General features: G+C 48.7%; 15 protein-coding genes, 1 long non-coding RNA gene, 1 other non-coding gene and 1 pseudogene across 21 annotated transcripts in view; 13 read left to right on the top strand and 5 right to left on the bottom strand.

Moving 5' to 3' along the window:
* The window catches only part of LOC117837841 (UDP-glycosyltransferase 83A1-like), a 5,290-nt gene extending 3,522 nt beyond the window's left edge, over window positions 1–1,768 (top strand). Inside the window, exons 2-3 of one of the 4 annotated variants that reach the window (XM_072290755.1) lie at window positions 73–517; window positions 690–1,768. In XM_072290755.1, the coding sequence (XP_072146856.1) occupies window positions 91–517; window positions 690–1,576 (1,314 nt within the window). In that variant the 5' untranslated portion in view covers window positions 73–90 and the 3' untranslated portion in view covers window positions 1,577–1,768. Of the gene's footprint in view, window positions 518–689 lie in introns of all 4 variants that reach the window. The other 3 variants (XM_072290756.1, XM_072290754.1, XM_072290753.1) reach the window with 3 other exon arrangements.
* Window positions 1,769–3,872: 2,104 nt separating this feature from the next.
* LOC117840211 (UDP-glycosyltransferase 83A1) lies at window positions 3,873–5,873 on the top strand. Its single transcript, XR_011897101.1, has 3 exons — window positions 3,873–4,603; window positions 4,714–5,153; window positions 5,230–5,873. It is a non-coding gene; the product is annotated as a UDP-glycosyltransferase 83A1 (transcript).
* A 7,055-nt stretch (window positions 5,874–12,928) lies between these two features.
* Window positions 12,929–15,857, top strand: LOC140221397 (UDP-glycosyltransferase 83A1-like). Its single transcript, XM_072290981.1, has 3 exons — window positions 12,929–13,573; window positions 14,836–15,374; window positions 15,451–15,857. Exons 1-3 carry the CDS (start codon window positions 13,090–13,092, stop codon window positions 15,796–15,798), a joined length of 1,371 nt encoding a protein of 456 aa, XP_072147082.1. The 5' UTR covers window positions 12,929–13,089; the 3' UTR covers window positions 15,799–15,857.
* Window positions 15,858–21,680: 5,823 nt separating this feature from the next.
* On the top strand, window positions 21,681–23,482 carry LOC117840201 (UDP-glycosyltransferase 83A1). The gene is given in 3 exon segments (XM_072291220.1): window positions 21,681–22,178; window positions 22,352–22,900; window positions 23,000–23,482. Coding segments are annotated over 3 exon segments (1,395 nt in total). The 3' UTR covers window positions 23,348–23,482.
* Window positions 23,483–32,970: 9,488 nt separating this feature from the next.
* On the top strand, window positions 32,971–34,903 carry LOC117836398 (UDP-glycosyltransferase 83A1). 2 transcript variants are annotated; one of them, XM_072291118.1, is made up of 3 exons: window positions 32,971–33,581; window positions 33,701–34,236; window positions 34,313–34,903. In XM_072291118.1, the coding sequence occupies exons 1-3, from the start codon at window positions 33,092–33,094 to the stop codon at window positions 34,664–34,666; spliced, it is 1,380 nt and encodes a 459-aa protein (XP_072147219.1). In that variant the 5' UTR covers window positions 32,971–33,091; the 3' UTR covers window positions 34,667–34,903. The 2 variants fall into 2 exon arrangements, with proteins under 2 accessions (XP_072147219.1, XP_034571701.2); XM_034715810.2 differs by having other exon boundaries at window positions 32,976–33,581; window positions 34,316–34,903.
* A 212-nt stretch (window positions 34,904–35,115) lies between these two features.
* On the top strand, window positions 35,116–36,801 carry LOC140221467 (UDP-glycosyltransferase 83A1-like). Its single transcript, XM_072291119.1, has one exon. It carries the CDS (start codon window positions 35,134–35,136, stop codon window positions 36,505–36,507), a length of 1,374 nt encoding a protein of 457 aa, XP_072147220.1. The 5' UTR covers window positions 35,116–35,133; the 3' UTR covers window positions 36,508–36,801.
* Window positions 36,802–38,014: 1,213 nt separating this feature from the next.
* Window positions 38,015–40,501, top strand: LOC117839873 (UDP-glycosyltransferase 83A1-like; annotated as a pseudogene).
* Window positions 40,502–41,477: 976 nt separating this feature from the next.
* LOC117839872 (UDP-glycosyltransferase 83A1) lies at window positions 41,478–43,278 on the top strand. Its single transcript, XM_034720304.2, has 2 exons — window positions 41,478–42,180; window positions 42,293–43,278. Exons 1-2 carry the CDS (start codon window positions 41,703–41,705, stop codon window positions 43,183–43,185), a joined length of 1,371 nt encoding a protein of 456 aa, XP_034576195.1. The 5' UTR covers window positions 41,478–41,702; the 3' UTR covers window positions 43,186–43,278.
* An 880-nt stretch (window positions 43,279–44,158) lies between these two features.
* LOC140221292 (UDP-glycosyltransferase 83A1-like) lies at window positions 44,159–46,007 on the top strand. The gene is made up of 2 exons (XM_072290712.1): window positions 44,159–44,789; window positions 44,871–46,007. The coding sequence occupies exons 1-2, from the start codon at window positions 44,159–44,161 to the stop codon at window positions 45,743–45,745; spliced, it is 1,506 nt and encodes a 501-aa protein (XP_072146813.1). The 3' UTR covers window positions 45,746–46,007.
* Window positions 44,793–50,533, bottom strand: LOC117839875 (uncharacterized). The gene is made up of 3 exons (XR_004636908.2): window positions 49,195–50,533; window positions 46,246–46,323; window positions 44,793–45,736 (listed from the first exon to the last, which is right to left on the bottom strand). It is a non-coding gene; the product is annotated as an uncharacterized lncRNA (long non-coding RNA).
* LOC117839874 (UDP-glycosyltransferase 83A1) lies at window positions 47,057–48,776 on the top strand. Its single transcript, XM_034720305.2, has 2 exons — window positions 47,057–47,662; window positions 47,761–48,776. The coding sequence occupies exons 1-2, from the start codon at window positions 47,170–47,172 to the stop codon at window positions 48,633–48,635; spliced, it is 1,368 nt and encodes a 455-aa protein (XP_034576196.2). The 5' UTR covers window positions 47,057–47,169; the 3' UTR covers window positions 48,636–48,776.
* A 1,203-nt stretch (window positions 50,534–51,736) lies between the features above and the next one.
* On the bottom strand, window positions 51,737–52,309 carry LOC140221506 (uncharacterized). Its single transcript, XM_072291214.1, has one exon. It carries the CDS (start codon window positions 52,307–52,309, stop codon window positions 51,737–51,739), a length of 573 nt encoding a protein of 190 aa, XP_072147315.1.
* Window positions 52,310–56,117: 3,808 nt separating this feature from the next.
* Window positions 56,118–59,025, top strand: LOC117838247 (UDP-glucose 6-dehydrogenase 5). The gene is made up of 2 exons (XM_034718198.2): window positions 56,118–56,278; window positions 57,212–59,025. The coding sequence occupies exon 2, from the start codon at window positions 57,233–57,235 to the stop codon at window positions 58,673–58,675; it is 1,443 nt and encodes a 480-aa protein (XP_034574089.1). The 5' UTR covers window positions 56,118–56,278; window positions 57,212–57,232; the 3' UTR covers window positions 58,676–59,025.
* Window positions 59,026–60,939: 1,914 nt separating this feature from the next.
* LOC117837640 (probable WRKY transcription factor 57) lies at window positions 60,940–64,738 on the bottom strand. The gene is made up of 4 exons (XM_034717366.2): window positions 64,176–64,738; window positions 62,967–63,119; window positions 62,252–62,739; window positions 60,940–61,299 (listed from the first exon to the last, which is right to left on the bottom strand). The coding sequence occupies exons 1-3, from the start codon at window positions 64,496–64,498 to the stop codon at window positions 62,265–62,267; spliced, it is 951 nt and encodes a 316-aa protein (XP_034573257.1). The 5' UTR covers window positions 64,499–64,738; the 3' UTR covers window positions 60,940–61,299; window positions 62,252–62,264.
* A 1,954-nt stretch (window positions 64,739–66,692) lies between these two features.
* LOC117837638 (alpha-1,4 glucan phosphorylase L isozyme, chloroplastic/amyloplastic) lies at window positions 66,693–73,585 on the bottom strand. Its single transcript, XM_034717365.2, has 15 exons — window positions 73,316–73,585; window positions 72,263–72,495; window positions 72,077–72,178; window positions 71,646–71,822; window positions 71,227–71,502; window positions 70,503–70,774; window positions 70,241–70,358; window positions 69,692–70,150; window positions 69,438–69,590; window positions 69,194–69,322; window positions 68,769–69,005; window positions 68,486–68,562; window positions 68,086–68,272; window positions 67,791–67,991; window positions 66,693–67,137 (listed from the first exon to the last, which is right to left on the bottom strand). The coding sequence occupies exons 1-15, from the start codon at window positions 73,518–73,520 to the stop codon at window positions 67,021–67,023; spliced, it is 2,943 nt and encodes a 980-aa protein (XP_034573256.1). The 5' UTR covers window positions 73,521–73,585; the 3' UTR covers window positions 66,693–67,020.
* A 1,959-nt stretch (window positions 73,586–75,544) lies between these two features.
* On the top strand, window positions 75,545–80,820 carry LOC117840025 (cyclic nucleotide-gated ion channel 2). Its single transcript, XM_034720480.2, has 7 exons — window positions 75,545–75,755; window positions 75,913–76,582; window positions 78,166–78,381; window positions 78,888–79,213; window positions 79,535–79,646; window positions 79,733–79,969; window positions 80,091–80,820. Exons 1-7 carry the CDS (start codon window positions 75,718–75,720, stop codon window positions 80,676–80,678), a joined length of 2,187 nt encoding a protein of 728 aa, XP_034576371.1. The 5' UTR covers window positions 75,545–75,717; the 3' UTR covers window positions 80,679–80,820.
* Window positions 80,821–83,784: 2,964 nt separating this feature from the next.
* On the top strand, window positions 83,785–86,886 carry LOC117836038 (uncharacterized). Its single transcript, XM_034715391.2, has 5 exons — window positions 83,785–84,070; window positions 84,148–84,286; window positions 85,421–85,545; window positions 85,938–86,084; window positions 86,551–86,886. The coding sequence occupies exons 1-5, from the start codon at window positions 83,882–83,884 to the stop codon at window positions 86,683–86,685; spliced, it is 735 nt and encodes a 244-aa protein (XP_034571282.1). The 5' UTR covers window positions 83,785–83,881; the 3' UTR covers window positions 86,686–86,886.
* Window positions 86,887–93,343: 6,457 nt separating this feature from the next.
* Window positions 93,344–94,404, bottom strand: LOC117836236 (early nodulin-like protein 20). The gene is made up of 2 exons (XM_034715624.2): window positions 94,049–94,404; window positions 93,344–93,935 (listed from the first exon to the last, which is right to left on the bottom strand). Exons 1-2 carry the CDS (start codon window positions 94,218–94,220, stop codon window positions 93,607–93,609), a joined length of 501 nt encoding a protein of 166 aa, XP_034571515.1. The 5' UTR covers window positions 94,221–94,404; the 3' UTR covers window positions 93,344–93,606.
* Between the last annotated feature and the right edge of the window lie 9,953 nt (window positions 94,405–104,357).

Here is a 104,357-nt window from a genome sequence, read left to right as displayed (position 1 = left end):
CCAGAGGGAGAGAGAGAGAGAGAGAGCGCCATGGCCAAGGCTCACATCCTCGTGCTGCCGTTCCCGGCGCAGGGCCATGTCACCCCGCTCATGGAGCTCTCCCACCGCCTGGTCGACCACGGCTTCGAGGTCACCTTCGTCAACACCGAAGCGCATCACGCGCTGGTCGTCGGCGCGCTGCAGGCGGCGGGCGGCACGTCGGCGCTGGCCGGCATACACCTGGCGTCCATCTCCGACGGGGTGGAAGACGACGAGGACCGCAAGGACATCAGCAAGCTCGTCGACACCTACGCCCGTCACATGCCGGGGCACCTGGAGCGGCTCGTCGCCGAAATGGAGGCGGCCGGGAGGCCCAAGGTGAAGTGGCTCGTCTCCGACGTGTACGCGTGGTGGTCCTTGAACGTCGCCAAAAGGTTAGGCATCCGGGTGGCCTCATTCTGGCCGGGGTCGGCGGCGTGCTTAGCTATTAATCTCAAGATCCCCAAGTTGACAGAGGAAGGGCTCCTCAACAACAAGGGTTAGCTATTAATCTTACCTTTCTTTTTGCTTCTCATACTCTTTCGTCCCTCGAACTATTAATCGACAAAGGACGTGTAGTAGTGAAAACAATAAGTTGAAGTTTTCTCTATTTGAATTCGGATACGGAATGCATTCCGACCTCTGCTGGTGGCACATTTGTACTGTGGCAGGTTGGCCAGAGCGGGACGAGACGTTCCAACTTGCCCCCGGGATCCCGCCGCTCCACACGTCGCAGCTGCCGTGGAACAACGTCGGCGCGCCGGAGGGGCAGCCCATCATCTTCGAGCTGTTCATCCGGACCGACAGGCTCAGCGCCCTCGCCGAGATGGTGGTGTGCAACTCCTTCCACGAGGCCGAGGCCGGCGCGTTCAAGCTCCTGCCGCACGTCCTGCCCATCGGCCCGCTGTCCTCCGACAGGGAGTTCCGGAAGCCCGTCGGGCAGTTACTGCCGGAGGACACCCGGTGCCTCCGGTGGCTCGACGCCCAGCCCGACGGCTCCGTCGTGTACGTGGCGTTCGGCAGCTTCACCGTCTTCGACCCGTGCCAGTTCCAGGAGCTCGCGCTGGGGCTGGAGCTCACCGGCCGGCCGTTCCTCTGGGTGGTGCGCCCGAACTTCACGACCGGCGAGCTGAGCAAGGCGTGGTTCGACGAGTTCCTGGCCCGCGTCGCCGGCAAGGGCATGGTGGTCAGCTGGTGCCCCCAGCAGCAGGTCCTGGCGCACCGTGCGGTGGCGTGCTTCGTGTCGCACTGCGGGTGGAACTCGACGATGGAGGGTGTCAGGAACGGCCTGCCGTTCCTGTGCTGGCCCTACTTCGCCGACCAGTACCTGGACCGGAACTACGTCACCGACGTGTGGAGGACCGGCCTGGCGGTGTCGCCCGACGCGGACGGAATCGTGACGAAGGAGGAGCTGAGGAGCAAGGTGGAGCAGGTCGTCGGTGATGCCGAGATCAAGGAGAGGGCGCGGGTGTTCAAGGACGCCGCTCGCCGGTGCATCAGCGAAGGAGGGTCCTCGTGCGAGAACTTCAACAGATTTGTGAACCTGCTAAGTGAATGAGGACTCGACTACCTCTACGCTTGCTCAGTGTGGAATCCTTTGCAGCTGCGTTTTGTACCTTATGTCACATACAGGTGCCGTGATTTGTTGTGTTCTTGGTGTTCTGTTTTGTCCATGGTCGATCACCAAATTGTTTTCAGATCGATCAGAATACTGGTGCTCCTTTAATAATTCACCAACGATTGGTAACTATCCAGCTTTTTTACATGCTTACAGTTACATGCATTGGATACGACTCCATCCACCAGGCCACCGGCATGCGCTACAGCATGCGTCAGGACATGGTCGCACCTGCATGACTACGAGTAGCAGTCTGAGCAAGCTGTAGCTTTCGTCGTTTTTACCATGCTTTCGATTCTCTCGACACATATTCTCGTGGGTTTATTTCTTCCGTCTAACTTTTTCGAAAAAAAAAATTCTTCCGTCAACCGTGCCCTCACGGCTCGGCACAAACACATTTTCGTTGGGGGTTTTCTTTCTATCTCAGTGTTGTCCTCGTTTCGTTTTGTTTTTCATGAAGTGAACAGCTAGAAGAGAGATGATACAATGCAAGCATACAGAGCGGCATGGCAGCTTAGATTTCTACGGACCAATCAAGTCAGAAACCTTCAATCTGACATACAAGAAAGCCCTTCCAACCGGAAAAAAAAAACAATGACAATTGGTTGAGATGATAACATCACGAGTTGGCGGTGACATCTGATTGAAGGCTCAGTCTCCCCTCATGTCCTTGTCGAGTGATCCACGTGCAGGCATAGTGGGTCAAAAAATAACCCTTGTTGGTATAACTCTCTACTCCCAATCCATTATTGTCTTTTTAATTTGACACTTCTCCAAAGCTAACATGTACCTTATGGATACAAATAATACCACGCGGTTCTCTCGATGGAGAGCGACTTGGTGTTGTTTTTTGGGCTACCAAAGACAATTAGTAATTGGTGTATGGTTTTGCATCTACAGCACATGAAATTAAGTCCAGCCCCAATGTTATCCTGTGGTTTTTAAAGGTCGAATGTCATATTTGATTAGTAATTTACTGCCAAATCAGAAAAAAATCATATGTGAATGCCCATGATACTAGCCGCTAGGTAGCGTATTTTTTTTTTCTTTTTGCTAATAAATGTGATACTCCCTGCACTACAAGTTGTACTTCATTTTTTAGATAAAACATTGATTGATAATTATTCTATTAATATATCATTTATATGATACGAAAATCATGATTATGAGTAAGTATTTTAATAGAAAGAAATAATTTTGTGTCATAGGAAAATTATGTATTTTACTATTACTAATTAGAAACCTACATGTTAATCTTTCAAAAGATGTAATAGAAAAAAGATAAAGTATTGAAAATATCAAGAAAATTTGAAGCATCCAGCCTTCAATTTTGTGGAAGTTAATCATCATTGATGACAATAGCCATAGAATCTAGTTATTTTATAAAAAAAAATTACTCACCCTATGCCATTATGAAATAAATTCTAAAATAATCTTCAAAATATATACCTAAATTATCTAATATAGAAATAACCTAAGGTAACCCCCTAATCTTCAACGAATTTACACATCTATGTCATATGAAATAAATCTAAAGTAATCCTCTAAATTTTTTATCTAAATTACCCACTTTCGCTGCTAAAATGTTTACCCACATATGCTACTATTAAATTGAACCTAAATGAACCCATTGCATCAAAATTATCTACATGGTTACATCTATATCATGAAAAAATAATATCCCAAAGTATTCCTATATATGCCCCTAAACTACCCATGTCTACCATTATTTATATAGAAAAAGAAACAACTCAAGATATACATGCATGTTGCGTGTCACCGTGCAGACTATGTATACATGCACATCATAAGTGACGAGCATATCTAGATTTAATGTCAAACATATAGCTGAAGCTAAGGTTTTAACTAAATACATGGCAAATACACATGAAAGTGCGATGCAAAACGAAAAAGCTATGGATAATGATAGAAAAGTATAGAGTAATCGGTAACTAAAGAGTATCCAAACTGATAAAGATAACAAAGTATCTATACGAGCAACTGCATAAGAATATGAACAAATGAGGAAGAGTAAAAATAAGCAATTTTGATTAGTTGTGACTTGTGAGTCCCACATGCATCCATGTTCAACTTATGTCTCTTACAGCTATAACCCGTGTAACTTATGTCAAAGACTTATCCTAACAAAACAAAATGTGTTTTTTATGAGCTTGATTTCGACAGCATGGAAAACACCATCCGGACATACACCTTTTTAGTTTGTTTAGGTATCATGTTAATTATGGAAAACACAACATTTTCCCTGCTTGCATCAGAAAATCAAAGAAGTATCGGTGTGCATTACAGTTTACCAAGAACACTTGGGACATCTTATCGCGCTGCTACTACAAAAAACTACTCCTCGAGGAAGGTGCAAACCAGTGTGGTGTGTGGAAGTGACATCCAGTAAAAGTAACTAGTCCTCGCGAGGCGCCAGGCCACTGCTCCTCTGCAACCGCGCGCGAGAGCTCCATGGCCAAGGGTCACATCCTCGTGCTGCCATTCCCGGCGCAGGGCCACGTGCCCACGTCACCCCGTTCATGGAGCTCTCCCACCGCCTGGTGGATCACGGCTTCGAGGTCACCTTCGTCAACACTGAAGTGGATCACTCGCTGCTGCTCGGTGCACTGCAGCCGGCGGGCGGCGCCGCAGCGCTGGGCGGCATCCACCTCGCGTCCATCCCTGACGGGCTGGCCGACAACGGCGACCGCAAGGACCTTAGCAAGGTCACGGACGCATGCTCTCGGCACATGCCGGGATACCTGGAGCGGCTCATCACCGAGATGGAGGCGGCCGGGAGGCCCAAGGTGAAGTGGCTAGTCGGCGACGTGGTCATGGGTCCTTGCTTCGAGGTTGCCAAGAAACTCGGCATCAGGGTCGCTTCGTTCTGGGCGGCGTCGGCGGAGTGCTTGGCAATCATGCTCGACGCCCCCAAGTTGATAGAGGAAGGACTCATCAACGACAAGGGTAAGTGCAGAACGGACACGAAATTTTAAATCTGACGATTCGTCTGGTGGTCTTGTTTGTCGAGCACGTTCTTAACCACGGGAACAACCCGATCGCATCGCATTCTGCAGGTTGCCCAGAGCGGGATGAGACGTTCCAGCTCGCCCCCGGGATGCCGCCGCTGCAGACGTCGCAGATGCCGTGCATGGACGGGATGAGCACGCCGGTGGGGCAACCGGCCATGTTCGAGCTGATCACAGGGTTCAACAAGTTCATCAACCTCGCCGAGGTGGTCGTCTGCAACTCGTTCGACGAGGCCGAGGTCGGCACGTTCAAGTGGCTCGACGCGCAGCCCGATCGGTCCGTCGTGTACGTGGCCTTTGGCAGCATGGCCATCTTCGACCCGCGCCAATTCGAGGAGCTGGCCGAGGGGCTGGAGCTCACCGGCTGGCCCTTCCTGTGGGTGGTAAGGCCGGACTTCACCGTCGGCCTGGAGAAGGCGTGGCTTGCCGAGTTCCAGCAACGCGTCGCCGCAACGGGCATCATCGTCAGCTGGTGTTCCCAGCAGCAGGTCACTGCAGCTGCTGATAGAAATTAAAAACTTGGCGATTGGGTATGTGAAGGATTGCTCTGTTCCATTCTGACAGGTCCTAGCGCATCGTGCGGTGGCGTGCTTCGTGTCCCACTGCGGGTGGAACTCGACCATGGAAGGTGTCAGGAAGGGGCTACCGTTCCTGTGCTGGCCCTACTTCTGCGACCAATACCTAGACCGGAGCTACATCACCAACGTTTGGAAGACCGGCGTCGCGGTGTCGCCTGGTGCAGACGGCATCGTGACGAAGGAGGAACTGAGGAGCAAGGTGGAGCAAGTCCTCGGCGACGGCAACGTCAAGGAGAGGGCGCGGCTCTTCATGGATGCTTCTCGCTGGTGCATCAGAGGAAGTGGATCATCATGTGAGAACTTCAGCAAGTTTGTGACCCTGCTAAGTGAATGAAAACAACGCACGCCTTCACAAGGGTGCATTTGGTTGCATGTATTAGGTGATCCTTACGTTGGTTGAGTATGAATTGTACCAACTCATTCAGGATGAAACCATCTCAGGGTGTGTTTGGTTGCATGTACTACATGATGCATGCACGGATGATCCTGGATGTGGTGATTCAACCAACTTGCTTGTACCGTATAGTTCACTCTTATTAGTAGAATAATGTATTAAGTAGGATGGCTTCATCCTGGATGAGTTGGTACAATTCACTTAACCAAACAAAAGGATATTATTATTTTAAATCATTTCATACATGAATCAAATGATACAACCAACAAAACACACCCTTAAACTAATTTTCCATAAAAAGTAACAATCATATAGTTAAAAAAGTTGGTTGAAACACGCCATGGAATCATCTATGTATCCACCATCTGATACATACAACCAAACACATCCTGATTTCTAAGTGCTTAATGGAATCAAAATCATAAAATCATGGCGTAACTCACTGAAACTTGCATATAGTTTATTGTTACAAATTGAACATCAGATCAAAGGACATATCCTTTTCACACAAAGAAGACTTTTTTTATAAAGCAGGTTGCAGCTTTAGGTTTCTTCCCTCAACATTTGTGCAGCCTGTTATTGTTTTCAAAGTTAACATTGGGCCGGTCCAAGTTTCTGGCACCAGCAGCTCGGTCCAAATGAAACCTCAGCCCATTGATTTTTTTGGGTTGGAGAGCAATGTAGGATGTGATGAATCAATCTTGATTTTAGGGATGAAACAATTCTATCTCTATGTTTTGTTAGATGGATGAGATAGTTGTATTTTTATTTTTGGTTGGAGGAACATGGATGGAATGATCAACTACTTCATTAACTACAATATAATCACAATAGGGTGACACATTTAACACCCCCTCCCCCCTCAATCTCCTCGGAGAACCTCCGATCCCCTCGGCCGAGAAGCACGTACGCAGCCCAAGGCACCCCCGTCATCCTGCTCGGCACCTACACCTGCGCCCCACCTCGCTCGATATTGCTAGCGCCCCACCCGTCGAACGATAGAGAGATGCAAAATGGAAGCTAGACGTCACCCACATGGAACGACTGAATTTTTGGTACTGATCCATCGCATCACACACCTCCTCGAGGTTATCACATATAGTCGTTTCCAGACTGTCTACATCGTGTGGCTATATAAAAACCTTCATGAATAGCAATAAGGGTTGATCAAGATGGTGGGATCACGAATTAGTGGTGACACTGGATTGAAGGTTCTATTTGAGCGATTGAGGTGCTGACAAAAGACACAATCCTTGCATATATCCTTGTACATACTCCCTCGTTTCAAATTGTAAGTTGTTTTAGTTTTTTTAGGTTCATAGATATTATTATGCATCTAGATATAGTGTATGTCTAGGTGCATAATAATATCTATGAATAAAAAAGTCAAAACGACCTACAATTTGGAACGGAGGGAGTATTGATTATAATGATGTGTGCACGTGCTGTGATAGCAAGCCATACCAACCGATTCAATTTATTTTTGCTGGAAAAATGTGGTTGAGACAAGAGTTCACAAGAGTTCATGACAATCACGTATTGAATGTTGATATTGCTAGTTGGAGTGAACCCGATGCCGATAGTGAAAGGGTTCAACACTACCAATTAGATCCACCAACAAACAGTTATGGGCATCACATCTTTGCTTGCTGATGAGTCCAACAAGTAGTGTATTTTTTTTATAAGGACAAGTAGTGTATTCCCTACGGAAAGTGATAGGATCCCGAGGTTTTACTACATTTCTTTTGAGAGAGCAACTACGGAAGGCAAATCATCAACCAACATCCAACTTCTCAGTATATGATGTAGCAAAACCCACATATTACATCAGAAGCTGCAAGGGCCGCGCAAACACATACATCAGAGTTACTAAGAATGCATTTTCGCAAAAAAAAAAAGAGAGAGTTACTTACAACGCACAAAAAAGACACAAGGAGAATATAACTTCTCATACAAACAAAACACAGGGCTATGACACTAGAAGAAGAGGCTTTACTACATGTTCATTCAAACTCAATGATTGATTTGGTGGAGCCATTGAAGCGGTAGTGATGTGCATCAGCTTGACAAGCTGAAAGTGAAAGCCAATTCTCTATAAATGAATCAATTATTACCTTAATACAATAGTGTTAAAAAAACTATCACGTTTGCTGAGAGGGTATAGAAATTATCACATTAATCAGAAAAAAGAGAAGAATATATATCATTAGATTTTATGAAGATCTAACAGTCTAGACTAACTCAAAGAGTCCATACCAATTACGACTAATAAATAAATTTGAAATTTATAAATAAAATTATCTGCAAGATATGGTATGTGACATAAATAGAAAATGTTTTTTGAAACTTACATAGACTCTACAATCCTACGTTGATAAGATATGGCATGGGACGGAATAAAAATTGGATATAAATCTTTCTCAGTTAGAGAAGAAAATCCGGGAGCAATCAAAAAAGTTTTAAGTAAGTTAAATTTATTCTTGTGTATGCACGGCGTTCTTGCATGATCGTATATTTTTCATACCGACATTTTTTTATTTCAACATAAAACCCCCAAAACTTTTCAGTTTATAAATAAAATAAAATTGAAATACACTCACATTTTATTTTTTTCTACTTCATCTTGCATTGTTCTTCAATGTATAATCTATTATTTTCTTAGTATTGTAGTGTTAAAAGTCACCGTGTCCGTAGAGAGGGTTTAGAAATTACCACAGCAATTGAAAAAATAGAAAAGAATATATAGCTTTAGATTTTATGAATGTACGACATGATGTTAGAGAAGAGAACATGTGTACCCAAACTCATCCGATTTTTAAGCTTGTGTAGCTTTTGCAACAACACGATACAGAAGAGCGAAGGTGGCGCTGGACAACAAAGGCATAGTGCATAAATCGGACACCAGGGAAGTGGATTTTAGTAGTGACAGTTTGCACTGTGGACGTGTGCCAGCTTTGTGCAACATTGAGGGCCATAAGGTGCAAGCCATTGCTTTGCATGTGACTACAAAAGCCATGGTGTAGGTAAAGATTGGAAGGAGAGAAACAGATGATGGACCCTAGAGACGAAATTGCAATATGAAAGAGGCCAAGCCGAACTGGCTATAGCAAGGCTGTGCATGGCCATAAGGACGTGTGAAGAGGTGACCACTTGGGACAAGTTCGACCAGCTTCAATAAAAGTAAAAGCTTGGCAGCTGCCCAATAATGAAGCTACCACACTTGGTTCACACGATTCCAATCACGACAACCATCACCATTAGAGCCAACACCTTGACAAACACAGCAGCCACACTACCATGTTGACTAAATTTTATATGCGCCTTGCGAGAGATTTAGTTGTGTGTGTGAGAGAGAGAGAGAGGAGGAGGAGGAGGAGGAGGATGAAATGCATATGCAATCAAGTGTGTTTGTCTCCTACCGACCTCCGCCACGACGAGTAGGGTTATCAGAGCCAGACAAACATGCAAAAAATTGCACCCACCCTAGTAATCGCATGTTCGCCCAAAATCCACCGACTGATCATAGTCATTGCTGACAGTTGGGGGAAAGGCATCAACAGGTGATAGAGAGCGCATCATTTAATTTGGATGGAGTAGCATTTGGATTCAGGAGCGGAGTGATGGATCTAGTGACGGAGCAACTTGAGGACAATACAACCATCTACAAGGGGCAATTCGAAGGTTTGGAGCTGAATGTGGAGGGCAACAGGTGCAAGATGGCCATTGTCTACGAGGCCTTAGGAGGCGTCATCACAATTACATACAAGCATGTTGGAATGTATGTTGCAGTCAATGGTGTCATGGAGATGAGACACCGAGAGAGGTGGTGTGCAACCAAACTCGCATGCATGGACGCTGAGATAGATAGATAGATAGTGTAACGATCCTGGTTAAATCAGCCGAGTTAATCCTAATCCGAGTCCCTAATCCCGCTGACTCAACTCCCCTGAGCTTAAGCGCTCAACCTCCAGTTCCCGGTCTCGACCCCTGAAAACCCAACCAGAACCATCGGTTCCTTCTAAGTCTCAACCGCAGTGTTCCTTTCAATCTTGGAGCTGTGGAACAACCGAGACTGACTGGTGGACCCAAAATCTTTCCCGGATCTTCCGAGGCAGACGCACCCAAGCAGCATGCGCCGCTTCAGAGCTTCTCCGCCGCGTGGCTTGATCTCTCCGACGCCTGCCGCTTCGCCCAGTCGCCGGCTGCGACAGGATGGATCCACGCACCCTCCTCCCCAATCGCAGTGGAAGCCCCTCTGCAACCCTTTCCGCCTCGCCTCGTCTCGCTCGCGCCCTCGCCGGCCGCGCCATGGTGCCCCGTCGCCGCTGTGGCAGAGCTTTGCCGCTGCTGCGTCAGACCGCCTCGCGACTCGCGCCCATCATCTCGCCGGATCCCTGGCTGCAAGCCCCGATGCCTTCCGGCTTTTCCACCTCTCCACAGTCGCGCCGCCCACGGACTCGCTCCGCGACGATTCCTCCATCGCCAACCCCGACTCCGGCAGCGACAGCTCCTTTTCTCGCCCCACCAGTGCCGTGCTCCGGCAATGCCGTTGTTTCGTGCTCGATCGCGATGCAGCTCGCCCTGTCTTTTCACCTGTTGCAACCTCGCTTGTAGCGTCGTTCTCCTGTCACACCAATCAAATCTACCGCTCGACGACGCCCGCCTCTGCCAAATCTTAACCCCGGCAAAACCGCGCCTGCGCCGCCTTGTCTCCAGTGCCCAATGGCCGAAGACGCTATCTCCGAAGTTCTGTTCCGCCACCCATCGCCGCTCAATCGCCACCATGGCAGCGCACTCCATCCTTTTCTTCCGGTCTTCGTGCTACTCCATCTCTCTCTCTTCCGCGCCACTATAAAAGGGAATGCCAGAGTTCCACCGGAGTTCCTTCGCCTTTGCTGTTTCGCCGTCCCTACTATGAGCACACTTGAGCAATCCCACTGAAACTTTTGAGAGTTCCCCTTCTCCGCTCAGATGCGCTTCTCCCCAATCCACCCAGCCATCTGCTCCTCCGCGCTGTGCTAGAGCTTCCTTGTTGCCCACAAGAAGCTCCGCCGCCGCTGGAGCACCCTCCAACCTCGCCGCCACCCAAGCCTTAGCGCTTGAGTCCTTCCGCCCAAGTCTGTTCCTTCCCGACCCCAAAGCTTCACCTATAACCCTGAAGGTAAGCTGCCGACCCCTTACCGGTTCGCCCGACCCTATCTGTTCGTCCGACCCCTTTCCGTCTCGCCCGACCCTGTCTGTTCCGCCGACCCTTATCCGCCTCGCCCGAGGGCTCGACTGTATCTGTTTCCTTGACCCGAGGGTATCTATGTAAAAGATCAGGATTTCTCTACGTTAAGTCTGAGCACCCCGAACACAGTTATCCCTTAAATTTTAAGGGTCAGATCACAAGTCTATTCCCATCCAACCCTTTTATCTTGCTTTTCACCAACTAAAGTAAACTTCCCCACCTTTTCTGTAGCCTTGTTACAAGTGTCCGAGCTTAAACTGCAAGTGTTGTTGAAATAACCGTCTAAACACTAACTCCTGCATTGCATTCGTGTAGAGTTACATCTCGCTGACGGTGTCTGCGAGCTACACCCGGCACCCGAAGACGGAGCTGTAGCTAAGATGCCAACTCCAGAAGCCAAAGCCGCCCCAGCTGAAGACCAGTTCTCCTCCCCTCCGCTTGAAGTCAAACCCCGGAGCATGAACCCATCTTCCAAACTTGTGCATGCCTTCCTTCTCATGATTGTGCATTTACGTATAGGAGTTGTCTGCAACCATAGATGCATGCCCTAGTTCCTTTGAAATGTACACTAGTCTGTTGGGTCGAGTAGTCGCTATGCTTAAATAGGAATCGGTAAAAGCCGAGTGATTTCCTGTCACTTGCGAGTTATAGGAGTTGGTTGGTTTCCCTTATGTTACAACTATAAGGACGATGGATGGGGCAGAGTTTTGGTTAACTCTTTTGATGGTCGGCTGATCGCCTCGTCTGTTTACTGAATCTGTTAAGGCCCGACAGTGGTGGTGTTCGTGATCAAGTGTTTGAAAGTACTAACCTCATACTCAGTATGAGATGGGGAAGTCTAGTACCTGATTGAACCTAGACGTGAGCGGTCGCCCCACTGTCCTTGGAAGGAAGTTCCCGTGCGGCCGCACGTGGTGGCAAGTGTGGTCACAGAACGGCAGAGGCTGGGTCTGTGGAACCTTGCACCAAAGGAAGTGGGCCCAACACGGGTTAGGGAATTGATGGGGAAGGCCGACACAGGAAGCGACCCTCGGTGGTGCGCGGATGTCGTGAGATTAGGTTCACCATGCATGGTTAAAGAACTCGAATCGATTCGTCTGCCTCTCACAGTTTGAGACTGCTTGATCGTTATGCTACACTGAGTATTAAAAGAGTCTGATGATGACATGACCTTGATGATGAGCTTGTTTGCATAAGTTGGATCTATGTTTGCTTAGAGTAAGTTGCAAATGTAGACTGGTTAATGAACTTAGAATTTGAGCTAAAACTTGGAAATAAGGATCTATATAGTGCTTTTGACAAACAAACCCCTCAGCCAAAGAGCCTTGCATGTCTAGAAGTGGTGGGGTAGTTTTTCTAGTCTTGTTGAGCTTAGAAGCTCAGCCTTGTTTGTGGCTTCTCTTTTCAGGTGAAGTTGCAGCTTCTGAGCTTGCTGCTGGCACTTGGCCGCCCCAGCTCCCTCCGGGTTGGATGGTCGAGTGGGATCCCTCCTCGGACGGCGGGGAATGGGATCATTGATGTCCTGGCTGGCCTCACCAGGGACATCCGACCCCGACGAGTAGCTTCCGCTTTGTTTTATCTTCTGTTATTTTCTTCAGAACTTGTTAAACTCTGATTTACAACCAAGTGTGTAACAACTGGTTAATCAAATGGTGGACCTGTTGTATTCTCTGGAACCACTCACCTTCATGTGGGTTATGCTAACTTGGTCCTGTCAAGTGGTTAAATCGGATGAAATCCGACGGCACCTCGAGTTAACGCGATTAAGGCATGAGGATCGCATCTTAAGCGACTTAACCGTGCTTTAGTTGAGTTAATCCGAGGTGGTTCCGCCACAGATAGATAGATAGATAGATAGATAGATAGATAGATAGGCACACAGATAGATAGATAGATAGATAGATAGATAGATAGATAGATAGATAGATAGGCACACAAATAGATAGATAGATAGATAGATACAAATAGATAGATAGATAGATGCTTGAATTACCGAGTAAATAAAGAACATCTCAAAGATCCATAGATGAGTTAAAGCAAATAAAGAACATTAAAAATGCACTTAAAAACGCACAGGCGAAAGAACATCAAAAGGATCCATAGATATGTTCAGGTAAACTATAAAAGAACATGTATACCAACGAGACAATGCCCGGCATTCTGGCATCCAGTGGCTGCAAATAAACAAGCACGCCTCTGGTCCTGCGCATCCAGAGCACGGCATGGCCAAGGCTCACATCCTCGTTCTGTCGTTCCCGGCTCAGGGCCACGTCACCCCACTCATGGAGCTCTCCCACCGGTTGGTCGACCAAGGCTTCGAGGTTACCTTCGTGAACACCGAGATGCAACATGCGAGGGTGCTCTCGGCGCTGCCGGCGGGTGGCGCGGCGGTGCTTGGCGGCATCCACCTGGCATCCATCCCCGACGGGCTGGCCAATGACGAGGACCGCAAGGACCTCAGCAAGCTCGTCGACTCCTGCTACCAGCACATGCCGGGGCACCTGGAGCGGCTCGTCGCCGAGATGGAGGCGGCCGGGAGGCCCAAGTTCAAGTGGCTCGTCGGCGACATGACCCTGGGTGCGTGCTCTGAGGCCGCCAAGAAGCTCGGCGTCAGGCTCGCCTCGTTCTGGACGGCGTCGGCGGCGTGCTTAGCAATCATGCTCAACATCCCCAAGTTGGTAGAGGAAGGACTCATCAACGAGCAGGGTGCGTGTACTAATAGTTGCAAGCTGGTCCCTTTTAAAACTTACAACTACATATTCCGTCTTGCGGTTTAGTCAAAGATTACATCTTACTAATAGTTTTCTTTAGGGGCTTCACGTTAATCCTACAGCTTTACGAGATGTGATAGGAAAAGGATAAATCTTAAACATTCTCATAAAAATCATAAATATCCGACATTAATCTGATAGACTCTTATCATCATAGTTACCTGATACATTGTGTTTTTAAAAAAGATTACCCACCTTTATGATTATGTAATAGTCTAAAGTAACCCCTATATCTATATCTAATTATCTATATCTATAATTGTTAGGTGCTAAGGATTCAAACGGGTGGTAGCTAATAAACGTTCTAACAATTAGCATGGCACTAGCTAACAATTATCCCATTAGCTATCCCAATCAAGCTAAAATTAGTTTTATCCTTTTTTTTCATGTTTGGCTGCATTCCGGACATTTAACAGTTCCAACCACCTTAACCAATTTATTACCTTATGGATCCATGTACCCTTCAGCTAGTGAGCTAGCTAATTTTAGTCATGAGCTATCAGCTAGCTAAATATTAATAGCTAATGATCCAAATTTCAAACAGAGTCTAACCACCTCTACCAGCATAAAAAATAATCTAAAGTAACCTTACAATCTTTATCGATAAAAGTTGTAAGGTTACTTTAGATATCTAAATTGCTCACCTATACTATTATAAAAGGTAATTTAAAATAAAAATAAAGAAAATAGTCTATAGATTTTCATTTTATTTAAATTACATACCTATGCCATTATTAAAAATAACACAAATTAGCCCCATTGTGCCATTATAAAACACCCAAATGAACATATGGTTCTGATTACCCTTTTCTTTATGTTATTATAGAAAATACTAAGTTACGGCACGTATGATGTATGTCATTACGTAGACCATATAGAGGAAGATATAAGAATATTGATTTTCACGTTAAACACATGTTGCTTAAGTTAAGTATTAATTAAAAAATATGCAGGTGCTGAAAAACTACAAACATTGATGAAAATGTGTATACAGTAACTACTAACTAACGTTTATCACAAACTGATTACCGGGTAAAGATAAATATGTTCCTATATGAGGGTTTTGATTACTAGCCACTGGTTTTTTTGAATTTTTAATACTACTTATTATGACACCTAAAATTAAAACTCCTGAGGGAGAACAGGTTGATGAATAATTCTACTTAACCACACGAACAACCCGTGCTCGTATTGCAGGCTGGCCAGAGCGAGATGAGACGTTCCAGGTCGCTCCCGAGATGCCGCCGCTCCATACGACGAGGATGCCGTGGATGGTCGAGATGGGCGCGCCAGTAGGGAACCCGGCGTTGTTCCAGGCGTTGACAAGGTTCTACAAGTTGGAGAACCTCGGCGAGGTGGTCATCTGCAACTCGTTCCATGAGGCCGAGATTGGGGCGTTCAAGCTCTTCTCCAACCTCATGCCCATTGGCCCGCTGTTCGCCGACCAGGAGTTGCAGAAGCCCGTGGGACACTTCCTGCCGGAAGACGAGAGCTGCATCAAGTGGCTCGACGCGCAGCCGGACCGGTCCGTCGTGTACGTAGCCTTCGGCAGCCTTGCCATCTTCGACACGCGCCAGTTCGAGGAGGTTGCCGAGGGGCTGGAGCTCACCGGGCGCCCGTTCCTGTGGGTGGTAAGGCCGGACTTCACCGTCGGCCTGAGCAAGGCGTGGCTCGCCGAGTTCCAGCAACGCGTCGCCGGCATGGGCATCATCGTCAGCTGGTGTTCCCAGCAACAGGTCACTGCAGCTACTGATAGAAATTAACATGGCGACAGAGTGTGTGATGGAATATGCTCTATTTCATTTCTAACAGGTCCTGGCGCACCGTGCGGTGGCGTGCTTCGTATCCCACTGCGGGTGGAACTCGACGATGGAGGGTGTCAGGAACGGCGTGCCGTTCCTGTGCTGGCCCTACTTCTGTGATCAGTACCTGGACCGGACCTACATCACCGATGTTTGGAAGACCGGCGTCGCGGTGTCGCCTGGCGCGGATGGCATCGTGACGAAGGAGGAGTTGAGGAGCAAGGTGGAGCAGGTCCTCGGCGACGACGACATCAAGGAGAGGGCACAACTCTTCATGGATGCTTCTCGCCGGTGCATCGGTGGAAGTGGATCGTCGTCCGAGAACTTCAACAAGTTTGTGAACTTGCTAAGTGAATGAAAACGATGCACCTTCATTAAGTGATGAATGGAATCACCTTCATAAAGAGGCATTTGAGGAACCACCTCAGCTATTCGATTATGTACTCCTACTAAATTTTCATAAAGTTTAATGTTATATATTGGAAAACATATTAAAAACATGTCCCTTTCTTTCACAAAAATGAAAGTTTAAAAAATACAGGGTTTGCAGCTAGCTTTATTCTTCCCTCAACATTTCTGCAGATAGTGCTTTGAAGTTTTACCATGCCCCGGTCAAGGGCGGATCTAGGCCCTTTTATTGGGGTCAGCCGACCTCGACAATTTTGTGCAAAATGAATGAGAAATAACTGTTATGCACTGTTCTGTAATAACTATCTTAAGACCCCAGTCCGCAATCTATTATCTTAATACAATAGTGTTTGCTGAAAGGTTCTAGAAATTCCCACATTAATCGAAAAAAGAGAAGGACATATATCGTTGGATTTTACGAAGATCTAACGGTCTAGATCAACCAAACACTCAATATCCAACACAACTATAATAATTAATTTTGAAATTAAAAAAGAGAAGAATATACACCGCTGGATTTTATGACGGTCTAAGTCAGCCAAACAGTCAATATCCAGTACAACTATAATAATTAACTTTGGAATTAAAATATGAAGAATAAGTAGTTTGATTCTTGTATGCTCCCTCAATTCGTTTTTCATCTATATGTATTGCGTCGGGAAAGGTATTCGGTTTTGATCTGCGTAGGAGTCGGCGCGCGTCCGTTCGCATCCTGCATGCAGCGTTAATGCATTGCCCCGTCCCTAGATGGAAATCTTCTTTGCCAACAACTCTAGAAAAAACAAAAGAACATAAATAAAATCAAGAAGTTAACAGATCAATATTCATGTACGTGCATGCTGTTGCTGTGCAAGAATAAAAATCTAAGAAGCTAACATATCGAGATTCATATATACTCCTATATGGAGCGTTTGCTTTAATTTTTGATGATCTAATGGAGAAGATTTTAACTAAAGAGTCAGTGTAGAAATATAGCTATATATTTGATTTTTTTCCGTCTCATCCATATCACTTGCGCTCCATTGCTAAAAGTTTTATTAGAAAATGATGATTAAAGACGGTAAGTCCTAGAAATAATAGCACACAGAAGTGTTTCCTGTTCCCAATGAATCCGTGGTTCGCACTGGAAGTACAAAATTTTCCTCAGGAATTCCCCATCACAGGTTTGGCTTATGTAACGTACACAAGTAGACGGACTCCTGGTCCGCCAGGATTTCGCGGAGTTCATCCAGAAGCAGACTGTAGAATCCTTTGTGCTCCACTAGCTTGGAGCTTGACAACATTGTTGGTCACTCCCGTGCTGGCGATGGCGACCAATCGGATGGCTGAGGGCGTCCCCAGCATGGGCAAGGTGGTGAAAGCCGTTACCTTGGGCGTTGTGCTGGTGCAAAAGTTCATCGAAGGCATCGAGTGACTTGAAAGCCTATCTCCGCGTGACTCCACGATGGTCAAGCCGAATTAACTGCGAAGTGCTAATTTATGCATGCCACCACAAAATAAACAATAATCTCCAAATGGCGCATTGTGCTTCGATGGACGATGTCACGAGCTCTGGAACTAAGTTCGAAAAGCCGATCGCGAGATGAAGAACCTTAGTAGTCGCTTGACATGGTCGAATGTTACTCCGACCAGCAGCCCGTTCAAATATATTGTGGCTCAATCGGCTGCTTGGTCAAGAGAGCTGTGCAGCTTGCCTGGGTGGCCGGTCATGGCAGCCGTGGTCAGCATTTGTGTGTGCGGCTACAACAAGTAAGATTGTACGAAGGCAAAGCAATGCGAAAAAAGGGATTTCAAGACAAGCAACATTAGAATATGCCTTAGCCGCTTGCCATCCTTTTGTTTAGATTTTTCTTCAAAATAGAAATTGGCCATGGCAAGCAACACCATTGTAGATTTGATAATGATTCAATCTCAAATTTTGCTATTGTATTTTACAACAGATTCCTCTCTTCATAAATAACACAATCGTTCCAACAAATAAATTATTCTCATATTTACAATCACTAATTGTCTTTATCAAGATATACCTGTGAGATTCTTGCTTCCAACATTTAGAGATCCAAAGGAAAATAAAAAACAGATTGATAATACACACAATGATCATACAGAAATCTTGTGCAAATATAAAATGGTGATTTACCATCTTGGCTTGAAGGCACGCAAGATAATATCTATAGAATGCCACAAAATGTGGATGGGCCAATATCTAGCTGGATAGGAAGCCTGATGCCGCTAACAAAGTTATGTTAGACTAAACCTCGGCAACAAGATGGGCCGTGTAAATTGCACCAAATACCCTGTCAGAGAAGATGATGATGTTGAAAGTGTCATCAAAGAAGAGGAAAAAGTAGACAAGATTGAAAACTCAAACCAGACCTCCTGGACTCTCCATGGGAGCTCCAAGAAAATGTACAGTACTAAAGTTGCAGGGCAGCTTAGTTTCCGAAGAAGGAAGAAGAATCTGATGAGAAAAAAGAGAGAAAATGATGGATAAATCTTAGGTCTAGGTTAATGGGCCAAAATAACTGTATTGGAGAGAATCAACAAAAAATTATTTGACTACTCATTTAAAATATACTAAAGTATCACTAAGAAATATATTACAATAATCTTTTCTAAAATAATATAGTATTATTACAATAAGAACTAAAAAACAAAATAAGATCATTTGACTAAATTCACTGCAAGTAAAACAAGAGCAAAATTTAGTATGAAAAAAAAACTAGCTGTCGTGCTATTTGCGCGGGGCACCTTGCTAGTGTTGATAACCCTGCATTGATCTTGGCTGGCTTCCCCTAGGCCTGGTCCAAGTTTCTTGCACCTGCACGGCTCAATCCAAATGGAACATGAGCCCATTAGGATTTAGGACATGTTCTGTTTATATTTCCCAGCATTCCAAGCCAGTTTGGTCATGACCAAAATCAAAGCAAGGCCAAATTTTGGCTAAGAGGGTGTTGTTTAGATTGAGGCCATGTCAAAGCTCATGACATGCCAAACATAATTATTTGTATGACATGTAGGCACATATATGATAATGATTTTCAGAATTTAAACATATTCAGTATGGGTCTTGATGGATCGGTTTAATTCACGAATTGTAGTGATGCAAAGGGATTATTAGTTGGGATCATAGTTTAGGAGATATAGAGCCTGATCACTACTCCGTAAGCAATTAATACATTTGGCTTTCTTCTGCCACGTAGCCAGTTCATGGGGCCGGGTAGCTGGCCGCTCGGACCAGCAAAATGGTCATCCGAAATTTGCCGCGGTTTCGTGAAGAGGTAGGCTGGTCAAAGTTTGGCTTGCATCCGGACAGTGGTTAAATTTTCTTAGCATGATAAATTTTTTGTCTGGTTTACTAGTGCTTCGATCAAAACGAGCACGTGGTGAACTAGCACGCATATAAGGGTATGTGGAAGGCCATACGGAGACACCGAGGAACCGGTTGGAGGGCAAATTAGTTGGAAATTCAATTCAATGCTCGCTCTCTAGCAGTGATTACAACCTTAGATTTCTCGCCACTTGCTCCGCGTGGGGTGCACATGACTACAACACCAGAATCATAGGTGGCTATTCATTATGTTGTTTGCACCCTTTCCTCCCTTTTTATTTTTCTCTATCATTTTCTTTTTCTAATTCTTTTCTCTTCCACCCCACTTGTCTCCATCATGGTTACTAAAAATAGATTTACTCATACAACTCTATCAATCTTTCCGTTTTTTGTTTCTAAACAAATTCAGTTTGTTCGGGATGACCTATATATATGAACAAGTTTTAAGATTATATGCTTTTAACCATCTTTGAACAAGTTTTGTACAAAATTGGTCATGTTGTTATGAATAAATTTTTTTACAGAAGTTTGTTGAACGAATTGCTCTAAAAACTTATTTTTAAAAGTTAAATTTCTCCCAAGAAGTTATCCTAGCAACATTATCGTAAAAGTTATGCTAAAAAAGTTACCATTAAGAACTAAGTAATTGTATAGAGAATTATGCATAAAAGTTGTTCCAAGAAGCTCTCCTTTCAACATTCTTGTGGAAGTTGCGCTAAAAAAAATTTCATTGACAAGCTGTCTGCAAAAGTTATGCACAAAGGTGTACACGAAGCAACTTAACAACATTCCCGGACAAAGTTGACCTACAAAGCTATCTTAAAAATTTTGTTCAAAAAAGGTACATGTACAAGATATTTCAAAGAACAAAAGTGATGGGATTGTCTGAAATCAAGTGTTGATGACCGCACTCCTAATGGGCGCCCGCTAATCAGCAAACCCATCGACTCGGCATCAAGTGGATTAGCTTGTGGATAGAGAGAAGCCAAATAGTGTTGAAACAAGCAACTTATTGGTAGTACATTGGTGGAGGACTAATATACAAGAACATATTTCCTTTATGTTTGAAAAATGTGGCTGAAACAAGAAGAATATTTAAGAGTTGATGAATTGCAATCACTATCAAAGAATCCTCCTTCATTGTCGGGTGCAAATTGGCAGTATTGTTGGTTATGGATCTCAACAGTAGGCAATTGCAATGGTACTCATTAGTATTGGTATTACCAGTTGGAGAACCCAATAGTACAAGGGGTCAACACAAACATTGTCGCACTAACTATTTATGGGCTTCGTATCTTTATTGATTGATGAGTCCAACCACTAGTGTTGTTTGGTCCTTCACTACTTATAGTGATGTGCAACACCACATATGCCTAATGAACCGATATATGGCCCAAACGAGCAGCCCAGAAAACTAATTTTTAAGTGATTCAGGAATTGTGACCGTCCCGCCCCCGCGCTCACCTCCACCGCGAATGCCTACGCACGACACTATCACATTCATTAATAAGTGATTCAGCCGTTTTCATCTGTCTTGAGTTTATGAACTGCACACCCCTGCTTAGCTAGTGCCCAATCGTTGTCAAATGTCAAATATGCGTTCCTCGAGAAATTTACTTTTTAAAACGAAGGTGCTGAAATTTTCATCTACTATATTAGTGTGTTTCTTAGCTTGGCAGCTGGATTTTTCACCTCCAAAACCGTACACTTTACCGGTGACGTGGAAGAGAGAATTCAGTGGACAGGAATCCATCATTTACCACTCCTGATAAAAAAAAATTCAAATTACTCCCCTCAAGTATAACCAAAGTCTAGATAACCCCTAAAGTATTTTTTCAATTTAACCCCTAAACTATGCCATTTTTATCTTTTTGTTTCTTCATGCACAAGTGGAGGCTTAAGTTTAAATTTTGCAAGATGATAGCAAGATATCATAAGACATGTTAGAAAAATATATCATGAATTTTTATCATTATTTGGATAGGGTACGATATTTAATAATAAAATTTATCCTTGAGATACAAAATTATATAAAAAATAATGATAAAAAATTCATAAAATATTTTTTAATATAGATTATGGTGTCCACTATCATCCTGCAAATTCTTAAATTAAAATTCAACTTGTGTATAGAGAAATAAATTAAATTTCAACTTGTGCATAGAGAAAAAAAAAGAACAGGTTGAACTAAATAGTATAGTTTAGAGGTAAATTGAACGAATATATAGTTTATAGGGTTATATGAACTAGGGAGTAATTTGGCCGATAAAAAAATCTCTCGTTTCATCCGGCATGTCGATAACAGCAATGACTCGCGTGCAAACATTTGACGTTGACGATGCGGAAAAGAAGAGTACTCTTCACATCGAAACTCCCCACTTGCCCGCAGGTTGTCACGCTCCAGTGCTCCACACACTCCTCGCGCCTCGCCGGCCGACTGCACGGCCGCAGAGCTCGCCGCCGCGCAGGTTACGGAGAGAACGAGCTCGCAGAGGCAGCCCATGGACACGGCCACCGCGGCGCCTCACGTCCTGGTCCTGCCGCTCCCGGCGCAGGGCCACGTCACCCCTCTCATGGAGCTCTCGCACCGCCTCGTCGACCGCGGCTTCCAGGTCACCTTCGTCAACACCGAGCCCATCCACGCCCTCGTGCTCGCCGCCCTGCGGCCGCCGCCGGCAGCCGGTGGCAGCGCCGCGCTCCCGGACGGGATCCGCCTGGTGTCCGTCCCCGACGGGCTGGGCGACGGCGACGACCGCAGGGACCTCTGCAGGTTCGTGGACGCGCTCTCGCGGTGCGTGCCGGGATACCTGGAGCAGCTCATCAGGGAGACAAAGGTCAAGTGGCTCGTCGGCGACGTGAACATGGGGATGTGCTTAGAGGCCGCCAAGAAGCTCGGCGTCCGGGTGGCCGCCGTGTTCCCTGCCTCCGCGGCGTGCCTCGGGACGCTGTTCAAGGTCCCCCAGCTGATCGAGGAAGGCTTCTTCGACGAAAAGGGTATGGTTAGTTGCATGAACCATGAAGCATCACCATTGCTAGCTCGAGATGTCTTGTGTGATCTCAATTTGTTTGCTTGGCATAATAATTTTGGTTGTCTCCTCGATTCCTTGCACGACGTAATACCAAGGGAAATTCATTTTCACAGTGTGTCACTGTGTCCTGTGTGGCGAATGAGAGCTGATGAACCTCGAATCGGCACGATTCGTTCGAGCTCGCCCCGGGATTGCCGCCGCTGTGCCCGTCGGAAATGCCATGGAGCATCGACGGCGCCATCGAAGGACGGGAGCTCGCCTACCAGCTGGTTTCCCGGAACACCCAGGCGGCACGCGACCACGCCAAGATCATCGTGTGCAACTCGTTCCGCGGCGCCGAGGCCGCGGCGTTCGAGCTGTTCCCGGGCATCCTGCCCATCGGCCCGCTGTTCGCCGACGCGGCGCTGCGGAAGCCCGTGGGGCAGTTTTTCCCGAAGGACACGGAGTGCCTGCCGTGGCTCGACGCGCAGCCCGACGGCTCCGTCGTGTACGTCGCGTTCGGCAGCTTCGCCATCTTCGACCCGCGCCAGTTCACGGAGCTCGCTGAGGGGCTGGAGCTCACTGGCCTCCCGTTCCTCTGGGTGGTGCGCCCGGACTTCACGACCGGCGACCTGAGCGAGGCGTGGTTCGACGAGTTCAAGGATCGTGTCGCCGGCAAGGGCATGGTGGTCAGCTGGTGCCCCCATCAGCAGGTGTAGTAGTTACCAGGTCGACCATGTTCATCTTTGCTCCCTCATGATCGTGGATTCGTGGTTCTGATTTCTCGACTTACTCATCGTCTCAACGTTCAGGTTCTGGCGCACCGCGCCGTGGCGTGCTTCGTGTCGCACTGCGGGTGGAACTCGACGATGGAAGGGGTGAGGGACGGCGTGCCGTTCCTGTGCTGGCCATACTTCGTCGACCAGTTCGCGAACCGGAGTTACATCTGCGACACCTGGAGGACAGGCTTGGCGGTATCGTCCGGTGAAGATGGTATCGTGACAAAGGAGGAGGTGAGTGGCAAGGTGGAAAGGGTCATCGGCGACGAGGGGATGGCGGAGAGGGCAAGGATGCTGAGGGATGCTGCTTCCAAGTGCCTCGGCGAGGGCGGCTCCTCGCGTGAGAATTTCAATAGGTTGGTCGATCTCCTGCGTCAGTGACCTGCATTTTGCTCCGCCAAGCTAGGTGCGCCCTACGATCATTTCAGTCACGGTCTAGCTCTAGCATATGAAGAACTAGCAAAGTGAAACGCAAATAGCACGGCTAGATTCAATACTATATTCTTCTTACAATTCACTTATATATATCTTTACCCTCTTCCAACATTTATTTAAGATATTCTGTACATACGGCCACATTTGTGTGCATCAAATATTTGTTCTCAAAGTGTTTTTTATGCTTTATTTTTCAAATCTCTACCTAATGTTAAAGCAAGTAAAGCTTCTGCCAAAAAAATTTCGTCCGTCCAGAGAGCTCCCGCGCCGCCCCGCCTCGGCCCCGGCCGCCCGCCCACCCGCCCGCCATGGCCGCTCGCCCGGCCACACCCGAGCTGCCTCGGTCGTGCCCGAGCCGCCTCCCCGGCCCTGGTCGCCCGCCCGGCCGCGCCACCCCACCCAGCCATGCCTGAACCGCCCCCGGCCCCGGCTGCACCACCCCACCTCGGGCCCGGCCGCCTGTGCCGCCCCGGCCCCGCCCGTGCCTGAGCCGCCTCAACCGGGGGAGAGGGAGGAGGAGCGAGGGAAGAGGGAGTGGGGGCCGGTCGGATCCGGTGGAGGAGAAGGAGAGGGAAGAGAGCGCCGCCCGAGGTGTCGGGCCTGCTCTCCGCCGGGCAGGGCCAGGTCGTCGGCGGCAGCATTGTGGGGCCGCTCGTCACTGCGGGGCCCATCACCGTCTTCACCACCACCTTCGCCAACGCTGTCTACGAGCGCATCCCGCTACCCGACGCCCTCGACACCGACGTCAAGCCCGACCTCTCCACCGCCACCTCAGCAAGGCAGGTGGTACAGCCGCCGAAGCTGCTGTTGGCCCCACCCTCCCAGCACCAACCTCTGGCCATGGGCGGCGCCATGGCATGGGGAACAGAGAGGGGAAAGTCGCGGAGCAGTAGGCAGCAGCCACAGTTGGACGGAACGAAACAGAACGGCTCCGTTCAGGTGACATGTGGACGGTAGCATCGTTGGTTTCCGTCTCCCATGGTGAAAGCGTGGGCGGGTAGATAAGTAGATGACCACACGTTGAGCACCGATGACATGTGGGGACACGCAAGGTCTGGGCCCACGCGTGGCTGGCTGGGTAGGAACGGAGGCGGGTGCGCTAGGTTCGGACGCGGTGGTAGAGATGGCTGTTGGCTAGGCACCCTAGGGCCCATCGAAAGACTTGTAAGACTTGTACGGATCCGATCAGGGGAACGTACCCGAAACCTGCTCGGACATGAAGACTACTCTGCAAGGCGCGTAGGCTTCCTGGACCCCCCAAAGACTAGTCGGGTCTAAAGGAAACTACTCTACCGAGTTAGAGTAGGACTCTATAATGTACTCGACTAGAACTCCTGTCCTGTAACCCTGCTCCCCTGACTATATAAGGGCGAGCAGGGACCCCCTCCAGAGAGAAGGCACAACTCAACACAAGTTCAATATAACCAACACACAGGACGTAGGGTATTACGCGATCTACTGGCCCGAACCTATCTAAATCGTGTTCCTTGCATCACCATCAACTCTTTGATTCTCGACTACACCTACCACACAAAAGACCACCTTGGGTACTCCCTAGGCGGGTTGCCGGTCTAAAACACCGACAGCTGGCGCGCCAGGTAGGAGAAGTCACCGAGTTTCTCCGCACGAGATCGATGGCATCAGTCATCATCAAGCCAGTGTTCACCTTCGAGGCAGATGCAACTTTCGTCTTTGGCTCCTGGCTCTACATCATCGATGGCGCTGGATCTTTTCAATGCTACATCATCAACAACCAGGAGAAGAAGCGTCCTGACGAAAACTCTATTTGTCAAGAAGCAGAGGATTTCGTCGAGAAAATTAAAAAGTTCAACGTCAATGACATCGAGTTTGACTACGCCTCGGACTCAACCCCGACTCGGACTAACAAACGTCGGCTGGCATCTAAGTCATCACGCAAACTGACTCCAACCCGAAGTCGATTCCCGCTCGGACTCCGCAACGCAGCCACTGTCCACCAAGAACTCCTCACTTGAGTCCGGTTGGACTCAAGTCAGTCGAGGACTGTGACTACGACTCAGACTCCATCCAAGAGATCCCTTTTATCAGGCCCAGCTCAAGGCTTGGTAATTACTTCGACTCCGCAAGGTAGATTCATTTATTAGCCTGGGATGAAACCACTGTTCCTTGCCCAAGATTACGAGTCGTGTCTTGTCGCTCACATGGACAACCTCATATATCAAGAGGGTATCCCACTTACTTCAACCCGCGAAGAAGGAAGCACTACAGAGATTGCAACATCAAGCTCTGGAAGCTACTACCCGGACAGAGAAATCTTCATCATCACGTCACCAAACAACGATGCAGGTGCCAGCCACCAGAAAACTCCTCGACGGGTTGGACAACTCAATGACATCTCACAAGATGAGTTGTCAGCTAACGCCCCGCAAGGTGAAACCTCTGAATAGAGAAATCAAAGAAAGGCACGCAATGCTGCGCGAGCAGATCATCGCCGACTACTAGCTACGAACATTCCTATCGTGAACCTCAAAAGAGCATTCGATGCAGTGCAAGCTCGAGAGCACAATACTCCACTTGCAGCAATTGCCTCGATCAATCTCATATCAACTCTCATACCACATGACAGAGACAATGAGTTAACAGCACAACTCGCGGAAAGAGGCAATGAGTTAATAGCACAACTCACAGAACAAGCTTACAAACTACTTGATAAGGAATCACCGATCCCATCTATTCCTCAGAACTCGGCCCACCAGGATGGCAGCAGAGACATTGCAGTCCACGGTGGCAATCACGAGACTCCAAAAAATAGTCATAAAGTAGTCAACCAGCCAAGACAACATAGCGGTGAATGCGAACCCTTTACAAACATATTTTTAGATGAGTTGCAGGGGAGTCACACGACCAAGTCAAGCAGGGGAGTCACACGAGATATTTTAGATGAGTTGCATTTTTAGATGACAGCCCTTTACAAACATATTTTTCAAAGAAAGGTCCTTTAGGTAGGTAATAAGGGCATTGAAATAAATAAAAAGTTTCAATGCAGTCGTTCTCATTGGATTATATTCAACACACAAGACATTATCCCAAAAAAGGTACAAAATGATATGAAAAAAATCAAATTTGTGGTTCATAACCATAATTTATAAATCCATACATTAATTGATTAATTTGCAAACATCTAAATAGATATTACTCTTAGAACTCTCAACTGCAGCCATTCCGATCCTCAACCTAATAAAACTCAACTATCGCTATTACTCTTCTATAAATTATCCAAATATAGCATCAAAAGTACATATTAAGTCATATTAAAACATGATTAGAGTCATTTTAAAACATGATTAGCTACATATAGACCATATTATATAGTATGGTAATATATAGATGTAGTTTTCATGTACCCGTAGCAACGCATGGGTATATTTGCTAGTAACTATAAAAACCAAATTTACACATGTATTGCCTATACATAGATATGTTATTTAATTTATTTGAATTTAATTAATTATTTATTTAAAACATAATCTCATAGATTTGTCAGTTGCTCATGTATGACGTGGCTGCAAGTTGGCCTATCACCATAGCTCTTGCAAAATAATATCCACTCTCGTAAATCTATTGCTTTATCGGTGGCCTTGTCGCACCATCCGTAAATATCTGACCAAACATTGGACGTTAGCTTTTGCTCGGTAATTAGATATTTGTGAAAGTTAATCAAAGATGCAGAAGTAGTTTTGGGTTAAAGTGCTGCACCCATGCCGTGCGCACCCTGCATGTTAATATAGGGATGGAACAGCCCCATCCGTGGCTTATAGATAAGTTACAATCATCCTTGGTTTACAAGTAAATAATCTTAACAACCTTCTATCTAAAATACCAAGGATAGATATTCTAGATGTAACAATACATATCACTTATGCTAACCAAACTCTATTTCTCACACCCTCCCTCAATCACAACCTTACGAGGTTGAGATTGTGCTTGAAAATTTCTAGCTACCTCACTGGAAGTGCCTTTGTAAAACCATCAGCAACTTGATCACCCGTAGGTACATAATCAATACATAAGAAACTCTTTCTCGTACAAAATGATAATCAACTTCAATATGTTTAGTTCTAGCATGGAACACAGGATTAGCTAATAGATACTTGGCTCCAATGTTGTCACACCATATTTTTGCCATTGGAGGATGTGATATACCAATCTCTTTTAGAAGTGTCTGTATCCACATAATTTCACCTGTGGCATTTGCTACAGCTTTATACCTACTTCTGTGCTCGATCTTGACACAGTTGCTTGTTTGCGTGCACTCCAAGACACAAGATTAGTCCCTAGAAAAATAGCAAAGCCTCCTGTCGACCTTCTGTCATCTAGACAGCCAGCCCAATCTGCATCAGAGAACCCGCTCACAAGCAGTGAGTTGCTCTTACTAATTTTCAATCCGATCTTAGTTGATTGCTTCAAATATCTAAGAATATGCTTAACAACTAACCAGTGTGTCATTATAGGCACATGCAAGAACTGACATACTTTGTTTACCGGAAAGGAGATATCTGGTCTGGTAAGTGTTAAGTACTGAAGGGCTCCCACTACACTTCTGTATTGAGCTGCATCATTAGGCCCTAAAGGTGTACCATCAGAAATAGACAATTTTTCACTAGTCAACATAGGAGTATTTACCGGCTTACAATCTCCCGTACCAGCTCGTTTAAGTATATCCGAGGCATATTTATCTTGAGTAAGAAGAAGTCCATCACACACCTTCCTGACTTCTATTCCCAGAAAGTAATGCAAGTCACCCAAATCCTTGAGTGCAAAATCTTGGTTGAGATGACGTAACGGAGCTGAACATGCTTCTTGAGATGAACTTGCCACAATTATATCATCAACATAAACCAATAAAAACATAGTAACATTTTTACTATTGAAATAGAACGGCGAGGTGTCAGCCTTCGATGCCTTGAAACCAAGATCAAACAATTTCAGACTTAGACGAGAATACCATGCCCTTGGCGCCTGCTTTAAGCCATACAAAGCCTTGTCCAATTTGCACACATAATTAGGCAAGGCCTTATCTTCATATCCAGGTGGTTGTCTCATGTAAACTTCCTCTTCGAAGTACCCATGGAGGAAGGCATTCTGAACATCTAGCTGTCTTAAGCACCACCCTTTCGAAACAACAATAGAGAGAACAACTCTAATGGTTGCTGATTTATTAACAGGATTAAACATATCTTCATAATCTATACCATATCTCTGCTTAAAACCCTTAGCAATAATACGAGCTTTATATCTATCAAGGCTGCCATCTGCTTTGCATTTGATCTTATAGACCCATTTGCAATCAATAATATCTCTACCCTTTTGTGGTGGAATAAGGTGCCAGGTTTTATTCTTAACCAAAGCGTCATATTCTATATCCATAGCATGCTTCCAATTCTATTCATATAAAGCTTCAAGGACATTATGTGGTTCACCAGTATAAGTAAAACCACCAAAATAAATTGTGCCATCAGTATATACCTTAGATTTGCGTATACCCGCTTGTAGTCTGGTGCGTTGCCGAGCCGATGAAGCATCTCTCGTTGTTGTTGTAGTAGACGGCGGCGCACCATCCGCGGACGATCCCCCCTGGCGCCGGGTGGATCTCCTATCGCACCAGCTACAGGCGGGTTGGACCCGTCGGAAGGATTCAGCAGTTGTGTCTCCTGGTGCGTGGTGCAAGAGGTTGGACAGCCACAGGCTCGGACGGAGCGGTGTCGGTGGCGACGGGAGCTGGAGGACACGTCGCGCCTGGTGAGAGGTCACAAGGGGCCCCAGGCCGATACGGCACGGGAACAGAAGTACTGGCGCCCGGGAGAGATCCATCATTGTTGTTGTCGGCCGGATCAGCTTCAAGAGTCATGCCAAGGTCCGATCCTCATGGTATTCCATCAATGTTTGCTGGATTTTATCCCTGAAAATTGCCATCGCCTTCAAATAACACGTTATATTTAGTTAGTTGATCACCTACTAATTCACCCCCAACCGTGTGTGGATTGAGAAGGGAACTAGGTAGAAGAAGGATCTCAAAACGGAGTCGAGCGCACACATTTGGATGAAGTTTAGCGAAAGGAAAAAATCTGTTCATCAAAGATCACATCTCTTGAGATATAGACATGACCAGTAGTTGGTTCAAGACACTTAAACCCCTTGTGTAGGTTACTGTATCCCAAGAACACACATTCTTTGGAGCGAAATTGGAGTTTGCGGGTATTAAAAGGACACAAGTTAGGCTAGCAGGAGCACCCAAAAACTCTCAAGGACGAGTAGTCGGGCTAGACCTGAAACAAACGCTCCGTGGGTATGTCATATTGGACAACCTTAGTAGGAGTTCTATTTATAAGAAAAGTTGCTGCAAGAAAGGCTTCATCTCAGAATTTTAAGGGTATAAATGCATGAGCTAGAAGGGAAAGACCAACTTCAACTATATGTCTATGCTTTCGCTCTGCTAATCCGTTCTGTTGATGTGCATGAGAACATGACACATGATGAGTAGTTCCTACTTTGGTAAAGAAAGAATGAAGTTTCTCATGTTCACCTCCCCAATCGGTTTGCATGGTGATAATCTTCCTATCAAACAAGCGCTCAACAAGGCTTTGAAATTCATGGAGATTTTGGAAAACTTCAAATTTAAATTGCAAGAGATAAATCCAAGTAAATTTTCTATAATCATCGATAAAGCTCACATAATATTTGTATCTCCCAACGGAATCAGGTGCAGCCCCCATACATCAGAGAAAACAAGTTCCAACGGATGACTAGACACACTAGAGGTTGGGTAAGGTAGTTGATGACTTTTGGCTTGTTGGCAAGCATCACAAACCGACCCTTTATTAGACTCAAAAGAACATGGACGATCAAATTTCCTAACAACCTTTTCAACTATAGGAGATGTAGGGTGCTCGAGACGACTACGCCATCTAGATAGAGATGGCTTTATTACTCCAAAAGATTGCTTCTCAGATGATGTGGGAGGAAGAGGATAGAGACCCTTGCTGCATCTTCCTTTAAGTAAAATGTTCCTCGTGTCCTTGTCCTTTACCAAGAAGAAATTGGGATGAAATTCAAGGAAAACATTGTTATCGGTGGTAAGGCGATGAACGGAAACAAGATCTTTTTGAGCATTAGGAACATGTAGAATATTATTTAATTCAAGATTACGATTCAGGGTATGAATAGTAGATTGACCAACATAACTAATATCCATACCTACACTGCTTGCAGTGTGAACTTGGTCACTCCCAGTGTACTTGTTTCGGAATGATAGCTTCTCTAACTCTCCTGTGATGTGATCAGTAGCTCCTGTGTCGGTGTACCAATTTGTGTCCACTGTGTAGGATGATGTCGCTGCAGCCACAAGCTTTGCATCTGGCACATAATTTTCATCATACTTGTGCCAACATCTATCGGCTATGTGGCCCTTCTTGAAACAGACTTGGCGGGGGCGAACATCACCACTGGAGTTGTTGTTGAAGCCGGCGCGGTTCTTGGAGAAGTTGCCACCTCCCTGACGAGGCGGGTTGTTGCTGCTGTTGGAGCCACGGCCACGACTAGAGCCGCGACCACCGCAGTTCACCGACGACCCTGACTGTCCTCCCTCCTGGAGAAGACCAAGTCGAGTCTCAAAGCTGAGCATCTGGGAGTAGAGTTCTCCCAGCGAGATTGATTCTCGCCGAGCAACCAAGACAGACACCAATAGGGTGAACTCTTGGTCCAGCCCCGTGAGTATGTGCTCAACGATCTCTTCTTCTTCAAGCGGTCTTCCTGCAGCTGCCATATTGTCGATGAGCCCCTTCATCTTGCCAAAATATTCGGCTGTTGTCATGCTGCCCTTTTTCGCAGTTGATAGGGCGATGCGAAGATTTACCGCGCGAGCTCTAGTCTGCGCAGCAAACATCCCCTCGATGGTTGTCTAAGCTTTTGTCGCCGTCTTGCTATTGGCGATGTTGACAAGGATGTCCCTGGACACCGACGTGAGGAGAAGGCCGAGGACTTGCTGATCCACGGCATCCCACTCCTCAAAGGCGGGATTGGGATTCTTGTTCCCATCTTTATCTTCAATCTCCTTGACAGGTGCTTGTGAGGTGACCCTCAAGTTTGGCACTGCGAACTGCAGCATGCACCTGAGCTCTCTAGAGGGCATGATTTGCCTTGGTGAGTTTCTCGGAGACACCGCTTCCGAGCATTGTGTTGGATGGAATTGCCGATGAGCTGGCCATTGGAAGGTGGAGGTTTTAGGAGTAGATTGAATCTAGGCTCTGATGACCATGAAAGTTAATCAGAGGTGCGGAGGTAGTTTTAGGTTAAAGTGCTACACCCATGCCATGCGCACCCTGCATGTTAATATAGGGATGGAACAGCCCCATCCGTAACTTACAGATAAGTTACAATCATCATCTTTGGTTTACAAGTAAATAATCTTAACAGCCTTCTATCTACAAGACCAAGGATAGATATTCTAAATGTAACAATACATATCACGTATGCTAACCAAACTCTATTTCTCACAATTTGAGCCGAGTCTACACCCATTAGATGAAAATCGTAACCTTGACCCTTCCAAATTGCTTCTTCCTGTTAAATTCATGCACGTGCCTACCTATCTACTTGTCTCGTCTCAGTATCCATGCATGTGGATGCGTGGTTGCACATGACCTCTTTCTAATATCTCATATTCACGACACCATCGACTGCCACATCCTGGTTTGCTGGCCATCTCACTCCCACTACCCTCAATATTTCCTCTCTAACCTTTGAATCGCCACCTTGTGGCTGTTGCTATTGCCTTGAAGTTGCTCCACCACGGGATCGATCGCTCTAATGTCGGATCCAACCACTACTTGCCCTCTCTGTCTCCAACTGTATGCTAAAAAATTATGTGTACGAAGTTATACATATGTGCATAAATAGAAAGTTATAGGAATTAAAACTTTCCAAAAATGAAAAGGTCGAGGCGGAAAGTGAGGAGGGCTATCGAGAATTGAGGGCTAGCGACCGCATGCGTGTGCCCGTTAGCTTTGCCCAGCTACAGTCCCCTGGAGTCACTACCTTTTGGAGAAACAAATCCATTTGGCAACCTAAACTATCCCTCGTTTGATTTTCCTCATCTAGCCACAAAACAAGATAGTCTACACTCTAAACTTTACAATACCACACAAATTATATCCCTAGCTAGTTTTGACTATGGTTTCATGTGATGTGGCAGTAGGCTCCACATGTTTTGATGTGGCAGTAGGTTCCACATGTTTGGTACCCTGATAGGTGGCAGTGGGTCCATATGTCACTTTCCTTTGGAGTATCATATCTGGTCTTCTAGTGAATTCGCGATCCGTGTACTGAATGTTAACGCTTGAAAATGATAACGATCTCTTCAAAAATGTTGACGGCGTACAGCATGCCCACGTGCGCCAAATCGACCGTGAATGGCATGATGAAGTGGTTTCCTCAGTTTCTGTTGGGACGCGAGTGTGCAGTGCTGGATTCTCTGGCTCTGGTCCATTTGGCTATATCCATCCAGCAATCTTCGATATAGCCAAGCCGTAGAGAGACCCATGGAGACGAGGACAAAACAGCAACCACAAGCCACTAGTACCTAACCCCCCAGGCAAAGGCATTCTGCTGCTGAGCCACGTCTTGGTTTGGCTTCCGACCTTCCCGGTTCCCGCCATGGCGGCTCCCCACGTCCTGGCCCTGCCCTTCCCTGCGCAGGGCCACATCATCCCTCTGATGCAGCTCTCCCACCGTCTCGTCGAGCACGGCATCGAGGTCACCTTCGTCAACACCGAGGCCAACCACACGCTCGTGCTCGACGCCATGGCGGCGAACGGAGCTGGCTGTCCGTCGCTCGACGGCATACGCCTGGTGGGCGTCCCGGACGGGCTGGCAGAAGGCGACGACCGCAAGGACCTCGGCAAGCTCGTGGACGCACTCTCGCAGCACATGCCGTGCTACCTTGAGGAGCTCGTCGGGAGGATTGAGGCGTCCGGGGGCACAAAGATCAGTTGGCTCGTTGCCGACGAGGGCATGGGGTGGGCGTTCGAGGTCGCCAAGAAGCTCGGCATCAGGGCCGCCTGCTTCTGGACCGGGTCGGCGGCATTTCTCGCCTCGATGTTAAGAATTCCGCAGCTGATACAGGACGGCGTCATCGACGAGAAAGGTGTCAGGCGAGAGCTGAACAATTAGTAAAACCGCCAAAAGAAGAATTTCTGACAAACAGTAGTCGATTTTTATTTATGATGACTTGCGTTCTGATTCGTGGTTCTTGGACAAGCGCAGGCTGGCCAAAGCGACAGGAGACGTTCCAGTTCGCGCCCGGGATGCCGCCGCTCCACACGTCACATCTGTCGTGGAACAATGCCGGCGCGCCGAAGGACCAACCGGCCATCTTCCAGCTGGTGGTCCGGAACAACGAGGCGAAGGACCTCGCCGAGGTCACCGTCTGCAACTCGTTCGGAGACGCCGAGCCGGCCGCGTTCAAGCTGTACCCCGACATTCTGCCCGTCGGCCCCCTGTTCGCCGACGTGCAGTTCAAGAAGCCGGTCGGGCAATTCCTGCCCGAGGACGCCAGATGCCTCGAGTGGCTCGACGCGTGGCCCGATCGCTCAGTCGTGTACGTGGCGTTCGGCAGCTTCACCGTCTTCAACCCGCACCAGTTCGAGGAGCTCGCGCTGGGGCTGGAGCTCACCGGCCGGCCGTTCCTGTGGGTTGTGCGGCCCGACTTCGTCGCCGGCCTGAGCAAGCCGTGGCTCGACGAGTTCCAGCGCCGCGTCGGCGATTCGGGTTTGATCGTGAGCTGGTGCCCCCAGCAACAGGTATGTTCCACGCCCTACTTGCTGTGTTGTGCTCGCGCACATCATAATCTATTGCTAAGAGGATTGTGATGCGTAGCAGGTGTTGGCTCACCGTGCGGTGGCGTGCTTCGTATCGCACTGCGGGTGGAACTCGACAATGGAGGGTGTCAGGAATGGGGTGCCGTTCCTGTGCTGGCCATACTTCACGGACCAGTTCCAGAACGAAAGCTACATCTGCAACGTGTGGAGGACTGGCCTGGCGGTGGTGCGGGGCGCGGACGGCGTCGTGACGAAGGAGGAGCTGAGCGGCAAGGTGGAGCGAGTCATCGGTGACGAAGGCATCAGGGAGAGGGTGGGCGCGCTCAGGGACGCGGCGCGCAGGAGCATCGCCGAGGGCGGGTCCTCGCACGAGAACTTCAAGAAGTTCGTGGAGCTCCTCATCATTCCTTGAGGAATGAGAGTTGGCACTATGCTTTCTTCTCCAGTTCTTTCTCCTCCAACAAAAAGAGAGCACGGTTTCCATTTCTTTGGTGGGCTGAATTGAAGCACTAGTTCCATCCTAAATGAGCCGATTGTGTACGTTCCATCCCTAAGTGGGCCATCCGGATACTTCATGGGCTGCATGTTGCTGATCGTGTCAGTGTGTCAGGTAGATTGGTTTAAACAAAGAGAAACCTGACTGCTCTTATTTCCTTGTTCCGTTCATCGTCCTTCGACAATCATTATTGGTCAGTAAACAAACCTCCCCTGATATGCGTATCTTCTTTTCCTTTTTTTTATCTACGTGCCGACGAACAGCATTGGGCTGTTCTTGTCGATCAATCTTGCACTTTTGTTCCTTTGCTGCTTGTCTTTATACTCAGCAAGCTCAAACCACTACCGCACCACAGCGCAAGTTCCTTTCCCACCTTATCTCTCATGGCGGCAACTCGCGTCCTGGTGCTGCCTTACCCCGCGCAGGGCCATGTCATCCCTATGATGGAGCTCTCCCACAGCCTCGTCGAGCACGGTGTCAAGGTCACCTTCGTCAACACCGAGCTGAACCACGGCCTCATCCTTGGCGCCTTGGCGAGCAGGGACAGCGTGCTCGGCGGTGTCGACATGGTGTCGGTGCCCGACGGCCTGGGCTGCGGCGAAGACCGGAAGGACCTCGCCCGTCTCACCGACTCGTTCTCGAAGGTCATGCCCGTCGAGCTGGGGAAGCTCGTTGCCAGGATCAATGCTGATGCGCGGGGGCGCGGGAGGATCACCTGGTTGGTCGCCGACGTGAACATGGCGTGGGCCTTTCCCGTGGCGAAGAGGCTCGGCCTCCGGGCCGCCGGGTTCTGCCCGTCGTCGGCCGCGATGTTCGCGACAAGGATCAGAATTCCGGAGATGATCAGCGATGGCATCCTTGACGACAGGGGCTGGCCGAGGCGGCGCGGCACGTTCCAGCTGGCTCCGGCGATGCCACCCATCGACACGTCGGAGTTCTCGTGGAACCGCGCCGGCGACACCAGGGGCCAGCCGGTCATCTTCCAGTTGATCCTCCGGAACAACGCGGCCACGCACCTCGCCGAGGCCATCGTGTGCAACACCATCCAGGAGCTGGAGCCCGGAGCCCTCGCGCTGTTCCCCAGCGTCCTTCCCGTGGGCCCGCTCTCCTCCGACAAGCCGGTGGGAAGCTTCTGGACCGAGGACGCCTCCTGCGCGGCGTGGCTGGACGCGCAGCCGGCCAACTCCGTCGTGTACGTGGCGTTCGGCAGCTTCGCCGCCTACGACACCGCGCAGCTCGTGGAGCTGGCCGAAGGGCTCGCGCTGACCTCCCGGCCTTTCCTGTGGGTGGTCAGGCCGGGGTCGGCGGGCGAGGAGCTCCTCGACCGGCTCCGCCGCCGCGCCGCGCCGCGCGGGCGCGTGGTGAGCTGGTGCCCGCAGCGGCGCGTGCTGGCGCACCCCGCGGTCGCCTGCTTCCTGACGCACTGCGGCTGGAACTCGACGATGGAGGCCGTGGCCAACGGCGTGCCGCTCCTGTGCTGGCCATACTTCACCGACCAGTTCCTGAACCAGAGCTACATCTGCGACGTGTGGAGGACGGGGATCAAGGTGCCGCGGCCGGCCGGCGGCGGGACGACGACGGGGCTCGTGGGAAGGGACGTGGTGCGGGGGAAGGTGGAGGAGCTGCTCGGCGACGCGGGGACGAAGGCGAGGGCGCTCGCGCTACGGGACCTCGCCCGGCGGGCCGTCGGCGAGGACGGGTCGTCGCGCCGGAATCTCGAACGATTCGTGGACCTCGTGAAAGGATCTGCGACCTGATTGGGCTGATAATTTGAGGCGAAACGGTGATTGTGGATAAGCCCGACGATTCTCAGGATTGCGGACACTTGAACCGTGAGATACTCTTTTTGATGGAGTAAAAGTCGGCCCGCGCAAATAGCATAGATAGCTAGCTTCTTTTTATGCTACATTTGGGTATTTTTCATAATTTTGTCCTTGATCTCCTATCGTTCCTGGAAATGATCTGAAATGGTGACTTGAATTGTTGATATTTTTCCGCCATAGCCTTGAAGCAATGCTGGCAAGTTAACGTATATAATGACAACTTTTACTCCTTGTTTCCCAAAAGCCAAAAGGTGGTTCCGTAATCGCATATCTTGTATAGTCACCCCATCCCAAATTACTATTCGTTTTGACTTTTCTAGATATATAATTTTTTATTATGTATCTAGACATGAGTATATGTAGTCAAAGTTGTATTTTAACTTGTCAAGTGCATTATTGTAATTACTACGTGGGGCGTGATTGTCAAAACACAACTTTGACCAATAATTTTAGTTGCGATATTTGTTACATCAAGCAAAAAAATGGATATTGTGAAACTATTTTTCATACAAAACTATTTATTGTTGGATTTATTCAGGGTTTATTCTTGGATAAAATACAATTAATCAATAAATTACAAAGGTCCATTTCAATACTAAGAGTGAAGTGTATATGCGGTAGCATGCAGAATTTAAAATCATGCGGTTGCTGGTGGGAATAGTGTGCATGTCACGGAAGCCATAAGGTGCATGCAAATGCGTTAACGTTAGCAGCCTTGGAGTTATTTGGTGCATGTTGCACAAGTGAAAAGCCACGCGGTGCTTGGTGACTTTGTGTCTTCATGCGTTGCAAGAAAGGTACTTTGACCTCAGAAAAGAGACGAAATACACTTCTTTTTTTAGTTGCTACATTCGATCTGCATCCTCATCCCAGCGCTCCCGTGCACTAGTGTTGGGAGGGCAGGTCTCCGGAACCTCCATCTTCTGCGACTTCTGCATCGAAAGTGAAGGCGAATAAAGTTTTTAGGGAGCGCATCTGCACGACTGCTCGCTGCGCACCTCTTCTTCCTTAAGGCGCAATTGCACGGCGAACATCTGCACAGCATCGACTTTGATCGACTACATCGAATAGGCTCGAAATGTCGAGTAACAACGCATCCGGTGCCCCACCACTAGCCCGTTGTAGGGTACTCTCATGAACTTTCTGGTTAATTATTTGTTTTCTATTATTTCCATCACATGCTTTATGTTCATTGCTATAGACACAAATGTTTATGCTCCTATTTATACTATCGTTCATGTCATGTTTTATTTAATATTTGGAATTAAAATGAACCGTAAAATGCCTCTTATTCCAACATTTATACCATTTTCAAACATCAAACCTCAATATGCAAAAGATAATTTACAGTCTAAATTTTAAATGATTGACTCAACATCGAAACGTCACTTAGTTGGAGCACTCTAAAAAATACCGATCCACTGCTAGGCTCTATAATCTATACAGACAGGATGTGTTTCAAATTATTACGACCTGGACGCGCCACGCACCGGGACGAAGTTTTGTCTGGCAGTACTAAAAAACGATGCCGTTGCATCGATGAAGTTGCTCTTTTAAATACGAATCAACGAGACGAGCCTTCACTAAAGAATGAGCCGGCGATCGAGGTTCGGATCCGGCGATCCCGCTGCTGGATGTGGCCATCAGCCATCTTCGCACCAACCGAGCCAGCGTCCATAGACTCATCACGCTCAATTCACAGGCTAACCATTACCGGTAGCCGCACGGATGACTCCAAGGCAAGCACGCAACAGCCTCCATGGCGGCGGCTCCTCCCCATCCCCGTGTCCTGATGCTTCCGTTATCTGCGCAGGGCCATGTCATGCCCCTCATGGAGCTGTCTCACCGGCTCGCCGAGCATGGCATCGAGGTCTACTTCGTTAACACGGACTTCAACCATGCCCGCATCATCAGGGCCATGGAAGGAGGAGAAGGAAACCAGACCGGACGGGTCCCTGCCGGTATCCACATGGTCTCCTTCCCTGATGGCATGGGCCCCGACGCCGACCGCTCCAACATCGGCAAGCTCGCCGAGGGCCTGCCGCCAGCGATGCTCGGCGCGTCGAGGAGCTGATCGGGTCCGAGCAGATCAGGTGGATGGTGGTCAACGTGCCCATGACCTGGGCACTGGAGCTGGCCGCCACGGTGGGGGTGCGCGTTGCCTTGTTTCTGCCGTTCTCGTCGGCCGCCTTCGCGCTGAGGCTGCACACTCCTAAGATGATCGAGGACGGCGTCATCGACGAAAATGGTGAGACATGATGGACGACGTGTGATTCTAAAGTACCATCTTGCAATCATAGCGTTAGCATCAAACGACATGCTTGGTGATTGCACAGAGAACGTAGAAAGGAACGAGAGGATCAAGTTGAGCCCCAAGATGCCGGTTGTTGAAGCGGCCGAGCTCCCCTGGAGCAGCGTCGGCAAGACCCCAGAGGCACGGAGGGCCATCTTCCAGACGTGACCAAGACCAGCACGGCAATGGCGCTCGCCGACAGCATAGTCTCAAACACCTTCCAGGAGATCGAGTCCGGGGCGTTGGCCCTCATCCAGAAGGCGGTGCTGGCCGTCGGCCCGCTTGAGGCGCCCAATTCCACGCCGGCGGCCGGCCATTTCTGGCCCGACGACCCGACCTGCTTCACCTGGCTCGACGCGCAGGCACCCGGCTCCGTCGTCTACGTGGCGTTCGGGAGCCTGGCGGTCTTCGACGCGACGCGGCTCCAAGAGCTCGCCGACGGGCTGGCGCTAACCGGCCGGCCGTTCCTGTGGGTGGTCCGGCCGAACTCCGCCGGCGACGGCTGGGTCGACGAGATCAGGCGCCGAGTCGGCGGCACGGGGCTGGTCGTCGGCTGGGTGGCCAGCAGCGCGTGCTCGCACACCCGTCGGTGGCCTGCTTCGTGACGCACTGCGGGTGGAACTCGATGATGGAAGGGGCGAGGCACGGCGTGCCGTTCCTGTGCTGGCCCCGCTTCGGCGACCAGTTCTGCAACCGGAGCTACGCCTGCGACGTGTGGCGCTCTGGCGCGGAGCTCCGCGCCGATGAGCGGGGCGTCGTCGCGAAGGAGGAGGTCAGGGACAAGCTGGAGCGGCTGCTCGGCAACGAGGGGATCAGGGCGAGGGCGCTGCTGCTGAAGAGCGCGGCGCGCGCGAGCGTCGCCGGTGGAGGGTCCTCGCATCAGAATCTGCTCAGATTTGTGAATCTCCTGAGAGAACAGTAGGTGTGTGTCGTTTGGATGCCAGAGCTAATGAAGGCGCCGCCAGCCGACGGGCGATGAGACGCCGACGATGAGCGCTCGGCACGCTTGCTCTGGCAAGTCAGTAGTGAGTTACTAGACTCTAGCCCATTAGGCCATGAACTGGGTTAGACCGTTAGAGTCTAGTGAAGTTATGGGTTGTTGGACTGGGTCTTAGGGCCTTATTAAATTTGGCCCGCGACTGGTCTTCTCCATGTAAAACAGCCCGAGAGGCCTGAGCCCAATACAAAAACGACAAGCTCGGAGAGCAGAAAAGGATTTGGAAAATAATATCGCCGTGACGCTGTTTGTCGGGATTTCATCATGGCTGCTATGAATCCTCTTGAAAAACACTGAACGGAGGAGAGGGCAGCGGAAGAAGAAAAAAGTCCCTTCCCAAAATGTTCTGAACCTTGTCCTGGAAATCCATAGAAGATGTTGTGTATTTTCAATGTCAGTCGCTATTGGAGTGTTTCTTTTTTTTTATGAATCACATTTCGACCCTATTTGGCAGGGCTTCACCGGCGGCTTCTCCATCGGCTTCTGGTGAAGCCCTGCCAAAGAGCACCCCAAAACAGCTTCGCCATCTAAGCTCCCGCGAAACTCGCTCTCTGGAGCCTTCCGACGGAGAGGAAGCCGAAAAAAGGGATTCCCCGCGTCTTCAACCCCACCTCCCAAGATCCTTGGCAAAATGCCCCCGCCCGAGCGGTGCTCGTCAATGGCGCTTGCCGGGGAAGCGCGGCGGCGGTGGAGATACGGTGCGCGGTGTAGAAAGAGCACAACGGGGAAGTAGTATGGAGAAGGAAGGCGAGGGCCAGGCGTAGCCTTGTGCCTGAGCGCACCCGCTCGCTCCATCAACCACTAGTGTGGCCGCGTGGCCCGGCGTGGGTGCGAGCTGGGGGCAGCGATGAAGGAGTAGCAGTAGCATCCAGCTGAGAGAATGGAACTGCTGCGGCGAATTAGCAGTAGCAGCACCCGGGCAGGCGAGTCACAATGAAAGCGGATCAGGAGTAAGGAACAGAGCCTGGTGTGAAGGACGAGGACGGGATAAGGCACGAAAAAAGAAGAGAAAAAATGGAGAGAAAAAAAGAAAAGGGAAAAGATAATTATTGATTTAATCATATATTTACTAATAAATTTTATTTCAAATGAAATAACATATAAATTATTGGTTAATTATATATATCAACCTACTCATTATTGGTTAATCTAATTTCTATTCATTATTTTTTTCATTTCATACGAGAAATCACATTATAATTGAGGGCAAACATATACTCAAGTGTACATCCAAATCACATAGCTAAGGGTATATAGGATATTTGATCCCTCCCAGCCATTCCTAAAGATACAAGAGGAACTGTTTTGCCAAACACTCTCCAAAACGGCTTCAGCTTTACCAGAGAAGTCGCTCCACCGGAGCAGCCACAGTAGTTTCAGCCACAGCCACATCCCTGTCAAACAAGCCCTTCGTATGTTACTTTATTTTGCTCATTAAATTTGCTTTCTGTGGCCAGCAACCAGCATCATTTTTTTAGAAAGCTACTAGCTGTCAAGTTGGCAGAATTTAGCCGTTACACAACGGCAAGTCGACAGCCTGAATATGCTGCTATACAGTATACAGCCAATCTGTCGTACAGTTCAACATGACTTAATTTTTTCGGCTGTCGCCGCGCAAAGATACGAATGACTGACCAAGTCCAGCACCACTAGTACACTCCGGCTGATGCAAGGCATGAGCATGACGAATCCGCCTTCATATTCCGTAAGCATCCCGGCCACAAGGAATAGCGCCGTCGCAAGCGACACGATCTCTCTGTGCCTCTCATTTGTGACCCTGTAGCCAGTAGCCGTATAGGCGTATACCCACTCCGACGCAATCACGCAAGAGCTGCATCCATGGCGGCGTCACCTCCTCGGCCTCGTGTCATGGTGCTGCCCTTCCCTGCACAGGGCCACGTCATGCCGCTCATGGAGCTGTCGCACCGCCTCGTCGAGCACGGCCTCGAGGTCGTCTTCGTGAACACGGACTTCAACCACGCCCGCATCCTCGCGGCCTTGGCAGGGGCGACGATCCCTGGCGGCGGCGCGATCGACCTGGTCTCCTTCCCCGACGGCATGGGCCCCGACGGCGACCGCACGGACATCGGCAAGCTGCTCCAAGGCTTGCCGGCGGCGATGCTCGGCGGCCTGGAGGAGACGATCAGGTCCAGGAAGATAAGGTGGGTGGTGGCTGACGTGTCCATGAGCTTTGTGCTGGAGCTGGTCCCCACGGTGGGCGTGCGCGTCGCCTTGTTCTCCACTTTCTCGGCCGCCAACTTCGCGCTGCGGCTGCAAGTTCCCAAGATGATAGAGGATGGCATCATCGACGAAACAGGTAAGAGCAAGCAAAAAATGAACCCCTAGAAAAACAATTCAGTTTAGCTTTTTAAATTTTTAATTTAGAAAAATCAGGTTCTGAATCTCAAGGGCATGGTTTACATCTGCAGGGAGTATGAAAAGGAATGAGAGGATCCAGCTGAACCCCAAGATGCCGGCCATCGACGCCACCGAGCTTCCCTGGATCAGCCTTGGCAAGAGCCCGGAGTCACGCAGAGCCATGATTCAGACCGTCCTCAAGAACAACCCAACATTCAGGCTCGCCGAAACCATCGTCTGCAACACGTTCCGGGAGATCGAGTCCGCGGCGCTGCCCCTCCTACCCATACCGGCGCTGGCCATCGGCCCGTTGGAGGCGCCCAAGTCGACTTCGGCGGGCGGCCATTTCTGGGCCGAAGACGAGATCTGCCTCCCCTGGCTCGACGCGCAGGCTCCCGGCTCAGTCGTCTACGTGGCGTTCGGGAGCCTCACTGTGTTCGACGCGGAACGGCTCCAGGAGCTCGCCGACGGGCTGGTGCTCGCCGGGCGGCCGTTCCTGTGGGTGGTCCGGCCGAACTTCGCCGCCGACGGCGTCGGGGAGGGCTGGCTCGACGAGTTCCGGCGCCGCGTCGCCGGCAAGGGGCTCGTCGTCGGCTGGGCTCCCCAGCAGCGCGTGCTCTCGCACCCCTCGGTCGCGTGCTTCGTGTCGCACTGCGGGTGGAACTCGACCATGGAAGGGGTGCGGCACGGCGTGCCGTTCCTGTGCTGGCCCTACTTCGCCGACCAGTTCCTGAACCAGAGCTACATCTGCGACCTGTGGGGCATTGGCTTGAGGATCCGCGCCGACGAGCGGGGCATCGTCACCAAGGAGGAGATCAGGGGCAAGGTGGCGCGGCTGCTCCGGGACGAGGAGATCAGGGCGAGGGCGCTGTCCTTGCAGGGAGCGTCGTGCGCCAGCGTCGCGGACGGAGGCGCCTCGCATCAGGATCTGCTCAAGCTTGTGAACCTGCTAAGAGAAGATTAGACTTCAGCATGTCAGGAAATTTTGAGACGTTCAGAGGGAAATTTTTAGATATACATTTGTTGCAGAGCCGTAAGAAGAAAGGAGCATTGTTTAGGGGCGTTTTCTTCCACTGACTTATTTTTAGCACGTGTCACATCGAATGTTTAGATACTAATTAGGAGTATTAAACGTAGACTATTTACAAAACCCATTACATAAGACGAATCTAAACGGCGAGATGAATCTATTAAGCCTAATTAAGCCTAATTAATCCATTATTAGCAAATGTTTACTGTAGCAACACGTTGTCAAATCATGGACTAATTAGGCTTAATAGATTCGTCTCACCGTTTAGATTCGTCTTATGTAATGAGTTTTGTAAATAGTCTACGTTTAATACTCCTAATTAATATCTTAAACATTCGATGTGACGGGTGCTAAAAATAAGTCAGTGGAAGAAAACGGAGCTTAGATATGCAAACATGTAGGTGGACCATTGTCTCATCGCATTGTTTTAGGCAAACATACAAAGGATTGTCCCACATTTGGAATTGTATCACTAGAGAGCAAGTGCAATGCAACAATACAGAAGTTCCAGACAGGAAAAAAAAACTCAGCTTTCAGCGAGGGTCCACTGTTCCAGGAAAGAGAGTACTATTACACTGTTACTGGTGCCCTTGCTGCATAAAATAATGTTGCAGGGAACTTCACTCTATCAAAGTGCCATCAAGAACGCGAGGAAATAAAATCAACACGTGAGCAGTTCTGTTGGGAGCGTAAAACGGCATTGGTTTGTCCCTGCCAGGAATTAGTTGTCAAGAAGCTGTACATGTTCTTCATTGCTCCTAACATACTATAATAAAATCATATGAGTAATACTTTTTAAAAAAATCATACGAACGCTTGTAGTAAGATGGGAAAGTTAGAAACCGATGGGCAAGCAGATGAGTACAGATGAATTCTGGATGATGCAAGATCTGACGCAACTGCATCTATGGTGGTCGCCCGACAAAGCACACCGGGGCGATATGGCCACAGGCTGCTATTCTATCTCCAATTCTCCATATATATCCACAGACCACAGCAACCGGAAGAAGCATCCCACAGCAGGCACCGAGCTCTGACGGCCTCCATGGCCGCCACGTCTCCTCCCCGGCCTCGTGTCATGGTGCTGCCCTTCCCAGCGCAGGGCCATGTCATGCCGCTCATGGAGCTGTCCCGCCGGCTCGCCGACCATGGCTTCGAGGTCGACTTCGTCAACACGGAATATAACCAAGCCCGCGTCCTCGCGGCCATGGCGGCAGGAGGAGAGGCCGGAGGAGCAGCTGCCCACGCCGGGATCCGCTTCGTCTCCCTCCCGGACGGCATGGGCCCTGACGGCGACCGCACCGACATCGCTGAGCTGGGCCAGAGCTTGCCGGCGGCGATGCTTGGCCGCCTCGAGGAGGTGATCAGAGCTAGGAACACCCGTTGGGTGGTGGTCGACGTCTCCATGAACTGGGCGCTGGACCTGGCCGCCACGGTGGGCGTGCGCGTCGCCTTGTTCTTGACGTATTCGGCCGCCGTCTTCGTGCTGAGGGCGCACATTCCCAAGCTGATAGAGGATGGCATCATTGACGAAAGTGGTAGGAGCAAAACATGCAATTTCTAAGTTCCATTGACTTCTCCACATCGATTCATGTTGGACATGATGTTTCCGTATGCAGGGAATGTGAAGAGGAATGAGAGGATCCAGCTGAGCCCAAAGATGCCGGCCATTGCCGAGCTCCCATGGACTAGTTTGGCCAAGAGCCCCGAGTCACGAAGAGCAATGCTGCAGAGCGTGATCAAGAGCCACCCGGCATGCACGCTCGCCGACGCCATCGTCTGCAACACGTTCCAAGAGATCGAGTCCGAGGCGCTGGCCCTCCTCCCCAAGGAGCCTCTGGTCATCGGCCCCCTTGTGGCATCCAAGTCCACGTCAGCCAGCCATTTCTGGCCTGAAGACCTGACCTCCCTCGCCTGGCTTGACGCGCAGGCCCCCAGCTCAGTTGCCTATGTGGCATTTGGGAGCTACACAGTCTTCGACACTGCAAGGCTCCAAGAGCTCGCCGACGGGCTGGAGCTCACCGGACGGCCGTTCCTGTGGGTGGTCCGCCCGAACTTCGCGGACGGCGTCGATGAAGGCTGGCTGGACGAGTTCAGATGCCGTGTTGGAGGCAAGGGGCTGGTCGTCGGCTGGGCTCCCCAGCAGCGTGTGCTCTCGCACCCCTCGGTGGCATGCTTCATCTCACACTGCGGATGGAACTCGACGATGGAAGGGGTGCGTCATGGCGTCCCGTTCCTGTGCTGGCCATACTTTGCCGACCAGTTCTTGAACCAAAGCTACATCTGCGACCTGTGGGGTGCCGGCTTGAGGATCTGCGCAGACGAACGGGGGATTGTCACCAAGGAGGAGATCAGGGACAAGGTCGCCCGGCTGCTTGGAGACGAGGGGATCAAGGCGAGGGCGTTGTCCCTGAAGAGCAGGGCGTGCGCGAGCATCGCGGATGGAGGGTCCTCACATCAGGATCTGCTCAAGTTTGTGAACCTGCTGAGATAACAGTAATTTTTAGCTTGTCAGAGGAGGGTACTTGGTTGGAGAAACATCGTCGAAGGTCGCATTCGAAGTTGGATACATGTCGTTATCACATGACAGCAAATGCCAAATGCAATTTGCCCTCGTGGTACTCGTGGTACTTGGTCGCTGCTATGGGCCATGTACTAATGGTGACACATGGAACATCTTAAGAAAATGCCTTTTGTAATATTATTTTTTTTAACAATCTATAGATCTGCAAAATGGCTAAGGAGGTTCAAAAGAAGCAGCAATTGCTACGGTAAGCATAGTAATACTGAATGCCTGCTGTCTCGACCCAACCATAAAAAACTGAGCTAGCAGAACCCTACAACTAGAAGCAAATACAGAGTTCACCGGAGTATCAGAGTATATATTAGCACTCAGCCCAGCCAAAAATGTTCATGATACAGTGTAAGTGTCACTATACACCTCAAATAACTAATTGGGTAAGGAATTGCACAACTGAACAGATGCAGCCTTACCGAAAATATTGCAGATGCTCCATGAGACCAGGCCATGGTATTTGAGTTATTCCAAGATAATCTGGCTCCTTGGATTTTCTGCAGAGTATGCAAATTAACATGAGATTTCTCCAAAGGTAGATGAACACAACACATCAAAATATCGATAAAGTTTACAAACAGAAGATGATATGTGAAATTGATTTGATATCCATGATCAGTGTTAACTTTGGACACATAGGATTTCAATATTTCAGACATAAGGTTCGAAGTAATGGCCAAGAGCCAAGAAAATAGATGTTCTAAACTTCTCTTATTTCCAGATGAACTAAAAATGTATTTGCCTTTTTGTAGAGTACCAATATCTTTGAAGCTATTCGAATTTCCAGTGAATCTTTTTATTTTTAAAACAATGGATAGGCCAGAGGGCCACAGGTAGGGGTGGTAATGGATCATGGCCCTCATGCCTTCTTCACAATCCAACTCAGCACTATCAATTTTTAGTTCAAAATCATATAATCTTATAGTCCAGCCCTTATTGAGCCCGATCCTTAAATTTGCTAGGTTAAATTAGAGGGTCCTTTACCACCCCTAGCCACAGGTAGAGTAGTCTAGTTTGCTCAGCAATCATCTCAGTCACGTGCAAATACATCTAAGCATATGCTATTTGCAACGTCTCCATCCCCTAGGTACGTGGCTACTTTGCTTGCCCGGCAAGACAGAGAAAAGAAAGTGATCAGCTCTGGACTGAATGATTGTGAAGATAACCTTCTCTTTGGAAAAGTGAGACCTATAAACAGGCTACAAATTTGCTGATGTATGGTATGATGCAACAACCATGATATGGCACCCTTTATATGCACACCCGATGGACCAATCTGGTTACATCTATCCACAGCGAGCAGCAAGCACTGAACCCACAAAGGCACATAACTGTTTGTAGCCATGACAGAAACAACCATTATGGCTGCTCCTGCTCCTCAACCTCATGTCATGGTGCTTCCCTTCCCTGCACAAGGTCATGTCATTCCACTAATGGAGTTGTCCCACAGGCTAGTCGACTATGGATTCAAGATTTACTTTGTAAACACTGAGTTCAACCACGATTGTATCCTTAAGTCCATGCAAAACAAGGGAGTGATCCATGGAGGAATTCACATGCTATCCATTCCAGATGGTATGGACCCTGCTGATGATCACACAGACATTGGCAAGTTGGTTGGTGGTTTACCAGCTGCCATGTTCAGCCCCCTTGAGGAGCTTATCAAAATCAAGAAGATAAAATGGGTGATAGCAGATGTGTCTATGAGCTGGGCACTAAAACTGACCAACACAGTGGGAGTACGTATTGCTTTGTGCTTAACTTACTCAGCATCTGTGTTTGCACTAAGGATGAAACTTCCCAAACTAATTGAGGATGGTGTTATCGATGAAAGTGGTAAGAATCAAATCCCTTTAATCCTAGCAAATTCCATACTGTCAGTTTCCTCCTTGCATCTTATGACTAAATGATCAAGAATATTGAATTTGATGCAGGGAACGTGAAAATGCACAAGATGATCCAACTGATGCCACCCACTGACTCAACTGAGATCCCCTGGGTCAGCCTGGGCAGCACCACAGAGAGGCGCAGAGTGAACATACGGAATGTCATTGATACTAACAAATTGATGGCACTTGCTGAGGCCATCATCTGCAACACATTTAGAGAGGTGGAACCTGAAGCATTGGCTCTCCTCCCCAATGCATTGCCTATCGGTCCATTGGTAGCGCCGATGTCAGAGCTGACTGGTAATTTCTGGTCTGAAGACCAGACCTGCCTCACCTGGCTTGACAAGCAAGCCCCTGGCTCTGTCATATATGCGGCATTCGGGAGCTCTACTGTCTTTGATGTGACGAGATTCCAAGAGCTCGCCAATGGACTTGTGTTATCTGGCAGGCCATTCCTATGGGTGGTCCGGCCAAACTTCACCAGGGAAATCAAAGAGGAGTGGTTCAACCAATTTAAGCAGAGTACCAGTGGCAAAGGACTGGTTGTCACTTGGGCCCCCCAGCAAAGGGTACTCTCACACCCGTCAGTTGCTTGTTTCATGACACACTGCGGATGGAACTCAACGATGGAAGGTGTGCTCCATGGTGTCCCGTTCTTGTGCTGCCCCTACTTTTCTGACCAGTTCTGCAACCAGAGCTACGTGTGCAATGTGTGGAAGACAGGACTGAAGCTCTGTGCCAATGAACAAGGGGTCATCACAAAGGAGGAGATCAAGGACAAGGTTGCGCAGCTGCTGGGAACTGAGGATATCAAGGCGAGGGCAGTTATGTGGAAGAACAAGGCATGTGCAAGCATCAGAGAGGGAGGATCCTCTCATCACAACTTGCTAAAACTTGTGAAATTGCTACAAGAAGGGTGATATTTAAGAATTTAGGCTCAGTTTCCACAGACAGTTATACTACATTGTTGCACTATTGCAGAGCTGGGTTCTGCGTGTAATCATTTCTTATGTCAGTATTATATGTTTGCATTAAAATCTATATAGCCCTTCTTTCTCTAAGTTTAGAGGTAACAATTCCAATAAAATGCACACACCCTGTGTATGTGTTACCCCATAGGAACTCTACAGATGGTGGAGCTGTTGTTAATGGAGGTGAGGTTATTTCATGAAAACTGAAAAATAGATCGAGCAAAATGGCAAGCATTAGCTATCCAATTCATGTTAATAGACCTAAAGGAACTGCCACATTGGAGCTAGACACGCTCTGTAAAAGCTCTTGGTGTTCAGACTTCAGAAATGGACAACGAGCAAGCTACTGGTTACTGAAAGTGACACTGAAAAAGAACAGGAAATCGGAAACCTCAATTTCTACGTCTCTCGATTTCCAGAGTGCCAATCAACGCCCCAAATCGAACGAATCTCGAGATTAGCAATGGAAGTAGGAATGCAGGATACTCAAAATGGAGCAATGGCATACCTGACAGAGGTGGTCGCCGTACGGTGCACGAGAGGCGTTCGATGGAATGCCGAGCCCCAATGACGAGCACGGGGGCGCCGCCGCCACGGCAGCGCCATCCCACGGAGGTTGGGAGTCACGGCTCACGAGATCCTTGTTCCGTACCGTTCTCAACCCTCGGCGGTGTGGGGATAGTACCGGACGCCGGGCGATGGCTGGAGCACGGGCGCCGAGACGCCCCCTTCGAAGCCGCCGGGGGCACGATGCACCCGCTCCCTCCGGCCCTCCCGCGGTTCCTCTCGTGCTCTCCGGCTGCCCCTGCTCCGGTCTGCCCCACAACTCCCAACTGCCGCCAGCGGCATCACGACAACGGTTCAGGCAGGATGTTGCGGAGGTCGGTCCGTGGAGCGGGGTTTGTTTTGTTGGTTCGATATCGTCTCATTTCGGCCCAGGGGTATAAGAAGGACATCTGGGCCTGGTTGGGCTTCTGTTAGATTTTGGGGCACCTCGGACTGCCTATTTCGGCCTGATCCAGAGTGGTCCTGTCCTTTCTACTAGGTCAAATCATTGACCATCTCCTAACTAAAAAGATAAGCAGTCAGCAGCCTGATCTCTCGCTCGAAATTGACGGGAAATGAGATGTGGAGGATGTGTAGATGCTTGTGCAGTAATAGATCCAAAGCCATCAACATGCTCTCATTCTCAAAGACCTCCAATCCTCCGTGTCCAGTTACCGACGTGGTGGCAAATCGAATCGCTGGATCCATCCATCCACCGAACAGGACAGCGCAGCAGTTCTGGACCCCTCTACTCTACCCGCCCGCCCACCCGCGCCGAAGCCGGTACGTGCCAAACTCGAGCGCCATGTGGTGGCGGACGCAGCCGCGGAGCCGAACCGTGCCTCCCGCCGCGTGCGCGCGCGCGCGGCGCAGCACGCCGTCGGTCGGCCAGTCGGTGGCGAACTGGCGACCGTGTCCGCGCGCGGCACACGGGATCCATCGGCACGCGTAAAGAATTGGCGAGACGCGTCGAGTTATTAGACAGAGGACGACGCCGGTGGCCAGCCTGCCCGACGCCCGAGCAGCCGGCGGAGCGCACGCTGGAAAGTCAAAATCCCAGCGTGGGGATCGGGGAATGAGGTTCCCTTCCCTTCCCTGGTCCCGCCGCACCGGCGCATCGTGAGCTCCAGCTCACCCGGCGCCGCTCGCCAAGGGGATCCCCGTCGCCGTCAAGGCCGCGCTCCTCCCGTCAAAGGGGGTGGACGTGACGTGACGTGTCGTGGGCTGGCCGTTGGCGACCCCTGGGTTGGAGTTTTCAGGGAGCTGCGACCTGACCCGCCTGCGAGGCGGCTTCCAACGGCCTGCGCCCGCCTGCAGTGCCGGCTCCTGACCTCCTCCGTCCGAGGCTGCGCTTCCTGGTTCTCATTTTCTTGCTTCCCACATGCAAAAAAAACACGTACAGTACTAGTGTAATAGTGTTCATATTCCTCTCATTCTAGATCTAGTCATCTTGCGCACGTACGTACACATTGCTCGCCAAACTTGTCCTTGCCAGGTTTGGTGCTCGATGATTAGTTGGTTCTAGTTCCGGTATCCAAGGATGCAGTTCTTAACCAACCTTGGAAAGAAGACAAGCAAGTGTGGTGTAGTTGTAGTAGTATATTGTACACTCACGGCAAAAAGCAGTTCAGAGTGAACAAAGAATAGCGGTACCACATCGCTTTCAGCGTCGGTGCAACAGCACGAAAAAATCGTGTTCTGCTCCAGCAATTTCTGACAGCTCCTTCGCTGTGGAATGCAACGGAGAACTGGAGGAGAAGTACTTTTCAAAAAAAAAAAAAAACTGGAGGAGAAGAAGGGACCCCAAATAAAAAGGAAACCCACGAAAGGACCTACCCTTTTTGCAGCAAGGATGATGCTTCCCTCCCATGTCGGGGGTAGGTGAGCGGCGAGCCCCAGCCCCCTGCATGTTCGCTCGCACATAGTAACGTGCCCAAAGCGGGCACACGCCATGCTCGCCATCATTGGAGGCCGGAAAAAGATGGCCAGGAAAAGAAACAGGACAGCGAGCGGAGCGAGCAACCTGTCGGTCGGTTGATGCGTCGTGCTGTGTGAGACGAATCGATCGACGAACCCTCCTAACTCTGCCGAACCCGGAGGCCAACGAGACGACTTGCTGAGTTCGCACGACAGCCACGCGAACCTCTCGCTTCAATTCTTTGAGTAGTGTTGACGAAGTGGCTCCGGCCGGCCGCGCGTCTCGGCTCCAGTCACGGCAGGTCGTCGTTGTCCTGGGGTCCATTTTTAGGCAGCCTGCTGCAGTCCGAGCCGTCTTCAGGCAGTGATGTGTGCGGTCTGCAGTGCCAAACATTCAGTTCCTAGGAGACTGGAACCGTAGAAATTGTGGGCCAGAGTTTGGCACGGTTAATCTTTCATCAATCAAAAAGAAAAAGAAGATTTTGGTGCGTTTGATTTTGCGTGCACACTTTTTCTTGTTGGCCTGAACAATTGTATTAATGTTGCATACAAGATTTGTGAAGGAAGAGAAAAATAGAGTGGCGTGTCTAAATTACAATGTTCCTAAAATGCAAACTCCACAGTACTAGAGAGGTCCTAGCAGACTCATCCTTGGTTCTATGCTTCCAGAGCTCAAGATCAGTTGCGATGGCAGTAAAGGTGGTGCGCGGGGGAACATGAACACCATTGGAGACCAATTCATTGCGGCCCTTCCAGATGTGCCAAAGGATGGCAGCGAGGATTGCCGACCGCGCGCTGGGCACAGTTCCGTCCGGCAGCTCCGGTAAGGTCCAAAGCTCCCTGAAGGAACTGAGATATGGCACGGAGGGCCATCCAAGGAGGCGCCAGATCCTTCTAGCACGGTTGCACCGAAGCAGCAGGTGGTCCTGATCCTCACGAGCACCACGGAAGGTACAAGACGGGGAGTCGATGATGTTACGGTGATGCAGCAGGGCGGCAGACGGGAGGCGGTGCCTGTGCACTAACCAGAGGAAGTGCTGCTTACAGCATGGAATGGCCACATTGGCCCAGATGTGGGCAGCAAACGGGTCCGCCGGCTGGGAGGCTGCGGTCCAACGGTAGAAGCCCGCCGAGGAGAACAGCAACATCTTGTGACCCATGCCGCGCTGATCACGAACCTAGCTGAGGGTTGCAATGGCTGCTGCAGAGCTGAGGCGAGAACACAAGGTGAAAATTCCACTGTCCTCCTGCCCAGGCCGCACTGACAGAGATATGCGGCCGTCCCGAGTGCGAGAAAAGCGCTGGGAAGGTATCAGCCAGAGGTAACGGCCCAATCCAGTGATCAAACCAGATTACTAGTCGTGGACACATAACCCGCAGCACAAGGCGTTGTTTGGGTTTGCCACTTGCCCACGCTGCAAGCCTGCAATGGCGTTGTCAGCTTGATGAACTGGTTGGCGTCGATCCGTTTGCGGTCTGATGCGGACAGGATCGTCGTCTTTGCTACTTCTCGACAGCAGCCGGCGATCTTTGCTACTCCGTCACTGGATCCATCTCCGGCCAGGAAGGGACATTCCCCAATCGGCCAATGACCAGTCCCCACGCTGGCACACATGAAATCCTTTTGGTCCACTGCCACTTGACTGCCGTCTCCGTGTATTGTTGCAGCGTCTCATAAGGCATATGATCAGCGTGGGTTTTCTGTTTGTCACATTGGAGGGGTTCTTTATTTTTTTTTCCCTCACGATGTGACTGTGCAGTTTCTTCCGGCGATTGTTGGAGAATGGCAGTACCTGAGTTCCGGCGATCGTCATTTACCACTAATTTTGTACTCCTTTAAATTTGCGTTTGTCAACTCAAATTTAACAGTAAATGCCATCATCTGAATATATTTTCTGAGAACATATATATAGTTGAAGAAATAACCAGCATACTGCTTGAGTTCCGGCGATCATCATTTACCACTAATTTTGTACTCCTTTAAATTTGCGTTTGTCAACTCAAATTTAACAGTAAATGCCATCATCTGAATATATTTTCTGAGAACATATATATAGTTGAAGAAATAACCAGCATACTGCTTGCAAAGGAGCAGAAGAAGAAGAAGAAGAAGAAGAAACAAATGGTTGGAGCAACTGCGACCATTGAGGCATGAGAAATAGATAGGAAATTGGACGTGGAATAATTCTAGGTTTTATTTTACCATATCAAACTTTTTTTTTGAACATTATTACTAGCTCTAACTTACATCAAGATTAAAGACTTTGTGGTGAAAATGAGTCGCCTTATATCATGGTCCTCTGTGCAGTTTATTATCACCATATACTCCTTAAGGCCATCTTTAATTCAACTATTCAAGTACTTACAAGGGCACTTCCATACTTAGGAAAAGATAAAACCTTTTGTCAATATCCTGTAGCATTGTTGCTTGATGATGCTCCGGTGCTTTCATGGGCGCTTGCACATGTAAGTATCACAATGGAGATCCTGCAATCATCATTTTAAGCATCTATAATGAGATACCTCCCTCGGTTGTAAATGTATGACGCTTTGACTAAGTTACTATCAAAATTTTGAAACTTTAACCATTAATAGATTATTTTTAACATTTGTTTTAGAATATAAAAATCACATGTGTAGATTTTGCTTACATTTTAGAAAAATTATGGCCAAATTTGCACTGCTAAGACAAAGATAAGTAATAAATAATATATTCTTGACCGAAGGAAGTACTTGCATATTAGAGAAACGATTTAAATATGGTGTTTTTGACGGCATGGCGGCATTAGTCTTGTTTAAAAAAAACTTTAGGAAATGTATATACATACTATTTGGTAGCAAGCATCTTTCATTTGGAGATGTCCTGACATAAGTTTCTGCTTGCATTCACGTTGATCCGTTACCAATAGGAGTTTCATTTTTTTTATGCTGAATCACTTGTAGCGCATGAATAAAACGCCATTGTCACTGCAATATTTTTTTACCCGCTACCATCTTTTTATTTTTTTAATTGAGTGCCAGCTATCTTTTTTTAACTGCATGAAACAAACAAAATCACGCTCTAAAAAAGGCAAACGATACGTCTCCTTCCCCTCTCTCCGTTGAGCCGGTAAATACTCCAACTGAAACCAGATCAAATCTGGAGGAGAAAAACGCCAAGCCGGCAGAGTTGACGTTGCTCCCCATCACGCCAAGCAACCGAAGGTAATGCTGCAGAGATCACACTTCTTCCTCCCCTCTGCTCCGATCCGTACGCCTCGTCGTCGTCGCCATGGCCTGATTGCGTTTCGTGGTCTCGCGTGAGAGGCACTCAAAGGCGAATCACCAGCTTTCCTTGGGCTGGTTGGTTGCCTCCGCGGCGGTTGCAACCGATTCGGGTGGGGCGACGCCGTGATGGTAGTTCCTTTTCCTCTGCTTCACTCCATTGTCGGCGGATTCGTGCGTGGACTGTAGTTGGCGGAGGAGCCAGACCCGAGATGCAGATCCGGTGTTCGTTGAAATGTCTCAGTGGGAGTCTCTTCGCGTTTCCTTTTTTGTTGGTGTGGTCGATGGCGATGTTGCATGTTGGTAGGGATGGTGGGGGTTTTAAAACTGTGATTTGTTTAGTTTGTTGTCTTGTGTCTTCTTTATGAAGTCCTAAGTCTGTGTGTTAGGCACTGTTTTATAAAATGGGAAAAAAATTTAGAAAAAAACTTAGTTATACATTTTTCTTTTGAATAGATTTCAATTAGTTTGACTAGACAGAGTTTTGGTTCCTATGTAGTGTATTTAGTATTCAACTATACATGGGCCGACTTGTACTTGGAAGAATTTATCATTTGAGTGAGAAAACAAGGGTATTTGTTGACTTGGTAGTTTGAGCATGTGCCAATCCATGACTTAGAACTGTGGAAATTAAAGAACTTTCTCATAGAACCTTTTCCTAAATGATGGCTTAAGGAGAAAAGAAAGATTGAGTCTTTTTCAGTCTACTACTAGCATTAATCAAACGACAGTGACTACAGACTAAGAAAGTTCTTCCTTTTCCTGATTACACTCCATCTCTGCATATAAACAAAAAGCCTCTCTAGGAAAATTTTCCCTTCAGTTTTTCCTTCTAACTTTTATACCATCAGCCCTGGAGTTTCCCTGCACTGGATCCAGCCTATGTTTCTTAATCAGCAAACAAAACACACGTTTTGGTTGGTGACTTGGTGGAGAGTATAGTTGGGAGAAGCATCAGCATCAGCATCAGCTTCCTGGATTTGGCCGTGTCCCGGCTTTGAAAATTTCTACTGCCTCGGCTCGGTTGATCCGGCCCGCATTTCCTACGTCTCGGTCTCCATCGCTTTAGCTTCTGCAACCTTGGTTAGTACTCGTAGCATATTGTATGGTTCAGAGCTCAATTATTCGGTTGCTGTTTGTAGTTGACCGCGGGATTAAATTACAGCAACTCTTAGGTTATTCTGCAGGCCATGTTCCTTGACTTGCTTCCAGTTCATGGGCTACATGTACGCACCCATCTCGCCTGACCTTAGTCTCTGTACACTGAACGTGAGATAGAGCCAGATCTGATCAGAGAGTAATCAGACTGCTCAGTTACACCAAAAACTGTTCAATCAGCAACTGCAAAAAAAAAAAGCTTTATCAGCACCTTTTGTTTATGCGCTTGATGGCACAGGAGAATTTCTTTCTTTCCTTTTTTTTGAAGAGAGAGGGGGCTGAGGGTATAGAAGGAAAGTGGTTTGGTAGAGTGTCATGGACTCATGCGAGCGCCTTTTTGATTAATGCAAGTTTGGTGGCATGCATGAGCATGAGCACTCGTCGTCCACCTCACGATCCCCCCTTCCCCCTACTCCGGTTTCCGACCATCCTTTGACGCGGTTACTTTTTTTTTCCTTCGACCCGGCACGGTTATTTTTTGAAGGGGGAGGGGTAGATCTGATTCGGTGGGTTTGCGTGGCGGGGTATTTAAGGAGTTGTGGCCTCGCCTCTCCTCTGCACACACACAACTCGGAGGCAGCGAGCGTCTCCCTCCCCTACCACACGCATCGCGCACAGGAAGAGAGCGAGGTCGCCGCCTCTCTCCGTCGGTGGTGCGGGTGCCCGCCCTCGTCGAGCGAGATCTCCCTGCGACTCCTCGAGATCTGGTGAGACTCGTGCCCCGATCCCGCGCGATTGCTTTGATTTTTCCATTCCTGATCGTGCCAGGCGAGGATCGTGATCCCGTTCTGCGTAGTAGTTGGTTCCTCGAGTTAGTTCTGTATAAGCAGTTGTTCCCCGAGTTCGTTCTCTGAGGAAGATGATGTCCTCAGATCTGGGAGTTTCGTGGTTTGGATCTGATCCGGATCACGATTATGTGGTGTAGTAACTGAATAGGATTTGCGCCCCCTGGAATTCGCATCCTCTGCTCTCGTTTTGGGTCAGAGTTTCAGATCTTTCTGGCTGATCGCGGTTAAATATGGTCTTGTTGTTCATATCGTTTTCGTGAGTAAATTCATATTGGATTAGAGGTCATGGATCTGGTTCCTGTCCATCATTCTGTTTGGACTCTGTCCCTTTTTTTTCAGTATAAACCGTACTTTACATAATGAGAATGGGATCACAATTGGTTTGGTGCCTTTGGTGGCTTAATAATTAGTGAGTACTCCCCAATTTGTATGGTTCCACAAGAATTTAGGAAGCATTAACTACAGATGTACGGTTGAGAAGAGTGCTAACGGGTCAGTTTCGATCAGCAGAGGCAGATATGCGCTATACTTGCTTAACAAAAATGAGATCTGAATACGTCCTAAACCTTCCAAACAAAATATGCCTTTTCAGATGCAGTCTGACCTGGTAGGCTAACTTTTCCAGATGTTGCCAAATTGGTAACTTCTGTTTGTTCGGTTCAGTTGAGTTACTTTCTTAGAACCTGGTTCTGTATGCCTCTGTTATTTCAGTGTTGCTTTAATGTTCAGGATCTTGTGCTTTTGCTTGTGAATCCTGAGGGCTTCAGTTGACTTGAAATACTTGTATGTCATGTCTGATCTGTGTATTCTGTTTTATACAATCCACTTAAGAAGCACCTTTTGCAATTACAGGTCACAGATCTAGCTGACAAGATGGTGAAGATCTGCTGCATCGGTGCTGGCTATGTCGGTGGCCCGACCATGGCCGTCATTGCCCTCAAGTGCCCAGACATTGAGGTCGTTGTCGTTGACATCTCCAAGCCTCGTATTGAGGCCTGGAACAGCGACACCCTCCCGATCTATGAGCCTGGTCTTGATGATGTTGTGAAGCAGTGCAGGGGGAAGAACCTCTTCTTCAGCACTGATGTTGAGAAGCACGTTGCTGAGGCTGACATCATCTTCGTCTCGGTGAACACCCCCACCAAGACCCGTGGTCTTGGAGCTGGCAAGGCTGCTGACCTCACCTACTGGGAGAGCGCTGCTCGCATGATCGCTGATGTCTCCAAGTCTGACAAGATCGTTGTTGAGAAGTCCACTGTCCCTGTCAAGACTGCTGAGGCTATTGAGAAGATCTTGACCCACAACAGCAAGGGCATCAACTACCAGATCCTCTCCAACCCGGAGTTCCTTGCTGAGGGCACTGCCATTGAGGACCTGTTCAAGCCTGACAGGGTGCTCATCGGTGGCCGGGAGACCCCTGAGGGCAGGAAGGCCGTCCAGGCCCTCAAGGATGTGTACGCTCACTGGGTTCCTGAGGACAGGATCCTCACCACCAACCTGTGGTCTGCTGAGCTCTCCAAGCTCGCTGCCAACGCTTTCTTGGCGCAGAGGATCTCCTCTGTCAATGCAATCTCCGCACTCTGCGAGGCCACCGGTGCCAATGTGACCGAGGTGGCGTACGCTGTGGGCAAGGACACCAGGATCGGCCCCAAGTTCTTGAACGCCAGTGTTGGGTTCGGTGGCTCCTGCTTCCAGAAGGACATCCTGAACTTGGTGTACATCTGCGAGTGCAATGGCCTGCCCGAGGTGGCCAACTACTGGAAGCAGGTGATCAAGATCAACGACTACCAGAAGAGCCGGTTCGTGAACCGCGTGGTGTCCTCCATGTTCAACACTGTCGCCGGCAAGAAGATCGCCGTCCTCGGCTTTGCCTTCAAGAAAGACACCGGTGACACCAGGGAGACCCCTGCCATCGACGTCTGCAAGGGCCTGCTGGGCGACAAGGCCCAGATCAGCATCTACGACCCCCAGGTGACAGAGGACCAGATCCAGCGGGACCTGGCCATGAACAAGTTCGACTGGGACCACCCGATGCACCTGCAGCCGACGAGCCCCACGGCCGTGAAGCAGGTGAGCTGCGTCTGGGACGCGTACGAGGCCACCAAGGGTGCCCACGGTCTGTGCATCCTGACCGAGTGGGACGAGTTCAAGACCCTGGACTACCAGAAGATCTTCGACAACATGCAGAAGCCGGCCTTCGTGTTCGACGGACGCAACATCGTCGACCCTGAGAAGCTGAGGGAGATCGGCTTCATCGTCTACTCCATCGGCAAGCCGCTCGACGCCTGGCTCAAGGACATGCCCGCGGTCGCTTAAGTCTCCACATCCGAGAGCTGCTGCCTGCAGGGATTGGATCCGAGAAAGGAAGAGGAACTGGTTGACCATTCTTTATTATAGTTTGTTTTTGCAGGAGACGCTACGATTTTCTCTTCTGTCAGGCATAAAAAGTTGGTCGGTGCTGCTAGTATTCTCTGTTTCGTGTTTTCATGTTGGAGGACGTCTGTAGATGTAAGATCCTCAAGCCCTTGTGCTATCTGCTTGAGGAAATTTCCTTGTACCCATGGACCTGCTATAGCCGGTTGATTCTTCAATTGTATTCCTAAAGTTATTACAGAAACGATGTTCTTCTCTTCTCTTACACAAATAACAAAACTTCACTCGCCCCAGCCTGCCTTTTGTGTTTCCACTTTCCACAGCGAATGCGAATGCGCTGTTAACGACGTGCCAGATGAACAAGGTAGTGCATTCTCAGTGTCCCTTTCGAATGCGAGCCGACCTTCATCTCATTTGCTCTCTCACATTTCAACGGACGATGAGCTTCTTCAGTCGGCTGTGTATCAAATTTCGCTTGTGAGCTTTTCCACAGTTTATTTAGTTTCCAGGACCCCAGTTTATTGCTGTTACTGTGAAATTCCACCTCCTCGCTGTTGCTGTAAACTTTGTCCACAATTTTAGCGTAGCCTAGTTGCGATTTCTTTCTTGGAGATTTGGAGTTTGTCTATTTTCCATGTTGATTACCCCGTTGCACGGGATATTCATGCCACATTGCGATTATTGTTGTGATTCGTGCTAAAAGAAATGGATAGAACTTGAAGTTCAATAATCTGCAATCAAATAAGTTTTCGATACTCACTCTCGTATCCTCAGGAGATCTTATTCTCCACGCTTCGACTAGAAACACAGTAAAAGGAAGCTCTGTTACATCACTTGCGCGGTTCATACTGAATTTAGAAATTATACGTCGATATCTTGTTCAATCAGAAGAGTTTGAAGAATGCCCCGAAAATCAAGTAGAATTTCGTTGTGTACCGCCAACAGCATCAAACATACCACACTCCAGGATTTCTAAAATATTTACAATATGATTTTAATAGATTAAAGACAGTTGTGCAAATGAGTGTCTGCACTGACTGCCTCAAGAAAAAAAGATTAAAAATTTTTAGGGCCCACGCGATCTCTACGCGGGCCTGTATTCTCTTTCGACGGTGGGTGCGCCCGCGCCGTGCCGAGAGCAAGCGGCGGCCCATGGCGAGACGCAGGCTGGGACGCCGCCCACTCTCTGTGACCCGGCTACCCAAATCGCACGGTGGAAGAGCGGAGCGCCGCCGATGTGGTGATGGCCGCCGTCGCTTGCCCGCCGGCTGGGAGAACCGGAGAACAGACCTGTACGTCGTACTCGTATCGTACGTATCCTCTACCACTGGAGTCAGCGGTCGCGTCAAACAGATGTGAACGTATCTTTTTCTGCAGACTAGTATTATCAGTCAAGGTCAAGCGAGCCAAGTGGCGCACACACCTCTGCACGCGCTAGTGGAGCAGCAGCTAGCCACCTTTCCCGGAACTTTCCCACCGACGCGTCGGCCGGCCGGTTCCCGGCGACACACGGCTGACGGCACCCGTCGCTTCGTCCCAGCTCCGGTTCACACGGCGACGGCGGCGGCGTACGCGGGCGCCCCTTTCGCTGCCGAGGCCGCGCGCCAGCCGGCGAGCACCACCACCGAAAATCCCGAAAGCTACCCACCTCTCTCTCTCTCTCACGGGTCGCGGTCAATCACGGCGAAGGATAAGAAAGGAACCGAGCATAATAACCTAACGTCACCGTTGCCGCCGATAGGAACCAAACGAGAGAAGCGAAAGGTTCATTCGTTCATGGCCTTTCCAGGCTTCCAGCTAGCAGCTAACATACGGCGACGTCGTCGGCGGATGCAACACGTCCTCCTCTTTGTAGGACCGGCTACTACTAAAGGCGCCGGCCGGCCGGCCGGCCGGGCCTGCGTCTCTGCAACCCTGCATGTGAAGTCGGGGACACCTCACGTAGCAGTGGCGGTGCCAGTGGGAGCAGGTGGAGAAGCATGGTCCAGCGGAAGGGAACATTCCATCCACACCGGATTAAGTTTAGTGCAGCAGCTTTATCCAGCTAGATTCCTCCGATCCTTGCACATCCAGACGGCAGGCGCAGGGAAGGTTGGGGTCTGAAGATCTTTCCATCAATTAGTCCAATTGAAGTTGTAATAGTCAAGCGTTATTACAAAAAACATAGGTAGGTAGGCAGCTACCTGCACAAACGAACAACCTAGGAATTCAGAATGGAGGCCAAGCCTACCAGAGGCGCCTTGTAATGATTAATTAACCTGATGCAAGTTAACTGGCATAAAAAATCTGCCATGGAAAGTACTGATACATCCACCATTTTTGGAGTGACACTGATCATTAGCAAATCTTGGACACTTCTGGATAAAATTGGCTACTGCAACACCATAATCTGTCTATAAAAGTTAAATCTGAGTATGCATACTCTCTCTACAACAATCCACATGGCCTAGCTGGTCATTTAGAGGTACAAGTAAATATCGATGATGAGATAGGAAACCGCCCTAATAGCTGGTGATCTGCCTTCCTGGTAGTGCCGAGAGATGGACTTCACGATCAGATAGATGAGTCTGCAATAAATGTGTGTGGATTTGGATTAGATCACAGGTCAAGTCAAGTCGCTCTATATCCTTGTTCATTTAAAAGACAGGAAATGGTCTTGCATGTGCACAAGTATGAACGCATATACACACATCTTTCCTTTTCCATATGATATACAGCGTGCATGTTTATATAGATTTTTGTAGATGATGGCAACGAAGCATATATGCTGAAAGGGATACATGCCATTTACCTATTTATGCATTCTTTGTTCTCCAGCACGAGCAAACTAGCTTAGCATGTCAAAACTTGGGACGTTGGAAATGCAATAGCAAAAATAACTTTTATTCAACTATTTCCTAAGAAAAAAATTGAACTCCGAGCATCATGTGTGTATATATCATCCTCTGTCCTTTAGTCTTCCAACTACTCTACTGCACTACTACTCTTGCATGATAGTTTTGTCTCTGGAAAAAATTTCTAATCCGTGGAGTCATCACTCAGTCACGTGTACTAGCAGACATAGATTCATGTATATTTGTTGCACCACGTACGCATGAAGTGCCAATTGCTCCTACTATACGTACATGCCAACACATATGTGCCACAGCTAGCTTATACCTTGCCGTGCATCTCCGGAATCAATAACTACATGTTCAACATAGAAGGTTACATAGATCGAGCTGAGAACATGCTTACTCTACGACATTTCTAAACAAATAACTGAATAAGTCATGAAGTAGTGCTGTCAAAGTTAGAGGTTAGTTAAGGATAACAAATAAAAGGTATCCACCCAATAACTAAAAACTAAATTATGCCACTCCAAACAACTAAAAATATCGGCCTAATTAGACTACGCAATACGGAAATACAACCCAAATTCGAAATATCGACGTAAACTTTATTTTCCTATACGAGGCTATATATATCTACAAATAAAATCCATACTCGATATATCTTATTTTAGCTCAGTATCTTTACCATATTGCCAGCATCATCCATGTCTTACTCCTTGAGGCACCATATCGTCCAGTAGCCCCGCCTTCTCAACTGAAACGGCCGGCGAAACAGATGACGACGGCGTCGTCGGCGACTGCACCATAGACACCCTCGGGCTGTAGCTTGCCCGCCGCAGCTCGTCGGCGCCGCCGTTCAGATGCTGCAAAGATGTGGACGCCGGCGGGCTAACGATGGTCTCCGAGGACGGAGAGCTCTGTGGGTGCAAGGGCGGCAAGCTGTAGAGCTGGTGAGCCGGGATGAACGACGACATTTGCTCCGCAAGCGCGACGGCCGCCGCGCTATGATGGATGTGCGCCGCGGCGGCGCCGCCTCCGCCGCCGCGCTGGTACGAGCCAATGTGGTGGCAGTGCTGGCCCTCGTAGGTGGTGATCACCACGGAGGGGTCGGTCGAGGACCGCTCCACGCGCTTCTTCACGGTGCATTTGCTGTTGGTGCATCTGTAGTAGCTCCTGCTCAAGAATTTTAGCCAAATTCGTCTCTCCTGTTAATTTCTAGTTTATAAAAGCAAAGCTAGATTTTTTTGGTAAAGCTACAGCTCATACTAATGTGAGTTGATTTAGCATCTGTTTTTTAGTTCTAGATAGATGGATCACCGATCATGAATACATGCAAATTCAGGCATAAAATGAGATTGTGATATGAGTAAGGTAGAAGACAGATGAAGCAATGCAATCACCTTGGGAAAGGGCTGTTCTTGACAGCTTTCTGGCCATACTTCCTCCATCTGTAGCCGTCCTCGAGGTGATCGATCTCGCTCTTGGTCATGAACGCGAACCGCGGCTGCCGCGCCCTCTTCTGCCCCTTCTTCGCCGCTGCCGGCTTCTCACTCCTGCATATGCAAATCCAGAAATCTGTGTCAGACGACTGACGCCGATCATGAAGAAACTTTCAAACAACTTTCATGTCGTTTATTTTAGTAATCAATCAAAAAACTGATCATGAAGCTAAACTAATTAATCACAAGGCATTCCGTGTACTGGCACGTCATAGTAGTGAGCAGATCTGTCACCAGGATCGCAGTTTCGATCGATCCATGCCTGCAAGCACTTAATGCAGTGTAGGCTGGAGTGCAGGATTTAATGTGCACTGAACTTGGCCAAGGTAGGTAAGACAAGGAAATTGGTCGGCCGATCATGGCAGGACGGACGTGACCACACCACATCACGCCCCCACTGGATGTGCCGCTCGCCGCCAACGTTGCTGACATGCAGATCAGCGAGGAAAGTGGGAGCAAAGCATGGAGAAAAAACCCCATCTCGTTCATCACGCTGGAGCATGGCATACATGTGTGTTTTTCTTCTTTGCTTAAAAAACTGATGTACATCAGTACATGTACTGATCGTGTATGTATATTGCAAAGGAAACACTCTGAAAACATGCAGTCTGACCAACAATCGTCAAGAAATGGTGCCTTGAGCAACTTTTGAAGCATGCAAATTTGAGACTATCTGGATCTATTTTTTGAGACAAAGATGCACAAATTGCGACCAAAAAAATGATGATACGTATGCATACGAGTCGTGAATAGTATACGGAAATACGAGCAATAGAAATCTACGGAAATGCAGCATAAAAAGGGGGAGAACCGAAGAACGGAGCACGTACGGAGGAGAGAAAAAACAAAGGAAAGCGCGTGAAACTTGGAACAATCCGCGCACGCAAATCGCGGCGCGAGAGCCGACGACGCGGCACGCGGATCTGCGTGGACGTGCCGCCGGCTATTGACGAGATTGCCCCTCCCGGACGCGCAGCCCACGTAAGAACGAACGTGTTGGCGGAGTCTCGCTTTAATTCCGTGCCCCGAAATCACAGCTCCGCCGCTCGCCGCCGGCGAAGCGTCGGCTCGTGCTACAGGTACTACTGCCGCTACCGCGCGTGCACTTACGCTGTCTCGGCGGCGGCAGGCCTCCGATCGTCGCTCCCCGGCGCGGCGCCGTCGCCGTCCCCGCTTGAGCTCGACGAAGCGGCGGCGTCCCCCGACCTGGCTGGCGCCATGACCTCCTCCGCCGGCCGCGTCACCTCAGCAGGCGGTGCCGCCGCCGCCTCGGGCAGATCCAGCACCGGCAGCTCCCCGGCCAGGCCGCCGGGCCAGCCGAGCTCCGCGAAGACGGACGAGTACTCCGCCGCGAAGGCGTCGCCGCCAACGCCAGCGAAGGGCCAGTCGCCGCCGCCGACCCCTTCCGCACTGTCGCCGGCGGCGCTGGCCATGGGCAGCACCACCGATCCGATCGATCCGGTTTAATCTCCTACCTCTCTCTCTAGCTTGCTAGCCGCGGCGGCGCGAGTGCTCTTTGTCACTGGCGCTAGCTTGCTGAGGGTTTGTTTTGCTAGTTTGCTCTGGGCGCTTGTGCCTTGGAGTAGTAGCAGAGTGGATTTTTTAGTGTGGCGCCGCCGCGTTGAGGTGTGCCGGGGCCGTGCATTATTCGGATCGGGCGCGGGGGTGATTTATTAACGAGGCGTCGCTGTCGCGATTTTTACCGGTGTCCGGAGCAGACGCGTCGGAGGGCTAACCTAGTGGAGGTTAGGCGGTTTTGGAATTTCCCTGCGGTCTTGGTCGCGGCTTCAGTGGGTGAGGAGGGGCAGGAAAGGCATTGCAGTTCGGAAAAGTCTTCTGACGGAAGGAACGTTTTGTGTTGCCGGTGCTGGAGCTAGAATATTTCTTTTTCAGGAAGATAGGTCAGTTCGTGCGTTTTGGTTTTTTAGTTTAGAGATATTATTATGTCATGCAGGTCGATTTAGTTTTTTTATTTATAGATATTATTATGAATCTAGACATACACTATCTAACTAAGAAAAATCAAAATGACTTACAATTTGAAATGGAGGGAGTATGCGAGATGCAAAATTTATTTATTATACTGTAAATGGTGAAAAATATAGAGTGAAATCTACGCATTAGAAAGAGCGAACGATATATTTTTCTCGAACAGAAGCAGCACACGCCAATTAGAGAGGGAGCCTACACCATCCCTTTATTAACAATCCAAATGTCATATATTTTAGAGATACAAAAATTTAATTTGTGATTATTAAGGTAGAGTGTGGATTGGGACAAAGAAATGTTTACTTGCATGCGTATCCATGCTTTGACCAAGTCCCTTACGAGGTTGGAAATAAACAAAGTAACAAACAAGCAATGACGGTGCTGATTTTATAAATCACCATTAGCTGTACTCCATGGTCCATGCATACACTGTGGGTGAATTGAAAGGTTCATTATGGCCCACAGCGAGCTTTCAGCTGTAAGGACGTCTTTTAGCTTCTTACACCGAATTGAATTCCACCTAAAAAAGAGAAAAAGATTGAACTGCTTCTGAAAAGATACTACTGAAAGTAACATGTCATGTGTCTTGTCCTAGTTTTAGCACAATTCCAACGAATTTGTATTCAGACGTCGAAAAGAATGCTATTTCTAATGGGGATCATGGACCCCAAAAGAAAAATGGTGTACATCAGAAGGCATTTTTCACTTCCTTACTCCTGGAAGATGCTAATCTGGAGGCACATGAATCTGCAAGTGACTGCAGCCTGTAGGCTGAGGTTTGATTTGAAAATTTGCGGAGTAGTTGATGCACATCTCATGCCCAACTTTACCAAAATTTGACGATATTTTTTCGTGCATTTTTTTAGGTAAAACTATGCGTCCGGCCACGAGTACGTAGCCAGTGATTATTCTAGTCACGCTTGTTTTCAAATTTGTCCCATCTAGGACTGTGGACTTCACTATGAGATAGGTATCCTGTAAAACTGGAAACGAAACGTTTGGCTCTATTCTTTGGCTAATTGTGCAGCGAAAAAAAACCCCTGCTATGTGGCTTAGCGCCGTGCACAAATTTTCACCATGCATGATGCATCTACCATGAACTACCTCTGTTGCAATATACTTGCCTGCCATTTACGTTAATAGCATCTCTATAATCTCTCCAAAGAATACTTTTCATCATTACTTCTCTATAAAGTGTTAACATGCATGCCTATAGAAAATCACGATGATCTGTCCCTCGGTAAATCTAAAGTCGGTTGGTGTCGCAAAGCCACGACGGCCATAGCTTTCGTGTCTCGCCCCTATTCCACATCTTATCTGCTCTAACGTACCACACAGATTTATTTAAGTGAAGTCAATTCTATCTCTTGATCCTATCTAATCACCCCCGTATATCCCTTTCTTCTCACCTTAGAGATCGTGATCTTTGCCACGATGAAGAGACCACACTACGTGATCCCACCAATCTGCCCATGAATGGTGGAGAATCTGGAGACGTCACCCTAGCACTCAGCGTCGCCTGTACTTTCCCGCCCTTTTCGATACGAAAAGGCCATTGCAGAATAGGGGAGCCTCAGCAGGAAGCTCCATGAGGCAATGGAGTCATTAACAATACAATACACGTCACCAGAACAGCAGTGAGCCAAAGGGTGGATGGTCTTCCTGCCCCACCATTATTAAAGGATATACAGGGCAAAATCCAGCTTCAAGCTAGGTAGGGTATACTGACCAACTGCCAATAGTATTACTACAATAGATGGAACTAACATGCATAGCCATCTTTATCCATGCCTCATCTTGCCTGCGTTTGTCCATGCCTCATCTTGCCTGCGTTTGACTACACAAAACTGAGGCGAGCAGCGCTTCCTGCTAGGGGGCTGAGGCAAATGCTCTGACCAATTGCTCCTTGAACCCCGAGGGTTGCCGGAAATGGAGCCGCTGATAGCCTGATAATACCCACACCTCTCTAGGGGAGAATGACAGGTCTGATGTTCCAGATATCCTTGGCATACTCATGAATTGTCCGATCGCTGCTGAACTTGGATGAGCCAGCTGTGTTGAGGATAGACATCTTTGTCCATAACTGCAGGTAGGAGTATGAATACATGAGTAGTGAGTTGATGAGCAGAAGGAAATGACACTAAATATTCAATGATAGACAATGCCAAAAAGAAAAAGAACAAAAGAGCATCGACCGCAATTAATGTAGCACAGTGTAAATGCCAAACTCTACAGTCTAAATAATGATGCAAAATGCGCCCAATCTGATGATCCCCTCAAACCTTACCCATCAAGAAAAATAAATGCAGGAAAAGGAAACATGACAGAGCAGCATCTTTCAAGTTTGTTCAGAAACAATTATGTAGAACTCTGAAGTACACCAGTTACTAACATGAGAATTTCAACATCTCAACAACTAATTATATTGTTTACTAGTAAACTTACTTTTGAAATGTATACAAACACATTTCTGAACCAATAGTCCTGCTATTTGATGAAAACTTCATCTACGAGCAGTTTAAGCAATAGAACATAACTTGCAGCAAATGTTCTCTGACAGCACACTTATCTATTCCAGCATTGGAAAGTATTGCAATTTGAAATGGAAACTGTTGCTACGATTTAGTTCGGTCATGCTATAGTGAAACACTACATATAAAACATCAGAAGACTAGAAGTTTGCATAATAATATCAGGGAACCAAGAAAATAAGCAGCGTTAAGCTGGAGAACTTACTTTCTGATCTCGGTAAGCTTCATCAACTTTTTCTTGGCATTCAATATAACTGGGGAAATCCTTTCCAACAAGGAAATAATCTGCTCGACCATAACCTTCATTTCCTTCCAAAGAACCCATCAACTCATCATAGTTATAAGTCCCAAAGACACCACTGCGGATAAATCCCTTAACCTCTTCAAATCTTGGGTCAGGCACAAACTACAAGCGGAAAAGAAAGTGGTAAGATTATAAATTTGATTGATACACTTTACTAGTTTGACAAAAGGCATCACTATACAAACAAGTGCTGTACCTTTCCTTCAGCTCTCTCTTTCCGCAAACCCACAATTTCATGTGCCTCTGCACCAAAAAGGAAAAAGTTTTCCTCTCCAACCTCCTCCCTGATTTCCACATTTGCACCATCTAAAGTTCCAATTAGAATGCAGCCATTCATTGCAAACTTCATGTTACTGGTCCCACTAGCTTCCATTCCAGCAGTACTGAATGGATAATATGAGGTTAAGAAAAGCACATGCTCCATAGAAACAAAAAACAGTGACAGCATTTCTGAATGGTGCTAACCCCAATGAAACAGATAGTTTAGTGATGCTACATAATAAATGAAAAGTCACATGGAAATTTCAACCTCAACTAATTTAGGTAAAAGTCCTTTGTGTCTATTTGCAGAACGTTAATTGTAGCTAGATTATTACCTGATGTGCTGGGACAATTCACTGGCAGGAATGAGTGCCTCAGCAACACTAACATTGTAATCTGGAACAAATACAACCTGGACAATAAAACAAAAATCCTCAGAGCTTTTGACTGTCAACACTATGATCATTGGTTGTCTGTTTGAAGTAGTGTGGTTAAACATCAACATAATAGTAGGTGTTGCTTTCTGGTAGCAACAAGACAATTAGTCGAATACATATGGATATTACCATAAGATGGAAATTAAATACGGCAAGTGATCCTAAGAAGGGATCAAATTACCTTCAACAGATCTCCAATGTCTGAATCATGGTTCACAGTAGCTGCAACATCTGTAATAAATTTAACAATCCTTTTTGCCTGTATATATGTTGCAAATGCTTTCCCACCAAATATGCATACCCTTGGAACAAAGCTCTTGATTCTTTCTTCTGCACTCATTTCTTTCATCTTCTTGTAGCGGTAGACGATTCCAAGGATATTTAGCAGCTGCCTCTTATATTCATGTATCCTTTTCACCTAAGGAATCCAGATGAGAAATCCTAAGTCAACCAACAAATAATAAAAGTTTTCTAATAAGAATGAGCAAACCTAAAAGGGTCTACTATTTTTTCCTTGTGAGTTCAGGCCTGAACTAATGACTTGAACCACTATGACCATGAACTTCACCCACCAGACAGCCCTGATATTCTGCTACATAAATATACCTGCACATCAAACATTGCATCTGGACTGACAATATATCCTGTCTTATCCCTTATAAGAGAGACGACCTTCATCTTGTTAGCCCATTTAGCAGCACGCCATTCCGAATGCAGATCTTCGTTATCAGCAAACTGTTACAGGACAACTGCTGTTAGAACAAAATACAGCATAGGTAACAAGGAAATCATATCATATTGTAAATTACTAGCAAATTGAAAAAGGAAACAGACTACTGGATGGAAATACCTTCTTCAGTTCTGCAAGCTTGTCGGTGTTAAGCACCCAGTCATCAGACCCAGTCCACTTTGAAATTATTGTACTTAATTCAGGATTACAAAACCGGATCCAACGCCTGGGAGTCACTCCATTTGTTTTATTCTGGAATTTAGTTGGCCACATCTGCCAAAAAAAAACACCAAAAGATGATCAGATGAGGAATGACATGTGTCCAAATGATTATAAGAACATGGAGAGATAAGATTCAAATCCTCATTTGATACCTCATAAAAGCTGTTGAACACATCCTGTTTCACAATTTCACTGTGAATTTCAGCTACACCATTTACTGAATGTCCACCAACAACACAGAGGTTTGCCATTCGGACAACTCTTGGTAACTTAGGATCAGATTTTACAAACGGATCTAACTCATCCTCGGAATCTTCTTCTGCTTCAACTTCTTTAGATTCAACATTTTCCTCCTCTGTCTCAGATAGAACTTCTGTCTCCTCTTCTTCCAACTCAGTTTCCTCCTCAACCTCAGCAATAGTATCCAAAGATTTAACAAGTAATTTCTTCTTTGATTTAATAGGAGATTCCTTTTTCTCTTTAGGTTTAACAAATAGTTGGGCAATAGAAGCTGGAAGGTCAACATTATCCAGAATCCTCATTTCTTTCAGCTTCTTTTTTAATAGTGCAGTGTCTGCGGTTCCATACTTCGTGACTATGTTGTTTATCAGCTGTTACAATCAAGGATAGAGAAAAGGAAATGTAAGTCAAGTTAAAGACCACGAAATAAATTGCATAAGACTTTTCTGCACATCTAATACCTCCTGATCAATTGTTTCTATGATCTCAACATGTCTAGGTAGAAGTTTTTGCATTATGTCCAAGCTCCACTTCTCTAGAGCTTCAGGAAGCACTGTATGATTTGTGTATGCCACGGTTCTGGAAATGAGTAGGAAATTCAGCATCAATTGGGAGAAAAATGAGGAAATAAAATAAGTTAACTAGAACAGGAAGATCATGGCATAAATTATATTGAGATCTTAATTAAATTTCAAGATCAGATGATTTTGGCAATGCAAATACCTTTCAGTAATGCTCCATGCCTCATCCCAGCTTAATCCCTTAAAATCAATCAGTATCCTCATTAACTCAGGAATGCATAGTGTTGGATGAGTGTCATTCATCTGCACTGCAACTTTGGAGGGGAAGTCCTCCCAGTTGAGAGAATCACCAGCTCTACTCTCAAAGCGAGCAATAATATCCTGTAGCGAGGCTGAACATAATGTATACTGCTGCTTCAAGCGGAGGACTTTCCCCTCCGGTGATTCATCCCCTGGATACAATACGTGGCATATCTGGCATGATGAGAACACCAGTAAATCAGACATAATTTAGGAATAATAACTCCTTTCCAAAGTCATCTCAAGCCACTCTGTGTTTAATAGCACAACATAACACTAAACTATAAACCAAAAATAAAACAAAAAAGTTACCAAAGATGTGAGGACAAGTCTACTAACCGAAACATAAACATAAATCACACATGCTATCAAGTACGGAAATAAAGAACCAAATCTTGTCAACTCCTTCGGATTTATGCAGATGAGCAATACCAATAAATCCATAGTTTATGATTTAGTTACAACAGAAGGTGGCACCAAGAAGAGCGAGATGTAAAATAAATAACATGCTAAACAAGTTTTAAAGCCAAATTAAGAGGTTATAGATGCAATTGGACACTGTACGCCTTCAAAACTAAGTTTGCTGAGAATTAATTACTCAAAAAGGACTTTTATACAAACTACACCTTTTCAGCGTTTAGATGAGCTTCATAGGCCTTGGTATGATCTCCAGCATTGAAAGCTTCCAAGCTGAAATCTTGTGCTGGTACTGTTGTTGACCAAAGACGTAGATTATTAGTAGTTCTAGTCTTGTAGCCAGGAATAGGGACATCATGAGCCACAGCCTTGATATTTTCTCCTCCAATCCAGTGCTTCCTACCATCAGTGCCTTCAACCACTTTACCATAGAATTTCACAGGATAGGAGACATCATTTCTTACTATCTCCCAAGGGTATCCCATCTGAAAAATATAATGTGCAGTCATGATTGGCATAAGAAGCTAACAGGCAGATCTTTAAATAATTACTCACTTTTTTACCAATATACCAACATAATCAATCTCTGGAGATCAAATTGTACAGAGATAAGAAGTCATATTGGTACCTCTAGCCAATTCTCAGCAATCTCCTCTTGACCATCCTTTGTTATGAGCTGCTTAAAGAGGCCATATTTATAGCGAAGTCCATATCCCCATGCTGGATAATTTAATGTTGCCAAAGAATCCAAAAAACAAGAAGCCAGGCGGCCCAAACCACCGTTGCCAAGGGCAGCATCTGGTTCCTGTTTCCCAGCAAATACAACATATCCCAAACTTAAGGTTTCTAAATACTGAGCATTTAAGGCATCAATAAAGGTTTATTGCATTTTGTTTATAGACTGACTCTTTCTAAAAGGTACAAGAAGAACAGTTAAACACAAGCCACATTATAGAAAATGAGAAACGATAGTCAATGTGTTGGGGTATTTGAAATAATGAAAGTGCATGGCAATGTTTCGCTACAGACTACGAACCAAGTCTCATAAACAAACCTTACCTGGCTAGCAACATCCTCTAGGTTTTGTCCAAGTTGTTTTAATGCTTCTGCATATTCACCAGTTAGCTCTAGGTTGCCAATAGCATTTGTGAGAGCTCTTCCCTGCATACATTATAGAATGACCAATTAACATCAGGATGCAGTTAGCAAAAGGTAAATAATGAGGTAGGAAGAAGGTTGTGGCACCTGTAAAAACTCCATGGACAGGTAATATGCCTGCTTTACGTTCATTTTGTTGTAATAATCATATGTTGCGTTCCAGTTTATCAGAAGTGCATCAAGGACACTTTTAGCAGTTGCATGGTAAGCCTTCAGGGGCGAAAAGTGCTCTGGAGAGAACAAGGGTTTGAACTCTGCATGGTGCTTGATGTTTGATGCAATGGCAGATGAGTCAATGGAATTTAGCACACTTGGAAGCCCTGTATTGAAAGACCATAACTTAGAACCTTAAAATCTATCTGACACGGTACGTAATTTACATTGCCAATTAAAAGAAAAGCACCCAAGCATTGCACTTGTTTGGAAATTAGTGCAAAGCGACCTGCATGTGGCACGTATATAACATCATCACCTGCAACAAGTATATGTATAATTGAAATTTAAGGGCAAGGTGTGACACGTTTTATTTGCAGCCACATCAGCTCGTTATATCTACAGAGTCTCACAGAATATTCTGCCTGCACTGATTGATCCTTTTTATTTATTGTCTGGTTCACTGATCCTGGAATCTAACCAGTGTCTAAGATACCTTCAGAAGAAACGAAAAGCCTAAATATATGGATACAACTGTGCTAGTTAAGAACTTAGTATGGTGTATATTGGATTACCGCACAAACAAACTAGAGCTGTATCTCAATACACCACCCAGAAAATTATTGCAATTATCCACACGGTGTCCGACTGTTCGGTGCAGGGCCGTCAGAACAGACCCAGTTTTACTAAATTCCGAGAAGACATTTTAAAGTTTATTCGCGAATTTGGCGATAATCTAAAACACGAACTGCGACTAATCTAGCAATGCTCGCGCACAAAAGCACCACTAACCCAGTCAGCCCACCCGCATCAGCAATTCACCATGGTTGGCTTGGGAAACACACAGCAGCCTAGCGGGCGCACCGCGCGTCCGCACCGCGCAAGGATCACACGCCCGAATCGCGACAATCAACAGCAATTCGAACCGCATTGCCACCCAAACCTCACCCGAGACGTCGGAACCAGCAGGAGGGCGCAGCCACGTACCTTCCTCGAGCGACACGGGCCCCTGCACGTCCCGATCGCTCGCCACGCTCCGCGCCGCGACCCGCCGCTGCGCCCGCCCTCGACCGCGCCCCGTCGCGACCCCACCGCCGCCCGCGAGGAGGCCCCCGCCCCCGCCCCCAGCGGCGGAGGCGAGCGGGCGGAAGGCGGTGGCGAGCTGCAGCGGCGGCGAGGCGTTCGTCGCCATTGCTGCGCCTGCGCGTGCGCGTGCAGTGGGAAGCGCTGCGGCGATGCGGGCGATGCGATGGGTGATGACTAGTTCGCGAGGCGGAGGAAAATCGAGGGGGCGCTTAAAATATCTCTCCTCTCCCGTCTCCGCCGTTGCCGTGCGCCCAGCACGCTCGCTGCAAGTGTGCGTGGAGTGTCCGTGGCTCCGTGCGAGACGGTGCGGGCAACGCACGTGTTGTGCCGCTGGTCTGTGGGCCCACGTCAGCGCCCGGTGCCACGGTGGGGGCGCGTGGTTCATGTGCCGTTGGGGGAAGCTTGTATCCTTCTGCGGCGTTTCGACGGCTGAGAATCGTCGTGCCTTGCCGAAGCCGTTTGTCCTATTTTTTCGACGGCTGGAAATGACTCCCCTTTTAGTGAGAGTTTCCCTCTCCTAAAGCTCATCCCCCCCGGTTTTCAAGAGCACCTTGGTTTATACGTTTTTGTTTTTTTTCTTCTCAAAGGTCCTTTTCGAGAGTATTTTGCGCTTTTGCTATGGTGTTGTTTTCTGGACAAGTAAGTGCTGGTGCTGCATGGTGCTGCGTGCAATGGAAGCTAGTAGTTTTGTGCAATTCCCATGAGCCAGACCAAGCGGAAAGGGAAAAAGGTAAATAAAAGGGAGAAGAGCTAGACAAATTTGTTCAGTTTGTTGCAGTTTTTGTGTTCTATAGCAGTTCCTTGAGACTTGGTGATCAATTTGAGTGACGTACACTACACTGCACACTAAGCAGCGAACAGCATGTCTCTGTTCGTTTCAAAAAAAAGCATGTCTCTGTATGTTTCGTTTCATCGACGAGAGGGACCACCTCGAGAGGCGACTCCTGGCATGATTCATCCCATGTTCATGCTGACGTTGTCATTTCGGTTTATTCTTTTTTTCCTTTCCTTTTGAACCCTTTTAGATATCTGAAAAAATCGGTTGAATTCAGTACTTACCTTGGGATTTGATCGAAAATTCATGTGCACGCCCTTCTTCTCTTGCTCCAATCTTCATGGGTTTGTGTGGAATTTCAGCGGTAGAGGATAGCCAACCATATAAACCTTCGTCGTGAGATACGAGCATGTGCGCTTAATGCCTGTCATTTGGTGGTCCCTGTTTTTCTCCTTACGCTAAATGACCCTCCATTGTACTGTGATCTTATTTCACAGTGACTCGTCAAACTTGTGGCATTCTCTCTCTCAAAAAAGGAGGCACTGCCCGAGTAAAAAAGAACGGAAGCATTCGCCGATGCAACCATTTCAGGCCCATCCTGCCTCCCCCAGCTGACCCCGCAACGGCCCAAGCTACGTACGTATCGACCAGCAGCAGCATGCGAATCCCACAGAACAGGCCCAGGCCCAGGCGCACATGCACATGCGTTGTATTTGTACGCTCTCCTCCGTCGCCTACTTCGCTCGCGTGGACCCACTCCATGCACCGCCGGCACACACCCCGTACACTACAGTACAACACCACAAGGTTCCACTTCCATCCAAGTCCAAGCCGCACACCACACACACCGCAAGGCGGTCACGCTCGCCGCCTCATCCCTTCCACGTACCACCAAAAAGACGCGTTGGTACCTTTGTAGCCGTGGCACCGCCGCCGTCGTACAGGAGCAAACGAGAACGTGCAAGTGCATACGAGAAATGAGATAGCCTCGTTACAGCTTATTGCAGGGCTTATTTTCGTTGGTTCGGCGAGGGAGGTGTGACCCGTTCGGCAGCCGGTGTTGATGGGCCAACTCCGTCCATTACTTAAACCGGACAAATATATACATATATATATATATCTAGGTCCCGATACAAAATCGGATCATGGAATAAAACTCCCAGCACGATCACAATAATTGTTCGGTGATGTGCTCGGCTCACCTGTACTAGGATGCGGCCCCACCAGGAACAATTGCTCTCGTCAATCCGGTAGGTGTACTCCCCGGGGAGAGGGCTCCCGGCTCCGCGCCGGCGCGCAAGGACGCCGCACGTACGCGCCACGTCGACACGTACTTGGGACCCCGGCTGAGTTGTACTCCGCCTCTCTCTCCTCTTTTACTTGCCCATCCCACGCGCCCAGGGCCAGCAGGGTGAGCAGCGCGAGCTCCTCCACTCACTGCCACTGGGACTCGAACCCGCGCCGCACCTCCCTCTTGGCCGGCGCCGCGCGAGGGTCCTTTCATGGTTCCCGCCGTGGTTGGGACGACATGCCTCCCCTCGCATTCCTCCGCTCCCTCCCCGCGAGGTTCGTTCGTGCTCGATCCCCGTCTGTTTCATTTCATTTCAAGAAATCGAGTCCATCAGCATCAAGTTTGCGGCAATGGCTTCGCGGTGGACTTGGGGGTGTCTGTTGTGTTTGTTTGGTGTTTGCGATGCTGAGATTTTGTTCGTACCTTCGCAAGGCTGCTCGAGCGAGTGTGCGATGGAGTCAGGGGGAGCCCGGGCGCGGTGCGGGACGAGGAGGCGGGGGGCGGCGGCGGCGGCGGGAGCGGCCGGTCGGCGGCGGGGCACTTGGCGGGGGAGTGCTACGCGTGCACGCAGCCCGGGGTGCCGGCGTTCCACTCCACGACCTGCGACCAGGTGCACTCGCCGGGCTGGGACGCCGACGCGGGCTCCTCGCTAGTGCCCGTCCGGGCGCAGCAGGCCCAGGCCTCGCCGTCCGCGTCGGCGGCGCAGCACGCGGGCGCCGCGGCGCGGTGGCTGTTCGGGCCCGTGCTGGACCCGCGGAGCAAGCGCGTGCAGCGCTGGAACCGGTGGATCCTGCTGGGCCGGGCCGCCGCGCTGGCGGTCGACCCGCTCTTCTTCTACGCGCTCTCCGTCGGCCGCGGCGGCCAGCCCTGCCTCTACATGGACGCCGGCCTCGCCGCCGCCGTCACCGCGCTCCGGACCTGCGCCGACGTCGCGCACCTGGGCCACGTCCTACTCCAGTTCCGCCTCGCCTACGTCTCCCGCGAGTCCCTCGTCGTCGGCTGCGGCAAGCTCGTCTGGGACGCCCGCGCCATCGCCGCGCACTACGCCCGCTCCCTCAAGGGCCTCTGGTTCGACCTCTTCGTCATCCTCCCCCTACCGCAGGTCAGCTGCTGCCTGCTGGCATCCACCTGCCTCCCCCGAACTCAATCTACCATTTTTCACCATGAAAAAAATCGCGAACAAAGATTCCAAGCATTACAATCCGACGCTGTAGCGGTGTAGGCGAGGGCCTGAGTGATCAAACGCCCCCAAATTATGGACATGTTTCGTGTCTGGTTCTGAGACAGAGCACAACGCCCTTCAGTCCCTGTCGGAACTGCAGAAGTAGGGCACACGAGTACATTGCAGGTACAACAGTGCCCAGTAGTGAGCTGATGCGAGGTAGGTGCAATGCTGGCAGGCATGTGTGCGGTGGCAGGGGGGCTGCTGTTTTCTTGAAAGATCATGACGCTCCCCAGAGTGATTGCTGGGATAGATGGAGAATTCAGGTCGGAGTTTACCCGTAGAATGATAGAGTTTGATGCCCTTACGGAACTAGTACGGATCGATGACAATGATTGCCGGAGGTAGGATTTGAATATGACCGTTCGGATGCAATCATGTGATGTGAGGAAAAAAACAGTATCGTGGTAGGAGTAGGATTTGAAAATGACCATGGTTACAATGAGATAACCAGCATTGATGGAATAAAAGTGGATAGAAAACGATGGTTCAGTGATGCCTACCAGCATGGTGCTGATGGTAGTGTGGGCTTTTGGGATGTTTTCAGTTTTCTATGACCCATCAGCCGATCAGATTGCAATGTTTTTCACAAGCTTCAGGAGTGTAAAAATTGTGGTTTGTCCTGCGGCCTGTTAGGATATTTCCATTTCACATATGCCACCGCTTCAGAGTTCAGATCGACCAGACCATCATATGGATAGAGGCCTAGAGTTCTAGGGAGACTTGTCTGATCTCTGTTCATGCCATCCGATTTCCTTTTCTTATCTATTTTGTCAGTCTTTGCCATTCAGATAATCTTGTAATTTCTCCAAGTGAGGTCTAGTTTTTGTCGCATAATATTTGGCACATATTCTTTTTTGTTTCGCATGATTGCACTTGTCAATTATGCGTGGGGCATGGCTTTTTTTTATGTGGAGCCATGCTTATTTGGACTGTCATGGATGGAATACGTTAATTCTATCCTTCCCAAATCAATGGATGGATTATTGATGGGGTTGTTTATCATCAAAAGGATAATTTGAATTTTATTGCTCGTCTAACTGATTGATCCACAATCAACATGGCTAGTTGTATAGAGCTAAACCTGTCAGCCATACCCACATGCTCTTTTTGTTATAGAATAGTTTTTAGCCACCCAGATTCCTTCCCCTACACGTTTACTTTATGTGATGCTTTTTCTGCACTAAGGGAGTTATCTCAGATTATCTGAAAACATAATATTTCGAATGATGTACTGTTAGAAAATTGACAGGCAGGCACCGGTTGAACAACAGCTTTCTGAGAAAAGCTTTTCGAGAAGGATATCGCAGGCAGAATTTAATAGTTTTCTGTTTTTTTTTCTTCTTATGTTCTTGTAGTTTTTTCTGTCAGTGCTCACAAAGAAAAATAAATAATTGAACTATGTGTTTTCCGTTACTTTGTAAGTCTTGTTTTGCTCAACAAGGTGGTCTCAAATTCTGCAGATCATCTTCTGGCTGGTTATACCAAAGTTAATAAGGGAGGAGCAAGTTAAACTTATCATGACAATATTGCTGCTCATATTCATATTTCAATTCCTCCCCAAGGTGTACCACAGTATTCATATCATGAGGAAAATGCAGAAGGTGACTGGTTACATCTTTGGAACAATATGGTGGGGATTTGGTCTAAATCTATTTGCCTATTTCATTGCATCTCATGTGAGTATTCCCTTCCTCTGTAATTAATTCGAAAGTATAGAATAAATTGTGGACGTGGAGTCCCAGAGTCGCTTTCAAAGTATCATAGAGTGCAATTGAGAATGTTATTCATTGATATCTGGTTGTTAGTGACTTAGGGTAGTCAATGTTGATTTGATTTTTAAAATGAAAAGAGGTTGGTCTATATTTCAACAGTACAGCCTTATTATTCGTGGGCACTAGATTCCAACACACCAACAGGGAAACGTCCTAACAAATTAAATCATCAGAAGTGATTAAATAAGAAACAGGATGCTTGCCCAAAGTCTGCCAATAAAAATGCGCAATGACAAAGTGTAAAATTTTTGCCTACGTGAGAATTTATGTTTGCAATGATGTTTAGTTCGCCAGAATAAGGACAACCATCCCTAGTAGAATTCATGTAAAATTGGTGTTGGACTTAAGACTAATGCATGCTGAATTATTTGGGTAATGTTGATTGTTTATCAATGTTCTGCCATTTCCAGATCGCAGGTGGTTGTTGGTACGTTCTTGCAATTCAGCGTATTGCCTCCTGCCTTCAGGAAGAATGCAAGAAAAATAACAGCTGCGATCTAATGTCACTTGCTTGTTCCAAGGAGATATGTTTTCATCCTCCTTGGTCATCGAATGTTAATGGACTCGCATGTGATGCAAACATGACCTCCTTCAGTCAACAAAACATGTCTACTTGTCTAAGTGGAAATGGGTCCTTTGCTTATGGAATCTATTTGGGGGCTCTTCCTGTTATATCAAGCAATTCGCTTGCTGTCAAAATACTCTATCCTATATTTTGGGGCCTCATGACTCTCAGGTAATCAGTTTTAGAGATTAGTTTCACTTGCCTCCAACACTGAGGCTGTTTTCTCTATAAAAATAATTATCTTAATAATCTGTTATTATTCAAAAATATTCTTTCTTTCTTATATTGTTTATTTGAATAAACATGCATTAAGCTGATGCCCCAGTTCCACTAAAAACACTATACTATTGTTGCATGCATGTATTTCCTCACCTGTTTTAATGCTGTTGCCGTATTGTGTTTAACAGCTGCATGTTCTCTTCTTCTTCTTCTTTTTTGTGAAAACAACTGCATATTCTTAAACTTGTACAATTCCTTTGAAATGCTTGGCAGTACTTTCGGTAACGACCTCGCCCCAACAAGCAATGGTCTTGAGGTGATATTCAGCATAATCAATGTCCTCAGTGGCCTGATGCTATTCACATTGCTGATAGGAAACATACAGGTAAAAACAGTTTCACGTTTGGTCCTTCTGTACCATCGTATCACAATTCACAACACTTCACTAACTACAACTGACTGGATCTGCAGGTATTTCTGCATGCCGTCCTGGCAAGGAAGCGGAAGATGCAGCTGCGATTCCGGGACATGGAATGGTGGATGAGACGGAGGCAGCTGCCGTCCCGCCTGAGGCAAAGGGTCCGCAAGTTCGAGCGCGAACGCTGGGCGGCCGTCACTGGAGACGAGGAGATGGAGATGATCAAGGACCTGCCTGAAGGACTCAGGCGTGACATCAAGCGCTACCTCTGCCTCGAGCTGGTTAAGCAGGTACAGTCTCTGAAGCGCTTTTGGTCAGTAAAGTTGCTGAGATTTTGCCTTTTTTTTGTTGTTTCAGTTTTCTTTTTGCACGACTGGGCGATAAAACTTGTTTTAATTTTGTTCTTGTCAGGTCCCCCTGTTCCATGGCATGGACGACCTGATCCTGGACAACATCTGCGACCGGCTGCGGCCGCTGGTGTTCTCCAGCGGCGAGAAGGTGATCCGGGAGGGCGACCCGGTGCAGCGCATGGTTTTCATCCTGCAGGGCAAGCTCCGGAGCACGCAGCCGCTGACCAAGGGCGTGGTGGCGACGTGCATGCTGGGCGCGGGCAACTTCCTGGGCGACGAGCTGCTGTCGTGGTGCCTGCGCCGCCCCTTCGTGGACCGGCTCCCGGCGTCGTCGGCGACGTTCGAGTGCGTCGAGGCGGCGCAGGCGTTCTGCCTCGACGCGCCGGACCTGCAGTTCATCACCGAACACTTCCGGTACAAGTTCGCCAACGAGAAACTCAAGCACACGGCGCGGTACTACTCGTCTAACTGGCGAACCTGGGCCGCCGTCAACATCCAGCTCGCGTGGCGCCGGTACAGGGCAAGGAAGATGGACGTGACCGCGATGGTGGCGCCGCCGCTGGCCGCCGGTCCCGACGATGGGGACCGGCGGCTCAGGCACTACGCGGCCATGTTCATGTCGCTTCGGCCGCACGATCACCTCGAGTAAGCAGGAGGGAAGGACCATCCTATTCCTAGCTGTGCCGGCCTCATCATGGCTGTACTGTACACTGTACTATACCGTTGTCATCTTCTGTAAGTGAATTAGTGATTCGAGTTCGTCATTTAAAGAAGATCGGAATAATTTCCTAGTTCGTTTCCATTGTCACTTTCTTTCCCCAAGAATAAAAAAAAAATCATGCTTGGTTTCCACCGTGGCATATATAAAGCCGTAAATCAAAACGTTGTGTAGCGAAGTCAACGAAAACCTTCACCGTGTTCATAAACGAATCACCTGAAAACGGAGGTTGGTAGCTATCACCTGCGACTGTTCACCAAGGTCTCCGCGACGTTACTCAATAAGCGCTTGGCACGTGTCCTTGATCTGCCTCGCCTGTTTTCGCCACCCATGCGGGCCGCTCCGCCGCTTACTCGTGTGGAAAGCGCACTCGACCAAGTCGCGAAACGCAACTCGAAGCGCCTTCCTCGTGGCTCTTGTCGAGACTTGAGACGAGCCCTCCTCCGCTATCGAACCACTAACCAGCTAGCGTTCTGCTCCCTGATGGCCGCGGCCATGGACGTCGGCGCCGCCGCCGGCGGGGAGAGGCGGCCGTCGGATGCCTCCCTCACGCGCGCCGACCTCTCCCTCCGCAACGAGGACGGCCGCTACCTCCTCCACGTTGCCACCGCCGTGCCCGCGGGCCATCCCCAGGCACGCAAATAGGATTTCCAGTCTCTAGAATCGAATATGTTGGTTTTAGGGTTTTGACGGCGTCTCGTTGGGTTTAGGTGGTGCTCGCGCTCTTGGGAGCAGGTGTAGGTGCAAAGTTCATTTCAATTGTCTTGCTTGTTTCTACATTTTACGTCATACAACAGGTATAGGTCAAGTATCATAATCCCGATATGCAGGCAGATGGCCACATTATCATCTTTTCAAGGAACAACAGAGCAACTAGTGCCTGTTATGTTTCTTTAAGAAGGGTATACCAAAGTGTGCTCCAACCAGGAAAGTAAGGCCTAATCAATAGTACCTTGATAGTCTGCAAGTTCTAGCATTAAAGTGCCCAAATCATGCTAGATTAGTCCCAATGTGGAACTGGTATCCTAAATTGTGGTATGCAACAGTGCGTTGATTACTCCCTGCTTAGTCAAACGTCATTCTCAAATGGTATTACACTTACTGTGCCATAAATTGATGCTGTTTTATGCAAATAACAGGAGATCAATGAAGAATATGATGACGACGATGGCCTCTTAAAAAAAACAGAGGTAAATGTTAAGGTAAAAAAAGGCTAACGTCATGGTATGTACAGTAAGCTAGACTGCTATCGCTAATGATATTATCCTTAACCCGGTTTTCACTTTATCAGGAATTGTGGTCCTCATACCAGCTAAACAAGAGCAAGAAAGAAGCAGCCTGCATGAGTAACACGAGCCTTTTGGTGTATATGTTTTGTACTGGGGACAAAGAGTCAGGAGGAAAGATCTTTTGGTGTAATAGTCCCGAGAAAGAGTGGTCTTTTGCTGTAAGTATCGATTTACGTCTCAGCTATGTATTCCTGTTCCAGAGTCAGTGTATATATACCCTGTCATGAACTAGCACATTTGTATTCCTGTCCTAGAGTGTAGACTGAGCAGAAGCTACAGATTAGGTCCCATATTGGATCAACTGTCCAATGTAACAGTTGATCAACTGCGATTCTTAGGAATTGAGATTCGGGGGGTCGCAATTCTTTTACTTTCTGCGTTAGAATTATGAAAAATGTTTTAACATGTATTACAATCATAATTTTACAAAGATTAGCTGGTGGATGGAATAACAAATCTCAAACCAGAGAAAGAAAGAAAGCTTCGGTTTGAAGAGAGGCGTGAGCACTTCAGCAGAAAGCAAGAAGATAGAGATGGGATGGAGAGGAGAGGTCGGAAGCGCAGAGGTGGAAGAGGCGGAGAGGCCGAACCAGAGGTTGAACTCCGGGACGTACTCCGCTTTACCTGTGAATGGCAGGCTCCAGTTGCCGGCGTGCCTCCATTTCCAGGTCTCCGTGTCGAAGGCGTAGGTTCCGATACCCGGTGTCGTCGATGATACATAGATAGTGGAGCCCCTGACCACCGTGTAGGCGTCTACCTCATCGGCGGGAGAGTGCACCAGCCACGGAACAAATCTAACGCAGAGAAAAGATCCTCGCCTCCTTCGTAGCTGAGCTCCTCGAAGCAGTAGTCTCTGAGATCGGGGTGGAGCCAGCGGCCCATGACGTAGAGGCTCTCACGTTGTCCAGCCGGAGAACCATCGGCGGCGGCACGGGTGACGGAGATGGGAATGGAGCCGTGCGCCTTGGGCGCCCTGAGGTTGGGCACGGTCATGACGGAGTGCGAGTCGGCGTCGTACAGCGAGGTGCTCCCGGCGCAGTCGGAGCAGAGGATCCTGCTCTCGTCGCCCAGAAGAGTCACCAGATCGAAGGGCAAATCGCCCCGGCCATTCGGGCAGGCTGGCTTGAGGTTGATCGACGCAGTAGGCAGCGGCGACAGGCTTGTGGCGATCGTCTGCAAGTGCCGTAGCCCATGCTTGTAGCCGGATTGCCTCTCCGCGTTCGCCTGGATTGCTGCTTCTGTCCGTGCCATTGCGGCTTCAGCGGCGGCTGTTGATGGGTACTCCGTAGAAGAGATGGTCGGAGAGATTGATCCGGCTCAGAGAATGCACGCCGGTGTCGAGGCTCTCCGTCACCAGATTCAGAAACCGCCTGTTCATCATCCTCTCCAAACAAAAGATCGAAACACACTCTCCTAGCCCTAGTCCAACGAAAGCGTGAGCGTGCGAGACGACGGGAGCTCCGAGCGGCGGCGGTGGCAGGCAGGGGCGGCGGCGTGGTGACTGGCGAGATCATCGGAGGAGTCGGACGGAGGCCGGGCCAACTTGACAATATGGGCCAGTTCAACTGCGAAGCCTGGCCGTTCGGCCCACACAATAGTAGACGGGCTAGCCATCAGAAGAATCCACCAGCAGACTCCACAGACCGGCCCATCTAGACACGACAGCAAGAAACCGCGAAGCCCAAGTTCGCCTTCTTTCTTGGAAGAGGGGGCGCTTACTCGTGTGGAAAGCGCACTCGACCAAGTCGCGAAACGCAACTCGAAGCACCTTCCTCTTTGCCTCCTGCCCTCCGCTGCTTCGCTTGCCCCGGCCCCTTCCCTCCCGAACCTGCGCGCTACCCCCTGATGGCTGCGGAGATGGACGTCGACGCCGCCGGCGGCGGGGAGAGGCGGCCGTCGGAGAAGGAGCTCTTCGGCGCTGCGGAGTCCGGCGACGCCTCCGCGTTCGCCTCCCTCTCCCCCGCCGACCTCTCCCTCCGCAACGAGGACGGCCGCTCCCTCGTCCACGTCGCCGCCGCCGCCGGGCATCCCCAGGCACGCGAAGAGGACCTCCACTCTCTAGAATCGAATAGTTTGGGTTTAGGGTTTTGACGGTGTTTCGGTGGGTTTAGGTAGTGCTCGCGCTCCTGGAAGCAGGTGGTGAGGCTGCGGCGAGCGTCCTGAACGCGAAGGACGAGGAAGGGTGGGCGCCGATCCACTCCGTGGCGAGCGCCGGAAACGCACAGATCATGGATATCCTTCTTGAGCGAGGTACGTGACGATGTTGGTTGTTTGGGCGAAATTGCTGTTTCTGCTGCAAATTTCTAAGATTAGTTGGGACAAAATTGGTACATGGCGAGTGACGTTTTCTGATGGCAATGTTTGTACGTGCAATTTCTGCCAAGTGCAGTAATTAGTGCAAATGTGTATCTCTTACAGATTTGCATATATAGTTAGTGAATAGTAATGTATCGAGATAGAAATATAGTTGCATCGTGCTTAACAGGCTCATAGTTGCTGTAGGACAGTAATATTGATATCAGTGTTTTGTTATGGTCACTGATGCACATTGCTAGTGTAAAACTTTCCATGGCTTACCACTGCTGGCTGCCGATGTCCTCTTTCTGGTTCTTTTCAGAGCTTCTGTCATGTTGTGCTGCATATATTGAATGGTTAGCACTGCACATATTCTGCTAATTTGTCATTTATGTATCGGTGCGTCCTGGAAAAATGAAATGGGAGCTTAAATGCATGACTAGAACAGGGCATGGTACCTCTCGCTGAATTATATTTTTTTTTCTTCTTGGAATAATATGTCTTTTTGCTGGTATAGTTGTGGACTGGTGGTTAGTAATTTGTACAGTAGCAACATGGTGCTTAAGACCTTAGTGGGACATAGTTTGTGTAGGCTTGTAACGTTCAAGTTGATGTTTGGCACTGGTTGGTTATATGAAATGTGGTTCCTTTTTTTTTCTTTTTTGGCATCAGCTGAGACCTTTGCTATTTTTCCGAATGTCCTAGGTTCTTATAAATAACTTCAGCAGTCATATGATGCGTTAATTTTGTATATCCTGCAGAAGTGAAATGAGAGCTGACATGCATGTTCGTGGTCAGAACAGCACTAGTATATAGACTTATGCTAAATGTTTTTATTTCCTTGAATGAGCTTCCTGACAGATTCCTATTATTCACAAAAGTGAAGTCTCCCATTAGACATTCAAAGAATTCCAGCCTGGCATATTTCCTATTTATCTAGCAGCGTTGAGAGGCATTATACCAGTGTATTTCCTTTCCTTCTGCTGAAATGAATTTGTGTCTCCCTTTCGCTATTGTATTTTAGAATTTCAGTAGTCTCATTTATCTAAGATTTTACTAACAGGTGTGACCATAAATTTGTCTTGCCAGGTGCTGATGTTGACCTGACTACTGATGGTGGTCGAACTGCTCTTCATTATGCTGCAAGTAAAGGGAGGCTTAACATAGCTGAAAAACTAATAGCACATCGTGCAAATGTCAACAAGAAAGACAAGGTATGTGCATTTTCAACAATCTTAGAGAAATATGTGTCGATGTGTCTTTCTGTGGTGGTAGGACTCTAATCCAAAAGGGGTAAACCATGGTGGGGTATTGTTTGATATTTGGACATAAGATTGATCCTGATACAAAGTACAATGTTTTGCAACAACAATTTTTTCTTGTTAGCATTTGTTTTAGTAGAATTCTTTGGTCGCCTAGAATCAGTTCGGACCCAGAAATAATCATCAGAAGTCTTTTTAGAATGTTGTGGATGCACTCCCTGGAAATATGTTAATCATTGTAACCGCATATGCTACTACATTATGCATCATTGATCCTCTATACACTGCAAGTCTACAACTGAACTTTTGATAAACATGTAAACGTTCAACTCCTATCTTGTCAGTTTGGCTGCACGCCCTTGCATAGAGCTGCAAGCACTGGAAATGCTGAGCTGTGCGAATTCCTCATTGAGGAAGGTGCCGAAGTTGATGCTGTTGACAGGACTGGACAAACACCTCTGATGCATGCAGTTATATGCGACAATCAAGGGGTAATTTTGTTTCTGGCTTCCTTCTTGTGGCGCATGGTTTATATGATACATAGTTTATTGATGTGTGTACCATTATATGCAAGCACAAAGAGGTAGCTTTCCGTGCCTTTATTGCATGAATTTGGTCGAGTAATTTTGACCTTTCCATGCTTCTGCTCATGTGGTGATGTGTTGCATTGCAAACTGCGTATTGAATGCCAGTTTAAATTGATAACCCCTGATGATATGATCGTAGCCTTTTGTAACTGGTTTTAAACTGCCAATTAGTTAAGATTCCCAATTAGTTCATCAGTAACAGTGATCCCTGGCCAATTAGATCATATCATTGGTGACCCACCGTCTTCTGAATACCAAATGACACTCCAGATTTTTAGTCATGATAAGACTTGGTATTGCCCTTGAGTTTTTTTCATGATTTAAATCATTACGTGCCAATGCTAATTCTTGTGTTACAATCTTATTCTAGGTTGCTCTTCTGCTAATTAGGCATGGTGCTGATGTTGATGTTGAGGACAAGGAAGGATACACTGTCCTGGGTCGAGCATCTAACAGCTTGAGACCTGCACTCATTGATGCAGCCAAGGCAATGCTCGAAGGTTGATGCGGTGCTGCTCAAATGTAATGGAAAGTGTGTGGGATAGGAAAACTGTACTAAACAGGAGTTTAAGTGTGTTCATGGTCTAAGGTAGGAGCTCTATCCAGAATCAGATGATGAGCTAGAATTTTGTTGCGATTTTTTTTCTTAACCTTGTGAAGTGTGAACATGTTGCTATTGGCCATCAACAAAGTTTAGCCTCCCCTCTGCCCCCTTTTTAGTCGTCATTATGCCTTGATTTTCCTTCCTAGTGCCTACCGTGATCGGCCAGTCCTTGTCCGGTTGTTGTTAGCTGTGAAGGGAGCAATATTTTACAGCCCTGGTACATGCCAGTCTCGTAGGAGTTTCATAAAGAATTTTATGGATATTAAATTCTATGCCACAGCAGCAATTTTGCTGACTTCGCAGGGTATTTATGAGGTGAGAGCGGTTTCATCATATGTGAGATTATCCCTATAAAACTCACGTGGCACAGTTTTTTAGTACCTAGTCTTGGTAACAGCACATTAAAACTTTGCACTGAGACTGCCTTAGCTCGAGATCATCATAATATCATATGAATGGCCTGCTAATACAGTAGTATCAGACATTATGTTCCTGTAGTCTTCTGGAGTGCTCACACACTTGCTTGGTGTACCCGTAGTTCATTTTTGTTCGGTACTCGGCTGTCGCTGTCGCGTATCCTCTTTGACAGCGATGGTCTTCTTCTCATGCGCGCGCTGGACAAGCGCAAGTTGCGCTCAGAGTATGTACAACGCTAATAAATGACCTGTCTATATGACGCCACGTATACAAGTTTTGCTGAGTTGGATCAGAGAGAAAGAAGAGAAAGAGCGGAGCCGTCGTCTCGCGAGATGACGACCGCGGCTCGTGCTCCCGTACCGATCTACAACCTCCGTTGTACGCCCTGGCGATGCGCCCTCCGGATCAAGTGCGAAAATGCGTTGCTCTTGGTCTGCGGCCCTGCGCCGCACTCAACCTGCACCTGCTGCGCCGCCTCGGCCTCGCCGGCGGCACCGCGCTCCGCCCCACTGGCCACGCTGAGCTTGATCCGCGCAAGCCAGGTGCCCAGGTTGGGCTCGACGGCCGCGTCGGCAGCGCCGCGCTCGATTCGCGCGCTGGACAGGCAGCACTCGGGCATCCCCGCCTTCCTGCCCCTCCCTGCAGATAAGGACCAGCATATGAGAGAGAGACGGGAGAGATTGATACAGGAAAGAGAGACAGGAAGAGATGAGGAGAGTGCACGCGACTACGGCAGATAAGGTTAGAAGGATAATTTGATCTTCTCATCTTTTTTACTTTTCCTATGTTTTTAGATTTTTAAATCATGATCCACGGCTAAACAAATTACACAACAAACATAAATTGTAGTATACACCATGCACTCTTTGAAACAAGCAACATAAGATGAAAGTCACACTTGATCACCATGATGCATGTGCACATGCATGAAATAAATAGTACTCCATCCGTTCTAAGTTGTTCCAACTTTTTTTGAAAGTCAAAGCATCTCAAGTTTAACCAAATTTATACAATGAAATATTGACATTCATGATATCAAATACTCCCTCATCCTGAAATACAAGGTATCCTAGGATCTTTAGAACAGATGAGGTGGGTAAATATCTCATATACCTTAGCTAATGGTAATATAAGGTTTTCCATTTAATAAGGAAAATATTTTGCAAGCACTTACCAAAAACTCCAAAAACGCCATATATTTGGGGACAAATTTTAAAACTTTAGATGCCTTATATTCCAGGACGGAGGGAGTAATACCATTAGTTTCTTCATTAAATATATTTTCATAGTATATCTATTCGGTGCCATAAATTACTGTGATCCTTTTTATAATTTTGATCAAACATAAAATGATTTGACTCTTCAGGAAAGTCGGAATAACCTGCAATTTGGAAAGATTTGGAAAGGAGGAAGTATACAGACAACTAAATAGACAAATCTTTGTATAAATCATCTTTCCGTCTACGTGTGATATTCAAAGTAATTACAGACAGCAGTCGTCTGGACGAAATCGCAGAGCCGTGAAACCATATGATTGCGTTCATGGTAACAGAGCAGCTTCGACTCTGTCCGGAATTCTTGAGAGGTGCGGTCCCTTTCCGGTGGCGGTGGATTACTCGTTTGACGGAGCGGCTGGCACCACTGCTAGTTTAGGCTTTGCTTGGATCCCAAAACGGCCGGTGCGCTACCATATTGGACGCGAGACTGCGCGTCGCAGCTCAGCCTACACCCGTGGAGCGGTGGAGGCAACGGAGATCGGATATTTGAGACGGGGATCCGCAATGTGAAATCTGAGCTTTCGGTTGGCTAACGATAGCTCCTTGCGGACTCGTTCTTCCCCATTTGGCCTTTTTCTCCTTGCTTCCTCTTTCTTTTTCGTTTTCTTTTTCTTTTTCTTTTTCTTTTTTTGATAATAGTCCTTGCTTCCTCTTGTGGTGCGGCGGACGGATACCGTGAAGTGGCGCCCCACTCGCCGCCCAGGAGATAAGCAAGCCCGTAGGCCGTAAATGGAGATGAGATCCGCACCTGCGCGCCATCAAGGCCGCGTGATGTGGTGCACGTGGTTCGCCGCTGCCGCTTTGCTGGCGCAGCTCGGCAGCTCGTCCTGTCTGCGAGACGGACAGACGGTACTGGAGCCGGCGAGCGTTTTGTTGCCGTGCAGGACCTGGATCTAGCTTCTGCTGTAGCTGCTCGACTAACGGAGTAACGGCTCATTTCGCAACCGTAGCGGCAGACGAGCTCCTGCAATCCTGCAACGGAAGCCGCATGTATCGTTCCGGGAATCCGGGCGTTCTCAGCATGTGCGGAGCGGCGAGCACCTCGGAGACGCACCCACAACAGCCAGCGTTGTCCGCACGGCGGAAGCCTTGAAATCGGGATCAGCAAGAAGACAGAAACCCATGCGCGAAACCGGGGCGAGCCGAGCAGAGCATGAGCGCGGACCGGGAGCCGTGGTATGCAACAGTGCTGCAACGGTCAACGCGCATTTTGCCGCAAACAATGTGCGGAAAATCATGCCGAAAAGCGAGCTGATCTCAGGTGCAGCTAGCTAGGCAGGCTAGACACGAGACGGAACGGGAGGCTCCCGGTCCTATGCAGCAAACATGTGCGTGGCTTTGCTCGCCGGTTGCCAGCGGATCGTTCTCGAACCGTTGAGATGCTCACAGTCTCACACCGTTGAGATTGAAGCAGCGACCAAAATCGCACGGAGGACGGATCAGAAAGGCAACGGCAAAGTAGAAGAGATCCGGAGATACTTATCTCCAGAAGAACATTCGGCGCGCGCCCTATCGTTTCAGCAATCGCGATGCGCGCCCTGTTGTTTCAGCAATCAAACACAAGCAAATAGAAGGCAACACGACAAATTCACCACGAAATCACAGCATTTTAACGTAAAATTCTAAAGATAGAGCTCATTAACATATTGACATCTACCTGAGTTATTTCCAAAAGATCCAGAAAAATAAATCATTTAGAAGTTAATACAATAAGCAATCAAATCAGATTAATATATACATTTTGGACCATGAATATCTGTAATTTAGAAAATTGAGTACAGAATACATAGAAATTTACCATTCCTAGCAGCGGCATGAAATTCAGATCTCACATAAATGTTGTGTGAAACAATCATAGCTTAACATAACAAGCAGAAACACAACATGAACTCTTCCTGAAGACCTGTTCTGTGCTTTGATTGCAGCTCAATCACCGGACACAACACATACTTGATTGGATGGGCAGGCAAACCACTGTCACAAAAAATTGAAATAAGAGTTAGTATACAGTTCATGAGGTATTGAGGAGTGTGTAGATTAAAAAAAACCTTTAGCTCAGCTCTTAAAACATGTCTAAAGCACCCAGACATTCACAAACAAAGCGATACTAATGATAGGCACCCAACTTATCTGCATTTTCAAGCACAGCCATATGAAGTTAAAAAATCAGACAGGACAAAGCAAGTAAAAAAATCTGAAAATTCAAGAAGAAGTACTTAGACAGTTTGATTATTTGGGAAAAGCAAGAATCATCAAACACTAATCAATCTATTTTTCACTTAAAGAGACACATTTGGTTTGGTATGGGAAGGAGACACGCTTGCTGCAACATTATTGCTGCACACACATCAAGGATGATCCAACATTTATTTCTAAGCTGGGACAAACAATAAAAACAGATTTTGGATCACAAGTACATGATTGTAGATTGTAGAAACAGATGCAACAAACAATCAGGGAGGCTCCAAGCAACTTTGTGGTCAAAATGAACTGAGTAGATTCCGAAATCCCTAAAAAAATGGTAGCAAGATGTAGGTGTAGCATCTCTGCTTAATTCGTGAGTAGTCTGGTAATTCTTTCAGGATTCTGGACTGAACTCACTGACATAAGTGAATCCTGAAAGCCGACGTTGGAGACAATGATACCAGAAGACCTCATCACCTCAAGCAGGTGAGGTCTTGTGTAGAGCAGTGTAACTTTCTTCCACATATCCCACCACGCACTGCTTTGACCATAAATAGTTCCATTCTCATCTACACTGATCACGATTTCAATAACAAACTATCATTCCTGTGAACAACCTAACTGATGATTTCCTATATTATGAATAATGACATTATGTGAGTTTGCACAAACTATTTTGTTCATAGCTTTCTATAAAATGCATTTGTGATTGGAGATTGAGATTTCTGATATTTTTGCATCTTAGTAATTTCTCCATAGCATGTTTCTTAGGAATATGACTGAACCAATAAGCATTACAAGCTCCCTAAAATTGAGGCATCGCTAAAAATTAGATATCAGAAATAAAAATAGGAGCTTGACCGAGCAAGCAGTAGAGAGTTGTTTTTCCAAATTATATCGTCATGATAACTTGATGCTATTTCTAAATGCAAACATATCATCCACACAGGTTAGTGATAGAAATATAGTTGATAGATTACTATCAGCAGTTTTCAGTGGACTATTCAAGACATACACATATCAGGAAAATAAAAAGGAACATCAGTGAAATTCGAGGAAAGAATTACAATACCTCAACCTTCCCATCACGGGAAGGAGGTAAACCAGAGGGCGATTACAGCCATGAAGCCAGTAGCACCTGTGCATTCAGGGAAGGACCAGTGCCACGGCGCCATTCGGGGCCTTACAAATAAATGCGTATAAGCTTTGTCCCATGAATTAAGCTGTCTAACGTGGCACAATTGTTGAAAGCATATGTTTTTTAGAACGCTACCACAGAGTAACCATGGACATTTGTTTGTCCACTTAGAACCTTACTATATTAATTGGATAATACTTGAATCCATTTTGATGCTTGATAAAATTGGACCACTAATAAGAGATAAATACGATGCATGATAATATTGAACCATTAATTAGAGTAATATAGAATTTGGGAATTACATCCATCAATTTGCATACATTGCTTTAATTGCTTGCTCCTGTTGGTTGCTGCTTAACGCTTCAAGCTTTCGCCTTGCTGGACACTGCTGGCCGATGCTCCAGGTCCGTAGCCTGCAACAAGCGCTAACGTACGCCTCCGTGAAGCCTCTCCGGCGCTGACCTCGTGGGCCTCGCATGCCAGCACCGCCATGTTGTGCATCCTAACTTGGGGAGGCATCGCAGGCGGCACAAGAAGAGGAGCTGTGAGTAAAGATGGCAACGGGTAGAAAATATCCGCGTGTCGGCGGATATGAAACCCGATGGGCATGGATATAGGTCTAAGTATGTGCTCGCGGGCACGGGAGCGGGCGTGACCCTAGACCCAACAGATATTTGCTCGCGGGCGTGAAAAAATGATATCCGCACCCGTAAAACCATCAGACCCGCTCCAATGTCTGACATGTGGCCCCAACCCCAATACCGTGTATATAAACTCAGAGTTTTAGGGTTTCATTTCGCCCTCAGTCCCTCGGCTCGCCACAGCCTCACTCCCCCGTCCCCCATCTCCCCCATCCCGAGTCCCGACTCCCGACTGGCCGACTCCCAACCCAGGCCGCTAGCGCCGCCGGCCGCCTCTTGCCGCTGCGACACCGCTCCTTCCCGTCGCCGGCCGGCCCCGAAGGCCTGGATTAGCCCCCATCTCCCCCTATCGTGACTCCCGCCGCCGGTTTCCATCATGAGTCCGTGACTTCCCGCCACCCCTTGCCGCTGTGACTGCCCACCACCCCAAGCCCCCAGCGCCGCCCCTTGCCGCCGTGACTTCCCTGTGCCCTGTCCTGCCGCCGGCCGCCCGTTTTCCCATCCGTGCCCATCTCCCCAAGACCCCAGTGCCACCGCCAGTCGCCCCCAGATCCGTCGTCCGCCCCCATATTGAGTTTTGTGCAAAATGATTTCTTGTATAAATGCTATGCGGGTGCATGGGCATGTCCGCAAGCATGCGCTATCCGCGGATAGCGCGCACGGGCACGGTTTTCTACCCGTGGCAGATAGCGGGCACGGGCGCGGGCGTGATTTTTTGCTCGCGGGTATGGATACCGGACCTTGTATCCGCGCCGATTTTGCCCGTTGCCATCTTTAATTATGATGGCAAGCGGCCTGTTCGCTTCAGCTTATTCAGCCAGCTTATCGGACACCAAACAATATTTTTCTCTCACAACAAATCAGTCGTTTCAGCTTTTCAGCCGGTTTATAAAGATACGTTTCCAAAGCTGAAGTTACTTCAGCTAGAATTCTTCACACTTGACAAATTAATCTCAGGTCAATACATCGCTTCCGAAAATCACACGAAACTAATGAACCCCAACACACTCGGCACTACCGCATACTACTACGACTCCACTTCAGAGCCAAAGCACACTACGAAAAAGAAAAGACCAGATGAAAAGAAAAAAAAGGAAAAAGATCTTCAAATTGAAGGAAAGAACTCGAACGAAGGGGCTGGCCCATCCAGAGTTTCCATACACTAGACCATCCTGAGGAGCGCGGCGAGCACGGCGACGGCTGCGTAGAGGACCACGGCGTGGGACCTGGCGAATGCGGCGGCGGCGGACCTGTGGCTGGCGGACGGCGGCGGGGACGGCGGCGGCAGCTTCTCCGCCTTGATGGCGAGGCGCATCCCGCCGAAGCAGTAGCCGTAGCTGCAGATGAAGTAGTAGGTCTTGGTCTCGTTGAGCTGGAACGCGAAGTTGCGGCCCTTGCTGTAGTTGTAGATGGCGTTGCTGGAGTCGCACTTGTTGTACCCCGTCTCGTCCACCTGCACCACGTCCGCCTGCCCCGCCGTGTAGTAGAACACTGCGACGGGAAATTGGAACGCGCGTGGGTTCAGATCTGGGGCTGGGAATGGATGTGGAGGAGAGGAGGAGGAGGAGGAGGAGGAGGAGGGAGGCAATGCGCGGCGGGCGTACCGAGCCAGTCGTCCTTGTAGAAGGGGCTGTGCTGCGTCACCCAGTCGGAGTAGTTGGTGTTGGGCTTCCAGTTGATGCTGATCTTGTTCGCCGCCGTCCTCGACGGCAGCGCCGCGCACGCCGCCACCACCAGCAGCGCCGCCGCCGCCGCCACCCGCATCCGTCCCATCATCCCTTCCCTTCCGCTCCGCCGCTTGCTTCTCCTCTCCCCTCAGAAACAGCGATGGGCGGGCGAAACGACCGGTTCTTGTCTTTTGCTCGAAGTGAGCAGAGCTGAGTTGAGCTCGGGAGCGTGAACACGGATGTGATGGGATGGGATGCGAGTGAGCTGGGGACCTGGCGGTGGTGGGGGCGCCGGGTGCGGCCCAATTAAAGGAACGGGGCACATGGGGCGCGCCGAGGCGGTGTACCGCGCCCGGATTGATCTTGACCGTCCGTTCATGGATCGTGAGGCGCCAACCCAGGTTGGGGCATGTGGTCGCCCTGGTCGGCCGGGGCCTACTGGTGAGTGGGCGCCGCCGCGGACCGTGCGCCGGTGCGCCTCGTCGGGGGGCGGGACTGGCGGGCGCTGTCCTCGTCGGATCTGCCGTGGAGCCTCGCCGTGTGGTGCGGCTCGTGACAGACGTCCGCGTCGTTTCCGCGGTGTGGATTGGAGATGTGGAGTGGATGCTGCGACTATCCGCCATTGTGATCTGTCCAGGAGATTACGAGCTCACATGCCCAGGAGATTGAATTGTTGATGCTCGAGTTTTTTTGGCGCTTTTGCAATTTTCTGTTTTTCTATGCTACCGGGAGATAAAATATGTGTCTGCGCTCACATTTCTGTGCCATTTCTGTTCTTCGGACTCGTTAGCCGGAGTTAGGTTTAGGGTCAATTTGGGTTGGATCACATCAAAATTTCTTTCGAAGGGGGAAAAAGATACAAGATCTCGGAAGCTGTGAGAGAGAGGTCAAAAGATCACAAAATAAAATGCACATACAGTCTCCTTTTGCAGCATCTGTTCCTTTCTGTCTCCTCCAGTTTGCACTGCTGGGCCTTCGTATGGGCTTACAATCCGGAACATCCGGCCTTTTGATTTCACGGGCTTCCCTTCAGTTGTCCCATAAAAAAAGCCTTTCTATCGAAGCTCAACGGGCTTTCCTGAGCGAACAAACTGAGAGGAGCGAAAAGCAGGCGACCAGCTTCCGACGCCGATTTCCTCCGTTCCCCCTCCACTCCGGCGGCCGGTTCGGTGCTGGAGAGGGTGGGGAACGGGGATTGAGGTGGCTGGTGTATATAGTCCTACAGTATTTGTAGGGTGGAGGCGGCACTGCGTCTACGAAATAAGCGTCTCCAGTTTTTTCTCCATCTTGCTGGTGCGTGTTCCGGCGCCAGCAAGAGCTGCTTAGGTGTAAGCTCACTGAATCTGGAGACCTAGGGTTTGCTTCAAATCTCATCAGGTTTGCTTCTTCTTACTTCCTCGTCTGCGGAGGTGGCGATCCGGCGGGAGCCCTAGAAGGCACGTCTACCAACGCAGCGAGAAATTGGGTTGGATTTTGTTTCCCACCTTGTCATTTTGTTTCCCTTCGGGTTGTGTCATCGTCTGGTTTGCCGGGGTTGCTGGTGGTCCTTGAGGCACTTTCCCGGCAATGCGATGGCCGTCAGCCATCTTCTTCAGCCAGGACTTTCAGTGATTATAGAGCCTGTCGATGTGTTTGATGTGTCGTTTTTGGAGGCAATCAAAAACTGTGAAGTTCCATCGTTGGGAAGGAGGTTGGCTTCAAGCTGCAAACTCGGAGTGTCTCCTCTCCAACCTTTGGTGCGTCGGGAGTGCGTTGTGCGGCTGCTCCGACCGCCGGCGATAAGGACGACCGGGAGGATCATGTAAGGATTAGGTTGTAATTTTCTTTTCTTCAAGGGTGTCTTTGTAAGAGCTGCAATGTAAACTTTATGTGTTCTAAAAAAACAGAAGCAAGCTCTCTCGAACTCTTCCAAACAGTAAGGGGGTGTTTGGGAGCACTCCACTCCACAAAAAATTGCTCCACTCCACCAACTCCGAAAATTTCGCAGCCAAACGCGTCTAGCTCCAGCAACTCCGGCTCCAAGAAAAAGGTGGAGCAGGGGGGTAGATCCACGTTTTTTGTGGAGTACCTCACGAGGTGCTCCAAAAACCCCCTGTACAGACCTCCTCGTGGAGTTCGCGAAACATAAAACTCCCGTCGCCCGTTCCACCCGCGCGCCGGTCGCCGCCTGCCGGGCCGCCCGCGCGCCGGCCGCCCCACCCTCGCGCCGCCCGCCGCGCCCCGACGCGCCGCCCCGTCCCACCCGCGCGCCGGCCGTCGCCCCGTCCCGCCCGGCACGTCGCCTGGACTGCTGGAGCTGCTGCTCCCCTCACGCACCGGCGCGCAGGTGGCCAGAGCTTCTGGGACCTCAATCGATTCTGTAGTTCACGCGAGGCGGAACGGATGCCGGAGCTGCTGCTTGCCTCCCTTGGTAATGTGTAACGGGCGACGGGGGTTTTCTGGTAGGTGCCCGTAGAAGAGAAGAGGAGAGGAGAGAGAGGAAGAAGAGAGGAGAAAACAGAAGAGTATGACATGTAGGTCCGTTAACAAAGGATAAAATAGACCATTCACAACAAGTGTTCACGTTTTTGGAGCTGGAGCACTGCCATCAGCCAAACACGTGCAGGAGCTCCATGTTTTTTTGGAGTCGGTGGAGTGGAGCTAGGAAAGTGTGGAGCTGGTGGAGTGGAGCTGGTTTTTCTGAAGTGGAGTGTTACCAAACAGGCCTAAAAAAGGTGACTCAGCGGCGACTGCAGTTCCGCCGCTGTATTCGCCAGATTTCCCCAGCCTTCGGTGGCCTTTGTGGCGCTGGTGAGCAGGGGATCCGAAGATCCAGTGGGTGGTGTACATATCCCCTTCTATTAGGGTAGTTTTAGGTAGATTAGGATTGGAAATCTTTTGGTTCTTCCACAGCTTCTGTACTGTCATCTTCATCCGAGGTGAGCGAGTCTTTGCGGTGGCTGGTGTGCGCGTGGTGCTTGATGACGACGTCTTTTGTGGGGGTTCAACACTGACAGATATGTCATCGATGTTTTCCTCTGCGTTGGTGTTCAATTCCTCCATGTTCTTCCTTCTGTCGTGGGGGGCCATGGCGTCAACAGCAACGCTGGCCTCGTAAACTTCTACATGTCGGCGAGATTGTGGAGGAGTTTGGTGGATGTATCGATGGAGTTGAGTTGTCCATAGTTGTTTCATCCCTCGAGCCCGTAATGGTGGATGCAGCACCGTCGTCATCGACGGTAACGTATGCACTGTGAGGTTAGTTGTCCACCTTCCTATATATTCGGGTTGGTATTTTCTGATCCCCTTGTGGGTTTGTTGCCCGTCACCTGCGGTTTGCTGGTTAGGTCATTGGTGTCAGATACTGGCGACGGTGAGGAGATGGCAATTTGCCGTTGGCTAGTACGTTCAACGAATCAAAAGTATATCTTGGGTTAAACTTTGAAGACTATTCATCGATCCGGAAATCGACCATAAGTCTCATCCAAGATCTTCTTCGTTGAGGGAGATGGAGAAGACCGGCTCGCGGCAACAATGGTCGAGGACGGCGAAGGCAGGTACTCCTTTAGACGACGGCGACGGCGAAGCTTTTCTTCTTCATCAATAAAGTCCAACCCTTCCCTCTCCAAAAAAAAAAAAAACTATAAAACCAGAGCCTGGCCCAACTCTCAGCGGATCTAAGCCCACGACGAGACGGAGTAATTGCTGCGCGATCTGTCCTTGTGATTCCGTTCCCGTACCAAGTACCAACAACACCAGCGCTGGGTCAGATGCTTCAGCCAGTAAACAGTTGTCTCCCACAGTGACCCAGAGAAAAAGTTGCAGGCAAAAAGTACGATCGCCATCACATTCGGTATCATGCCCCCAAAATGAAGAGAAAAAAAGAAGCCACACACGGGATCAAGATTAGGAGCCGCGAGAAATCAGCAGGGGGGGCTCTCTCTCTTTGTGGGGAAGACAACACCTCGCAGATGCTAAAGGGAGGGGGTGCCAAAGCTTGCGATCCGCTGCTCGCTTGTTCTGGCACGACGCGCTGGTCCATCCCGGGAAAGGACCCCGTGGTGCTTATCTTAAGGCGCAAGGTCTTTTTTTTTCTTCCTCGCATGGAACAACCGCTACCGGCCGGATTAGATGCCGGGCTCCTTTTTCCGGTGCTGGCTTGAGTGGACGCCGGCTCTCGGGGGCAAAGGGACGGCGGCACATTCGTAGTTTCAGAGGGGTTTTAACTGATTGCGCGGTACTCTAGGCACTTGCATTCTAGTACGGATTTTAACTGAACTCCTCATAAATTTGGTACGAGTAATAATCGAATGCTCTCTCCGTCTCTCTCCCTAATCAATCATGTTCCCAGCCCAACTGGTTTACATCTTTCGCTATACTAATAAAGAAGTGGGGAATAACGCGCTGCGTACCACCAAAACTGCAAAAATATTTGGTGTGATCGGCAGGTCAGGACGCTGGCGCGCGGCAGCTTTGCCCAGGCCTCTCCGCCTGCGCGGCTGCCAGGCAGGCGGCAGCGCAGCGAGCCTCACAGAGCACAGGACTTGACTGTCCGAGGCTGCGAGCCCGTGTCAGCCCTGGCCCCAATCAATCAGTTCTTTGACCCGAGCGCGGTGGCGGTCTGGCGGAGCCGGAGGCCGGAGTGGCTCGGCTCGCCAGCAGTCAGGTTCTGGGGCCCGGGAGGCCGGGACAGCCGGACAGGGACAGCAGCAGAGGGGGGGCGTTAATACGTAACCTAAATTTGCCAGTTCTAATCAGGCAGGCGGGGCCCCGGGCGAGCTACGTGAAGTCGACTTTTTTCTCTCTCTCAGATCTCGTGATCCATAGCGTCAGCGGATTAGATTAGATAGATAGATAGATACACTCTCCATCGTGCGTGGCCTACTTGCATTTGATAAGGTTAAAGTGCGTGATCCATCTGTTTCATACTAGCAGTAGTTTTATATGTTCTGTTCCAGAAAAAGAGAGTAGTTTATACCCAAATCATTCCGGTGATCTGGTCTCGTAGCTTAGGTTTGGTTTTTTTTTTTTGTCTCGAATTGCTTGGTGGTTGAGCGAAGCTTGTAGCTAGTGTTTCGATTTTACTTGATTTACAGAATTTACTTGTGACGAAGTAATTCTGCGATAAAAACTCTGTCCCATACGGCCCCATATCCTGAACGAGGTTGATCAGGTCATGGGTCGACAGTTCGCAGTTCTGATGAGGCACTTCAGTGCTGGTGACATGTGCTGCTCGGACGCGTCCTGGATAGGGAAAGCACTTCACCTCAGGTAGACAGGTACTCAACCAAATGCTCATTCCTGGGGCAAAGGAGCAGCGGCCTTTGCCTTTTAACCCATCAGAGCCAGCATCCACATGATGACACGAACCCTAGATCTGCCGGAGCCTTTTAACCCAGCCAACCAACCAACCAGCAGCAATGACGAGCTCGTAAAAGAGGAAGATAAAAGGCTGCAAATAAAGGCAAAGCTACACCTCCCGTAGCCTGCCGGTGTCTTTCTTTTGTCCACGGCGCCACGCCACTGTTACCGGGTAGTAAAGCCGGGGGCTGCAAGGGAAAGCGGGGGATCGAGTTCACTACCCCCCGGCTGCTGCTTGCGCCGCTTTCCTTCGCGGTGACAAAGCCTTTTGGTTGGGTCGTCGCCTCGTTTTCTAGGCTTCCACTTCCGTGTCACGCAGGGGGGGTGATAGGGGTTAACTCGCCAAATCCCCGCTTCTGTTTCGAGGACGCCATGCCACTCCCGTGAAAGTGAAAAGAAGCACAATCAGTGAGCTAGATACTGCTAGACAGCAGTTACTTTCAGCTAGACACTGTACGCCACGTCCCCGCGGGGCACCACAAGGGAACGCCCCGCAGAAGATCCGGGAGACCATATCGCCGTCCCAACGGCCGCCACAGCTTCCCGAGATCGAACTGATATTTGTTTTCTATCATCGCGGTGTGGGATTCCACGTCCGCTGGATTCGCAACGCTGCAGCCGTGGAAGTGGAACGAAAGAAAAGACGAGGAGGATGCGGACAGCGAGCGCGCTCCCCCGGCCCCCGCTCCGCTCGCGCGTCACGTGAGACGCGTCGGCGCGCTGAGCCGGCCGGCGGGTAGCCGATTCGAACCAACAAACTGCCGGGAAGCGGCCGGCCCGGCCGGCCAACCCTCACGAACGCGGAACGCCCACAAAATCTCAGCGCATGAGATTCCACGCGCGCCGTCGCCTGTGGCGTACCGGCAAAGATTTTATGAACACCCAACGCAAATAGCTATAGCGTAAAACCTTGTTTGTGTAGGCTGAGCCGCTGAGGAGCCAAGATAAATCCACTGCCCCGTATCGCCGCCTCCAAACCATGGCCGAAATGCCCTTGTACGAACGAACACACATTTTCGCTACCTCCTCCGCACGGTTAGCCAATAAACGTACTCTCGCAGTTCGAAAGCACACGACACATGATCAAAAAGCGGAAATTTATTGGACTGTTACGGGTTTCGAAAAAAATTAATGGAAAACTGGAACTCACTCGGGTGTGTCATCTATATCGCCTCCGGCACTATCTGCAAGTGCAAGGAAATTAGGTTATTGGGATTTGGATTTGAGTTGTCCATGCTCTAGCCAGGCCCTAACCCTCTCGAAGAGTTAGAGAGAAAATTACCTAGCTAAAGAAAACAATCTAGGCATACCACTAATTGGATGTGAAATTTAGCTCAATTCCTCGTGAGTTATGGGTTATAATTAGCTTGACATGGGGCGCGAAATGCTAAAAAAAATTTGTGACATGCGTCTTTTCGATAGATTTTGAGGGGGCATACACCCTCTCTCTAGGACCAGCAAGTTGGGCATCATGCCTGAGGCGTTGGCATGGAGTAAGTGGTAAGACGGTGAGATCACCGTACCGGATGGTCAAGGAAGACCAATAAATATAAGCCCGATTGAAGATTTATTTAATAGAGGTGTGGTTAGGCCTTTTTATCAGGGATCCTTCGGTAAGGGCAGAGTTAGACTCCTTTTGATCAGCTGACCATAATGAAATTCTACAATTTTTTAACAAACACTATTCATTTTTTATTTTATTGTTTTGATGGGGTGACCTCGGTGTTGCTTCCGGCTGGCTTTACCCCGTCACCGTAATTAAGGATGGGTAAGAGGGAAATTTGAGATTGCGACGGAGGTCTGTGCATGCGTGTTCCATGGATAGCGGGATAGGGAGGAAAAAAAACAAATCAGAAGCCATTTTCTTGGAATGGCTTATAAACGTGAGTTATCACACAAGTACACAACCGATGAATGTTACGTGCATCACCAAGAAATAGCAATACTTGCCTTTAATCCTATGTAGCTCATCCGGAGCGAAGCATCAGGACAAGAGCACGATCTACGCAACAGCTGGGGCTCCGGCGCGCCCATCCCACGGTGCACGCGACGCGCAGCAGATCTGAATACCTGATGTCCACCCCCGTCGAACAAGTGGGCAGCATCTGGGCGGGGCCAGCTCCAAGCCAGGCTCCAGACGAGTTGGTTGCTTTCACAGGCAGGAAGGAAGCGCGCCAGCCAGCCCGGCCAGCAGCCAGACGCCAGTAGACGCGGACGTGTCCTGCGACACGCGCGCAGATACATACGCGGACACACGAGACACTGCCCGTGGGGCCCACCGCGCGCAGGGACCGCGACTGGAGTGCGGAGTCTGGACTCTGGAGGAGCCGAGGGCCGAGAGCCTCCTCCCTGTGGACTGTGGTGACCATGCTGGGCAGGACAGGGAAGGGGATCCTGGCATCATCAATGCGTGCGTGAGCTCCTCGTCCTCTTCGCGCCAGGCGGCCCTGGGGTTGGTTGCTGTGCTGTGCTGCGCGTACGAACAGGACGAGACGAACACAGGCACAGCACAGTGCAGAGGAGGAGCCTACAGGGCAAGGCATGGAGCCATGGCCCATGGACGCATGCACGGTCCCTTGCACAGAGAGGCCGCTGCACTGCACACTGGCTGGTGGACTCCCCTTCGTGCGGCAGTGAAATTTGGGGTGGGTTCTTTTGCCGTTCCCTTGCTTTCTGTTGTTAATGTTCCCTGCTGCTCTGTGTTCCTCCGGGGATGGTTAATGTGCATGTTCTCTGCTGGTAGTAGTGGTAGGCCGGGCTCTGTGCCTCTGTGTGGAGTATATGGTTCATTGACAGTTTGATGCAATATTTATTGAACTGGAAAAAATAAATGGCGTGGAAGCCAACCCCGTCCCCAACCGGACATATCTAACCGTATTTTGGAAGAGATCATGTGACCGGGTCGGGTCCTTTTGAAAAAAAGGTCGTTGGGTGAACTCACAATATTTAACTGCGCTAGAATCTCTGCCCCTCGTTGCGTGATTTGTGCAGTTTGCAGTAAGAGTTTCCGCGCAGTGCAAAATTGGCATTTCCGCGTGAAAAAGGAGCGCGACGCGTTCTACTAAAAAAAAGGTCGCAGAGAGACCATGGGTAAGAAAAAGGAGAGCCAATCGAACATTTCTCCTAGCCTGACCATCGGAGTGCATCAAGATATCGCGCTTGATGAGGCAAGCAGTTCACCGCACAGGAGATGATGATCAACTGTGGAAACGTGTAGATATGCTAATATCGTACGTGGCCCTGCTGCTCGACAGCTCGAGCACGCCATATTTTAATTTGGAAGGCCATGCATTTGACAGCCCATCTAGAAATACTCATGCCAACATACATCGATGCATCATCTGCTACCCTCTCCTGGAATACGGACCAAATTCTTCGGACGGCAGCATCTGGGGGTATCATTTCCATCCAAAGGTAGCCGGCCGCAAAGCAACTGGAATTTCCATTCGTTTGCCTGGCAGGAATGAGCTCCTAATCTCGCATGTTTGTAGATTTTGCTTCGATGATTCAATGGTTCCATAACTCTCCACCTACTCTCAAGTCGTGCTCATCAATTCACCCGGGTTCTACTCAGCCGTCTCCTTGTCAATGCTTGGCTTCGTCCAACATCAAGGCGTGAAAAATCTCCCCTCTATCTACAATATGCTTGCCTCCATGCTCCGGCCGTAGCAGATGCACCGTTTGCAGACTCGTTCTATACAGTATACACATGTGGTGACACATTTGGAGAGATAGAATCACGATGGACATATTAAGCAAGCGAATGCATGGTTGCCTGGTGAGAGAGATCAAACAATGTGCTAATGGTTTGCCTATAACTATAGCAGGGAGACAGGGAACTAAGCACATTTCCATTGCAGGACAACATGGTTCGCTACAGGCAGAGTCTTGCAGCAATACAGTTCTTGCAGTTTAGAAAGCAGAAACGAGCACATGGGAGCGACTGCAGACACACTTTGCAAGTTGGAAACGGTCGGAGTCCTGAAACTTAACTCACGAAAAAGGTCCCCATCTCGCGTGTGGTCAGTTGGTCACACGTTCCAATCATCCAGGTTAAAATCTAACCATCCAATTAAGGCCTAAGCTACTAACGTACGTACTACGTGCGTGCGCTGCCACTCGTGTGTGTCGCCGTATTGATTTCTTCTTGCGGTTTCCTGGTGAAGCCTATGAATGCGAGTGACGTCCCTTGGGCTCGAAGCATACGTACCCGCTGTCCGCCTGGGACCGGCGGCCATTAGTGCGACGCATCCATTCCGTTCCCATCCCATCCGATCAACCGATCCCTTGGGGATTGGGACGGGGCTTTGGGTTAGGATTTGATTTACTAGCTGATTACCACGGCCGCCGCTCGCGTGGCCGCGTCGTTCCGAGCGAGGCGTTAGCGTTCGATATTTATGTTTTAAAAAATGCTACTTAAGTAAGCGAGCATTTAGTTTGTAGATGAAATAAGTCACACGTTTTATCTTTTCTTGTTTTCAAGACGATACGCAAGGCACAAGTTGTATTGGAAACAATGTACATATGATTTATCACCGTAAAACTAGTTTTTATCTCCCTTTATAAATAGACTGGATCGGAGTGGGCGACGGGCATGGGAACGGGGAGGGTGACGCGCAGACAGAACGGCGGAGTATTTGATTCCCTTCCTCACCTGCTCGCGGAATCCGAGGTTGGAATGAAACCCGATCCCCAGCCTAAGCCCCACACGCGCGGGTCAGTCGCCTTCGCGCGTCGCCGCCCGGATCGACGGTCCAGATCACAAGGAGGGTACCTTGATTAATGATCGGTACAAGTACTAGTGGGGATTTGATTAGTACCAGTGGGGGAGTAGCAAAGCATTACGGGGAAGACACGCTGTCATCAGCTGCTCCTCGTGATCCCGGCGAAGGGCTCGCGGTGGGGC

The sequence above is a fragment of the Setaria viridis genome, chromosome 9 (genome assembly GCF_005286985.2).
Source record: "Setaria viridis chromosome 9, Setaria_viridis_v4.0, whole genome shotgun sequence".
In the NCBI taxonomy this organism is placed as follows: domain Eukaryota; kingdom Viridiplantae; phylum Streptophyta; class Magnoliopsida; order Poales; family Poaceae; genus Setaria; species Setaria viridis.
Note: the sequence above shows the minus strand (reverse complement) of the source record. Positions and strands in the feature narration are given on the sequence as shown.

What these genes read in the sequence shown, in the direction of transcription:
- LOC140221397 (XM_072290981.1), top strand. Translation starts at nt 13,090, where the DNA reads ATGGCCAAGGCTCACATCCTCGTTCTGTCGTTCCCGGCTCAGGGCCAC. An exon ending in AGGACTCATCAACGAGCAGG is followed by an intron (nt 13,574 to 14,835) that starts GTGCGTGTACTA and finishes CTCGTATTGCAG; the next exon opens with GCTGGCCAGAGCGAGATGAG. An exon ending in GCTGGTGTTCCCAGCAACAG is followed by an intron (nt 15,375 to 15,450) that starts GTCACTGCAGCT and finishes CATTTCTAACAG; the next exon opens with GTCCTGGCGCACCGTGCGGT.
- LOC117836398 (XM_072291118.1), top strand. Translation starts at nt 33,092, where the DNA reads ATGGCGGCTCCCCACGTCCTGGCCCTGCCCTTCCCTGCGCAGGGCCAC. An exon ending in CGGCGTCATCGACGAGAAAG is followed by an intron (nt 33,582 to 33,700) that starts GTGTCAGGCGAG and finishes GGACAAGCGCAG; the next exon opens with GCTGGCCAAAGCGACAGGAG. An exon ending in GCTGGTGCCCCCAGCAACAG is followed by an intron (nt 34,237 to 34,312) that starts GTATGTTCCACG and finishes TGTGATGCGTAG; the next exon opens with CAGGTGTTGGCTCACCGTGC.
- LOC140221467 (XM_072291119.1), top strand. Translation starts at nt 35,134, where the DNA reads ATGGCGGCAACTCGCGTCCTGGTGCTGCCTTACCCCGCGCAGGGCCAT.
- LOC117839872 (XM_034720304.2), top strand. Translation starts at nt 41,703, where the DNA reads ATGGCGGCGTCACCTCCTCGGCCTCGTGTCATGGTGCTGCCCTTCCCT. An exon ending in TGGCATCATCGACGAAACAG is followed by an intron (nt 42,181 to 42,292) that starts GTAAGAGCAAGC and finishes TTACATCTGCAG; the next exon opens with GGAGTATGAAAAGGAATGAG.
- LOC140221292 (XM_072290712.1), top strand. Translation starts at nt 44,159, where the DNA reads ATGGTGGTCGCCCGACAAAGCACACCGGGGCGATATGGCCACAGGCTG. An exon ending in TGGCATCATTGACGAAAGTG is followed by an intron (nt 44,790 to 44,870) that starts GTAGGAGCAAAA and finishes TTCCGTATGCAG; the next exon opens with GGAATGTGAAGAGGAATGAG.
- LOC117839874 (XM_034720305.2), top strand. Translation starts at nt 47,170, where the DNA reads ATGACAGAAACAACCATTATGGCTGCTCCTGCTCCTCAACCTCATGTC. An exon ending in TGGTGTTATCGATGAAAGTG is followed by an intron (nt 47,663 to 47,760) that starts GTAAGAATCAAA and finishes AATTTGATGCAG; the next exon opens with GGAACGTGAAAATGCACAAG.
- LOC140221506 (XM_072291214.1), bottom strand. Translation starts at nt 52,309, where the DNA reads ATGGGTCACAAGATGTTGCTGTTCTCCTCGGCGGGCTTCTACCGTTGG.
- LOC117838247 (XM_034718198.2), top strand. Translation starts at nt 57,233, where the DNA reads ATGGTGAAGATCTGCTGCATCGGTGCTGGCTATGTCGGTGGCCCGACC.
- LOC117837640 (XM_034717366.2), bottom strand. Translation starts at nt 64,498, where the DNA reads ATGGCCAGCGCCGCCGGCGACAGTGCGGAAGGGGTCGGCGGCGGCGAC. An exon ending in CCTGCCGCCGCCGAGACAGC is followed by an intron (nt 63,120 to 64,175) that starts GTAAGTGCACGC and finishes TTGCATATGCAG; the next exon opens with GAGTGAGAAGCCGGCAGCGG. An exon ending in AAGAACAGCCCTTTCCCAAG is followed by an intron (nt 62,740 to 62,966) that starts GTGATTGCATTG and finishes ATTCTTGAGCAG; the next exon opens with GAGCTACTACAGATGCACCA.
- LOC117837638 (XM_034717365.2), bottom strand. Translation starts at nt 73,520, where the DNA reads ATGGCGACGAACGCCTCGCCGCCGCTGCAGCTCGCCACCGCCTTCCGC. An exon ending in TTGCTGAGAATTGGCTAGAG is followed by an intron (nt 71,503 to 71,645) that starts GTACCAATATGA and finishes TATATTTTTCAG; the next exon opens with ATGGGATACCCTTGGGAGAT. An exon ending in ACATTGGAGATCTGTTGAAG is followed by an intron (nt 68,563 to 68,768) that starts GTAATTTGATCC and finishes TTTATTGTCCAG; the next exon opens with GTTGTATTTGTTCCAGATTA.
- LOC117840025 (XM_034720480.2), top strand. Translation starts at nt 75,718, where the DNA reads ATGCCTCCCCTCGCATTCCTCCGCTCCCTCCCCGCGAG. An exon ending in TGGGGCCTCATGACTCTCAG is followed by an intron (nt 79,214 to 79,534) that starts GTAATCAGTTTT and finishes AATGCTTGGCAG; the next exon opens with TACTTTCGGTAACGACCTCG. An exon ending in GCCTCGAGCTGGTTAAGCAG is followed by an intron (nt 79,970 to 80,090) that starts GTACAGTCTCTG and finishes TGTTCTTGTCAG; the next exon opens with GTCCCCCTGTTCCATGGCAT.
- LOC117836038 (XM_034715391.2), top strand. Translation starts at nt 83,882, where the DNA reads ATGGCTGCGGAGATGGACGTCGACGCCGCCGGCGGCGGGGAGAGGCGG. An exon ending in CCGCCGCCGGGCATCCCCAG is followed by an intron (nt 84,071 to 84,147) that starts GCACGCGAAGAG and finishes CGGTGGGTTTAG; the next exon opens with GTAGTGCTCGCGCTCCTGGA. An exon ending in ATGTCAACAAGAAAGACAAG is followed by an intron (nt 85,546 to 85,937) that starts GTATGTGCATTT and finishes CTATCTTGTCAG; the next exon opens with TTTGGCTGCACGCCCTTGCA.
- LOC117836236 (XM_034715624.2), bottom strand. Translation starts at nt 94,220, where the DNA reads ATGATGGGACGGATGCGGGTGGCGGCGGCGGCGGCGCTGCTGGTGGTG. An exon ending in CTACAAGGACGACTGGCTCG is followed by an intron (nt 93,936 to 94,048) that starts GTACGCCCGCCG and finishes TTCCCGTCGCAG; the next exon opens with TGTTCTACTACACGGCGGGG.